The sequence below is a fragment of the Streptopelia decaocto genome (assembly GCF_964273445.1).
Source record: "Streptopelia decaocto genome assembly, chromosome: 4".
Lineage (NCBI taxonomy): Eukaryota > Metazoa > Chordata > Aves > Columbiformes > Columbidae > Streptopelia > Streptopelia decaocto.
In genome coordinates this window covers 58,320,555-58,451,793 of record NC_138658.1, presented here as the reverse complement: position 1 = coordinate 58,451,793, position 131,239 = coordinate 58,320,555, and the positions used below count along the sequence as shown (strand labels likewise).

At 38.2% G+C, this 131,239-nt stretch overlaps 1 protein-coding gene across 2 annotated transcripts; it reads left to right on the top strand.

The window, feature by feature from the left end:
- Positions 1–16,439: 16,439 nt before the first annotated feature.
- On the top strand, positions 16,440–81,422 carry STIM2 (stromal interaction molecule 2). 2 transcript variants are annotated; one of them, XM_082050328.1, is made up of 13 exons: positions 16,440–16,769; positions 53,232–53,362; positions 63,585–63,699; positions 70,619–70,730; positions 71,341–71,456; positions 72,801–72,978; positions 73,882–74,059; positions 74,651–74,818; positions 75,020–75,120; positions 75,421–75,659; positions 79,207–79,408; positions 79,684–79,832; positions 80,219–80,395. In XM_082050328.1, the coding sequence occupies exons 1-13, from the start codon at positions 16,577–16,579 to the stop codon at positions 80,254–80,256; spliced, it is 1,920 nt and encodes a 639-aa protein (XP_081906454.1). In that variant the 5' UTR covers positions 16,440–16,576; the 3' UTR covers positions 80,257–80,395. The 2 variants fall into 2 exon arrangements, with proteins under 2 accessions (XP_081906454.1, XP_081906453.1); XM_082050327.1 differs by lacking the exon at positions 79,684–79,832 and having other exon boundaries at positions 80,219–81,422.
- Positions 81,423–131,239: the final 49,817 nt, after the last annotated feature.

Genomic DNA, 131,239 nt, shown 5'->3' with positions numbered 1-131,239 from the left:
TCCAGAGCTTGTTGGAGCCAGTCCTTACATGAGCCAAACTATTCCCTGAGCCCGATGCCAGGAGTCCTTTTGCTGTGCCCCACACCCCTCGGGGAGCACAGTGCTGTGCCTTTGCCAGTTTTCCAGCTTCTCTGATTCAGCAGCTCAGGCTTCAGTTCAGAATCCCAACTCATATCGATGTGTGACGGATTGTCACTACACTGTCACGCTGGCTTGTTGTCTGGTAGTGATCGTACCTTTTTGTGACGTCTTCCAGCTTTTTCCACTGATTTGTTTGCTACCAAAGTTGGAATCAATAGTCTGATTTGATTAAGTGTATCTTACTACCTGAAAAAGGATCAGAGTTAAAAGAACATAATGGGTGATACAGCCACTGCATTTGCCATAGGACTTTTATCTTTGCTCAATTTACATACATATAGTTGTCATCATTTGTCATACATACCAAATGTATGACAGTGAAATATGAATCCTTCATAGTTTGCACAAAAGTCATCTGAATGGTGATCTAAGACGTAGTGTCAGATAGGTTTATGAGCTTTATGTCTATGATTCTTGTTGTCTTTGTCAGGATAATGTAGTAAGAAACGTACTGAACTTTTATAGACTACTAGTAAATTTTTAAGGCTAATTTTTCAAAAAGTAAAGGTGTGGACTCTGTATGATCCCTTCTTATATAAAAAACCAAACTGCTTAACAGGTATGACCTGTCGAATGAGAATATTGGGGGAAATTTTGTTCTGGATAACAAAGAAAATTGATCTTAATATTTGCAAGAAATGGTTTGTGTGGGTTTTGTCGTTGTTGTTTTTGGGTTTTTTTTAAACTGTTTAACTAGAGACTTCTCTATGACATTTAGTTTTTAAAAAGAGGACATATGTGACAGCTTTTATCCTTAAAGCAAGTATTACCCTCTTTTATCTATGGAGAATGGAGGCATAGAAAGAAAAAGTGATTTGCTAAAGATTAAAGAGTAAATTCCTAAACAATGCAAGCAGTGTCTCCTCTCCTGAATTCCTGTTTATACCTCAGGATGCTCAGTTTGTGTATTAACCACAAGACCTTATTTCATTTTCAGAACAACACATATAATGCACATCTACCTCTAAAAATGCAGCATGTTGCAGTTTTAAAAATCTGTAAGATCGGGTAGCAATTTAGAAACCATAGTGTTACAAAGCAGTCACAAGGCTCACTAAGGTCACCATGGTGAGGTGATGTGGTTACTGTCACTGTTAAGGGAATTAGAAGTACTTACTAAATAGCAAGGGAGATTCCCTAGAGGCCTGCTGACCCCCCTAATTCCCACCGCTCTGTGCAAGTACATGGTGCAGAATCTGAACATTACCTTAACCCATTCCATATTGCGATTTTTGAATGATATTTTTTCTCGTTTTCAATAGTTTTGAAAATGTTCTAAGTAGGCAGAGATAGAGAGTGTAAGGTTCTTGTTTGAACAAGCAGTTCTGCAACTAACAGAATATGGTCTGTTTTCCTCTGACTTGGTGTCTTTTTATTCATCTGAACAATCTCTCATCTCCCTTGGGTCCCCTCTGCCTTCCCCATTGGAGTATTTAAACTCCCCTTCCTGACCTCCACCCTCATTTTTCCTGATGGTGGGACAGGGGACCTTATGGTCTGTGGCTCGTGTGGACCAACACACGTCTTCAGCTCGCGCTGAGTGCCGCAGCTGGGCCCCCCGTCAGCCTGGGGTGCCGCTGTGCCAAAGGCTTCACGGGCTGCATGCAGCTCTTGAGCCAGGTGTTGTATGGACCAGCTGTGGCAGCAAATATCTCAAAGACCTCAGCTGCCTTTTGTGAAATGTTTAAGTTGACTTTTTTGAGACACAATATATAAGTCAGATTTTCTTGAAACACTGGTAGATGCGCACACACACACATACACGTATACCGGCATAATGAGGATAGTTGCTTTAAAAATGAGATTAAGATGAGACTTAAAATGAACCAGATCCTCTCCTTAGACTTCAACTCTACTGTTAGATTTTTGTATATTTTTAAAATATATTTTTAAAAATTGCTTTTGCTGAAGATGTATTGTTTTCATGCTCTCCATAATTTCTCATTTTAGTTCCAACAAAATACCATTTTTCAGATTCTGGCTGATATTTGTATTTTTAATCTCCCTTGCTTAAATAACACTCATTTAAAATATTTTTGTTTAATATTAAAATGACTGGTTTCTATCTTTCAGCTAGATGCTTCTCTTGTATATGTAAGTCGTATTGATTATTTAATTCTTTAACTTTGGAGACCAGATCAAACCTGTTGATGTCTGTGGTCTATCATTTGACTTGCAAATTCCTAAAATTCCTTTTTCTTTTTTTGCTGTTATAAGTAATGGCCAGATTTTGATAGTAGAATCATATCTAAATTCATAATTACACCTATTTAAACAGGCTCAGATGAATCTTCAATGGCTCAATTTAGCCAAATTGTTCTTCTTCGTCTGTTCCTCCCTATATGAAATCAATATGAACAGACATTTCTGTTCAAGAACCAATTGTCTCCGTGTTTATACATACAGATTGATTTTTTCTTTTGCTGCTTACCTTAGGATTCTGGCTGTGGTCTGTCAAAGGTTTCTTGTAATGTCAAATAGACTGTTTTAAAACACATGAAAGTAAATAGGCTTGTCTAAAAATGCACCCAAGTTATCTTGTTCAGTACTTCCAAAAAGATACTGAAACTTAAATCCTGATGGCTGGGTAATGGAACAATTGAATAACTGGAACAGTTTCTACTTTTTAGTGGATTTTTTTTTGTCGTAGTAACGAATTTTATTATGAGAAATCAAGAGAGTATGGAGACCATAAAACAGTTGGGTATCCCAATAAAGGGAAAAGGCTGGAAAGAGACTCCATTTTAAGACAAATTTCTACTTGTTACCAGAAACTAGAAAAAAAAAAAATGCCCAAGCATATGCCTCTTACTGTTATCTAACAAATTTTATAGAATTTTTCCAACAAGACTGAAGGAATTTAATTAAACAGAATTGGTGTGTAAAGATCAGCTGGGAGAAAGCAATTTAGTGAGCCACTTATTAATAATAAATAAGAGTTTAATTAAAAGATACTGAAATATACTACAAAACTGTATGGCTCTATCTTCAGTGAGAAAGGGGAAGAGCCTTTTGACATATTGTAAGAAATCGTTAAAGAATTCTGTCCAGTCTTTTAGGTGAGGAAGCGGGGGCGGGCGGGAGGATGCAGCAGGGCTGGCGGAAGCTGCTGGGCTCTTCCTTGTCCCTCCTTTCCCAAAGGCTGCTCCTGTCCATGCCTGGCTGCGGGCGGACGCTGCTGCGCCGCCTGTTTTCATCCCCAAAGCCCAGACAGGAAAGGCAATTAGCTGAGGAGAGCATTTGAGATCAACAGAGCTTTGTGTTTTGTACAGCCAGCCACAGCCGGCTTCCTCCGGCCCCAGAAACTCCCCTCCTGTGCAGCCACTGGGCAGGGAAGGCAGCAGGGCCAGGACCTGGGCTAGGACCGGGGCCAAGAAAGAGCCTGGACCAGGGCCAAGAAAAAGCCAGGACCAGGACTAGGACCAGGGCCAAGGCGAGGTCCCTGGGGGAATGGCCGTCAGAGGGAGCATTCGCCAGCCATCCTGTCCTCCTGGGCAGCACCACCAGGAGAACTGTCCCTGTGAATAATTCCCCTTCCAGACAGCTGTATGAACGGTACTGGTTTTCAGAAGTGCTGCAGGATAACTGCGGTGTTTTTCGTTGTTGCTGTTTGTTTTGTTTTGCTTTTACAGCTGTTGGATGCAGCATGAGAGGGGGGAAAAAACCCTTCCGGAGGCTTCAGGCTTTCAGCACAAGGCAATACTTGTTATGAGGGACTGCGTGTCTGTGAACAGTTCTGCAAGAACCACTTATTGTAGTAAATAACCACAGAATAATCTGAAATCTCTAGGATACAGAATAAGCTGTGCTGCTAATTGAAATCACTGAGAGATTTCTTTTTCTTGTGCAGTTCATGCTCGGCTCTTTCAATACCTTAACACAGCTATTAATGCAAGGGAAGATCATTTTGTTCCAGTAATGGAACTGTTGTGCAGTGCTTTAGAACAGGGTTAAAATGCCTCATCTTTGTATTTTTTTAATTAGGCAATTAATAGTATACCTACCAAATTATGGCCATGCAGGTCAATTACACGTTTGAGAAGCACCTCAGGATACTTGTGTCTTTGCTGATGACAAACAGTGCAGATCTTAATGGGGACAGAACAAAAATATGGTTAGAATAGGATGTTTGTCCTGGGTTCACCACACTTTGTAAGACTGCAATACATAGACAACTGTAACGCAGTCTAACTGTGCTAAATAATGACTGGGGATCAGCCTGAAAATAACTGGAGGGAAGAGCAGTAATACTGCTTTTTGCAAACTGGGAGGTTCACCTGATTCCGTGTATTGTCAGACATTGCTGGGTACAGAAGGTGAACTGCAGGGTCTGTGAGGGAAGACATAGCAAGACCTCTATTTGCCCGTATTTCAGAATCAGTGCATTGTTCTAGATGTTGGGCTACTGGTATGTGCAAACCATTATCTCTAGAGAACTGGTTTTATGGACCATGGTCCTTTGCCAAATGACATTGTGTTTGGCTGAACAGTTTGAACAAATTGTTTCTTTTGGGATTATGACCAAAATAAATGCAATATTGAACAAAGCATTAAAAGCTCACTATTTGCGCAAGGCAAAGCATGCGACCAATTTCTGTGTTTTGTTTTAAACAAAAGAAAATCTGTATCATGTTGCTAAGAGGCAAATTGGAATTTGATAGTCAAAGAAAAATATATTATATTATAGCCATATAGCATGTTTTAGTGGGTATCATCTGATAGTTCATTTTATTCAACAGTTGTGCATTCCATGAATGGTATATTTTGTTATTTTTTTCTGAAAAGCTCTATTTAGAGTAGTGATGCTCTTAATTAGCCCAATTATAAGTAGTAAATCAGCACAAATATATGCTGTAAAAAGCAATAATAATTAATTTTGTATCTGTTCAGAATTATTTATTATCTAAATTTCTTTGAAAACGTCTAGTGTCACAATGTTTTCCCTTTCCATCTCTTTTTGTAAGTGCTTCTGGGTTACAAAAACATAATCATTGCTTTGAAGCACAGTCTTGGTTCATTAATGTTAACATGAAGTTCTGACTGTGGAAAATTGGCTTGTGAAGAAAGTTTGGGTTGCTTTCGGCATTCACGTTAGTGGTGAAGAAGGTCACTCCATAGTTTCCAATACAAAGACATGTTTAGATATTTAATTTTAGTTTGTGATACATTTGAGATATTTTAACCATAACCAGTTTCTGAAGACACTGCAGTTAACTGACAGGCATGGGAAAGTAGCGTTACCAGTGTTAATACCCCTCACAGTTAACACACAGGCAGGAGAACCTGTCCCCACCTCTGTGCCACTCTCACAAAATACTCTTCTACTATGTGGAAAGCGATTCAAGAAAGGAAAGTCTTGTGGGAAAAGGTGCTCAAATTCTGTATATTATCATCTCCGCAACACCAAAAATGAATCATTTTCTATTTATATATTTAACAATGTACACTTTCTTCTACTGACTTTATATTGCATCTTTAGTCAGCAATAAAAACATATATGTCAATTAAAACATAAAAAGGTGCTTCTGAATTAATTATTTCTAATTTAAAAGCTTGAGTAAGGTTTGTTAATCATATGAAAGAGAAAATGTCTTTTTGATGTATTAGTATAAATTTTGAAGTTCAGACTTTTACCACTAGATGTTTCTGTTCCGAAGCTTTATCTTCCCCTCTCTTCCCTTTTTGGAATATTCATTATGCTTCCATAGTTTTGTGTTTTCCTGTCTTTGTGAATTACTGTTTATGGCTTAAAGAAAATACAAACATTTCTGATTAGGACTAAGAAAGATATTGTTTTTAATCTGTTATGAGGAAATCCTGGAAAAACTTTAAAGATTTGACAACAGTCCACTTCTGCATTAGGTGGTGATACGGATAAAGGGTGAGTATTATAGTAGAGAGACAGTTTACAGCGTGTATTTTTTATTTAGGCAGATAATCAATATTCAGACCTGAAAGGCCACAGTTAAAAGATGGAACTAGTAGATGTTTGGGCTTTGCAGGTTAAGAAACACCTAAATAGAGGCTTGAAATCTTAGAAAACCAAATCCATCAAAGACCTTCCTGTCAGTGCAGTCCTCCCACAACAGCAGGAACTGGTGCCCAGGATGTTTTCCTGGACATCTTCTGTCACAGTTCTGAACGCAAACCTGGAGGAAGCGTGTGGAGAAAGGACGAGTGCGTACCTGTCGGGTTGTCAGTGAGAAGGAGAGAACGAGACAGAAGCAGTGAAGTTACAGACACCAAAATGAGTGCCAAGTTTCTCAGGCTGGATGGTACCCTATGAGCTCACTCAAAGCCGGAAAAAAACCTGTCTGAAACCATATTGAGCACCTTGGCCTTGAAAGAAGGCACACAGGGCAGTGTGTGTACTAACTGTCAAGCAGGTGATGGAATAGATTCCCATTATTCTCTGCCACTCATAAAACTCCCCTGTACTACTAGGCTTGGGTTGAGGAAGGGGTCAGGATGCTCGCTTGTACAAATAAACTTGTTTCGCATACACTAGATCTTCATGCAGTCTTCTAGAACATAAGAATAGAACGTTTCCAGAGAATGGTGAAATCTAGGCAAAGAATTTTAAAAAAATTATCATCTTATATGATATGTACAATATGTAAAATAGAAATTTGTGTGTTAGAGGCCTTACATTTTTTTCTAGTTTGTCAGACCTTGCCTGGGCTCTACAAAATGGTAAAAATTTCTCCCAGAAGCTGATAAAAATCTTGATTTTTTTTTTTAAATAAATTTTGGGTTTGGTTTGTTTTTAATAAAAAAGTAAGGCTCTCTCTGACATGCAAGGTCTATCTTTGCCTATTGATATGTCATTTTTTTTTCCGTTGAATAAAGGAATTAATATAAATATGTATTTTCCTATTTCAGAAGCAGGAACTGTAATTCTTATGGTTATTCTAGCTGTGTTTTCAACTCAAGGTTAGTATTCTTATAGCTAAGCAATTCTGAACATTTTTATAAAATCTCAATTTAATCTGTTGTACTTTTACAAATGAAAAGATCACCTTTTTTCAGCAGCAGACATATGCAATATAAAATGTTATAAAAGAAGTAGCCCTTCATAAATACTTTTTTTTCCACAAGTTCCAAACAGTTTAATGAAAAATATTTGCAGTTGAACTGTCCTTTTTGTTCTTTGTAGAATCTACTGAAGATCTCTCAGAAAACTGGACCCAACCCAAGTAAAATGAATATGTTCTCAGTGGAAATCTAAACAGCTTTTCAGTTTTCTCTGGGCTGAAATTTTGCCCCTTTTTTGAAAACACCATGGCGAGATTATTAAATGATAAGTGCAGGATAAATGTCTCTCTCCTGAATTCAGTCCAGACATTTAAATAGAGAGATGGTTACTGATACTGCTCAGAAAATTGTTCCAATGAAAACAGGTCAACACCACATACTCTGCTTTTGGTGAGACTGGGCCATTCAAAGGCAGGGTTATTATGGGACAGACACGACACTCAGTGCTGTAATAAGATTTTAGTGAGAATTAATGCTAGGTATTTTAGCTTTTTATTTCCTTTGTAATATGTGTTTTAAATTTTCACTAGCCCTTTTTTTTAGCATAAGTTTACAGGTGATCTGTCAGACCTAAAAGGAGGAGTTATTGGAATTTAAGAAGTACACCATGCATTGTGCTCTTTCCAGCTTAAAACTCCCCGGACAAGGCAACCACCCTGCTTTAAGGAACAACACCCACTGCCGTAGTTCATGGTTTCCCCAGTAACTCTGGACAGGTGCCACATCTACCTCAAGCCTTTATAATTCAGGAGACGTTAGCAATCTAATTTTTTGATTTTGTAGCTAACTGCTTCTTGAGCTTGTCCTTCTTTTTTCAGATTACAAAAATACCAAGATTGTGTAGAAGGTACCAGTCCTGGAGTGATATAAAACCTTCCTATTTTGAAGGATCACAAATCCTGGTTCCAGGTGAAGGGAAATGCCGCCCGTATTAGCGCAGTTATTCCCACTTGGAATGCATCTTTGGAATCAGGTACTTCTCTGCATCTCTCCTTAGTCCTTCAAGACTGGTTCTGAAGATACTCTCTGGACTAACTTGAGCTTAAATACAATGGCAAATACCAAATCATAACGAAAGGTTTACCCATTGCTACTGGATGCCTGTTCCAATGCTTACATACTGTAAGTATTTACCTTTATGGTTGTTTTCTACGTATATCATTTCAGTAAGGCCTATAAGTTATTCAGATTCCCAAGGACATGAATTAAGACATATGGAAAAGCATCAAGACCACTTGCTGTGGGTCATTCCCTAGTGGATAAGAGACAAATGAACATTCAGTTTCTTTTTTTTTCTGGAAGCTGATTTGCGTCTCTTCTCACTCCCTACTCATTTGTGTGTGTGGTGTGTGTGTTTAATGGCAAGACATGTAGAGCAGGATCTAGTTAAACTTACTATAGAAATCTAGCAGTTAAATGGCTAAAATAGTTTTGCAAGGCTTCCTTTATTGTCAATGGAGACAAACAAGTGTTTAAAAGGAAAAGTTGTCTGATCTAAATGCTTATTTTGCTGTGCAATGAACAACCTTCTGGAAATTCCCATTACTGTCTATTGACTCTAAAGGGATCAGGAGTTGACTGTCTCTGATTTATTATAGATGTCTAACATTTAGTTGAGCCCTTCTGTGTGTTTCCTGTTAACCACCATGAAGAGTTTAAAAAGAACTGATAAAACTAATTAAATAGTAGATAAGTAAGTCCTAAACAGGTCATATCAGAGAAACTGACAAGCTTCACCAAATACAGAATTTTCTTGTCCCACTCCTAACCAAAACCCTCCCAGTTTCATCATGAAGGCAGAAAGAGGAATAAAAAAGTCCAGATTTGAGGAAGATTGTGAAGGTAATTTAGCTCCACTGCCTGGGGAAGTTTAGTGCATTGCACACAACCCTCCAAGTATCACAACTTGCAAAGCAAACCAGAACAAAATGAGCAGTACATACTGTTTCTCTACATGTAAGCAATGGATGAAATTTCACTCTCCTTCTTTTTTTTTGTTTGTTTTTACCTAAGGAATACAGGTGTTTGTAGCAAGTCATAATGCCAAATGACCGAGGTTGTATCTGAAAGCAGGAAGACAGTCTGTTTCCAATGACCTAGTACCTGAGAATATGGCCTCCAATGTTTTTTTCCCTATTACCCAAACCAAAACATAAAAAAAATTGAGACAAAGACAAAATACCCGTTATTTGATTTTCTGAGCAGTAGTTTCCATACCTCCTTCAACTTTCTAGGTGATTTGAGACTAGCTGTCTTTGCCTTTGCAGAATGATCTTATATATTAGGTGCCGTGTCACTCACAGTAGCTGGCAGTATGTGCCATGGAGTTGTGATAGATCCCGAGAGCTCCTGTTTACAGGATGTGCAACTTGCCTGCAGAAATTCCAGGAAACCGTCTGCTTGCTCTGACCTCAGAGCAGCCAGTTCAATCCACCACAAACCACCTGACAATAGAATTGTATTTACACATGATACATGCGCTCACTGGGCTTTTTATTACTATCTGCTAGTCACAGATCATGAGAATATAATTTCCTACTCACTCAAGCTCTGGCCTCAGGTTTACTGACTACTTTTCAATCAACAGCTGCTAAAACTACCAGAACCACACTTGAAGGAAAAGCTGTGGTCACTTCCTTTTTGCTTCTTCAAAGGTCACAAATATTTTTTGTTCTTATCCCAAATTTTTACTTTAAGGGGCAAATTATTTCCATTATAAATAATTAATCCAACAACATTTTAATGACCATGCTCATTCAGGTACAGAGCAGGTCTGTACGTTAGGAACTAACAGGGCTTTAGCTCCTTATATAGGCAGAATAAAAATATACTGAAAGTTACTACTCACATAATTTTAATGCAACATTTACTTTCCAGCCACTGAGGAAATTACAGCTGATCCCCCAGCACAGCAATACCAGCCTGAATAGGTGGACTCCATCCTGAATAGTTCCTGTTGCAAGTGAGTGGGAACTTTTTTCTCATAGTGAAAACATCCCTAAATGTGCTTCAGGAGACAGACTTCAGTCCTTGCTACAATCATGAGTATGTGCTAAATTACTATATCTAAATGATATTTTTTAAAACTGTGAATTTTATTCTGTTTTCTTCATCACAGTTGATCGGCATACTTGTTAAAAGATAAAAGCTAGTCATGCACAGTATTGACTCTTATCACCACCTGACTGTAATTTTTTTCCTTGTTTCCTGTCTATCAGGAAGGGAGGGAATAAGCAGACACAAAGCACTGACTGTCTCTGCTGTAGGTAAGGGTGGATTTAGAGAATTACTGAGATTCAGAGAAAGTGAAAGAAAAAAAATGTACATGCTGGATTTTTCTTTTATATATACATATATATATATAACACATTGAAATTATCTGTAGTTCCTTCCCCCTGCGATAGCCTTTTTCAGTGAGTCATGTCTATACATATCACTTCTGTGCTGAAGTGGGTTGAGTACTTGCATTACTGAAAGAGAAAGATGGCAAGCAAATTATTTTTAGTGTATGGATTGGTTGTGTAATACTGCTGTGCATTAAACATCAATAATTATTACACTGATAATTTAAAGAGAGTTTGAAATACAAATTAACTGCTTATGACTTTACTGGGCATGTAAAATTGCCACAATAAAAACCTTCTTAAAATTTAATAAGATGCCAGACTGCAGAAGGCCAAGCAACCCATTTTAGCAAAAAAAGTTAAGAGGAATACTCTAAGTAGACCAGATGAGGAGAAGGACTCAATCACATAATGTTCTCCAAGACTGTCCCTTCACAGTATTTAACATACTTCTGATCGCCTTAATCTGTAATGTATTCATTTCCACAAGTGTTTTTGTGTTACTCTCAAATGTCTTTTAGCTGTCAAAACATATAACAAGCCATCACTTCGTTGTAATCTAACTGACATGCCAAATAATATTCAGTCAAACAGCAAGGTTTTCCCCCTCCATCACCAGCAAGATTGTATCCAGGTAAGCTGGTTGGCTCTTGCTGCAGATTCCAGAAGTCATAGTGCTGCCTGAAATATTTTATTCACTCATTCTGCTTTTGTTTTCCTTCAGATTTGGTATCTCCAGATGTGCCTCCAGATCTTGTCTAAACTGTTCGAGTCTTTATTTATTTTTGAAATAAACAACATCCAACCACAATCTGCCTACCCATCATCTTCTAGCTGGATTGCCATCTTTGTTCCCATAAAGAACTCAACAAATTGAAAAAAAGCATAAGTAAGTCTTCCATGCAAATAGCAGCTGCAGCTGCAATGAACATTTGCTGAATAATGAGTATTTTTCAATACTTTTTTTCATATTTCTGCTTTGCTTTTTAAGTTTTATAGGAGAAAATCCTCTGCAATACTAGTTTGAATACTAGTTTGAACTCTACAATACTGATTGAAAAAAACATCTAAAATTAGGAGACATAATCAAAAAGTTCTTTGCAGATCTAAAGCCCTAGTTTACAGTTGATGTCTGCTCCTTCCCACTGATTGAAAGACATTTTGTCATTTTATCAGCATTTTAGCTTACTACCAGGCAATTTCCTCATTTGAGAGATACCTAGACACTTGGTCATTGATAAGAAGATCATAAAAACTAATACTCTCATCAATTAAGGAAAATGTTTTAAGTCATTTCCATTCTTTCAATTCCAATTTCATTACTGGACCAAGATAACATCTATGGCCCACAGTTTCGTTGTCCATTAAGGGCTGGGAACACAGGAGCACTTAAAATACTGAGTACTGTTTCCTCTTGAGCCGATGGCTTTCCCTCCTCAAAACATAAACTCCAGAAACAACTGAGAAAGGGTTCCCAGACTGATCCTCTCATCTTGGCAAATATAAAGCCTATAAAATTCCACCTCCAGTCAGCATGTGAAATCAGAGAAGTAGAAGGTTGCAATGAGTACTTTTTTTTTAAAAAAATAATTTGGGTACAGATGAGAGTAACATACCTAATCAAGATAAGATACTTGAATTTTACTCTCAAGCCTTTTCAAAATGATAGTTTCTTTTCACAGCATTTGTAGAATCAAATGCTTTTGGGACAACTTACTAACATTCTGGTGGTCATTGCTTATTTGAACTTAGATTAACTTACTGTTAGTTTGTATTTGCATTGTTCATTAATAAATAAATCTGATTGTATTAATTTCTACCTGATATTTTGCTTATTTCTAAATCTTCTTTTATGTTATGTGCCCTCCAGGCATTTTTTCAGTTTGTGCTTGCTTTCTGTCTTGCCCACCAGGTTTCTTTCTCATCTGTTATTATCAGCCTGTTTCTCTGCCTGATTATAATTTTTCTTCTTGAGTCCTCACATCTGTCCAGAGCATTCCCAGTTTCTAGTTTGGAGAGGCTGTAAACAGCGCCACATAGAAGTAAAAGGTTGTTTTGTTTGACTTTTTGTGTGTGTGTGTTGTTGTTTTCTTTATTTTTTATTTGTGTGGGGGGGGCGGTGTTTGGTTTTGGTTTTGTTTTGTTATGTTTTCCTTTATTCTACTGTTCAAAGCTACTATGGGGTTTTAGGACCGGCAAAATATATGTATGGGAAAGAACTGTGGACATGAAATGAGTCTGAAAATTATTTCATCTCCCTTTTTCCTTTTAGATAAATCAATGTGCACAGAAATGCTTGGTGGATGATAAAATTGCTGACAGAAATGGCAACTCAAAGCAGTAAAATACACATTATATTAAAAAAAGATTAACTTTCTACGAAAGGATGGAAGATGGGACTCAAAAAAAGCATCTCAGGTTATCCATACAGCAAAGTACACTCAGAAAATTTGACCAAGACTGTTCAAGTCCATTAATACTGAGCAGGACTAATGACTAGAAGTAACATAAATGTCTTAACTCCAGGCTGTGAGACTGCTTCACTCTCTGCAAAATGATAAACATATGCACTTGTGGGAAATACTGTTGCAACGCTCTGTCAACAAGGTAGCACATACCAGTGCCAGACCTTCAGAGGGGAAGGTGGTTTCATTGAAATGAGAACTTGCAAGGAAACACCTGTAGCTCTCGTTCACACCTTGGTGCCATCATGCAGAGGAGCACCAGGATGTGTGTCCAGCACATCTGTACAGCCATGGCAGCAGTGTCAGGCTGCCCGTCCAGCTCTGCGGTGCCCATGTCCAGACGTTAGGTCCAGCATCCATTGCAATTACATGGGGGTGAAGTGACGCCAGCTGTGAAGTCCTCCTCATGTCTCTTGGGTTCTTCTTGGGCTGGCACCCATGCACAGATTTTGGACATGCTTCTTTGTAGCCTTGAGCAGCTGATAGCGATCAGTACCTCCATCCTGTCCCACCTCTGCAAGTCACTGAGGTTTCTTCACTTCTCTTTTTCTCCAGAACAGGGTCTCTTGTGAAACTGTACACAGGTGTGCTGGGGGCTTGGTGCTATTAGCACAGACCACGCTGAGAACCTTTTGCTCCAGTGTGCTCCCTCTGGTGCCCCCATGCCCAGATGTTAACACTCATTCTCCATTCACACGAATTCCAGCCTTTCTGTTACAGCTCTCTATACCCAGAAGTAAAAAAAACCAATCTAAATAATTTTCGTGACAAGCATACTAACCCTAAGAACCCCAGGCTCTGCTGCTCAATGGGGTAGGTGGCCTAGTGACAAAGGACCAGGGAAAAAGCTGAGATATTCAACACCCATTTTACCTTGTTCTTTATTAACAAGTTCAGCCCTCAGGCCTCAGAGATCTCTATACCTAGTGGCAAAGGTTGGAGGAGGACATTACTACCAATTGTAAAGGAAGCCTGAATTAGGGCCATTTTAGCAAATTAGATATTTACAAGTGCTTAGGGCTGGACAGGAAGTGCTTGTGAAGCTGCTGAGGAAGCTGGCTAATGTCATTGTGCTTATTCCTATCACCTTTGAAAGGCTGTGGCAATCAGATGGGATTTCCAGTTAGTGGAAAAAAAAATGTCACATCTAACATCAAAGCAATGTGTGGGAAACTACAGGACAGTCATCCTCAACTGGTCTCTCTCTCAGAGAAGATAATGAAGTAAATCTTTCTGTAAAAGCCATTTCCAAGATTACAAAGGACAAGAAGCTTGTTTGGAAAAACCAGCACAGTTTTACCTACATTATTGCCTTCTACGATGACATGGTTTGCCCTATGGTTGAGGTGATAAGAGCAGCACACATTGACTTTGTCAAGGTTTTTGCCACAGTATCTATAGAATATTTGTAGCCCAGTAGTGGAGTTATGGACTGAGTAAGTGGGCAAGGTGGGTGGAAAAAGGGTCTGAATCACTCTACTCAAAAGCTAGTGTTCAATAGTCCAAAATGAAACTGGGATGTGGTTATGAGTGGTGTTCCGGGCTGAGTAGGGAGGTTAAACTGGATGACCTCTAGAGGTCCTAAATTATTTTGTGATTCTGTGATCAAGCCTTGCAGGGCCTCCAGCAGTATTGGGTCATTTAGGTTTCTGTGGATTAATGGGTTAGGCTGCAGCCCAGGTACCTTCCTCCTGAGCTTGTACAGCTGAGTTTGTGTGATGTGAAGCAGCAGTGCATCAAGACATGTTACCATTTCATACACTACTTCTCACCGTGAGATCTGCTGAGATGTCCTGACCAGCAGTGACCTCCTCCCAAATCCAGAACACAAGCATTGCTTGAAAACAATCCATTCCATGCTGCCTGACTTGGGGACCTGAAAACACAAAGTGAAAATGAACCGACCTTGCAGGAGGACTTTTAACAAGGATCATTTTCTACTCCAGGCCCACAGCATTTTCACTGAAGTGCTCCCTGTGAGTGCCCCCATCTCACAGCTATTCTGACGTATGGCTTTTCTCTATAGGACTCATGCAGTCTGTATCTTTACACCCCAGTGGGTCTCAGTTATAACAGTTCACACTCATCCAAGAAACTTGCCTCTGTCAGGTACCCTTTATGAATACCTCTCTCTTTGTATTTTAAAATTAACTATTTAATTAGCAGCTGGTTTCTTTGTTTCCATCTGGGGAATTTTACTCTGCTCCAGCTCCCCTCCCTGAAGTTAAACAACATTGAACAAGCTTTCGTAAGGTGCAGGCACTTCATTGTTCTCTTTACACAAGATATGGTCAGTTACTGTTGGTCTTTAAAGGCTGTTGTATTCAACAACAGAAATTATAAGGCTATGCACAGACTTCACAATGCAAAAGAAATTGTTAGGTTTAGGCACATTTTCCAAATCTTCATATGTTATATGACTGCTTAAAGGTTTTGTGGTGTTGTTTCAGCCGGGATGGAGTATGCACATTAACCATGTTGCTAGACAAATTATTTCCTGCTGCATTTAGTAGTGCTACAGCAAGCTGGCTTTCCGGATTCTGCTGACCCGGGGAAGCAGCTAATGCCGCTCCATTTTATGCTACTGTGTCTTGTGGCCTTTGCAAAGCACATAAAGGCTTTTCACAGGACCCTTTCAAAACATTACTGTTATTTCTTAGGTGGTCGCAATAGTTAAGAGTGAATATAATGTTTATATAGTTTTTTGCCATCCATGGTACCTTATTTCCTTTTGCATTGTGTATCTGAGAGAATAGATTCGATTTTGTCTTTAAAAGCTGTGTTACTCTTGGTTGACTCGAGACAGACTGGTTGGAAATCCCGCAAATTTGGACTGGACAAAGCATGATAGAGATTTTATTCCTGTTCACAGGCTTAAGTGGCAGAAGTTTTTGGGTGTTTTTTTTTTTTAGTTGTTTTGCCAAGGTCCTAAACACAATTAAATCAGGGGTTAGTCTCTGCGAGTGCTTAGTTTGCCTGATTTCAGTTGTATGGGACTGTATTTAAACCACCTTTTTGTTTGTTTTTACGCTGAACTGCAACTTCTTTCATCCATTCTTTCCCTTGAGGACGCTTCCCTCTATTGCAGGTGCGGTAAGGACAGATTTAGCGAACTCCAGAGTCTCGGCCACCCCTCAGGCTGTCGCACACCTCCGCTGTCCGGCCGCCGCTGCCGGGGGGAGCTCAACCTCCGCACGATCTCCGGGCAGGGCTGACCGGGAGCCGGCCGAGCCCTCCCCAGGGCACCGGGGGTGTCGCACCGGGATCCCTCCACCGCCCCGAGCGGCCCACAAGCCCGCTGCCATCCGACAGACAAGTCGTGATGATCCGTTCCTCCCCGGCTCGGCTCGGCCCCACCGCCGCTACTCCCGCCGCGGCCGCGCCCCCGGTCCCGCCCCCTCCGCGGTGACGTCACCGCGCGGTGACGTGTCGCCCGGGCGGTTCGGCGGCGGTGCCCGCCGGAAGCGGCGGGAGGCAGCGTGGGGCCGGCGCTGAGGCGGGTTGGTGCTGCCGGAGCGGGCAGCGTCGCAGTGGCGGAGCTCCAGCCCCTTTCCTCCATCCCTCCTTCCCTGCGCGGCAGCGGCGGCACCGATGAACGGGCTCCGAGCGCTCGGCGGGCGGGCGGCGGCGACCTGGGTGCCGATCTGCCTGCTCCTGCTTGGGCTGCTCCTGCCCGCAGCTGCCGGGGGATGCGAGCTGGAAGCTGCGGACGTTGGCGGTGGTCGGCGGGGAGGACGGGGAGGTGCCGCCGCCCCTGCAGCGGAGCCGGCGGCGGTTGTGGCAGGTAACGGCTCCCGCGCGTGCCGCCGGCGGTGGGGGGAGCATCGCGCCGGCGGGGGTGGGGGGACGAGACGACGGACGCCCTGAGACCGGGACCCTGCCCCGCCCGGCGGGCACCGCGGTGCCTACCGGCGCTTCCGAGCCGCCTCCCTCCGCCGCGGGGCCAGCCGCGATGCGGCTCTGCAGAGGGCGCCGGGCCGGTCTGCAGGGGGTCCGGCTGCGGCGGCGGCACTGCGGTACTGCCCCGGCCGGCCGCGCCGCCCCTCCCCGGGCAGGAGCCCGCCGCAGGATATGTGCAGGATCCTGTTGAATAGCGATATTGTTGAGAGCCGGAGCCGCCGCTTCCGCGTCGGCTCCCGCGGTGCCGCCCGTGTGTGCGGTGGGTGTCTCGGGCGCCGCCAGCCGCGGCCCCGGCCGGGAGCTGCCGAGCTCCCCGCACCGCGGGGCGGCTCCAGGAGAGGTGTCCCGCGCCCTCCCGGCGGGGCTGGGGGGCTGCGGCGGCCCCGCGGGGGCGGGTGAGGTGACTCACGCCGACGAACTTGCGGGTCCTGCTGTATAGCAGCACAGCTGTCTACAAACGTCGCCCGGGAGCCCGATGCTGTAAAGACAAAGGTGTCCATCCTGTACCCTCGGAGGGGCTTTAGTTCTCCAGAAAACTGTGGAAAGCTTTTTTTGCCTCCACTTGATTTTTTTTTTTTTTTAAGTGAAATATTTAGGCTACCATACTTAAGGCAAATGGTAATGCCTGCAGTTAAAAACTGAAGCATTTAAAGTAATCTAATTTCAGCAGACTTTGATGGCTCTGAATTGCTTATACACATTCTGAATCTATCTTGTAATGTATCTTGTAGGAAGCTTTACGGTCTTTAGACTGTTCACTTAGGAAAAAGGGATTTGTATGTTAGGAAGTACTCGAACACGATTAGAAGTTTGTCATGTCTCATAATGTGCTTTTCCAAAAGCTCTCTAATTGGAGAGAGAGTGGAGAAGGTGAAAAGGAAGAAAACATACCCTTTCTGAATCAAAGTAGTGTGCATTTTTATCAGAGATAAACTTCTGATATTGTTTGGAATACTATTGACATCTGGAGCTAAAATGCATGGGTTTCTTCTCAGTGTAACACTTTAAAAACATGAATTTTAATTATAATTAAGGAAACTTCAACAGTATTTCTGAAATAACTCTGAGATAGAGATGCAAGGCTATGTGATCTAGCAATTACGTTTGAGGACACAGCATTTCTGAAATCTAAATTGTCCAGTCTGTTGGTTTGCCGTATAAACTGAGGAAGTTGGAACATCCGCAGCCTGTGAAGCAGCAGTCAGACCTCCCAAGGGTGTTGTGAAAATGCTGTATTGGAAGAGGGTTTTTTTTTTGCTTTTTTTTTTTTTTGTTTAATTCCCCAGACCATAACTAAGCTGGTTGTAGGTGGTATTAAACAGTTTTAGCTATGTATAGTGCTGTTGCTGTCTGAATTTCATGCCTAATCAGTTTTGATGTGTCAGCTTGTATGGAAAAAAAGTATTTGTGTGGGGTTTTTATTTTTTTAAATTATATTTTATGGACTGTAAAAGTACTGCATTGTTTGTCAGCTGTCTTGGTGCCCCCAGCAGAAAACCTGGTGAAGAAATACATTTATATGAGAAATCTAACATGTTTTAAGTGCATTTATTGTGTTACATGACAGTTTGGTCTGGAAAATACATATGGTTAAGAGCCATCAGAATCAGCTCCAGTCTTTAAGAGGTTTTTGACATAGTTCATCTATGTTCATCTGCTTGATAAATATGGTGTTTCAATGGATCACTTGAGTTGTTTGCCTGTTTGGTAACTAACCCCCAGATAGTTTTAAGTTACTATTTGCTAAACTGGAAGGACTCTTGAAAACCAGATGACATGTTCAGGATGTGGGTTTTTTTTATAATATCTATGATTCTTTCCTTAAAAGATAAAACTTGCAGATGTGCCGCCAAGTTAGGAGGGATTGCAGAAACTCATCTGGAGAAGAGTAGAATAAGCTTTTAATTTAGTAATTTTGATAAGTTTGAGAAGTACGATTTAGAAGACAAAAGCTGCTAGGTATAAAATGCTGTGCTAGGAAGAGGCTCAACCAGAGGTGTATGTGCAGCACAGCTGGACAAGCAGTCCAGGAGTCCTGGTCATGAATTGATCTGAATAAGCAATGTGCAGCTGGCAAAAATGAGTGCTATCCTTGGATATGTTAATCCAGTTTAAATTACAGAAGGCTCTTATTTTTTCTTTTTGATCGTGCTTTTGGGTCTAGTCTTGAGTATTATACAATCCAGAAAGTACAGAGGATTGAGAGACACAGAAGCTTGTGACCGATGCAAAAAATATTAAAGTATTGCTTTATTTTGGGGAGTGGAAGAGGCTGTGGGAGTAGTGTGTGTGTAAGAAATAGTTCCCAGAAGCACATTTATATATATATTTTTAAAACTCTGTGTTTTAACATGTAGGTTAAGACGAAGTAAATTGTAGTGGCCAAGTTTTAGGTTAAATACAAGCTGGAAGGTTTTTACCTATAACAGTCAAATAATGTAGATTGTTCAACAGTTTCCCATTGTTGGAGGTTTTTACTGGTTTACTAGAAGAAGCTGGCAAGGATAATCAAGACACTTTACAAAAAAGGGATGTACGATCAATTTTAGGACTGGGAAAGCCCCAGGAGATTCTACTCCTGCCATATTTTATCAGATATTCAGTCATTTACTCAATTGTTTATATAGATTATCATTACTGTTGTCTTCCTGTGTGTATGTGCCTTCTTAATGGTAATTTATAAATGACAGTTGTATATGTAAAACCTGACACTGCTGAAGGTATTTAGTCACAGTCATGAAAATCAGATCAACGAACTGTTTCTACTGGGTGGAACACCATGAGGCTGCTTGCTTGTTCAGCTCTGCTTGTTCACTACTTAATTTGGTAGAGAATTATAAGGAACCTTCTGTTCTGAGTCTGAAGATAACACTGGGTTCTCACATGCACTTTATTTATTGATGTTTAATTTAGTTTGTAATTCTGGATAATTGTGCATTCCTTTCTTGTTTAAAAATTTAAATTTAATCCAGGATCATGGATTAATTTGGCTGCGTTTCAGATGAGGCTAAGTACCTGGACCTGTATTTGGCTAACAAATTTCTCTGAAATAAAAATGGTCTAGCTCAATATTGTAAGCCATTAACGACAGCACTACATTGTATGTACTAAAGAAACAATGGACAACATAACATAACCTTTTCCTTGAAGTAATTAATTTTTTTTTTTTTTTTAATTTTAATTGAGTTTCCATTCTGGAACTTATCTATCATTTTAACGCTCTGAGCTCTTCAAAGTAATCTGGCTTCAGCAAGTCAGGGGTAGGGTTTTCTAGAAAATGTCTTTTTTAGCTGCAACCTCACAATTGGTTTTAGCAATTGTAATGTGGGTGGCTTTCTTCTTTGGAGTGGACCCCAGCCGGCCACTCCAGCAATGTTAGCATAGAGCACGAGTAGGAGTAGGTGTGCTCATCCTAATACTCAAACCCACAGGAGGGAGGGAGTTCCTGCTCCTTTTCTACTTTGTACCCTCATTGCCCCCAGTGTTGTGATGACCACTGTCTGTTTCTTTGGCTTGCAGGAATGTTCAAAGAAATGCAGGCAACAGAAAACTTCTGGATTTCTTACCAGACTCATGACATACTTTTAAGCACTAGGACCAGTGCAAAGAAGAGAGATGATGGGACTGTGTGGGTGGGGTCAGCAGTACAAAGCGTGACCTGGCTCCTGTGAGGGTGTGAGTCCAGCACTTGTAATTTCCTTTGCCTGTAGCTAAATATTTCTGCCTTCCAGCATTTTCACTGTAGCTCTCCAGTGCATTCTGCACCTTCTGGTGTCCTGTGAACAGTTTTTTTTCCCTTGACTCTCAGCTTCACCACTTCTGAAGACTTACCTGGTCTTGCTGTTGGGAATTATCCAGGTTATTTAGCTGTTGTTTTCTTTTTCTTGTCTTACAGCAGTCAGTAGTAGACCCTTTCTTGAAACCCCTCAGTGGCCCTCCCTGAAATTCTGTGACTCAGTATCATCCCTCCATCAGCAGGTTTTTGTGTTGCCCTTTCAGCTCTAAGCTTTCTGAAGACAGCTCTGCTTTTCTGGGGGCCTCCTACCAGATTCTGGTGAGCTGCTCCTACGCAACTTAGGCATGACTCATTTTCTTCTAAGTGATCAGTGATACTGATCTATCATAACTAGGTTGAGCTGCCATGTATTTGTCGAAGGAGGACTGGACCAAATGACAGAAGCAGTTGATCTTGATAAGATTTCCCATGATGATTCTATCACTATGAAAAACACTTAAAAATGTAGTTCGCTTTTTTAAAAGTAAGCAATTCAATTTGTTGTAGTGTGTGTTTTTTTTTTTTTCCCCTTGTGTGCTGTAACTTGTATGGCCTTTTGTATTTCATATTTGCTCTCAATCAGCATTGGGGGGAGAGGAAGGTGCTGCAAAGAGCTGTGATGTGGGAAAGCTAGGAAAACTACTACAGGTTTGGGTGTGGGTTTTTTTTTTTTTTGGTATGTTTTTCTTTTTTTTTTTTTTTTGGTAATATTTAGTGCATTGTCAAAAACTCCTCAGAAGTCAAAACTCTTTTACATAAGAGTTGATGCTAATTTACTGCAGAAATCCTGATGTATGAGAAGACTTCATTTGGATTCGTTTGTTACATCCTGTCTCTGAAACTGGCTTTTTAAAATACAGGAACTTGAGATGTTTATCTTGATCACATATGGTATCCCTTAAGAGTAAATAATCACTTTGTATGTTGCCTTAAAATAAGCGCATATAAATTTGCAAACCAAGGTGAGTTTAAGTTATTACATAAGTTAGTGTTATTCTGCCTTTGGATACTACTAAGTCTCTCCTGTTACTATGGAAACTATCTTTGCATATCTGAAAGGAGGAGGGGTGAATAACAGGATAATGCATTGTTAAAATTTAGGATTAGCATAAACAGAATGTGATGATTGCCTCGTTATGATAAAATTTGCATTCCTTTACTTGATTTCTGTGAGCACTTTAAACTTAACTAAAGAGAGTCCATTACTTTTTTTTTTTTTAGATTTTATTTCATTCTGGTCCCTGCTTCTTTTGCTTCCAATGCCAAAAGTAGCGGCATTTTTCAGAGACCTGTTAGAGGAATCCTTAAATCTGCATAATGAAAAGTATTCCAGAGTTTTAACTAAAATCTGTCTTGAAAATTGTTGATAATGTGCTTGCCAGAGCATTTGAGAATTTGAGTTAACAGCACTCATTATAACAGAACTGCTGACTCATTTGAGTCAACAGTATTTGAATTAACAGGTAAGAACCACCGACCTTTAAAATCTCATTCTGGTGGTCTCTAGCAAAGATTTTTTTAAAGTATGTCAGGGGAAAATTTGTTCTCTATGCAGACAGTGTTATACTATTGCAGGTGAATCTTGCTTCTCCGGTGATTCCCGGATGCAGAGGTGGGAGGGAATCTGTCCCTGCCTATTGCAGCTTGTATGGGAAACCACAGGCAGCACCACAGAAACTTGTGTGAATTGCAATGGTTGTTGCGGCTACTTGGATTGTGTGAAGCTTTAACTTGTGAAGTAGCTCAGAGTTTATAGGAATGCAAAGATAGCTTTGATCCTTTTCCTCTAGGCAATGCTTTCTGTTTCCTACCTTTTCTTCTGCATCATGAGGCATTTAAAACTGTCAGCAGCCCAGCCCCCTGGTACTGTCTCCAGTTAAAATGTTAAGACCTGTTTTTTTTTGTGTGTGTTTGTGTAGTTATTGTTGATTTGTAAAAAATTGTCATGTGTTCAGCTTCTAAAACTCTTACCCTCAGTAGATGCAGTAAGCCGGTGAATTTTCTGTTTGTATGCCTAGATGTAAAGCAAATAAAAATAATAAGTCTTATGTTGGTTCTCTCTAGCTACAGTCTGAAAATGACAAGCTTGATTAGCTTCTCCTCAGAAATGCTAGCCAGGATTTTTTTTTTTTTTTAAAGAACAACAAGCAAGAAGTATTATACTGTTAACAAATAAACAAAACCACTCATGTGGTCTGGAATGATTCTGAAACAAACACAAAAGTTAATTTTTCTGAATAGGAGACTTCCTTCTACTGTAGTTTTGATCCTAGATTGCTCTATGTAGAAGGTTACAGGATAGCTCCTTGCTGTGAAGTTGTATACCTGTATGAAAAATACTGTTGGCTTAAGTTATTTCCATTGCCTAAAGATGTACAAATGATTTTGAAGTGAAAATGAAATTACTTGTTTTTAGTGCTAAGTGTTGTTTACTATTTTGCTAAGTATGAAAATTAGACTGTATAATATCGTGTAGCTCCAGTACTTCTATTGTGATGTGGCAGGAAGGAAAAGTACATTTATATCCTTTTCTGCTTGCAATTTTTAGTTGCAAATGAAACGCATCAAGACAGCTCTGTCTTCTCCAGAGTATATTTTTAATTTTTCTTTGAAAAACTTAACTTTACTAGTACTTTTTTGGAGTGTGGCTGTTTCAATCCCTTTTCTCCTACCTGGTTCATGTTCCCTGAATATATGTACTGAAACATGACTATCGGCGCAATAGAGAGCATTGTAGTTACTTTGGAAAGAGCACAGTAATATGTCAGTCTAAAGTACAGGTAAGAGACTGTGAAATTGAATCCATTGGCTTCAGTGAATGAACCTATATCACGTATTCTCTGGGATTTCTTTTTAAGACTGAATTTTCAGTAAATTAATATTTTGCTTTTGATCCTATTAAACTGTACTTTTGATAATTGATCTTATTTTGGTTGTGTTGCAGGCAGTGATAGGAAACCTGTAGCTCTGAAGTCTTTGAAGGATGTTGCTTAGTTATTGATTTAAACTGACCTTGGTGTGTGTAGGCCTTTTCTCCCTCCCTGCCTATTCTGTGTGTTCCTGCTGCTTAACATTATCATGGCTGGAGATGAGCTAGTTTGGGGAAACTGGTTGAGCTGAATGGTGGAATTAATTTTTTTTGCAGCAGGATCAGGTCCTTGCTTCAGGTCAGTGCCCAGCTGTGCAAGGGCATCTGTGAGAAGATACCAGGAGGAATGCAGTACTAACCATTTTAGTAGAAGCCCACGTATGCCAAGTAAATAGTAAGTGATTAGGAAAGGGAGAAGCAATGTTTTACGCAGATGTTACCATCTGTGGAGTTGAAAATGACATTCAAAATTGGTAAGGAAATACTTCCGCCATACATAAAATTTATAAAGGTAGACTATTGGATTAGCAGTAGAGCCAAGATTTTAGCAGAGCTTCTTAAAGAGCTTGGTTATTATAGATCATAATAGCTTACAGAAAAATACGTGTTTTGGAATTAAACCTTTGTTTTGGGAGTTAATTTGGTTTTTAATATTTGATTTACTGTAAGAGAGAGTTTATGTCTAGAAACTAAAATCAATGGACTATGACACTTGCCTGGCATAACTATTTACTTCTATAAAGCAAAACTTATTAAATGTGATTATGTGATTTTATTAATACAGGATAATAAAGATACATTCCATTTTGATCCAGGTGTAGATGTTTCAAAGAAAAAAAACCCACCTATCTGAACTCTAAATGGATCCAATTGACTACTTATAAACTTCGTTATAAAAGAATCCAAGTAAAACTGGTTTGTTTCCTTTATTAAGTAAACATCCTTCCTAAGATACTATGCATCTGTGGTATGTTTCTCTTTTGTCACAAAAGCACCCAGACTCATGTTTTATGTTGCCTCATGTCTGTTCATAACACCCTAATAACAGTAGCCAAGGCTCTGATTTTTCTTGATGTTATTGAGCGTTAAGACTTCCTTATTTCAACAAAATGGAAGCTCCGTAAACAACCTTGGCTGTGATCAGGTCCACAGAAATTGCTATTTCCTTACAAAAGAGTGATAAGCAATCACAGGTGAAATGTTGTCTTAATGGGCAGAAAAAGGATGCATCTTCATGAAGCTAGATGGTTACAAGTGGAGCATTATACTATGTAGTGAGTGGAAGTTTGGCGTGTGGCGGGATGATGAAGGGGAGCTCATTAACTACTGTTGCCTGCGGAGATCTTAGATGGCATTTAATGATACGGTGTGACAGAGTGATGAGATGGTAGTGTCAAAGTGCAAAAAAGTGGGGCAGGGAGAGAGAGGAGGAAGGAGCTTATTTTATTTAGTACGTTCATACTGTTAAAAGTATACTTGGTCTGGATTTAACTGAATAATTTCAGCTCTGATTAGCTGTTTATTGGAACTTTTTGGGAGTAATAGTGGCTTGTTCTTTGGAAAAAGCCTGGTTGTCGGTCAGGAAGAAACACTACAAGTTATGAAGAAAGGAAAATAGTATACTAATTGTTCTCACTTGAAAGGATATGTAAAACTAGAAAAGGTTTGAATCAAGCTTTTGTGTATACATTTTTGTGCATGAAGAGAAACTAGAACTTCTTGGTTTTAAAGGACCCGCCCCGTGGCTGTGGTACTTGAAGCTAAAGCCAATGTATGTTGGCAGCTATGGGTTAGGCCTTCAGCCTGTCCTCTTCCTCGTGCTGACCTATCTCAGTTTAGTTGCTGAATTCATTTTTCTGCTGGAGTAACTTGGTGAAGTTGACTAAGTGAAGGTCAGATGGATCCTGGGCTGGAAGCAAGGGAGGCCAATGAGGTGGAGGGATGGAGAAATGGAAGAGCATTGGGGTTTCAGATGGGTTTCAGATTTTAGGAGGTGATAGTGAGGATGTGGTAGAGTTTTTTGAAATGATTAGTGTTATAAAGGAGGCAACCATAGGAAGACCGGTAGTTGTTTTCATGCTGTGAGACCTGGGGGCATTCATTGAAAATCAGAAGGTTTAGATATATCCCACCACTTTCCGTTTTCCTGGAGGAAAGGAGAGAGCACATCTGTGTGAACAGGTGGTGTTAAACTAGGAATCTCATAGGAGTGCAAAACCAAAATGTTTTGTTTCAGGGAAAATTGTTCTTGCCATCACCCTTTGTACTGCACCACGTGCTGCTAACTGGTGCTGCGCAAGGTTGAATTAGAATGGACACCTTTAAGTCAGTGTGGCCAAATCATATGTTTTTTCTAGTCTTCTGTGGAACTGCAAGGGGTGTTGGGGACAAGACAGTTTGGCAAATACTTGCTGTTTGCCATTAGCATTTCATTTTTAGTTTTGTGGAAATGTTTAAAGTGACTGCTAAGGCAGGAAGAATAAGAGTAAAATGGTTAAAGGAGAATGTCATAAGGTGGTAGTAAACTGCATCATAATTTTTATGATAAGTTTTTGGGAGATGATGGTTTTCAACTTGAGAACTGGCAAAATTTTTACTGGCAATGACTAACTTTGTAGATTGATTTTTATTGAACTGTGTTTATTCCATTGATTTGTGTTCATTTGCAGTGTCCTAAATGGTATCTTAAGACTGAAATTTCTTCCTTTTCCAGAAGTTAGTAAAATTACAATGACTTTTTTGTTATTGATTCTTTTTTTTTTACCACTTCTAGCTTTCTGTGCTCAAATTGCTGTCAGCAGCAGATTAACATTCTTACAGAAGCCAAAGAACAACACAGCCATTGTCTCGTTACCCAAATTGTTGCATTTTTCTTTCTTTAAATATGGAAGTAGTAGTTGGTTATTAATTTGAATAGAATTTTTTAAGTTTTAGTACAAATGTTTTAATAAGTATTTCTTTAATTCTGGTCATTTGGTGTTCCGATACTGTGTTTTTTGGCTCTATAGACTGTTTGAGAAGAGTTTAGGCAGAGGACTAAGCATACCAACTGAAGATACTGAGTTTTCAGGATACTATAATGTTGCTAACCTGCTTATAGTCTAGATGTAGTGCCTTGCTGTCTGAGATGAAAGAACCAGTGGCTAGTCTTTTGCTTTCAGATCTTACTGTGGGTGAAGTGGAGATTTTAAGCAGCTGTAGTGTTTTAGGTAGTAGTGTGACAATTTTGAAGATCAAGCAACCCGTTGCTGAGTATCAGTGAACCCAATTTGCTTTGGAAAACGGGCTTTTGCTCTATAGCTCCTACCAGGCCACTCTTATTTACAGGATGTTGAGGGAAAATAACTTTAAAGAAACTTTTCAGATTTTCTGGCCTCTTGTCTCTTTTTTTTTTTTCCTCCAGAAGGTTTCTAAGGGTTATAAAAATGAAAATGATTGTTTCAGTGTTTCTTGTATGATTGTGAATATTTTAATTGAATCTATTTGGTCTTGCCATGAGTTCTGCTCTGAAAAGTGACTGCAGAAATGTTTCATGAATGTGTCTTGTTCAGTTTGCGTTTTTCAAATATTTTTTGATCTACACAATAAAAATGAAAGTGGAAGTGAAACACACTGGTAGTTAACAAGAACATTTTGCACGTGAAAATTAAGAGAGGTGTGGTGTTTGAAGGAGTGAAAATTCAGCTTGCTTTTCTAGGTCCGTGCTGTATTCTTCAATCATCATAAAGGACAAGCTTAATTCTGGTTTGTTTATTGGGAGTGTAGCAAGAGACTTGTTAGAAGCAGGAAGGAGCATGTATTTCACTATCAAGACAGAGCTATAATTATCTTTTCCTTGCCAAGTTTTGCATTCAGTATTTTGGAGAGGACTTAAATATGAAATTCTCTGGCACTGTCTGCATGTGGATGAGAATTGTAAACATCAGCTGTAAACTACGATGGAAAGCAACAGCATAAGTCCTGGAATCACCATGGAGGCTGCCATTTGTACAGCTGCTTGGATATTTCAAAGAGCTCCTGTTTGGTGAGGTAGTGAATTTAAGATCAGAACTTGAATATAGAGCATTTGTATTGTGTGGAACTAAAGCATATATGGCATTTTGGGCTACAAAGGTGATTGGGGTCTGGAGCATCTTTGTTATGAGGATAGACTGAGCTGGGTCTGTTCAGGCTGGAGAAGGCTGAGGGGGAATCTTATCCGTGTTTATAAATATCTGAAGGAGGGTGAGTGTCAAGATGATGGGACCAGACTCTTCTCATTGGTGTCCAATGGTAGGATGAGGGGCAATGGGCACAGACTGAAGCATAGGAGGTTCCATCTAAACATGAGGAGAAACTTTTTGACTTTGAGAGTGACAGAGCACTGGAACAGGCTTCCCAGAGAGGTTGTGAAGTCTCCTCTGGAAACATTCAAAACCCGCCTGCACACATTCCTGTGCAGTCTACTCTAGGTGAACCTGCTTTAGCAGGTAGGTTGGACTAGATGATCTCCAGAGGTGCCTTCCAACCCCGACCATTCTGTGATTTCTCTTAAGTATTTTACCTAATCCCAGGGCTATTGGATACCTAGTGGAGAGTGTATTTCCTGGATGTTTTCTTAATGTTAGTATGTGAAGTAAGTGTAAGTTAGAGACATGGTAGAGTGTGAACTAGGACGTTTGTACTGGTGGCAAGTACAGGTGCCAGTGCTAATGAAGAAGTTCTCCAAGTATTGCAGCTGTAAGTGCTAGGGTGAGGTAAGTACTGTACTTTAGCTGTGCATCTTGTTCAAGAGCTATAAGGAGCCTTCTATGTTTGCATGAATAATGAGCCTTTGGCTCTGACACGTTCACTGGTTTTATAAAATAGCCTTACCTGATGGTCTCAGATTTCTCATTTGGAAACATTTTTAAACTTGCTTCCTCTTTGGCCTATCTCAAACTTCTGTCAAACACAGGTTACTTAAAAGTGCAAGTTCTAGTTAGCTCATTTGTTAAACAGCCAAACCTCCTTGATTTTACTGATTGCATGTTAGTAATTTTCTGTTTACCATACTTCAGCTTTTGTCCAGTTGTCATCCCTTACAAAGGAAATAGAGAAACAGTGTTTTCTATTTGGCAGGGCAGGCAGAAAGCTTTGCTGTTGGCTTCAGTGCCACTTCCAGAAGGGATTGAAGCATGTTGGGGTGGTTACTGGTGGGGTACAGGGCCTCGAGCAAGGGAAGCAGCCAGCTCCAGGGCAGCTCTTGGTGCCCATAGTCAGTATTTTCAGCAGTGAGCTCCTACCTTCTCTTTGGCTTTTCTGCCTGGCTGTTCCTTATGCCAAGGCTATTGTTGTTGTGCTGGACTTTGAGAATGCGGCATCATTTAGGAGCTGGTGTTTCAGATCATGCAAACATAAAGATGTGGTGGGAAAAGCATACTTGGGTGGCAATTACTGTGCAGTTTCCTGCCTCACCTATTCATTATTTTCATTTGTTGTTTAACACTGTTGAGTTTGTAGAACCCAAAGGTGTTAAAGTGCTTACCCATGGTGTTACTTGATCAGAGCTTTAAGGATGGAATTAATTTCACGTCTCTTGAGGTGTCGGCATTTGAGCTAGAAATCTGGGCTTTTTCTGTAACAGAGTAAACTTGTTTTGCCATGAGGTAGAGAGCCCCGTTTGGACATGTGGATCACACCACTAACCCTACTTGCTGTGTCAGTTAGATTCCTGTTGAGTGTGAAGAGGACACTTACTTCAGATATAGGGGAAAATGTTGCTCTCCTCACTTCTAGTGAGTACTGTTCTAGGAGCCTTTAACATGCTTGACTTTAGATATAAACAGTTTTTGAGTCAGGTGTTTCTGCCATGTTTGTTTAACATGTTTAAATTTTTTGAATGCTACTGAATGAATAATTACTGCTCAGGCTGGATATTAATTTTAGTATTTATCTTTACAGTGCTGCTTAAGTTTTGTTTTCTATGTAATTTAGCTTTAAAATGTTGCAGGGTTAGGTTTCAGCCTATCAGTAATGTTACCCAGCAAGCTGTAATTAATGTTACTTAGTGGAGTGGAGGCAATGTTAACTCCTTCTCTGTCTTTGGTAGCCTTGTTAGCTATAATTTATTACTTTCAGAAGTTTTGCGACTTAGTAGATGACATATTTACTGGAGAAGATGACCTATGTTTGAATTCACTTCAGCTTTTGAACAGTTTTACAAACTTCAATTGAATGGTTGGGCTGCAGTGTAAGGAAATTAATTTTTTTAGGATGTAATGTTTCATAATCTGTTTTGTAAGATTCTTTTAAATGTCTTATCTGTTGAGTCATGCTGTTGAATTTGTCTTGCCTCCTCCACCCCAGCAAATCTTGTGGATGTTTTCTATGTTCTGATTGTGTACCCCAGCCTCCTTAACAGGCCTTCATACCTTATTCGATTCACCACACATATTTTGCTCCAGTTTAAGAAAGGGAAAGGAATACTGAAAAACTAAACACAGCCATTCTCTATTGCTAAACTTCTGATGCAGGAATTGTGCGGGTGTTGTAAAATGCTGGGTACAACAACACATAACTGAAAATGCTGTGTAGGTCCCAGAAGGAATTTCTATGCTTTGCTAGATTTTTGTGTGTGGATATAACATGCTCAGCTGGTTTTAGACGTATCAACCTGTGTTCATGAGAAGTACCAGAAGTAAAGAGTACACAGCCATCAGTTAATGTGGTCTGAAACTCTTAACAGAAATATTTTAGGTCTGTAGATAAGACTGGAGCATAGCTATGGAAAAAGGAAAGAACAATTCCACCTCTGCATTAATTGCATCTGGGAACTTCAAGTAACACTTTGTACTTCATAGCAGAATGTTGTGCTAAATTAGAAATTGTGATATCCTCGCCCACAATTGTTCAGTATCATGCAACCGTGATTGGTTTAGTCACAGGCAGAATATTGGTCTGCCTACTCTCTTTGCAAGCTACCATAGCACTGGAGTTGCTCTTAGTGGTTCATTACTATTCATACGTGTTTTGCAGAAGGGAGGATGAGAGTTGTGGCAGTGTCTTTTTTTTTTTTTTTTTTTATTTCCTGGTGGCATAGGCTTATCTCTGAAAAATATCAGAGAGAAAGAGAAAACCCCAAATCTTCATGAATGTTTGGTGACATATAATCTGCAGCTTGTTAGGAGGCTACAGTTTTCCTGTGTTTGAGGATCTTGGGCTAATGCTGGAATCTGCAGAGAACTCTTAGTTGCTATATCTGACTAATGCAAGCTGCAATAAATCAAATTAAATTCTGTACTGTACTTCTAAGCACAGCTGAATATGTTCCATGTAATTAAGGCTTCTAGAAATCTGCAGGGTAACTCTTTATATGCAAATCTTTTAATAACTAAATAATATATTTAGAAGTAGTGATTTGTCTAGTATAGAATGACTTATTCTGTCAAGTAATTTTTCCACTTTATATATATATATATTTGTTTTTTCCTTGGGCAATACTCTGGATTTGGTTGCCTGTCCAACTTTTGATCACACCTGTTATTTACCTCCTTAGGTGATTGTCAAATGGAACTTGCTAAGCAATGCATTCAAAAAAAATAATAATCCAGAAATAAATCTTTGTGCAGCTTTTGCTTTTACGTTGTTTACAAGGTGGTTCACTTCAGATAGGGAGTGCATGATATGAGGGCAAGTACTTGAGAAATGTGGAGTTTGTTCTTAACAAATATGATGCAACGCCATTTAGATTAGTTAAAGCCTTATTACTTTTTGTGTTTGCTGTCCCATTAATGCCTGTATCATTGCAATCAGAGTTTATGGTTGAGCCAACACTTAATGGTGGGAATGATTTTTGTGTTCAGTCTAACACACCTAATATTTGTAAAAGGACTTTACATTTGGTATTATAGTGATAATAATAACCCCTCTGAACTGGGACCTTACTTGTGTATAGTGACACTAGTAAATGACTGAATATTCCATGAATATGAAAAAAATCCATAATAAAAGTAGCATAGATAGCTTTCAGCAAAAGGTGTGTCAAAATTAATTCATCCATTCTCTCCGTGCACCTGCTTGGTGTAGCATTTCATGTGCCAACCAGCTGTCACTGTTGCCCAACCAGATTGTAGAAAGAACAGAAGAAATAAGAAAATCAGAGGCAAATTAGAACAACTAGTGAGAGGTTGCCAGTATGTTCTTATGAAAGTTCAACAGAGGATGGGTGCTGGTTGAACATGGGTAAGGAAACAAAATAAAAGTTGCCAGTGAAATGAGAGTTGGGCCAGGGTAAATCTCTGGTCAAGGAAGGATGGCGAAGATTGTGCATGCTGCGCAATGCGTTGTGAAAATACTGCATCTGTTTAGAAGAAAACGCCTTGACATTAATGACGTTTAGATATACAAGTCACTAAGGTAGCAGTAGTGACAGACTTGTTTTGTATAGAGTTCTAAGGGGTGCATATGTAACTCCTAGCCATAAGCAAGTTGGGAAATGTTGCTTCGGATTATTCCTTGTTTCTCATTCTTTTGGTGTGTTTGTTCACGTAAGTAAACAATATTTTGTCCTAACTGTTTAAGAAACAAGTATAAAGCAAAACAGAAATGTGAAATTAAGAAACATCTTTCATTATGTGGTTTACTTTTTACATGAGAAATGTGGTAATTCTGAAGTTTTCCACTCTGAGGGTGCCTGGCAGGTTACAGTGTGTATTCTTTATTCCACTTATGGCGTACCCTCTTGCATACTTTTGTTGTGACTGGAAGTTATTAGCGAATTCACTGATAAAGCACCCTTTGTTTTTAGGGTAGGGTTTAGTAATTGGTTTACTTGGAAAAAAAAAATGGTTTTGTAGAGTTTGTGTCAGTGTATGCATGAGAACTGATTGCCCAAAAAATAGTACTACTGAAATTATGCCACAAGAAACCCTGAAGGTTGTTTTCACTTTTCTGTAAGTGATTTAGCCATACTGATGAGTACCTTGTTACTGCCAAAGACCTGGATAACAGACAAAGACTGTTGTATGGTTGTATCAAATTCTTATGTTACCTAATTTTTAGAAGAATTAATGGAATCAAATTTTTATCTGACCATAGATTTTTATGGATCACTGAAATATTGTATTTGGAACAAAGTGATCTTGGGCAATATTTTTATTTCTTTTATAAAAGGGAAAACTTAGTTGCATTTCTGCAGAGCATATATTGCTGCCGTCTCTTATTCAAAACCATTTTGCTGAAGTTTCACTTCCTGTTGTGGGAGAGGATTCAATTCCTGTGGCATCAACTTTAACTCAAACACTGGTGTCTGCTTCTTCAAGAGAAAAGCCATGTATATTATTTATGGTGTTGTAATGTGGAAATCCATGGAGGCTATTTTGGAGTATTGGAATAATAGCTTTTTCCAGAGATGGTCCTTTCAGACAATTGATGCTATTATTCACAAATACAATTTTAGGCATATAGTTGTGTGCTTGTCCCTCCTCATTGGTCCAAAAGTGACTGGTTAAAACCTTGTTTAAGAACATAATCATTACCTTCCAAAACTGGTGAAGTAGCTTATCTATTAGCTTAGAATATCAATCTGCCTGGGGCTTGAGAAAAGGCTCTTGCAAGCACATAGTTGCAGCACAGTGATTCAGTGTCACTCTTCCTTACAAAAAAACATTTACTAGTTGCCTTATGTCTTGAAGTTGTGAAGACTTATTCCAGAGTGCCTGATTTTTATCTTACATAAAATAAACATGGCTTTATGCTCCACACTTAGATCTCGCTTTGGAAAACGTTTGGTGTCTTGGACATGATGATCAGTAGAACTCATTGTCATAACTATGTGTGTGTGTTGTGTATTTTGTATTGGTTGGGTTTTTTTGTTTGGTGTTGTGTGGGTTTGTGTTTGGTGTGTTTTTTTTATAGCTAATAGCTTTTCAAAATACTATATAAAAAACAAAAACCAAAACCAACATTCTCCGGTTCATTTTTCTCTGACTGGTTTTCTATCACTCTGCCTTTCTGCTTTTTTCATATGGCTTTTCCATTTCTTCCTTTGGAATTATGCTCACTGTGTTTGGAGATGAGCAGAACAGAACACACTACTCAAGCAAAGGAGGTGTAATTACCTCTGCATTTCTCTGTTTAGTAACTTTTAATAGCTGCTTATTAAGCAAATAACTCAATGGAGTTAACACCAATTAGCAATCTTTCTTGTAAGAAATTCTCTGCTAAAACAAATTCCACTGTGTATAATTACCTCAGGTGACTTACTGCACAGATCAACAATGGTGAATTTTTCTGTGACTTCACCTCCACATCTCCTGCTCCACAGCTTGGGGTTGGATTTCTCTTCAAATTGTCATAGATGACATTTGCTGTTGACACACTTTACTTGGTCAACAGCAAAATTCATTAGGATGGAAGAAGATTGTTATGCTTGGTATCACTTCTGCAATTGAACTTGTAGGTCTTCAGCATTGATAGGGCAAAACGGGGAGGGAGTCTTAGTTCTTGTTTTGACTATAAACTGAGAAGTCCTCTGAGTATAAAATATTTGCTCCATACATTGTGTTTAATATTTCTCTGCTGTATTTGTATCCTGTCTCTGATAAATTGTCTTATGTTTGGTTTTACATGTTGTACTGTCTCTTCTATTGAGTACAACAGCTTATGAAAAAGATTTTGTATGATTTGGTTGCTGTTGAGTTTGGCTTCAGATAAAATACTAGATTACCTTCAAGAAACAAAGCCAAAATTTTCCAGAAAGAACTGAATGTGGCTGTTTTTCTCCTAGAACGTATTTATGCAGTATTTGGTGTGTTGGTAAGAGGCAGAGAAAACTCGGGGCACTCAGGTAGCTGCATAAGGGCAAGTGTCATTTTCCCTGTTTGGTAAACATTTTATGTTAAACAGCAAACAAACAGAGGATGTTCTATCAGGAAACTGTTGGCTCTGTGTGACCAAGAATTCCTATGGATTCAAACTGAAATGAACAAGCAAAACTTCCTTCATTTCTACTAATAAAATGTTTTTACCTATGAAATGACAAATTAGATCATCTTTTCAGAGTAAATCCTATAAAGAAGCAACATTTCATTTACATGTTGTGTAAATTTATTATGCATATTTATGCACAAGTTTTCTTTGATAATCTTGCTTAGATTCCAGTGAGTTACAGTATCTCCAATTTGGTATTCAACTACAATAATATTGTTTAGTTTCATCACATTTCTCTCCCTTTCAAAGAGAAGGGAAAGTCTCTCTTGAAAAAAAAGCATGTAAACACATGTTTACATCATGCAAAAATGAAATTCTGTTGCTGGTGTTTGGGAAAACAAGAAGAAATAGGAAAATTGAAATGCTTACAGATTTTTGTTTTTACTGGGACCTGGTTTGATGGAGGCAGGTTCTAGGTGGGATAAACAAGTGGTGAGATTTTGTGATGTACTTGTTATTTTAACAAGTGCCTAGCATCTTTCACTGGAAATACTAATGTGGAATGAAAAAACACAACCACTGTTTCTGGGGAAAAGTTAAGTTCATGATGGACCAAATTTTATGGTTTGAGGGAGCACTTTGCTGAGTTCTCTGAGCTAAGTGTGTACTTCATCTGGGAATCTGCACAGCATCAGGCAGTCCTGACTGCATTCATTTGGAAGAGCTTGAAATTCAGGACTTTTTACTTCACATACAGCACTGAAACTGATGAACTACCACAGCAAGACAGCTTAAAGTGTCAGTCAGGCATTTCTGCCCTGGTGTTCATCAGTGTCTCTGATGGGATAAGGGTGTTCATATATCAATGATTTTAGCATGCTTATGCTGATTTACAATGATCTTCCTTTACAGTGAGTGGCAATCTTCTTTGTACATCTAGATATTAGTCTGCCTCTGGAAATTATAGGGAAAAGTTTCTTAAAGTTTAAATTCTGAAGTGGCAGGGGAGAAGAGAACTTTGCCATAAGCTGTTGCTTAGAGAGGATGGCTTGGTAGCTCTAAATGATCAAATTCAGCAGGTTGCCCTAAACTTAAAGTGTATGAAAGTGCCTGTTATGAAGAGGTCTCATAATTGTTTTGTGGCCATCTTTGTTCTCCTGCAGGTTAATTAGGCTAAACCCTGAGATGGACAAACACTGAGGAGGCTAAAAATAAGGGAAGGTATTTGTGTTGTTAATGGAAACATGTAATGCAGAAGTTTGCACCCTTAAAGTCTGTGTTTGCCTTTGGCAGTTTTTGAAAAGAAACTTTTTTCCTTGCATGCAAAATTTGATTGCTATTTGATGCCTTCTTTTTTTTTTTCTTAAGACTGGTGTGTGCTTTGTGCAAGTGTAGCCATGAATGAAATTCTGGATAGGTCTCACACTGTTTTCAGGCAGTGGTGTTAATCTGGAGTTGCTCCCTTCCCTGTACAGAAGCAGGGTTCGATTATTAGGGTCAAATTACCTTTGTTCTTGTAATGCTATTTTCTTAATTATCTTCTTTGCACTGTCAAATTGAAACAAATATTTTTCAGGAAAAAAACACACATCACCAAAATACCTGGTTCTTAACATTGTTTGCAGGAGTGTGTGTGCATGCAAAAATAACTTGCACTGGTTCAGTGGGGGGAAAAAAAGAAACAACTAAACACAAAAGAAACAAAAACCAAACAAAACAAATAAAAGAACAAAAAAATCTGATCAGCAATGTGTAGTTATGCATATCTGACATTTTATTGCTGATAAAATGAGAACCTAACCAGAATCAAACCACTATAGCATACCCAGCATTGCTGGGAATGGGAAGGATAAAGAGAAATACACGGTTGCCACTGCTGCTTTAAAAGAAAAACAGCAAGTTAGAAAGTGAAGAAGTGAAGGAAGAGGGAATTAGCAGGTGTATGTCATCAAGTAAGAGAACAATAGGTCACAATATGATGTGACTTTTGTGGTTGAAAAAATACTAGGAAGAAGCAGTAAGAAGATGGATTTTGTATCAGAACATCAAAACTATCTGACAATAGTTTGATAACACCTCTTTCATAGATGAGGAGATTGCTGAGAAACGGCAATGCAAACCTTGTGACTTGAAATGAAACATGGAGGACACTGAGGGATGACCTGGAAAGGGAAGAACAATACAAGCACAGTAGGGATTAGGTTTGTGTGTGTGATGAGGTGGAGGGAGGATTGACAGAAATGGAAAAAGCAGCCAACTAATTTATTGTAGGACCTGACAGCATTGAAAAGAGAAAGTAGTAAGTTATGGTCAATTTTCTTCTGACGTCTAAATATTAAACTTGTGTAGAATAAGAGAAGCACAAAATACTTATTCCTATCACCTTATTTACATTATGTGTTGGTAGGCATACCTATCTGGCAGTGTATGTAGCATCTTGTAAACTTTTTTTTTTCCTGCTAGATAACAAGTTGAGTGTTTGGAGTGCTAAGAATTTCTGTAGCTTGTTTGAATCACGCTGTTTTCCTGGCTGTGAATTGAGCATGCAACAGCACAGGCTGGTGGTTCCAGCCATCGCCTGCGCAGTGATGTGCAAAAAGTGATTATGTTTGCTTTGTGAGTCCTGCCTGAGGCGTGTGCAAGCTGAGTTAAATATTTAGACCCATACAGAAAGTCTCAAGAGTGACTTATGAAATCAGCTTTCTATTGTCTTCCTGATGAGTTAATGACGCACCACAGAGGCTGGAGCTTCAGCTGGGCTTGCGCTGCAGTTGGTTCCTCTCTCTCATGCTCATGCAAGGGACCGTGGGCTGGCTGGGCAGTGCAGCTTTGTGCAGAGAAGGGAAGATGCTAATGAGATCTGGTTCAGAGTTGGTTTGCAGTCTCAGAGGTGACAGGAAGACACTATGCAACAGCCATGGCTGAATGATTGCCCTGATTTCCTTGTTTCTGTTTGAAACCTCTCTGGGGTGTGGCCTCTATCAGCCACATCTTCATGTGGGTGGTTAATTCTCTAGAAACCGATAAACTGGTGTGCGGGCACAGCTGGGGTGGCACCATAAGGTTTGGATCAAGATGCTAGGGGTGACTGAACAGATTTGGGACTCTGGCATGTTTTTGAAGGAAAATGAAACTGTTGCCTAGATTTGTTGGTTTTAAATTGCCATTTGGCTTAATTTGGACAAGGTTGAAAACCATTCTCAAATTTTTCTTCCCTTGAGGGTTTAACTCAGCTACTGCAGGCGTTTTTCTGAAGTAGGTCACTGAGCCTGTGCTCAGTTATTAGTATATGAACTTGGCACATGTTAATATAGTTTATTATGTAGCAATACCTATGGGATTAAAAATAAAAGTATTATGAGAAAATAAAAGTCTTCAGAGGCCGTTTCTATCAAGATGTCCCTGTAAAAAAAAATGTAGCTAAAATCCCACTTATCTTCATTTTATCTAGTTGCTTGCTTTTTGTTACTTTGGATATCTTTTATATAGTAATTATGTACAGACTTACTTGCCCTTATGAGTGTACTGGCTTTTGTACATACATAGAAGTGTACAATTCTGACAAATGCTATCTAATTTGAAAAGTGCAAGTGTGTGTTTAAGCATGTAAAAGAGTATCTCCTTTCATGACAGCCCTCACCCTCTTGCTGTCTCTTTTTTGCAGTCATTTCAAATTGGCCTGCAGGTAGAAAGCCCTTTCAGATAAGAAAAGGATTCTGTGTGTGTTGATTTAAGGAGTTTAAAAGAAAAAGTGTGTATATGCTGTTATGTATTATATAATCTGGGCAGGAGTTACTAGTTAATTGCTTTTAGAATAAATGGAATACTTGCTTTTAGAGGAAAATTAACAGAAAATGCATGTTCTGGAGCTGGACATTTCATTTGTCTGCTCAATGCCCTGCATTTGTGCAATATTTTCTGGTTGTTTGACCTCTCATGGAAAGGTGTGCTTAAATGATGATGAAAGGAATAATTCTCTTCAAGGCACTGCTTTGGTAGCAACATAGGATTGCACTTTTAGTAATGTAGATTTCTAGATTTTTTTTTTTTTTTTGGTCTCTGCAGGTATTTGCAGAATTCTGCCATCATTTGAAAGATTGTATTTGACTCTCAGCTTTCCTGTTATCTAAGTGTGGGTTTTTTTTTCCCAATTTCTGTAAGTTTATGGCATTCTGTACTTGGAATACTAGATACTTAGCTTTTGCCTCAGTCTAGTAGTGTTGAAATCTTGTCTATGACTTTAAAATAGTGGTGTTTTAATTTCCAAGCTAGGAGAATTTTCTTCTATTAATTAGGTTTTACTACAACAGATAATCCTTTGTAGGGGATCAGTAAATCAATAGCCATGTGATCTTGCATGAAACAAGGGAGTTTAAAGAACTCCAGTGTTTAAGTTTGTTTATTAAAACTTGGGTTGAAATAATTACCCTTAAAAAAAAAAACCCAACTGGCCCACCGGCCCCAACCCCAAATAACCCACAAATAAACTTGCATGCAGTGCAGAGATGAAATTTTACTGCCTGTATTTTGCTTTACTTACTGACTTCTATATTCTCTGAATTTGTAGATTTTAAAAAAAACAAAACAACGTCAATGAAACTTGCAATTGTTTACACCAGTAAATTTAATAAACTTAATTTTTGCTACATTTATTTTTTTACATGTCAGTTTGCTGCTTGAGACTGATTAAGTACTGCTACTTAAAAATGTTAATAGCTTTATTCTGCTTACTAGGTAAGCTATTCCTGGCAAGTGTTAGAGAAGGTTTTAGTTAATTGCATTAAAGCCCACCTTTCAATAAATAATGCCGAAGTTCAGTGTGCAGTTACATGGAACAGCTCATGCTGTTCAGAAAAGGTTGGAATGAATTCTTGTTGGTGTTCTGTTTAAGCCCTGACTTTGTTTCAGGATTTATATTGAGCTCAGTATTTTTCCTGTCGAGGTAGAACTTTCAGTTTAAGAACTGAACTCTATAGGAATAGGTCGAGGTACCTTTTTAGGGTGTTGGTTTCATTAGTTCTGCATATCTCTTTAATTTCACTTCAGTTTAGCTGATTTTGGTTGCGACTCTGTATTAGTGCATTTCATGTGTGCAAGCATTCCTACAGCTTTCTATTCAAAAGATGGGTAAAGTCTAAGGTTACAAATAGTTATTTTTTGTGGATATATTGAATGTTTCTGTAAGGTGCTTTTGTTACACTGCTCTAAGTAGATCAATAAAACTGTTGGTTGACTAACTTATCTCCTTTTCTACCACACCCTTTACTTTCCCTTCTGCTGTTAACTACAACTTAGCTACCAGCATCTTGAATTTTATTTTTGATCAAGATTGCAGTTGTAGTGCAGTAACTTATGTAACTCTCTTTAATAAATCACTTTTTCTGCTTATTAAAACAGTGAAAGCATTTTGACAAAACTGTTTTTTCTTCCCTTCTCCTTCTTTACATGGAAATTGTTAACCTTTCTCAATCTTTAGCTTTAAACTTATGTAAATGTCAATAAAGCCATTAAACTTAAATCAGGTGTTCATCCCTAGAGAACGTCAAATGTCTCGGTTTTTAAATTGCTGAAAGAAAGGTGAGGCTTCTTACCAAAACAACACTGAGTCTTATTGAAGCTTTAGAAAACTCTGCCAGAAAGTTTCTTTGCTTTAGCCCTGGCACAAAGGTGTAGACTTTAGCAATAGGTTATGCCACTTAAAAGTATGGATTGTCATTTAATTGGGGCTAGACATGGCCATATAAAGTAGAATTTTAGCTTTTTACATTCAGAAGGTTGTGCATACAGAACTTCTCCTAAGATATTAACAAGTATTTCTTATGGAACTACAAGATACAGAGCAATGTTATACAACATAGTGTAGCTTTAAAAAAATACAAACGCCCTCTTGAACAAACATGCCTATTCTAGTTGTGATGAATTCTTTCTTCTGAATAGTTATCACCCTGTTTTCAAGCTCTGGCCTTCTACAGGCATACCAATTCGTGGAACGCTTATCTCTTCATTGTCTTTCAGCATGCCTTACGTTCTGCTGAAACTCATGTCTCTTCATTATATACAATAATAAACTGATGTGATGGTAATAACATACAGATTTTGTAAATGCATTCCTAAGGAGGAGTTCGTTTGTATCCATGAATACAAACATTCTTTACTGTTGATATGAGTAACATATGCACATTGAAAGGCAGTAAAACCTGTGTGCAAACGTCAGTACTGTAAGATCCCATTTGGGATTTGATTAGTATTTTGCAAGGGTATTTTCTGGCTTGCCTTATTCTTCTGTTTGTTACCATTAGGTATTTTCTTAATATTTGGTATGTAAATGTGGTGGGTCAGCAACTTCACAAGAGCATGCTTCCTAGGAGCATCTTAGGAACACATGATGAGGGTACAATTAACATTTCATAAGTAAGTATTGGTACTGGTATTACATTTTTGCTTTTATTTATTAGTTGGAGCCCTCAGTATTGGGGGCAGTTGTTATTCAAGAATCTGCCTTTCAAAATAGGTAATGGAGATACTGACTGAAAGGGACCACTGGATGTCAGAGTTCTGCTTTGAGCAAGAATGTGGCCATCACAAGAACAGGTCATCTGGCCAGCTCCTGAAAGCCTTAAGGATGAAGACTTCACATTTTCTTAGTAGCCTGTCATAGTGCTGCAATGCCCTCCTAGCAAAAAAGGGTTTACTGGTATCCCTGTGCGTAATTTTACTGTTACCCCCTGTTCTATGGTCTGCCCCTGCTGAGGAGGGTTTGCTGTCTGTTGTCAAGTAGTTATTTGCAAGCTACTGTTGGATGACCGTGGCCTCTTCTTTGTAAGATTGAACGTTAGCCCAGCTTTCTGGAAATCAGTGATCTGAAATTATATAGGATTGAAACTTTGTTTTCTTTTAATGCTAATAAAATTGAAGAAGTTCATTGAGCACAAGATTTGGAAGGTAAGTGTTGTAAGAACATGTATTATTAATGCATTCAAAAGGAGCCTCCAAAACAAAAAAAAAAGGTTGCATGCTGCAAGTATGTTTGTGCTCATGTGTATACATATGGTCAAACAAAACAACATTTTACTAAGAAAAAAAAAAAGCGTTACTTGAATTTTGTAGATTGTCAGTTGACTTTTTGCAAAAGCCAATCTGTTTCTCTGTAGAAGAATTTTCATGTTTTGCTTCAGTCTAAATAGTAGGCTTTGGAGAGAAACCAAGTGAAATCACATGTAGAAAGGTTCTTTCATTCAACTGAGTTTAAGACAACATGTGAGCAGAAAATGGAAAAATTTCGTATTACTCCACTGAGAAAAAGATGGAGAGTTTATCACTCTCAACATTTAACAGCTTCAGACTGTTTCTTGAGAATATTACCTTGCATGAGATAGGGAATTAGTAGCTCACAGAGAAGTAAATTTGTAGACTTGTTTAAAAGAAAGTTTTCAAATTTAATTTCCGATAAGCCTCAATGGAAGACTTTTTAATGACTGAACATTTATTTAAAGGAACAAGTGTCAAGATTTTAGATATGAACTTTAAAGAAAAAAAATGGAGGAAAAATGGAGAACTTAATAATTGCTAAGCTAGTAGGGTAGTAGCTCAGACAGAAACCCTAGCATACTTGAAAACAATCCTAATTTAGTAAAAATTTTTTTCTGTATGTTCTATTTGTAACATTTCTGTTTTTTCTTGTCTGAAATTAACTTCCAGGGTTTTTAAAAAATGGGATCTAATTGAATGTATTGAGGTAGAATTAATCTTTTGTAGTTCTGCTTTACTTTTGCTTATGGTTAATAATGGGCAGGTGGCTTTGTAAACTTTTGGAAGTTCTTCCTTTTTGATACTGGAAATTATGGACTGCCTGTACATATTGATATTTGATACATTAAAAAAAGGTAATGTAGCGGAAACAAGTCTGTTGGAATCTGGCACTGTGCCTGTTTTCCTTCTTCTGTCACCCGGAGGAAATAGCAACAGCAACATGGGTAGTTCTATGCCTGAGATACCCAGCTCCATTTACAGTATGTGTCCAGCAAAGTTTAAAAGGATATAGGATGTTATTTTTATGCTGTAGCTTTTCAAATCTGATGGAGACACATCAATATTAGTGTTTAAAGTCTTATGCATATCTCTATAGACTAAATTTTTATGTTTAAACTGTATGTATATATACCATAAAGTACCTGTAATGACTCTTACAAGTACGAGCAGTCATTATGTGGGAGAAGCTTAATGACCTTCATTTCATTTCATCTTGATTTTTCCCAGTATATATCAGGAACATATATTGGAACTTAAGAGTAGATTGTATATCTCTTCATGTAATTGTTTACCTTTAATGATATACCAATGTTCTTTTGCGATTGTTTGTAACCTCAGTTGTTACACCATTACATTTTGAAAGATCTTTATATTTTCTTGTTCTTTCCTTTGAGCTTTCCATAAGTATCTTCCTGGCTGTTTTTTCTCTTCAGAAAACTGTCTTGTTGGGCTGCCAATAATAAAACTTTGAAAAAGCCCCTAAACAAAACAAAAAACCCGAACTCACTTGGCTTTATGTAGTCAAGTGTCATAGTTGTCAGCTTTGGGACAGACCCTATTATATTGCTATTTTTATAGTTCTGTGTTTTGAATTCTTAATGCGTGTTCTGGCTCCTAGGTTTTGGAAACCGGTCAAAAAAGGGAGACTGAATGAAGGGACTACATAAATTATAGCAGTATTTGGGACAGACATGCACTTAGTGGATGCCTTGAGCTTGCTGGTTTAAGTTTGTAGAGATGAGGTGTCTCTGAAGACTGATTGATAATGATGTGGACTGAGTGCAGCCCAAGTGGGCTACATCTGGAACTTGTGGCTTCTCTAGGCTTGTGGGGACAGCCTTGGAGAAAGGACAGGTTCTGGGCTTGCTGGCAGTGGCTTTAGAAACTGTTTTGTCAAATCCTGTGGAGTGTTCTATTTGTTTTTTGCTGTTACTCCAACTCTTGCTACAGTGTTACAAAAGTCTGGTTTAGGTTTTATAGGCCACAAAATCTACTTGAAAAAAGCAGATTGCTTTAAGTAGAGAGTTCAATGTTATGTTTAAAGTCCAGCCATGACATCAGCTTGTTATGGGTAAGTATGTATGTAATTTTTCCACTTGATAGTTATTAATTGCAACAAGTGTTCTAGGACATGGCCTTGTCCTATGCCTCCTACTAAAGTGTGGATCTAAAAAATGGAGCTTGAGTTTTCTGCTGAAGTAGCATAGTTGTTCCACTGCATTAATTCAGTTTTTCAGTTTATTGGTCAACTGCTGTGTTGCTGGCTACATTCAGTGGAATCATAGGGCAGGTCAGGACCAGGGTTTAGCAGCAGCACTGGTTGTAAAGTGTTATTCTGCCTGCTTCTGCGTGGGTTTCCACCGCCTGCTGCCCTTGCACCTTTGTTGCGTTTGTGCAGGCTTAGAGAGAGACCGTTCAGGCAGAATCAGTTTCCTCATCCCTCCTGCACCGTGATTGCACAAATGTGCTTATATTGGCACAAGGAGGGGGATAGTACAGGGACAGGAATGAACAGTGGGGGCATGAACAGTTAGGAATCCTTTTAGCATTAGTCTTTGTCTTATCCTGCTGTAGAGCATATGTGAAATTATTGCCTTGGCTCTGGACTCCTTGCATCCTGAATATGCTCATGCCGTTGGGGAGCAACTGATGGGATTTGAAGCTGTACAAGTAGTATTTGGCAATGTGTGTTGTTCAGGCAAACGTAGAACATTCAGGAACCCTACAGTTTCCTTTTGCATGTAACTTCTTGAGGTTAGTCTAGACATTGGAGATTACTATTTTAAACTTGTATGCAAATTGTATCTAAGTCTTTGATGGGAAAAGCCATGTATTTGTAGTATGATTTTTTTTTTTTTTCTTTTTAAACAGAATCAGTTAGAGCTAATCCTCTTTAACATTGACGTGGCTGAAGTTTTAAGTTTTGGAAATTTTTAACTGAACTGAATTTCCTCCTTCGCTGCCCCGCATGATTCCACTGCGTGACTTTATGCAGAGGATGACTGTTCATTTTATGCTTATTGTGTAAGAACTGTCTTTTGTTTTAATGACTAGTTTAACAGTTGTGGGATAGTACACCATTCGCTACTATTTTTATGGGCGCATAAATATGTTTATCACAATAGTATCAACCAAGATATATCTGAGATGTGTAACTGCTGTTTATTCTAACATTCTGATAATTGTAAATATCAATATCTGCATTAAGTTTGAGCAACAGCATAAAATGATGGTATGTTATTTCCAAAGATGCGACTATCTAATTTTTTTTTTTACATTCAAAACATTTTTTTTTTTTTTTTTAAGGGTTCTTTAGATCTTATTGGCATCAAGTAAGCCAAGGTGAACTGGGACACCATCATTAGATTTGTCAGTCGGTTTATCACTTGGTGAAATTCATCATGAGAAAAATATTTAGCAGCATATTAGTAGGAGCAAAACTGCCAGTTGTGCAATCTGGAGTTGGATGTGAGTGCGAACTGCAGAGGGGGGGTCATGTGAGCTGCTGGAAGTGCCTTTGAGTACCCAGCAATCTGCACTACTCAATCTTCACATGAGCTATTTGAAGTACCTGAAGAAACTGATGTTTTTATATCCTTAAAATTACTGATATGTTGAATGGTGCTAGAAGAAGTGTTTCATTTTAGTGTTATTGATTAAATAAAATTAATCTGTGCACACAGTGCCTTTGTATTTTCAAAAGTATAAACATTGCCTAGGCTGGTAAATTTAATACTCAAATGCTAGAATCTTAACAGATTGTGTATTTTAAAAAATGCCCTGATGATAAGCTTCCTTTATTATAAGTACAGTGTTACATCTTTTAAATTTAGATTTCAGTTGTATAATTCTGATATGCTCTCTTAAAGTATAAATACATCCTGACAACATGTTGTTACAGGAACTTTGAGGGAACTGACGATGCTACAGATGGTGCTCACAGAGGATTAAATTTGATTCCTTGGTTAGAACAGTTAATAATATACGTACTAGATCAGATGGTGTAGAAGACTGAAGTAATTCAGTAATGTCACCAATGTCATGCTTACACGCCTGATTCATGGATATAAGATCTGATTATGAATCACACATGAAAACAAATGTATTGGAGGAAAAACTGGTGTGATTAGAAGTTTCAAAATATATATAATTTTATATGAAAATAGTTAATATAAGTTAATTATGTTCCTCTAACTTATAATTTTAGCATGTTTCAGTTTATTTGTCTAAAAGTGTAAGGATTTAGGTCTTAAAATATGCTTTTTAAATCTTAAGACCACATCTGTAAAACTTTTTTTTTTGCCTTTTACTAAGCTTTCTAAAAATAATGTAAGGTCCTAAAATACATTTCAAGTGCCACCCATCCCCCTCCCCCCATTCATCCTTCATTCTAAGAAAATGTGAACTCCCTTTCCAGCATGGAGTTTGTAAACGTTTAAATTATCAGCTATGCTATCATGGTGATTGTATTCTGCAGGTCACTGTCTTCCAGAAAGGAATTTAGTGGTTCATGCTCTGCTTAACTCTTCAGCCATACCTGAATAGAAATTGGTACACTGAATTTTGACTATGCACTTTCACCAGGAGGCTGAAGATCAGGCTTCCAGATTAGTGCACAGTAGAGGTGTTAACAAGCATGGAATTCCAAGCAAGAAGATGAGATTTTTACCTAGAAAACAGTTACTAGGAAGTTTACTTCAGAAATCAGATGGACATATTGAGGGCATTTGAAGGTCACCTGTAGATCACTTTTCTGATTTCTTGACCAAATTAAGTAGGTGGCTTAAATGCTGTGCTACTGTTCTTCCTTAAGAGCTGACAAATTCTTGGGCAGATTAAAGTATACGATGAGGGATATACTGTGTCTTTTCCAGTTTCCTGCTATTAGAAAAAGGAGAAAGTTGTTAGAACAGCAGGAGAGAACTGGTCAGACCTGATAGATATAAAAAGCTTAGATGTGTGTTGTTATATTTGCTTAGATTTGCATTATGCATTAATTGTCAATGAATGTGTATGAATACACATCTGTAGTTTGTTTCATCAGCTTAACTAATGTTCTGTTTACAAATGAATTCAAATAGTAAATTCATGGTCCTGTTTCTCTGATAGCTGTAACTTTTAAGCACATAGGGGAAACAGAGCAAAAATGCTGCTGTTGTGGGTTTTTTTGTCTGAGTTCAGTGTGTGTTTTTATTGCAGGTGAAGTTACAAATTTAGGTCATCTGAACCTATGTGAGTGAGTTTTTTCTTGGAGCTATTCTAATTTTAGATGTGAATAATTACTATAACATGCAAAGAGTACATTATACATTTTTGAAAGTGTGTTAAATAGTGTTCACTACCAAGTCAAGATACATAGATGAAAAACTAGATTTTATACTGCATTAGATAGTTCCGTTCTTGGCCTTGTGCTAATAAATATAAGTAAAGTGAGACAGACTTTTCTGAGAGTAGGTATTGGACATGTGGCATTTTGGTTTTTTAAACTGAACATTCCTAGTGTTTGTAGGTTTGTGTACTGAGTATCATTAAAGTACAAGTAAGGTTGGAAGGAAAAAAAAAAAGAGGATTTTTGGTGGCTTGCGTAAGTTGCATCTCCCAGTTTCCTCTCATCCTGCTTTGTTAGCGTTGGCAGGCGTTCCTCTTCTAAATCAGTCCACTTGGACCATTGTATACAATAATTGTCCAATTTCCTCTTCCCTTCAAACTGTGTCATTGCTCAGGGAGGGTGTGGGAAGGAGATGGAAAAACCATGAATCCATCTTCTCGATTTTTGTTTAGTCAGACCGAGCAGTGTTGTAATTTAATAATTAATTTCCCAACAGTCTAAATTAAGTGTTTGTACTGATATTTTGTCTTGTCAGAATAATCCTTGACATGATTAACATATTCAAACCCTTGTAACTTCCTTTTTAAACGAGCATTGCTGATTTGGCTTAATGCAGTAAAATTAAAGCAGAATTAGATTTGACATACAAAATGAATTCTCTAGAGAATTAAATTTTATCTTTTCCTTTGAATAAACATTTTGATTAATACAAAGTTTTTAAATAGTTTCCGAAGATAGTGTACGATGTTTTGGATGTCTAAACAGCTGATCAGAAAGTTAATGGTGTCTGCTGTATCTGCAGTTTGTTTTGAAACTTTTTATGTAGGAAAGATGAGAAAAGCTTCAATCAAAACCTGTCTTAACAGTTGATTTGTAAGTGGCATTATTTCACTGAATTTCTGCTTTAAATAACAACCTATGATTTCACTTTTTTTCCTGTGCATGAAAACTGAAATTTTAAGTTCAGAATTAGACAGCTTTTTTGTGGGTGTGGAGAAAGCAGAGATGAGCTAATGGTGATTTAAGGAAAAATCAAAGCCTTACTTGCCTCATCAAGTTTCAAGTTTCCATGTGGGGGAAAAATATAATGGAGTTGCATGTATTAAATGATACTGAAATAGCAGAATAAATGGTTGCTTCTCAATAGTGAGAAAATCATGTTTGGATCTCTCATGCAAAGGTTATTTCTATACATAATGAAATGGCAAAGATTTATTTTAAGTTGTTATGAAATATCATTTTTTTTCCTGAAGGATGTTTAGTGTTTTTTAAAAGAATTATGGCAGCTTTCAAACTGCAAATAGGGGGGGTGGGTTTTTGGTGTGCTTTTTGTTGTTTTTTTACTCAATTGTTACCACCCACTAAGTAAGCATTACACATGTATTCAGAAACAAGTGCTTCAGATACCAGACTTTTCAGTTGGGAGTTTGATCTGTGAGTCTCATCTGCTGTTACTGTATGAGTTTATAAACCCAGTTTCAGAAATTACCTGAATGTCTAATACGGAGTAGTGGAAAAGCCTAATGTGAAATGTAACGTTTAAAAATTTTTTGGAGACAACAATGTCCCGAATCTTCTTTCCCATTTCACCCTTCCCCTTCCCCCGCTGTCATTAGTATTATTGCGTTCTCTTCAGGAAGCTCATTTAAGCAACATCAGTGTTGTGATTAGAAGATAAGTGTATTCTGCCCTTTTTGTCAAAATTTTGTCTGTTTTTAAAAATGTTTTTAGTGGAAAGATGTGCTGCAATGGTGAACTTTATTTTTCACTCTAATCGTTTAAATAAATGTCACAAATGACATTGTCAAGTTAACTGTCATATCCTGCTCAGCCTACTTGCCATATGGAGGAATTTAATTATTAAGAGTAGGAGTGATTTGCTTTGGGAGCTTTTAATTGAAAGATTAAATGAAGCTCACCACAGTCAAAGAGACCAGGCTGTCTTTTCAAGCATTTGAAGATTAAGATACCTTATATAAGGATTTAAGATAAAAGCAACATGTTTATTAGCTTTACTGTGAATAGCTGTTTTGAACATCTGGTGAAATTCTTGAAAGCACTTGCTTTTCAATAATTTCAATAATCCCTACTGTATCTGACACTCAGATTTGTACTCAGGTCTTTAAAAATCATTGTTTTCTTTTTATTTTTTTTTTTTCCCCTGGGAAAGAACCATATTGATGAATAAACTGTAATGTATTAAAGTGCAGTGTAAAACTAAAGCATGTAAAGAAACAGAAATCCTAGTTCGATGAAGATGCATTTGTTCAGGTGGCTGGGGATATTGTAGCCACCTGCTTTGGCTCTAGAAAATGCAAAGAAATCCTACTTCTGTCATTATGATTGCTGAAACAGTTATTTTAAGCTGAGAGTATGTACTTAGGAAGCTGACACTTGTGTATAGCGCTTGCCTTTTCTGTGAAGCTTTGCTTTTTCCCAGATGGCAGCTTAGGGACAGGGAATCATAAAACTAGCAGAACATGGTATAGTCCTGAATGAATAAGAAAAAGGCAGTCACTGGAACATTGTGGGCTTCCATAGGACTACCATGTGTTAGTGTAAAAAAGTGCCCTTCCTTCTTGGTTAACACCGAACATCCTCACAGGACAAAAATCATGTGTCGTAGCCCATTTCTCCAAATAACTCCCAACTGCTAAGTTGCTCTGAGCGAACTGGTGGGGAAAATTAAAGGCATTTACATTTTAAATTTGGAGGTGTGTATCTGGTTCCAGGTACCTCTGAAAATCATAAAGGTTTTGTGTGTCCCTGTATTTTTAAAAAGGCTCTTTGAGGCATTGAAAAGACTTAAGGCTGCAGGTGATTTGGAGGCCAGATCAGAACTGCAAACACCTGGCACCGGTCCCTCTGTCACAGGCTTTGGCGCAGTCGTAGCTTTTCTGTTCCAGTGTCTCTATGCAGAAGGGTGTGTATGTGGGATACCTGCAGGATTATTAGCTATTTGTTGGCCTGTCACTTCTTTTCATTCTGAAGTCTGCTACGCTCACGACAATTTAGGGAAAAGTAAATGCAGGATAGATGACAGACTGCGAGGTGCACACACCCTTTTTCTTTGGAACCATTTCTAATGGTGTATTTGTCCTAAAATCAATTTCAAGGGCACGCATACTTGAAGATGTGGGTGTAATTAGTTTTCCTCACTGGCTTGTGTTGACAGTGCCCCTTTAAGTTTAGCTCTGGTTGGCTTCAGGAAATGGGATGAGAAAGCCATGGTTTTCAAGTTCAGGTGAATTTTGCACTGAAGTTTTTCGTGTAGTCTCTTCTTATTTTAGCCTTACTGAAAAAAAAAAAAAAAAAAAAAAGGAGGAAGAAAAGAAGAGGGGGAGAAAAATTGCTAAACATTACTTTCCCCTTATCTGTAAATATTATACAGAGTTTCCTGGATACCGGATTGGATAACTGTGTACTTGATTCATTATCAAACTGTCTCCTGTCTGTACGTATGGCTTTGTGCAGGTGCTTTCTCCTCTCGCCACAGAGCCAGGAGGCACTTCCTGAGCTACTCACGGCAGGAGGAAGGTTTGGTTCAAAAGCCTCTGCCAAGTTTGAGCCATGAATTTGACATTTCATTTTTCAGTAACAAATTCCCTCCTTATCATCACCAGAAAGCAAAAAGCAACATTAAAAACTGGGCTGTAAAATAACTTCTGCCCAGAGTGACATATGGTGTGCTTGTATGCCTTTTGTCTGCTTCATGTAAATGTGTCTCTTTTGTTTGCTTTGTTAATTCTTCTGTGCTGCTTGTTGAAGGAGGGGTCAAATTCTAAGCTATCAGGTTCGCTCCCTGAGCAAACATCTTGGTATCATCTCTGTACTCTTTCCTCTGATGATGATTTTGGAATAAGTGTGTTTATGAGAACACAGCAGAATAGGACAGAGAAATTGGTCCAGATTTGAAATTAACTTTGTACAATAAATGGTTTGGAATCCCGTCACACCTTCAATAGGGTGGATTCCACATGAAAAATTATCAGCTAGTTTTATAGTTTGTTGCAGGACATTAGGGCTGTATTTATGGTGCTTTGCTATATATTGACACTTTTCGTCTTGGCTTTTATCTTAATTAACTGGATGTTTGAGAGGTTTCCAACCATACTTAATCTAGTATTAATTTGAATTGTTTCTGCCATGCAAGTGAGGAAAAATACTGCATTTTAGAATCTTCTGTAGAGCTGTAGATGATTAAATTTCCCTCAGGTGTGTTTTTTTTATTTGGTAGGGCCCTGTAGATATGCTTGTGAAATGCTTTTCACTTATTCTTTAGGTTGTGGCTTTGTAATTTTTGTTTCAAGATTGTTCTCTGAAGAATGGGATGACAAGTGATGTCAGTCTGGGAATGTTTAATTTTGCCATATGCAAATAAACCTGAAGCTAAATCTGGATTCTCTTCAGAGGGTGTTAATTTTTATTACAGTTGAGATGTTTTACTCCATGTTTCTTAGTCCTAAAAGGAGCAATTGGAACTCTGTTGTCTCCTGAGAGATCAAGTGTTCCTGGAGCCAGCGCATGGGACATATGAAGCACCAGCAGCCTGTTTACTTCTCTCAGAAAGAGCCATAGCTCTTTATAAAGAAACAGAAAAGGCATATTTAAGATAAATAAGTACTCTGATTAAGAAACTGAGGAACCTCGGTGTTGAGAATATTTACTCTGAGAAAACCTTTTTGATTTGGAAAGCAAACATTTGAGTAGGTGCTTGCAAACTGTGAACACTCTTTATCTGACTCTTTATCCTATGCAGGAATAGAACTAATTACAAATTTTAAAAGTTGTGTGTGTTTGAGGGACCTGTTTATCTGTTCTGATAATTATGCTTTCTTTTAACTTAAAACATAGTATAGATCTAATCTTGAAGAACAAAGATGGTTCTTCTGATGTTACTGCCTTTAGGTAGTGCCATATTATTTGTTCATGGCTATTGGAATTGAATTATTAACAGAACTCTGAGGTGATTCATTACTATTGCAAGGGAAGCCTTTCTACACCAAATTCTCTGTATTACAAGGATAAGTCCTTAAACTCCCCAATGATAGTAATTTTTTCATTGCAAGGTAAAAATGTAAAGACTGTATCTTGTGTAAATTAAACCTTTTCTAATGAAACAAAGGTGGACAAATAATATAGTGTATATTAAAAATTATTCAGTTTAACTTTTTTTCAGGAAATATTAGTTATATTCCAGAGGTGAAAACTGTGTTTGGCCTGGTTTAATGTTTAGTAATTTGTCTTTCTGATTTATATGAAACAGTTCTAAAAACAGCATCTCTGTTCAGTTTTAAGTGGTACATGGGCACAGATAACAGGTAACTTTTAACTTCTGTGTAATCAAACTGAATTTTAAAGTAAGAATGCAGTGACTCATGTCTGGCTATGGGGATCTGTCCTGTTAGTATTGAGATTCTGCCTGTGCCATGGTTGCAGTTCATGGGACTAGACAGTGCATTTTGTAATGACCATTACAGTGGGAATTAATCATTTTATTCAAGCTGAACTTTCAAAAAATTATCTTTCTCCACCTTCTGTTCTTTGATGGCATTTGGCATATCAGCATTAATTAAACAGCTCACTATTAGTTAATGTCAAGGTACATGAAAGACCAGTCTTTAATGATAGTTGACCATCATGCATTGTAGAATTTTGGAGCATTTGGTATGTGCCTTCTGGAAAAGAAAGAACAGAGATGAAAGTCTGACATGGTGGAAGCAGAGCCATCAGAAACACAGAAACCATGAACCTTTAGTAACGAATGCAGACAAAAATGTACTATTTTTGACCTGGAATCCTGTTCCACAGTGACTGCTTCTTTTGATCAGAGCATATAAACCTGAGATATCATGTTTTGTTATCAGATGAATTTTCTTTGTGGTGTGCTTTCTTCTCTTGCAGTCCTTGAATATTTTGCATTCAGTAGTAGTATCTATTTTGAATTTGATCTGTAGTGTGGTTACCATCCCTTTGTTATCTGTTTATGAAGCCATGATGATAGGTTATGATAGTTCTTTTTCTCTTCCTCCACTGCTTTCTGTTTAGCCTAGGCTTTCAGAAAGGACGTTGGAAGACACAGTGACTTTATTTGCTTTTGCAGGGATATATTACTAAAGGTGGATGATATATTGAAGAGGTGGAGATACAATAGCAGTCACAGGGGTGGAAAAAAAATTTCAAGTCAAACTATTCTAACGTATTCTTTGTACTGTCTTCTGGGTTAAAAGAAAGAGTTGATTTCCATCCACAAGGCCCCATACCCTTCACTTTTTTTGTAAGAATTACTATTTTATAGCTAAATTTGACATCTATGACCTGCTATCTGTGTGCAATGAAGTACAAGTACACATACAGAAATGTAAGCCCTTTCTCTTGCATGGGAGCTTTATATTCTAGGTTGATAGTAACTAATATTTCTGGTTTGATTTGGTATTTTTTCTCCCCACTTTAGATCCCTGCAGTTCCCTCAGCCCACCGTGCTTTACTGAGGAGGACCGATTCAGCCTGGAAGCTCTCCGCATGATCCATAAGCAAATGGATGATGACAAGGATGGGGGTATTGAAGTAGATGAAAGTGATGAGGTAGGAATAAAAAGCCTTCACTTTTGCATATATGAGGTCTTTTTTTTTTTTCCCTTGGTTTGATATAGCTACTCATGTTCCTGTACATCATTGCTGTTTTTCTTAATTCAGCCCTTACCACAGCCAAATGTGGAAGGCAAGTCTAATTTCTAGAACTGGAGTATTATTGTCTGTTATTCCGGCCTAAAGGAAAGTTTTCTACAACTATGTAGAAATGCTCTTATTGTTGTGATTAGTGTAAGAGGTAGGCAAATAGTGTTGGTTTAGCTTGCAATGAGGCAATTCAGACTTGACATGATCTGCCACCTGGTATTTTAATTTCTTTGTGCTAAGGTTTTCTTGCTTAAGGCATCACTGGGCTTTCCTGTTGTTGTTGTTTGGTTGGTGTTGGTTTTTTTTGTTTTGTGGTTTTTTTTTGTTTGTTTGTTTTTTTTTGTTTGTTTGTTTGTTTTTTGTTTTGTTTTGTTTTTGTTGTTGTTTTTCTTTTTCTAATACCTTAGATCTGTTCCAGGCACTGCCTGGTGTGAAACAATACCTGGTACAGACAGCAGTTGAGAAACCTTTCTTATGTGTTTTTAATTACTTTTTACGGGTGAGTAGCAAGAACCTCTGCTTTAAGCTAATGGTAGGTTAAGTCCTGTGAACTAAGGAAGGTTTTTCAGACCTGGCTGAAGTTTTTTGTGATTGGGCTTGAATGAGTTTGGTAGGCATGTTCCTGGTGGTCCTGGCAAAGGACTTGCTCTTGCACTTACTCAACTTGACCATCAGGATTCTCAAAATTACTGGATAGGAATGGAGTTTTCTGAAGGAATACAGTACAATGGAGAGAATGATCCAGAATAAAATGATGTACTTTTTAACTTTGGAGGGAAAAAAATCTACTCTGGGTGTCATGGCAAGGTAGTCCAGGCACTGGAAATCATCTTGCTCTGTTATCACAGAATGTTTGATTGTTCTTGTGTTTGGGACAGGCACAATCCAGTCTGCAAACTGAAACATTAGTGTTGGTGTGTGAGTTTTCTGAGGAGCTTCTCAGCATTGTGTGGTTCTCTTGACTTACGCTGCATTTGTTATACACAAAAGCTAAGGAAGTAAAAAGAAAATGCTGAAATATTTATACATTGGAAACTTTTTATCAGTATTTGGAAGATCTGTCCTGGTTTCCAGTGAACCATCTTTATATCTGACCTTAAGTTTCTTCCTGATCTAGAGGAATGTTGAGATACATCCAAGTAACAGAAGCTACTCTTAAAAGTAGTAATCTATACGCTCTTGTTGTAGTGCTTCTACTGGGACTTTACCATAATCTTAAAAGATGTGACATTTTAACAAAATAGTTACGTAGTTACCTGATTACAGTAGGTCAGAATATATACTAATTGTGTCCTAATATACACTATTTCAAAAACAGATTTCTTTTTTTTCCCCCTGTAACAGTGAGTAATGCTGCTTGTTTTGATGAAGAATGAGGACTGATAATGTACAAACAAACAGAAAACCCAAACACAAGCAAGCAAAATAACCCCCCCCCCCCATTTTAAGAAAAGCTTACATGAAATGCAGGGATTTTACTTAACGGCAGGGTAATGGATTTCATATTTCATGCTGCATGGTTTTTGCTTGCAAGACTCCTGGAAGAACAGTATATTGACTAGGTTGATCAGATATTCATTGGCTTTTTATTTTGCAGGAAAAAGGTGATGCTGTACAATAACTTCCTGTTTTACCAGCACTAAAATGGTGTTACAAATGACAAGTGTATATTTACACCAAGTAAGGAAGTTCTTGTAACTAAGTTATTTTGAGAGGGGAAGGTAACAAGAGCTAAAGATGTTGAACTATTTATTTTAATTATTTTAATTTGCTAATGCAATTGAGAACTCCCAACAGTGATTCCTGACATGTAATCTGCACAGTCTATTATTTTCCCTAATGTTCCTCATGCCCTGTTTTATGTTGTAATTTTGGTTTTCCTCTGTGAAATGTTATCTCACATAAAACCATTCTGTAGAGAGAGAATTTTTCTAGGAGGTAAAAAAAATTTGAACTTCTATAAGAAACTTTGTTTCCTCAAAAATTGTCTGATACTGGAAACTTCTTGGATCTACTTTGTGTGGAATGCAAACAAGCTTGTATTTGACCTTGATCGAATCAATGGGGGGAAACTCAATCTAAATTTTAGCCCAAGATTTATTAGTCATTGAAACCCATGAGGGATTTGTTGAAGTCTTCTAAGGAAGACAGAGCGGTTCTGGTTTGAGCATGGAATGGTTAGATGTTTTTTTTCCTTAGTCTTTGGTCTGTTACCTACATTAGACTAGATGGTATAATTTAAGAGATTTATAAAGATGAAAAAAAAATAAATTCACTAGAATATACTGTTCTAATTGTAGTTATTACAAAATACTTGGGGAAAAAAGAACTTTTGTCATAGCTACTTGTTTTAATTTTCTTTCTGCATTCAGGATTCACATAACTTTCTAGTACTTGCTCTGAATTGTCAATGTAGAATTACGTACTTCAAAACAAGAAGCATAACTTAAAGGAAAAAAATGTTTTGGATAATAATTTGTCATACTTTATGCTTTACTGTGCACTTACTAATTTCTGTAAAGTACGCTATCACAGTGTGAAAACCAGAAAGCATGGTACAGCAGAGAGTAAAAGGAAGGATGTGGAAAAAGACTATAGTTACCGTTAGGACAGGCTAATATGGATTTCTCTATCGAATCTAGCTCCTACTATTATTATGTTGTTATTAACATACAAAAGATTGCAATTGTTTAAACTAGTTTAAAGAGGCAGGCTGTAAAAGGGTGAGTGAAAGGGAGAACACATTACGAACTGAGGTTTTAGTCATGTGTTGTGGGAGGCTATCTGTCTCAGGAAGCATCTGTTGCACCACATGTACACGATTTGTTTTAATGATGAAGAGGCACAAGCAGTAAGACAGACTTATCATATGTTCACTATTTACATAGGTTTTTCCTGTTTCCAAATAACCTCTATATGTAGATCCTACATCAAGTGATTTCCTCAAGGAATCTCTCTCTAGAAATAGAACAAGTTGGTGTTTTGGAAATATTAATATCTAACTGTGCCTCTAATGTCACACAAAGCTAATGGCATGAATTTACAACTTTGCCTGCGATCTTTGGATAGATCACTTAATATCTTGATATTTTGAGGGTTTTTTTTTTTTTTAAATGAGTGCATTTGGATAATTACTTAACAAAAAAACACGCAACCCAACAAACCTCACACAAAACCACCACAAAAAAAGATGACAACAAACACTGTGTGCAGAGGAAGAGACTGCAGTATTGAAAGCATGAAATGATCAGAGAATGGCTTTTAACATTGTGGTCAAAGAAGTTGGAACCTCAGGGGTGATATGCAAAGTGCCAGACTTTAAATGTTGTCTGAAGGCTAAAATCAAAAAGAATCCAGCTTTAATGGCCTAAAACAGGGAGGATGATTGTCTTCCATACAGTGATTAAAGCAGGAAAGTAGCTCGTATGATCTGACTACGAATAGCAGGTCAGAGGTCAGATGTAAACATCTTGGTCAAAAATTTATAATTATAGAACTAGAGTGAGTTCAGAAACATGCTTCAGTATACTTACGTTTTAATGTTAATTTGTGATTAAAGGCTTTTAAAATAAAGGAGAACCAGTTTGTGCCCTTATTACTTATTTTTATTATGTAATTAATTTGCTAGTCATATTCTTGGTTGTTTATGCTTCCTTTCTTCTAGCAATTAAAATGCTACATGCATCTATACATCACAATTTATTTTACAAGCTTCCTAAATTAAAATATTATGCATTGAGAATCTGGATAAATAACATTTAACATGGAACTTTTCAATGTGAAGTTATGTTCTGAATTACTGCTGAAATAAAGCTATTTATTTCAGTATTCAATTTGTGTAAAGATGAGTTGGTGAAATAAGTCCCTGGATATCTCTGTTCTTTTAATTCCTTAAAATATGGATAAATTCCATAAAAATGAATGAAACATGATTTACTAGTTTGGACCTGAGACATATTCATTTCAATAATCTGTTCTGGACAGTAGTGAGTACTAAATACTTGAGCAAAATTGCAAGAAATTCTGTGACAGGAAATCCTGAAGAACTAGATGCCGAGATAGTGTGGTGCTCCCATTACAAGTATGTATAATTGAGGTATTAGGAGCATTATGTGTGAGATGAAAAATCACTTTCAGAATTTAATGTTAAACTCAGGCTGACTTTAAGTTAATAGCCTTTCTGTATTTTTGAACAAAAGTAAATTTTTGCACAGAATTTCTCTTCCTTTTGATTGTTACATCTTGGAGGGTGTAAAGATTTAGTAGAAGTTTTGAGGAGGGGGGATGTACAGTATGTGTGGAACAGATGTTAAAAAATAAGGGATGACATTGTTCAAAAGCTTGATATCATTTTGTTTATTGCATCTTGGGACCTTGATAAACCTCAGGAGTCTATCCCAGGTGTTATTATTTCAGCTGGGAAAGGTTCTGCTACAGTCTGAGCTCTTGCTTCATTTTGTTGTTTGCAAATATACACTTAGCAAGATGTTAAATGTCCTTTAATATTCCCTTAGTATTCTGGTCTCATCCATACATTTATATAATGAACTGGTGCTTGTATTTGTGGAACTAGTTTATACTTCAGTGTCGGCTGGTTAGGCAAAATTCTGTGGTAGAGAAATATCTGCTGCAGTGGTTCAGAAACTGAAAACACTGTAAGTGTTTTGCATAATACTGGGAAGGCTCCTGAGTGTGTTTTACATTTCACTGTGCAAGACCGTTCTGCTACAAACGCTAATCTTTCAAATGAATATTTTGACCTTCCTAACCAGTATAGCAAACCTGTTAATAGAGGTCTTTTTTTTTTCCCATTGAATTTTATCAGTCAACTGCTAATGTATTTGTCCCCAGGCAAGAGTGTCTTTTAGCCTCCTGAAGTTTTGTAAGCACCTCTGAGCATGTCTACACAGCCTGTTTTTTTACAAAGCAGGACAGGCAGGAGCCAGGTCTTTTCTGAAAACAGTACCACCGTGTTAGGCTGCGGCTGTGCCTGTGCAAAGGAGTCCTGTAGAGAGGCAGCGTGTGTCATCGTGGCTACGGTTGCGTAGAAACCTGTTCCAATGTGATTTGGATCAGACCTACCTCATGCCTTGTCTCCTTGGAGGTACTTAAGCTAATACATGGCTGTCTGCACCTGTTTATGTAGCACTGCAGGCATTTAGTCCTGCTACAGTGAAGTGCCCCCTTGGAAATTCTAACTTGGCCTTGAAGAGATTGCGACACTTACTTTGCAGTAGAATAGCTACAGCTTTGTTTTGAGCTGCAATAATGTTTTTTCGATGGAGTTTGTAGATTACTGAAGATACACTTGGTAACACTTTTGTGGCTATGTCCCCCATGTTTCTAGTAGTCTTTCTATTCTGCTTAAATACATTTTCTTATTTTACTGTGCAACATCTTTAGAAGCCGTTTCCATAAGGTAGGCAGTTGTGAATGCTGTCATACCTGAATATTGCCTTTTAAAAGCACACTTGACATAACTTAGTCGATACATGTGATATCGCAATAGTTGCCAACAAGTCTGGTAGCGGTAGATGGGAGGAAAGGTCTGTCTAACAGTGACCAGCTGTATCTGAAGGTAGGATTAGAGGAAAATCAAAGTTGTAACTTTTGCAGGTTTTCTTTTGATGGAATAAAACCAAAAGAAGTAACACTGTTTAAGGAATAGATGCTCAAGGAAGACAGAACAGTTAGCCAGGATATGTTACTAATTGCTCTTAAAGTAAACTTGTCAGTTAGAGGGTCTATTTTAAGTTCATGAAACTGAAAATCATAAACTTGAGCCTTCACCCAGAACAAAATATAAACATAGCATGTGAATACTTCCTTCTGCAGTTAGCGAGTGTGGTTAATTTTACTTTTCCACTGGCATTTGCAAAAGTATGCAGTTGTTCATTTGCTCCTCAAGGAGCCAGCATCTCTTGCAACTTGCCAACTTGCCTACTCTTGCAATTTAACATATTTTAACTTTTTGTGTGGTTGCATGTGGCTTTAGTTCATAAGTGCTCTCTCCATGTCAGATAAGTATTAAATTTTGCTGTATCTTTTTTTCTTTTTTCCTGTTTTGGAAGGGTTTTTTTTTTTGGTTTTTTTTTTTTTTTTTTTTTTTTGTTTTTTTGTTTGTTTGTTTTTTTTTTTTGGTGGTCGTTCTAGCAACAAGTTACAGCGAGGAAGAGGAAGGAAGGTTGTGGCCTACCTGAGCCTGTAACTCCTTTCCAGGGTTCCACAAGCCCTGTCACCTCCAGGGAGGAGAAAGTTTCCTCTCCACCTATTATGGTGCTGAACTTTGGGCTTTGGAATGTGAATTTTTGTAGAGGCACAGTTGTGGTACTTTTGGAATCAAAACTCCAGTTGTGAGTCTAGGTGTGATGTTGTTTTTTACTCTCTACTTGTTTTTTGAAGTAACTACTTTGACAAATGATCCGTTTCACACAGAATTTTTAGGTAACTTATCTGCTGCTTTATTGGTTTCAACTTTGTAGACTCAAAAGGCCTTCTCCCTCTTGAATAATTATGTTGGCTAAGATAATCCATAGATAGTTTTTGTTAGAGCTTATTCTTTTAACCTCCCTATTTAGAGTTATTTTTCTAACCTTTTCTGTGTATACTTAATGACCAGGGCAACAGAAGAGAGATTAGCTGCCATGACAAGGAACAGAAAAATCCTCTGTTTTTACCAGAGTTGTTCTGTTTTTATGGCTTTCTTCAATTTAGGACACAATTCCTTTTCCTAAAGGAGAACTTCCATATTAGGCTAGTTTTGAAAGAGAGGTATTTTAAACAAAAGAGAGATGTTTGATATAATATCTTTTCATTAGTAAATGCATTCATTCTTTGAAACATGACAGCCTCTTTATAGTTATGCACACTGTACCTTTACTGTTGTGACCATCTGGTGTTAGACAACCTTATGGAGGAAATGATTGTTGTTGTTTTCACAGGATCTGGGAGCAATACGAGTAGAATTGAACAGAAGAGAGGCTCTTTTCTTTTTTGAAGGAAGTCCCATAAACGCATAATCTCTTGCTCTGCAATGTTACCGCGGACGGATTACTAAACACAAGCTTCTTGCAAGTTTGTGTGTTGACAATCTCTTTTAAAAAAAGAACTTAGTAAAATACTCTAAACTATCTCTCAGTATAAACCAGATCTTTTTCACTATTGTCCCCTTCACCTGGGAAGTCTTGTGCTTCAAACTTGGATTTGTTTTCTGTATTTGTGATGAAATTTGAAATCAGCTTTTCGGTTTTTCTCCTCAACTTGTCAGCGGAGCTGGTTGTGTTCCAGCGGTGTGTTGAGAGCGTGGATTCATACCTTAACTCTTGCTCCCTCTGCGGGCTCTGTAGCAGAACGACATGAAATGCTCCAAGTTTTCCAAAAACTGTTGTTTGCGTTGCTTATCTCTGTGCCAAGGTAACCTATGTTCCTCCCATTTTTTAAATCAGGATGCTTTCTTATAGTACCTTATAGTGCTTTGGGGTGAGATGTAAGCTTTTCTGTTTATCAGTTGGCTGCTTCTCTTCTTTATTCCCAACCCTGTATGTAGAATTGTTAACAGCAATTCAGATTTTCTTTGAGAGCACCTGTAGCTGTTCAAACGTTCACATTCTACTGTATTTTACAACTTTTGCTTACAAGTAGCAGTAAAGATAGAAGCAAGGTTATTTCTTAGGAAAAAAACTGATCTAAGGTATGAATTTTAGCTGAGGAGATGCAAAGTGTGCTGAAACCTTCACATACAGCACATATGCCATTCTGCTCTTCTTCAGGAACTTGATCGACTTGTATCGCTTGCTTTTAAAACAAATTTCCACGCCTGACATTTGGAGTCTCCCAGAGCAGTGCATCACCAGTCACTAGAAAGCTGAGAGTAAGCATTAACATGTACCTTAGCCCCCTTATGAAGGGAGATTGTCTTTATAGGGAGGGACCTGTAATATATTTTTCTGTCTTTTTAGTACATTTTTCACAAGTTCTCAAAAGACACATTGGGGATGGTAGTTGATAGTAGGTGCTTGGAGTCTGAAGGGAAAAGGAGAAGAAGGCAAGCATCAGTTTTTTCCTGCTGTTTCAGCTGTCAGACTATACTTTAATCTGGAATGGCTTAGAGATGTTAGTGGACAAGAATTTTTTTTTTTGTTTTATTGTTTGGTTTCTTTAGTTTACAGAGTGGGAATAAATAAGATAATCTGCCCTTGTTTGCATATTGCATGTTAGCTCTGGAGATTGCCAGCTTCATGGTAGTTATGCCAATTTGGGAAGTACTCAGAGTTCATACTTGGACTGTGGAATATGTAACAGAGGTTATGCAGCAGATATCTTTATATCTGCAGATAGTTACAGCTATAGTTACAGTCCTTTTCTGTGCTTGTACATTTTACAGTTGCTGGGTCCATGGTGTTTCAGAAGTTCTGTAATTGCCTCTGCCCCAACTGTTATTTTCAGTTATTCTCCTATATTTCATAAATTGCTCCTATATTTCTTATGTATATAATGGGTGTATATCTATATTTATGCCTTTCTCATACATATGGAAGAGAAGTTAAAAATGCTTGTTCAATTCATATGGGTTTAGTGGAACTATTTTAAGGATCAAAAGACTTTAGAAAGCTAATGTCTGACAATCAAAAAGGTTTTGGAATGGTAGATGAATGAGAGAGGGTTTGCATCCAAGCTGTATTTGGAACTAAAAGTTACATATGACTTTACAATTGGATTAGGAAAGGCAACTGGTGCTTTATCCCATGTCTAGCAGTTATTGGAGAAACTTGAATCGCTTCTCATTTATTAGATTTCTTACTTCCTACTAAGAATGAAGTTTTTAATAAGTTTTTAATAAGTGTCATACACTGTTTTTATTAAGAGTTACTATTATGATTTAACGTTGATTACTTTTCAGTCTCTCCTGCAGTTTCTTGAATGACATGACCTCTAGATCTGTTAGAAATGGGGCCTATGTGGGAAGCTCTGCAGATAAATTACTATCAGGACTAAATGTGAAGTGGGGTCTTCTGCAGTGCATTGGTAGCTTGGCCTTCTTCCTCACTTCGGCTTGAAGTGGTGATGACATATGAGTAGCAACATAAAAAGCTGGTTTTTGAGTTAGCTGTAGTGACTATCTATATCTGATTTTATTTAAGCAGATGTATCCTTCAGGAATGGAATGCTCTGGAAGATTACTTAGCTCACATGTTAGTTTTCTGGTACTAATACTAAGATCTCCACCCACAGACACTGTTTCTGCTGTGCATTTAGGGACTGATATGTATGGAAGATTTCCACTATTGATGTGAAGGTGGTTTTCTAACCAGTATTCCAACTTTTCTAGGGCTGTCTGAAATAAAAATAAAATGGCCTTTACATCTCCATCCTTCTTTTCTTTGTATGTAGTTGGAGAAGCTGTTTATAGTGACTTGTGAAATACTGACAGAACACTGCTATATATGACGTGATTGCAGGATCTCTCTTTCTGTCATGCTTACTGAAAGGCACAGTGCAGTACTTTGATGTAGGCATCCTGTTAATTACCGACAATGAAACAGCTTTGTGTAATGCTTCTGTGCTTGTAGTGTAACCACTGAGGAATGATTAACAAGAAGAAAATTGGCCCTAAGATGACTTCTTTTAATTTGATGAAATAGAAGTCAAATTTTTGTTGTCTAATCAAAGGACTCTAGTAATAGTTAGTCAACACCTTTCTCTCATCCCTCAAGCAGTTGTACTTAGCTAGCATAGCAGGATTCAGGTATTACTCATCCGTAAAGATGGGCACACTTTCAAATCTTAAATGGTCTTATTTTCAAGTAGATGAAGTTGGTTAAATGTCTTTAGAATAGAGAAGTTTGCAGTATGACTTGTGTGGTTAAGCACTCTAAGGCATACTAATAATGTTGTTAAACCTAGTATACTAGCAATTGCACCTTCAGTTATCCTAGATTTAATTAGTGTGAAAGTCAAATCCTGTGTGTTTAACTTGCTTTCTGAATGTTTGATGTAGTCAGCTTAAATTGTGTGCTGCTTACATGGGGAATATATGGTAAAGATTATCTTTCCTGATTTACCTGTAGTTTCTGTTTGGAAATAGTTATCTTGGCATGATATTAAGATGATGTTTTTCCTTTTTCTTCAGTTTCTAAGGGAAGATATGCAATACAAGGATGCCTCTAATAAACATAGTCACCTGCACAGAGAAGACAAACATATCACCATTGAGGATCTGTGGAAACGCTGGAAAACATCTGAAGGTAGGTAAAGAATTCTAGCTAAAAATGATGGCGGTTGTAGAAACAGACATAACTAAACAATTTTTCCACCAAGTTGTTTAGAGTAGTAACTGGATGACCTCTTTTAAACCATCTTTATGAATATTTTGGTATTGTTATTTATAGGCATATGTAAACCTGTCTAAAAACTCAGTCCAGCTAGTGTTAATTTCATATTGACATGTTGGGTGTAAGTAAACTAAGCTAGCTTACACACTCATCATTATGAGGTTGTAACTTATGAAAGTGACTGTTGCAAGCACTGAATTCCAGATAAACATGATTTTAATTTAGTAAGTTCTCAGGGCTGTTGTCAAGCTGTTTTTTAAACATTTATTGTACACTATATTAAGTGGAAAGTCTAATGTGCTTCCTCATTGATGTAAACTTTCTTTGGGCTATAAAAAGCTAGAATTCTTAGTCCAAACCATTTTGGAAAATCCCTTCAAACTTAGGATACAAAAAAATGGACTGACAACCTAACACAATCATCCTTCCCCCACTTTGATTTGAATGAAATAAGTTGAGCCAAATACTCTCAGTATCAAAAGACAGTACATAATGAGTGGTATGGTGTTCTTTACCAAATATGTTCCAGGATGTAGTGATTAAAAACGGAATTTTTAGAGGTTCAGAATGTTAGAGTAGTTAGGAGAAAAAGGCTTTTTTTTTCCTACATCTTTCACATGGTGGTGTGCTAATGGTGAACATGTTGAGATCTAAAAGTTGGTATTAGTCAAACTACTAAAAGTAGGAACAAAAGAAGAACGAGACTAGGACCACACCATTGGTTGATTCTACTAATGCAGGAAGTCATTTAAGTTTAGTCTGAGGTAATACATTGGTTAAGTGTTTGCTGTGTAGTAAATATCTATGTTTTAAACAGTGATTTTTAGCTTTATATTCACAAGTCTTCTGTAAATGTTATTAACTACAGATTTTGTTCAGTGAAAACATTGCAACTAAATTATCAGAGAAAATTATCTCCTGTCAATTGTTTGTCCAACTTAGGAGTAACTCTTCAGAAATTTAGGCTCTAATTTGTCTGTTATATATATCTTTGCTTCAGGTTTCTTGAATGTAGTGATCACAGTAAGACTCAAGAGATCTTGAGAGGAATGTCTGATCTTATTGTGTCTGCTTGTAATGGCTTTACTGTGCATCCTGTTGAGGAAACTTAAGTTGCACCACAGGAAGACCCTTAGAACGAGACTCCAAAGCAGTGTTAACAGTGGTCAGGTGACTGTTAGAAAGCATGAAGCCTCTCAAATAATAAACTTTTTGTTTTATATTAGGAAACTTGGATAATACTGCTTTTCCTTTCTAGGTGTTTTAGGAATTCCGATTTGTTTCTTATGTGTTGCTAGTTTATAGTGCCAGTTTAATGCAATCTGACAGCATTAAACAAGAGCGTGGAAGGTAGTGTAAATGACGGTATCAGTAATTTGAAACTTTGTTAAGTAGCCTGTTGAGGGATCTGTGTGAGAATTACAAGCTCTAAATAGTGCCCTTGACAGTGCCCATTAGTGCTTATGCACTTCTGCTGTCTATTGCTGCTTAGTTTATGCTGGGTAGAATTGCCCATTCCTTCCCATAAAGCTTGCTTTATGTGGATGTTTGTCTTAAGTATTTGTCAAATAGCTTAGACATGCTTTCTGTTTAAGATATTGGTGATATGAGAAAGATAAGATAGTGAGTGTGCCATTGCTCTTCGGTGTCTCCTTTTAGAATAAAGAAAAACAGATGCTATTTTTAAAGAATTGCTTGAGAAGTTAATGAAACCCTGAGGATTAGCTCTATTTAAAGCTTTAAAAATTGCCTCATAAAATTAAAAAAGCAGCTTCAGACTATTGCTTTTTAATATTACTGGCACTGGGCAGGTTTTGGTATCCCCATCTGATACAGAATCCTTAAGGCAAAGTTCGTACTGGTGCAAATTAAAGTGTTTCAAAGCTGCTATAGGTTCTACCTGCATGGAGGGAATAATATTGTAGCTTAAATCAGCATCCAGCCTATTATGCTGTGTTGCTGCACAGTTTCAATGAGTCCTTTAGTACAAAACAACACTGTCACTTAATGTAGTTTGGTTGATGTTACTTCTGCTTCTTGTGACCGTTTTTTTAAATCTTGTAATGTAATTCTACAGAGAATTCCATCTAGAGGAATGGCTAGAGGAACTATCATAGCTGTTTAAAGCATAGAAAACACTGCTTTCTGAAGTCCTCTGTCTTCCATTACTGTGTGTGTCTTTTCCTTAAATGTAAATGCCAGTATATGCTTGTTTTATGGTATTTGCTTTGACCATCTCCTGTCCTTTCTAGCTAAGCAGTATTTATACCTATTCAGAGCCTTTCAGCTATTCTAAAGTATCGAGCATAGTAGTTATTGTTGGGTTAAAATTCAAGGTGCATCTTCAGTGTTTTTTCTACGAGGGCCTTAAAGAGGTGGTAGTTGTGAGTGCAGCAAAGGTGACACATGAACATTTGTTTTGATGTCCAAATACCAGTCTTTGTACAATTATCTCTGGAAGTTTTGTGTCTTGAGAGTGTCCGACTTCTCTTTTTTCGCTCCTCTAATGGACTAAGATCATATGAAGTTGCTGTCTGAAGAGAGATGTGTAGGTATTTAGTCTCGATAGTAAGGGGGTCTGTAAAATCAGTGTTGGGGTCTTCAACTGTGTAGTTCTCTGACCTGTCTTGGTGAATAGGTAGGGTGCTGCATTCTTGGTGATGCAGCATTGTCCCTTGGGACTTGATATTGCAGGAAAGTAAAACTATAGTGGTCAAACGTGGAGTTCATGAATGGTTTACTCTTTTCAGAATAATCAGAGTTGTACTAAAAACTAGTTTTTACAAACTGTCTTAAATAGTATTGGCATTATGGCATATTTGATACTCAATGTGTAGTATGTCCTGCAGACTGTTCTGTAATACAAGAAAGCTTCTCCCCTCCCTTGTGTGTATATTTTTTCTTTAACTCTTCTTCCTTATCTGTGGTGACTAGAAGGTGACCTAAAGTCTGGTACCTTATTTACTAGGGGATAAAGAAAAAAAAAAAGCTTCTTGTTTGTATGTGTGATCAACTTTTATTCTCAGGTAAAGTTGCACAAGTGGTGTTGCAGCAACTGGGACTAAGCTGCATAGCACAAAGATGTTATGGTTGCCTTGCACTTTCTTAATTGTTTGCTGTCTCAGGTTTTAAACATCTGGAGACTGGAAATGCATATGCAAGCAGGTCTTGGGTAAGGATGGGTTACGTAATGCTGGGTGCTGTGCCAGGCAGGACCAGTACGGCACTGTGGACTGGCCTTTCTGCGTGAGAGGAAGCAAGGGTTGTGGTGTTAAACTGTGGTAAAGATGCTCAAGGTCACTCCCCTCTTTTGACTTTTCATGCTATTTAAAAACCTACTGGTGGCAGCATATGTCATACTGATGTTGCTGCTGAAAGTCTTGCTAAAATGAAACAAACTTTTGAAGCCTGTTTACTTGATTCAGAGAAGTCTTCTATTTTTCTATATTGCCTGGTCAGCCTGTTCTCAACTTTGTAAGCCTAGTGTATGGCTGTCATTCAGTCCTTGCCATGAAATACTCTTACCAAACGTAACTTCATTTCTGAAAGGAGCAGGAGGCTCATAGGAGTGCCGGGGCTGATTGTGTAGTGTTGTTTTACTTCACACCTCCCCACCCTGAAGTACTGTGCTACACGATAAATTTAACATGAAAAAGTGATATATAGCCTGATCTTCTAATCAGCCATTAATGTGGGTTAGCAAGGAGCAACTTTCATACAGGGACAGTTTGACACTACTTTTGCTCTCTTCACCTTCAGGTATGTTATTAGAGCAGTTAAATCAAAACCAAACAAAACCAAAGCAAAACTGAACCAACAAACAAAAAACACCACAAAACTTGTGATCTGAAATAGAACAGCTGATGCAAGTCTAGGGACTAAGTGCTGCACTGGGGTGTAAACACTGTGGCTTCTACACCTGCCTGCCCAAGGCATGTTGCTGACATCCTCTCTCAAGACATCTATTTGTAAAAATAGGTGTGAGAGGGAAGGATATTATGGTTACTCTTTAATGCTATGTGCATTTAACTTAAAGTAGTTGTCAGTTACTACTTCACTGGCTGAAGCACTGTATTCTTTTCGGGTGTTTAAAATAAGGAAAAGTTACAACCTCAGCTAATTAGTTGGAGCTGTCACATTCCAATTGGCAATGCTGATCAAGATGAATTTCAGCTGGCCTGCTTGACTTCCAGTACACCTGGTGTCTATCGCTTGTCTTGTGTCATGTTTCAGAAGACTAACTGCTTCTGCTGAAGAAAGGTCAGTTTGATTCTCAGTACTGTGTGCTGCTGTAGAATAAACATATATGTTGGTCAGAAGGTCTCATTGCAGGCAAGTCAATCAGTACTTCTTAGTAATATATATAGATCATATAGAAGATATCAACAAAAAGAAACAGTCTCAATGTTTTCACTGAGAAAAATCCATCTCCCAGGGCTTTACTGCTGCTTTAGGAAAGGGAGGATGGTCTTGTTCAGGGTCTGGTTCCACCTGGAAATTTAGGGGTTTGTGGGTACTTACACTGGAATTCTGCTAATGCATAATTAGTTTATATATAAATCTAAATTACTTGTGAAACATGTGCATGGGCAGAGATTCAGGCGGTGAAATCCCAGAATAAGAGTTGCCTGTCTGTATCGATTATACTTAGTTTAGATGGCGAGTGGCCATTTAAAAAGGCACAACATATACCAAAGAGTAATTGAAATTAATTTTGATGTAGATGGGTAGCAGTGTAAGAAGAATACAGTAAGTACAAGTTCTCATTCTGTTTTGGGATAGGCTTCGGTTGTTTCTTTTCGTGGCTTCTGTATCAACAGAGATATCTGACACAGAAATAAATGATGAATAGTAAAATGTTTTTTCCTAAATATTAGTGGTTTGTTTGGGGAAATTTGCTTGATATTCTACGAAGGAAACATAAGAGGCAGAGCAGATCTGATTGACATGTCAGATGTATATGGTAGAACAGATGTGACTTCAATATGTACTTCATTTTTTTACATAATGGTATGTTTAAAATTACTACTGAATTATGTAGAAGTAAAAACTTGTACTTTTCAACAGTGACTACAAAATACTGTCAGCAGTATAAGTGAGACTTCTTGATGTTCTTTTTTCTCCCCGCCCCCCTGCCACCTCCCTCAGTTTAGAAACTCAGTGAATTATGTGATGTCTGACGTTGCATGTTCTGTACTGTCAGTGATAAAGTCTGTAGTGTGTAGTAGCTATTGTAGGCAACTTTCTCCCTATGTCACATCAAAATAATGCTTTTGCTTTGGATTAGTTTATGAACATATTTCTGCAGTTAAGGTGGCATTTTTCTCAATGATCGTACCACCCTTCTGAGATGCTCAGAAGGATTTGTAAAGCTAATCACTTATTTTTTGCAAAAAAAGTTAAGAATCTTTGCAATGTCAAAATAATCTGTTTACAAATAGAGACCACGCATTTTGCATAAAAGCTTAGAGTAGTTTGACAAAACCGAGACCATTATAAGATGAAGACCTGGAAATTTTGCCTCAAAAGCAGAGGATGAAAAGGGACAACATGCTGGGAAGGAGGTGCAGCCATTCACATAGGTAGCATACAAGTGCTTTGTACTGTGAGTTTATTTTTTAAAGCTGTAAGTGGGTCTGTGAAATGGGTTCTGTCTCTAGTTGTCTGGAATGAAGAAGATCTGAAATGTTTAAGCTTTTCAGCTACGCCAGTGGAGACAAGAGACCTAGAAGTCCTTATTTCAGTTTCAGTATGAATTTGAACTCAAAAATTTTTATTGCCTGTAGCTTACCTGTCAAGCTTTCAGCAGCTCTTTCTAAAGGACCATTGTCAAAATTCACCACTAAGAATGTGTCTTTGTGATAAGATTTCTAAGGAAATCTCTGACCAGCATTTTTACATGCAAGTAGTTTTAGATAGAGAAATGTTTTAAAAAAAAAAGTCTGTTCATGCAAAGATATTTTTGTCCAGAAGGAGGCTGTTTCATGTGCAGGCAAACTTTTGCAGACTTCATAAATGGAGAGAACAATTTCCCTTCAACTTTCTCAGAATGAAGCTGGAGCAGCTGGCCTGTAAGGGCCAGAAATGTGAATTTTTATCTTTTTATTTATTTATTTATTTATTTTTATTTGTGGGGATGGTATTTTCTTAGAGCATCTTTGTAGCTATGGAAGGTTGTGTAGACTGATGTTACAAAGGAAAATTGTTAATTGTTCTTTACATATTTAAATAACTTTTCTTAGGGGGAATATTATTGCATGCAAGACAGCCATTTTGAACATATTTAAGATTTGTTTTCCTGTTAAAATTCTGCTGGCTTTCAGTATTTTTGTTCAATCTACTCTTTTCCTCTCTGCTCTCATTTTGAGGTTAGTAGGCATGAACCTATGTGAAGATTCTAGTGAAAACAAGTTCTTAAGCCATCATCCTGGGAAAGATCTTGGTGCATTGCCTTAAATGGCTACAGCACCTGCTGACAAGAACAAAAGGATTGAGGCTGAGATCAGTTTAAGTAGATAAAAGTCACAAGATGCTGTCCTGATTTAAACTGAAGCAAAACACTAAATTATTCTGTGGAATTTTTAATAAAGAAATGTTTTTGTTGGTTCCATGCTTGTTTTGTTTATAGTTGATCTAAGCTTCCTCTGAGAAGCATATAATGAAAAAGGCAAAATGCCAGAAACACCTTGGTGCATGTTAATGCTAATTTTTCTGCAATTATATTTGGCTAAACTCTCTTGCTCACTGTAACGTACTTTTCTACTGCTTGTTGTCTATGTTTTTCTATGGGCTTTTAAAAAAATTAAAGGTAATTGAACTGACTTTTTTTCAGTTCATAACTGGACTCAAGAGGACACTCTTCAGTGGCTGTCAGAATTTGTTGAGCTGCCCCAGTATGAAAAGAATTTTAGAGACAGCAATGTCAATGGAACAACACTTCCCAGGTGAATGCTTCTAGACTAGTTTCAAATAATTCCATGTAGGTTGCTGTTTAAGTTTGTATGTGGGAACAGCTATGTGAACCTGAAGTCTCACAAGATACAGTCAAATGCATGAAAAGAGAATCATCCTTGCAGGTTTGAAGAGCTGGCTGCATTTTTTTTTTTTTTGGCGAAGCTTTTATCAGTGATCACATAATGCTATGTGGTAGTAAACTTTCTTTTGAACAACTTACAATCTGTCATATGAGTATACATCAGAAACTACCTGCGGAATCCCTTTTCTTGAGCATAACTAATAAATTTGAGTGTTGAATGTATTTCAGAGTTGGTGTCACAAGTCTGCAAACATACTATTACCTTTAACTATGCCAGATGGTTTTGGTTTATGATTATTCCAGAAAGAAGAGAATAGGGAATTGATTTGACATTCATTCTTTGCCACATGCTGATATGCCTTTCTTTAAAATGCTACTACTGTCATTTTGTTATATCTATCTAATTACATAGCTATAATCTGTATAACTGTGGGAAATGCTATTCAGGTATTTTTTTCCATAGACTAATTTTGAATATGGCTTCTGGAACAGATAACGTTTTGTTTTATCCTTAACAGGATAGCAGTAAATGAACATGCCTTCATGATCTCTCACTTGAAAATAATTGACCGGAGCCATAGACAGAAGCTTCAGCTTAAAGCCTTGGATGTTGTTTTATTTGGACCTCTCACACGTTAGTAACTTTCTGGAGTTCTTTCTTTTCTCTTACTTGTAAGAATTCAACAGAAAATACTTTCAGTGACACTTTATACTGTAGGTAGGATATTTTGTTGATGTACTAATGGATTGCTTGGCATGTGTTGTGAACTAAATGGCATGGCTAATGAATTAATGAAGGTTATCAAGATTCTGGGATCAGGACAAAGGTTCACTTCTGTGTGTGAGATTATGTAGATATTTTAGTATAACCCCACCTGACAGATTAATGTTGGCTTCTGTGTGGCAAGAAATGCCCTCTAAGTGTGTTTGACTGTTTAAATTGCATTTACAGCTAATGTTATATTAACCTCCTGATTAGCTTGTGCAGTGTAAGCTGGGATATTGAAGTGGGAGGAGATGGCCTTCCCTAAGGAAGGAAAAAATGAGATAGTGGTGCAAATCCAATACCAGTGTCTTTTGTGCAGACTTGGCTTTAGGTGAAGTAAAATTTTATGCAGCAGTTCCACATTGGAACCATTGCAGCATATGCAGACGTTTCCTACCACATCCCCACAGTTACACATCTGTTGTGGTGCTGTGTGTGTTGGGTGTTCCTCAACTGGGAAGCCTTTCTAGAGCTTGGTGTTGAGTTTGAAGAGTAGTGAATGACTGCAAAAGTCAGGCCAGATCTGAACTGGCCCAGCTGATCTGAGTTAGCCTGACAGAGCTGTGCTGGAGATTTTTAGGGAGGAAAAAAAACCCCACCTTTGTGTTTGTATTGTACCTTTAATGCTATCAGAAACTGTCTTTTAAAAGTTTGTTATACAAAGGGACAAGTGACTATAAAAGCTGTACTAACAAAGAAGTGTATGTGAATCTTGGATATGATACGTTGACAGTCTAGGTTTTGCTTTTGAAAAGTGCTGCTATCGGATACTCTATCAGTACCCTATTAACATCTACTTCATTTTCTACAAGTGCGTTTTTAACTCTGTGGAGGGGGTATCCCAGGGAGAACAAACTGGGGAGAACTTACTTCAGCGTAACTGAAGTTCATACTGGCCTCATAAAGTGTAATTGGGGAAACTCTCTCTGAACTCCTTTGAACAAAGATACAGACTATGTACTGTAAACATTTAGTAAGCTTTCCTCACTGTAATGTATGTTTTAGTATAGATTAAGTAGATTGTATTTGAGTGGAGTTACTGGCTCTGGAATACATTTGAAAAATTGAAAGGTAGCTGTTGGAGATGATTTGAGATAAATGAGCTGGAATTCTGTTTACCATCAGGTTCAGTCACCTTTTAGGCTGGTGGGGAGGGGAAGTCCATGGTTTGTATCAATTACCTAGTTAGTGATCATGTTATTCTCTGCACAGGTCCCCCTCACAACTGGATGAAGGATTTTATATTAACAGTTTCTATAGTTATTGGTTTTGGAGGCTGCTGGTTTGCATATACTCAGAACAGAACCTCAAGAGAACACATCACAAAAATGATGAAGGACTTAGAAAGTCTCCAAACAGCAGAGCAAAGTCTTCTTGACTTGCAGGAAAGGTAAAAAAATTATAAAAAGTTAGTGTTTAGTTCTCCTTTTGTTTTGAGGTTAAATCCAAATACAGATTCTTTACAGTCATAAGTTATTTTCATTAGGCTGCCTATGGATTTTGTTCATCTTGATTTTGTGTGGAAATGCTGATTTCAGTGATTTTTTTTTTTTTTCTTTTTTTCCTTGTGGGGGAGGGGGAATAGAAATTCTTCCTGCATGTTTTAGTGGGCAATATGAACTTGAGGATGAAGGTAGAGAATAGAAGTTCAGTCTTTTTTACCTACAGATATAGGAGCATATACTGTTGTTTTCATATAATTAGTTTACTTTGGGATACTTATATACATGGAAATGAGAACACTTCTCCTGTTTTTAATCTCTTAAGGTTGAAACGGATCTGGACTGATTACTTTCTATTGCTTATTTGGCAGTGTGAGAGTTAATAGTCTTCTCTGATTAACCTTTAACTCTGTTTTCTATGAAGACTCATATTTTGATCATTTTATACCTTTAAAAGTTTGCATGTTTTGTCTGACGTGGATATCACGTTGCTGCTGATCCATGAAGCCTGCATAGTCTCTATCACAGAATGGCTGAGATGAGAAGGGACTTACAGAGGTCTTCTTGTCCAGACCACCTGCTAAAGCAGGATCATGTAGAACAGGTTGCCCAGGACCATGTCCAGGCAGCTGCTGAATATGTCTAAAGATGGGGACTCTACCATCTCCCTGGGCAGCCTGTGCTAGTGCTGTCACCCTCACAGTGAAAAGGTGATGTGTGATGTTCAGATGGAACCCCTTGTGTTTTGGTTTGTGCCCCTTGCCCTATTGCTGGACACATTTTCTTCTGAGGACTGCAACTTTTAGCAAGTATGCTGTGTATTTTCTCATATTTTTTGTTCAATTGTGAAGGCTTGAGAAGGCACAAGAAGAGAATAGAAATGTTGCTGTGGAAAAGCAAAATCTGGAGCGCAAAATGATGGATGAGATCAATGATGCAAAACGGGAAGCTCATCGCCTAAGGGAGTTGAGGGAGGGAGCTGAATGTGAGCTGAGTAGGCTCAAATATGCAGAGGAAGAGCTAGTACAGGTATCTGCAAACTGTTTATCATTTTAGTCTTGACTTTAAATTGGTCCTGGTTTTATTAGATCCTTAGGTGTAATTAAAGCAGCTTAACTCTAATGCTAGATTTGAATGCAAAAGTTCTAAGAGCGCTTAATGATTTTTTTCTGTCAGTCATGCCATTATCTAGTAAAATAATACTGAGGCTATAAAAAGACCTAGACTCTGTATATTAGCTTATTCTAATGTTGTTGGATTCATGGAACAAAAGAAAAAGAGCTTCTTTCTGTCTTATTATCAGATGAGATATAGTAGGTTTGTCTCACTGTTCTGGGAAGAAATAGATTGGAATGATTGTACTAAATAGAAATGCTGTCTTACAAAAATATTGAAGCTTTAGCTTAAGGACTGTATATCATCGCAAAAAAACTAAATATAGTATATGGAAATTTGTGCACTATATTTCAGAGATATCTGATCTGCTTTCCTGGCAGCAATTGCACACACCAAAGCTCTGTAAAGCCTTAGTATGTTACTGTGGGGTAGAAAGGTACCTACATTCCAGTTTCTTCTGCTGTCGGTTCTTTTGTTGGTGACACTTTTCTTTTTGATTGCTAGGTTCGCATGGCTTTAAAAAAGGCTGAGAAGGAGTTTGAGCTGAGAAGTAATTGGTCTGTTCCTGAAGCTTTGCAGAAGTGGCTTCAGTTAACACATGAAGTTGAAGTACAATATTACAATATCAAAAGACAGCATGCAGAAATGCAACTAGCAATTGCCAAAGATGAGGTACTGACTATTTTCAGCTACTTGAAGACTTATCTGATCTGTTGCTAAATATATGAAATAGTAAATACAATTTATTTAGATAAGTATTTGCATTTTTTTCTCCTCTGAGTTGTTGTTTGCTACCTGTCAATATTGCTAATGTTTTGTCATGTGTATATGTTTATGACTCCTGGTTTTATGCCTTTCATTTTATCTTTTCAGGCAGAAAAGATAAAAAAGAAGAGAAGCACTGTATTTGGAACATTACATGTTGCACACAGCTCCTCCCTTGATGAAGTGGACCATAAAATCCTTGAAGCAAAGTAAGAGTATTACCAGGATGCATATTCTTTTGTGATTATTTATCCCTGGAACAATGGAATTTTTTGCGAGTAATGGAATTTGTTGTCCTAGTGGTTTTGCACTTCTAAGTAAAATAGTTTAAAATGTATTACTGTCTTAGTGGTTTTGTGCTTTTAAGTAAAATAGTTTAAAAGACATTCCAGTGTGAATATTTGGACAGTCCTAATGGATCTTCTGGTATGCTGGAGTGACTGAACTTGTGTTCTTTTGCTTTATTATTAAGAGCAGTGTATGTAATTTTAATGTCTGTTTTTCTTCAGGAAAGCACTCTCTGAGTTGACAACATGTTTGCGAGAGCGTCTCTATCGATGGCAACAGATTGAGAAGATTTGTGGTTTTCAAATAGCACACAATTCTGGGCTACCAAGCTTGACCTCCTCTCTCTACTCTGATCACAGCTGGGTAGTTATGCCCCGAGTTTCCATTCCTCCCTACCCAATAGCAGGGGGAGTTGATGACTTAGATGAAGATACTCCTCCAATAGTTTCACAGTTTCATGGTAAGTGGTGAGCTCAGTATAAACAAAGGGGAAAAGTTGTGACAGCATGGGATTTTAAAGTGAGGTGGGAAAGGAGTGCTGAAATAAAACAGGATTGGATGAAAATCAAAAGGACCCAAGTTATATCTAGCATTTCCAATGCATCTTTTGGGATTTGCATGAATTGAAAACTGGGTTTTGCAATAAAGATAACATGGAGAAAAAAGCCAAAAGCCTTTATTCTGTTTCTGAAAGGGAAAGGCAGGGGCAAATCCAGCTGAGGTTTTGAAAGTCTGCTTGTCATGCTTGGATTGCCACTTAAACAAAAATTTAGGAGTAATGCTAAATTTCTCTTAGCACATTTATTGTTTCAGATGGAAGGAATGGGGTTAGTCTAGGGTCCCTTGAGCTACCAGGATGATCACACCTTTTGAGAGGCTGCGTGCTACGTAGCTCTTCAAGCATTCTTTAGTGTCTGGAACAAAATCCTGTTGTTGTCCAAGGAAAGCTTTCAGGCAGAATGTTTGTTTGGATACAGTGGGTTGTTTGAGTGTGAGGCAGAGAGGCCAAATGCTGGAGGGAGGGAGATTCAGCTTTGGTTGGACTATGATCTGAAGATACACACTGGGAATTCAGACCACCCTTGTATCTTGAGTCATTGCGTCAATACAAGAGCCAGTTTGATGGAAGTTGTGATTAATTGGACCCTAGAGACAAATAAAAAATGAGCTCCCAAACAAGCAATATCAACCTGAGGAATGAGTAGGGAATAAAACTTTCTCATATGCGTACATTTTTCTTCCAGAGCTGGGATTCTCCAAATAAATGAGAACTGTATTTTAAAATAGTGTAAGGAGAATGGTCACCGCTTTGCTGGTTTCCTTTAGTGTGCCTTGTGCATGTGTTTTTCTTCTGAATGTACCAATCATACACTACACTGAAAAGTTCATTAATCCCCTTGCAATACTACTTAGTGCAAGTTCTGATCACTTTTAAAGAAAACCGTCTCTCTAGTCATCTTCGCTGTGTGGGCTTTGATTTGAACCTAAGCAACAAATTTCCTGGATGGCCCAATAAAATACGAATGCCTAGAGTTGAACTTCCAAGTCTGTATGGAGAAACCTGTTTGATTGCAAAAGGAAAAGCTCCATTTGTTATGATGACTTTCTGGGTGGTCTAAAATGACAGAACACTTGGATATGTATATAAGACTTCAGACTTGTGAATTTTTTCAGTCATTCTTCTCATTCAGCTCTTGCATAGAAATGAAGCCAGAGAATGAACTGCAGTTTGTTCAGAGAAACTATGATTAGAGAAGGACTGCACAGTTTGTAAGAACATACTTAGTTGAAACTTTATGTAAGCTTTTGCAATATTTTTTTTTTGTTAAAGTTCAGCTTATTTGGAAGTATTTACCTAATAGATGTTGTCTCAGTCAGTGATGAAAGTTATTTGAATCTTAGTAACATTACAAAACTTTAAATGTGCTTTTCTGAATTTTGGTAAGGCGTGAGAGCCTGATTTTGTTAAAGTGATCACATTGGGGAAGTAGCTTTGTCTTAGTTTCCTAGGTTTTAAAATATCTACTCAGTTAAAAACCCCTGGAAACACTTGGGAGTGGGTAAAGAGGAGGAAAATACACTCAACGATCTGTTGTTGAAACCAGTTCAGGCATCAAATTGTTGTAGGTTAGTTTGGTAACTGCTAAATTATTCCTATCCTTTAGAAAAAAAATGACAAATACATACAAGGAAGGACAGAAGGAGAAGGGCTGGTCTCACTCAGGAGGCTTCAGGCACAATGCAGAGTGCAGATAGGTCAGTTATGAGCAAGACTGTTTCAATCTCTGGACCTAAAGTGAACTATCTGGGCTGTTACCTTGCCCCAGCATCCTTTGATCTCATAAGATGGACAAAATTTGAAGTCTGCCTGACAGGCTTATTTGTGCTGCAGCAGTTAGGATCATAGGCTAAAACAGTTTGAAGTAGTAGATCTGTTTAATCAATCCTGAGCTGAAGAATGAAAGGACATAAAGAAATAAATGTATGAGACTGGGACAAAGTCATTACAGGAGGATGATAGTGAACCTTTTACTTTTCCATTGACTGATTAGGATTCAGCTGATTTCTTGGTGTAGTGAGTTCATTTGTACTAGAAAATTCTAGATGCTAAATTGTCATAGCTGGATCCTGCAAGGAACCAAAATGCTTGTAACTTCTCTCAGACTTCACTGATAGTGCAATCCTATTTTTTTTTTTTTTTTTTTTAAACACTGGCAAGTAGAATGCCATCTCATTTACCTGGACACACAGTACAAATTTCCTGCAAGGGCTCTTGTTCCCTTATCTCAGTTCACATTTGCTTCTTTAGGAATATTTTTGTAATGATACACACTTATTTTTGAGCTGCCAGCACCTCTTTTGCAGGTCAGTAGGGAGTTAATCAGAAGTAAAATCAAAAGTTTGAATTACCTGACAACTGTCATGTTGGAACTTGCAAACCTTTCTTTTCTGTTCAGCGTGGCAGAAAACAAAGTCTAAGTGTTAGCAAAGGTGCAGCTACTTGCTGTTTTGTGAAAGTTGCGATTTCCTGCACTAAAAGCAGAATGACAAGCTTTTCTGAGGTTGCAGGGAGGGAAACTGCCATTTTCCTGATGCTAAACTGGCATCTCAATAAAATGCATTTTGTCAGGCTAGACATCCTCGTCTACAAAAACAATTGAATTTTTTTAACGTGTTGTCTTTGGTAAACATTTTGAACATCAGTAAGGATATGGCCTGTTTTACCTAAGCAGTGATGCTTTCTCTGGGACTGTTTGAGGAGGGGTATGAGAAATCCTGAGGCTTGCAACAGCTAGGCTGAAAATGGGTCTGTAGATTTATTTCCATAAAAGTATTGCTACCTACTCATCTTTTGAGGGAGGAATTGGATTTGGAACATTTTAGTTTGTCAATTCCCATTAGATACTATCCTGGTCAATTCATTGTTTGCCTGGCAAGAGAAAGTGTTATCAAATTAGGAAATTCTTGTGCTTAAGAATGGGGTTGAATTATGTACTTTCTATCACATTCTACAAATTAAATTGGTCTTCCATGTCTAATGTAATTTCAACTAATGCAGTGTATTTCAGTTGGCTGTTTGGTTAGGTATACCTACATTGTAAAACTTTTACCTGTTCTTATAAGCTCCCAAGTGCCACACAAAATGCAGGATGTTATGTAGCATACTAATTTCAGCACTGCTATTTTTAGTTTATAAAGGGTCAGGAGTTTCAGTAGAACCTTCCTCTTTGTTCTCAAGAGAGCATAGTGAGCCAGAACTTTGCACATGGTCACAGTAATATTTGACAGGCACAAAACGGCTGCAGTTGCATCATGGTTAGCTGCTTCAGCTAACTGTGGAATGCATAAGGTGATTCTAGTCTTTCTTTCCTCTCAACAATAGCACAATGTCAAAGTTGTTTGAGTCACTGTGGCTGAAGTGGATACCTGTTCTTTAGTCTTCAGAGTAGATACTGTTAACATCAATGTCACTTGGAGGGTTTTGGTTTGCTTTTTCTTTACCTCAGGGTCCATTGTAAAACCTCCCAGCACACTGGCAAGAAGCAGTAGCTTGTGTCGATCAAGACGCAATGTTGTGCCATCATCTCCACAGTCTCAGCATGCTTTGCACTCCCCTGACCCTGACATCCTTTCTGTGTCGAGCTGCCCAGCTCTTTATCGAACTGAAGAGGAGGAGGAAGCCATTTACTTCTCTGCTGATAAACAATGGTACGGAGATTAGCAAACAGCACTTGGAACTCTTGTAGGATTATTTGAGACTAACAGTTTAGAATTAGAGATTGAAGCAAGCCAAGAGCTAACGTAATCTGTAGGATACTATAAATTAATATAATCCACGTGGAACAGAGGGAGTTCTTGTCTGGTTTGTCTATGTAAATAGCTAGCATGTCATATACAGTTAAGTAATGTTAAAATCCAGGGTGCACTGAACTAACCCTGATTCTCCATTACAATATGTTACTGGCTTTTACATCTGAAACAAGGATCAAAAGCAAGGTCAGCTACTGGGCGAAGAGAAGATGGATGGTAACACAATTCTTACAGCATGTTGAGCGTGTATCTACTCTTGTTACATGGCCTCATAGGAAAAGGTTAAATTCCTTTTGGAAGGAGCAAATGAGCTTGTTGAAAGGTAGGGACACTTGTTCTGAGGAAACTTTTTGTATGTGATAGGCTTAAATCTCCTTCTTTCATTTCATAACTTTTCTGACTTCACATGCCAGAAAGATAGTTTTTGTTCCTTGCAGTGAGATACAAATAACTAATTCTGGGCAGATGCTGCTGCCCACAAAAACAAGATTGCACAAATTAATTACCTTAAGTTTAGATAATAAAATGATGTAATGCAAGTTGTAAGTTAAAGTGTTTAACTTAATGTTTTTTATTAATTAACTACTAAGGAAAAGTGTGGGTGGTGCTTTTAGACTAATGTTTTTGATTCTAAAGTAATTTTCTTTTTAACTGCCAGAAGGAAATAGTAGTTTCATAATGTTTTCTCCTCTCTTTGCTCTGACTCAGGGAAGCACAGGAAACAGGTTCGGAATGTGACTCGCTAAGTTCCTCCACTGGAAGGAAGCAATCTCCTCCAGCAAGTCTTGAGATGTACCAGGCACTTTCTCCTCAGAAAGTATCCCCAGAAGAATTCTCACTGGAGGAATCATCTACAGGAGACTCCTCTTCTCTAACTGCAGATATTTCTAGGGGCTCTCCTGACTGTGTAGGCATGGCAGAAACTAAGAGCATGATCTTTAGTCCTGCAAGCAAAGTTTATAATGGAATCCTGGAGAAGTCCTGCAGCATGAACCAGCTTTCAAGTGGGATCCCAGTCCCAAAGCCTCGGCACACCTCGTGTTCTTCAGCCAGCAGTGATAGCAAACCCAGCCACGAAGCTGCTTCTGTCCCTAGGATAAGTAGCATACCACAGGACCTGTACCAAAATGGTGAAAAAACCAAAAAGCCATCAAAAATAAAAAGCCTCTTTAAGAAGAAGTCTAAGTGAGCTGGGCAGAAGAAACCTATAGTAATGTTATAAGAAGTCTATTTTTTAAATCTTTAGGAATGTAATTCCATTTGAGCATTCCAGGCTGGATGCCCTAATGGAATGCTCTGTAGGTCAACTATATTTAACTGACTGTACTGTCAAAGGTTGTGCCAGCTGTCATTAAAAAGTTCAGACAGTTTACATTCATTTCTGCTTATTTATTTCTTTTTTTTTTTAGTTGGTCTTGTTTGTTTAGTTTATTCATAAACCATTTTTAAGCCACTTTGGACTTCTAAGCTTTAATGGACTAGTAAGCCTTCCTGGGCTTGCCAAAGTTTCTTGTTTACTGGAGCATCTTCCTATCTTTCCATAGAGCTAGGACATTTATCTACCGGACTTTAAGAAAAATAAAAGAAGTAGAACTAATGGAATTGCACTACTGTTTTACAGACTGGAAGAGTCTCTCTGCAAGTGAAACTGAAAGACTTGTATTTGACTGAGAAGATGAATCTTTTCACTTTTAGATCTTTCGGGTTTTTTAAGTAGAACTTAGGATTTCTAATTGACTTGATTTCTGGAAATGGAAATGCCATGCTTTTATTATGGGAAGCTTTGTTAGATGCATTTATTATTAGAATGGTTCAAGTCCTGCTGTAAAGATCATGTTTTCCCCAGAACTTCCACTGTGATTTTATTTCACTGCAGGCTGTATGACACAAAAAAAAAAAAAAAAAGGAAAAAGTAATTTAACAAGAGAAGAGGCTCTTGATTCCTTATGCAAGTGATGGATATGAAACTTGACTGAGGACTGAAAATGTTCACCCTCTTAAACTGAGGAGAGGGGTGTAATAGCTTTTGTTTACAGACTGACAGACCATGGACATTTGGTTTGTGAAAGTTTGTACTGTGGTAAAGATAATAAATTGGAAACATTGTGCTTGGCAGTGTCCCAGTTTTAGCTGATACTTGTTTCAGAGGTTAATTGAAAGCTGTTGTAGGCTACATTGCTTATGCTTACTGCTGTGTATAAGTTATTATATTTTTTGGATTAGCTATTAATGTCTGAATGTCCTCCTTTTGTAAGATTTCATACTTTATTTTTGTATAGTTTGAAGATCTAGCTGTTCAGACATGTCTGAAGTAAATGGTATAATTTTGTAACGCATACGGTTATACTAACTCATAATTTTAGATATAAAGATAGATATAAAGGTGAGACTCGACATGCGTCAGATAAAAGCAATTCTATGTTGAGCTTTTGTAGGGAGAGGTGAAATTACTATGAGGTAACAAGGAAGCCTTCTTAGGGCAACAGGAGCTAGTTGGTTAAAAACACCTTTTTATTTTTTTTAAACAGTTGGAGACAACAAATGTACTGCTTGAGCAACAGTGCCTTTTATTCAGTTTGTCTGAAAATATTAATACGGAGCAGGAATTTCTTTAGAGGTACATTCTAAAGAAATAACTTCTTGCTCTAGTGAACACAAGCAATTTACCTAGTGATGACTAAATAGTTTCAGCTCTTCCATCGGGGTATTCTAGTTGCCTCAGTAGCAGGTGCCACTGCCAGGGCCCTGTGGTTGGGGCTCACTCCTTGCCAATACGTACATGCTGTACTGTATGAAAGAATTCACTGACTGCCTAAATTTTTTTTTTTTTTTTTTTTTGTAAGGAGCCTTCAAAATCTGTAGCTAATTGAAATCAAGGGATACATGTGTTTTTATATCACTTTCTATTTAGGTTCCACTGTACATAACTGATGTGTTAGTTCTGTCCTCAAGAAGTGGTGGTGATGTTAACAGAAGCATTTACTGTGGGTAGTGAAATGGTTAGAAGAGGAGGGCTAAAAAATGGGATGGAGACATTACATGTGCAAGTACATTAAAATTCCTGGTGCATTGACTAATAAAGTTTGTGGAAGAGAAAAATTGGTGGAATAGAAGACAATGAGAGTATGATATTTTTCCATTATTCTCATCAGATTGAAAGCTATAGCTGCAAAAAAAAAGTCATCACAAGGTAACAATGTTCTTGTTGAACACAGATTGTGCAGTGTGTACATGGTAGACAAAAAAGCAACCATGCAAAAAGATTTGTGCCAGAGAACCACCTCAGTGCAGGGCCTTCAGAATTGTAGTTAAAAGCCTGATGAAGTACCTGAACATGTACAAAGGAAAAAAATATGTAAAAGTAGGGAACTTATTTTGCCTCCCAAACAGCATGGAGAAGACTACTACCAGACAAATCTTCAGTTCTGTTGGCTGCACTTGAAAAGGCTTTAGCAATAATTGAGTTTAAAGTAAGATCTGGGGCTGGATAGTAGATCTTGAAGTGACAGGTTTGAAGAACTGTCTCTATCATTACCAAAGAAGATGAAGCAGCATTTTGATACTGGACAATAAATATTTACACATGGAAAAAAGTATCTGGTACTGAGGAGTGGGAGGACAGCACTTCTTAATCCTGCCATCAAAGTCAGGCAAGTTCAAATACTGAGGTGCCAAAACAGATAAATTCCGTTTTCTCCAGTAAGTACAACTAAAATTGAAATAGAGGAGGTGTTAGACTCTGGATTGTCTGCGAGTTTTTTTTAAGTGTTAAATATCTTCTTAAAATACACAATTTAACTGTCTTCTGGAAAAAAAAAAATATGGTGTTGTACAAACAAATCAGATCAGATTATCATAGTGATAGATTTTGGCTTTGAAATGGCAAATTTTTGAAGCACAGACTGCCCTCCAACACTCAGTTTATCACATGCTGTCTAGAATATATAAATGTTATAGAACAAAATGCTTAAGTTAAAATATGATGAGAAGTGGTAAGTATTGTATGTTGGAGTACAAACTGTAATTTCAAGTTCATAGAGTTGGGGGGTTTTAAAAATTATTTTAATAGGTCCTTTGCACATCTTGCCACCTAAATTTGTCCACAGCCTAAGTGACTTGCGTTATGCCTGCTATGGCTGCTGTAGACGTGCTTGTCTTGAAACCGTGAGCATCCTTTTGCCAAAGTATGTTGGAGCACTGACTTTAAGGTAGATCCTTGCTGGCAAATGTCAAATCCAGTCTTAATGTTGAAGTATCTGCCATATGTCAGCATCTCAGAAGTGAGACACAATGTGCTCTAAAAGGTCCTTCGTTTTTCCTCTGTTTGCTTAAGGATGCAACTGGAACTGGCTGGTGGTCAGTGAGTCCAGCCAGCATTCCAGCCACTAAGATTTCTCTAAGACATGCCAGTCATATGAGACAATCATCTAGTGTCATCATCCTTAAATGGCTGAGGACTTCCTAAACTCAGAATGGTTGTCATCAGATGTGTTGTGGTTTTTTTTTTTTTTTTTTTTTTGGTTCTCCCCTATTTTTCAGAAGATAAGGATCTTTGCTTTCTTAAATATTTTCTGAGAGTCCTTTGTCAGTGACCCCTTTGTGGAAGCTGCCTAAAAGGCTTCTTCCTGAAGAGGTTACTATTTCAGTCTTTCACCTGTAAAAGCAGGAAGTGTCAAGTGTGTGGCTCTATATAAAGAAGAAAAAGTCCCAGTTCTTCCAAAACTGAACAAACCTGAACCCTTCCACAATTCTTATTAAAACTATGTAACACTTATTTCCTAATAGTGGAGAAGTTACAGGAAAGGCACTTCTGGTTGGCATGGGGAATGCTTTCGGCTAGCTTACAGTGGGCTTTGAAATTTAAACAGTTGACGGAATTTAAAATTGTTCATTGGCAGTTCCGAGCATATGTCAGCTTTTCTTTCCCCACTTCACTGGTACCAGGGTAGCAAATTACACTCCACTTTCTGATGGGCAATTTGCTGAAAGAGGGAATGTTCTTCATCAATAGTCAGATTAATAATGTTAAGAATACTGTTCCTCATTTGAAATCCTTGAAGATGGTGAAACCAAGGATACTAGATTTCAATTTTCTTCTGATATTTTTGGATGCCAGCCTGAGTTGGGCATTATCTTTTTGGGCTTTTAATCAGTTCTAAGATAAAATAAATTAGAAATAGAAACCTTCAAGATTTTGCCCTTTCGATTTCCAATATATGGGAAAAAGAGCATATACAGGAGAGAGAGGAGTCCTAATTAGCATTTCACATACCATGAGCTTTTAGATCTTCAGGATAGTTTCATTTTATTTCCAAGATAGGAATTAATTTTGTAATGTATGCCAAGAAGCATTTATTTTTCGTTTACTTACAAGCAGGGGAGAGGAATGTAAATAAATCAAATGATTAACTTAAAAAGAAAAAAAAATTGAAGCCAAATAGAGGAATTACTTGTTCTTGGACCTCTTTACCATTTGCTTATCTCCTTGTACAACATGGTGAACACCGTTCTCTAATCTGTTCCAGTTGTGCTGACTAAAGTGATGTATCACTATCTCAAGTTTGAAACGCTTCTTGCTCAGAATTGGCTGTAGGCATTTTAGTCCTGGATGTTGCATCTGGATAATGGTTAAGCCTCCTATGGCTGTTTGATTCTAAGTGCTGGTAGACTTTTCCACTAGTGACTTAAACACAGATGTTGGTATATGCAAAAAAACAAAAAAGGTGTTTGACAGCCTGACAGTGTGTAAATGTGAGGTAACCGTTCTTTGGGGCTTCGGTAGCAGTTTTCAACAGATGGCTTTCTCTTTGAGCCTTGTGGAGGTGATGCTTATCTGAAACTCCACCCCGTCCTCCCTTGCATCAACAGAATGCACTGATAAATAAAAATTGTGACAATATTAACCTATTATTCCCAGTTGCTCTTGCATCTGACCTTACTTGCAAGATACCAGTACTTACCAGTCCACTTTAGTCTTTCAGAAAAAAAATGGATTTGTGTTATCTTTATTTCTCTACAACTTCAAATCTCAAGTTTACCAAATTGTGTCTGTGTTCTGTGTATTTAATGCTTCACCTAAATGAAAGTGGGAAGGTTGGTCTCTGATAAGATATTAAGGAAAGAACATCTGAGCAGGGTAAAAAGAAATTCCTCTTGCTCGTTGCAGAGGATGAAAAAGAGTTCAGAGGTATTTCATCTGCTCCAAAGTCAGAAGACTAAGGAATGTTCATGACTTACATTGCTGGCAATGAGAGGTACTATCAATCTCAAAGCTTTCAGATCAGTAACTATCCAAGAAAAAAAAAAAACCCTTTCTTTAGATTTACTCTGCAGGGCATTACCTTCGTATTTTTATTTCATTTTTGTCCCAGCATTAAGTTTGGTAGCTACAGCACCAACTTATGTGATTGCCAGACCTCAGAGCAGTTTCAGATAATGATTTCAGTAGCATGTCTTAACGTCATTTTTGGTTTTAATATGTGCTGAAGACATCAGAATTAAGACCTTCTTTATGTAGCTTTCATTTTAATTCAACTCAGTTCTTTGTGATCCCTCTACTGTTAAAGAAATAAACAGGTGCTGTTAGTTGATTCATGTTCCTGTTTAGAACAGTCTTTTTTTCAGCTGATAATTACTAACAGATAAGTGGTAGATACTTGCTTTTTAAAAACTGGGTCATGGTTGGATATAGTTGTAAACACACTGCTGTACTTCAGTTGAACTAGGTAGAGCATTGACTGGTGCAATTTCTGTATAAGTGGTAAAGTTATCCTTCTTAAATTCTCCTTGTGTGTGTGTAGGGGTTTTTTTTGGTTTTGTTTGGTGTTGAGTGTTTTTTTAATTTGTATGTTAATTCGATACTGCAGAATTATTTTCAGACTTGAATTCATTTAAAATTAATGTCATTATGTCCAGCCTTACAAAAGTCAGTCTTCAATTGTCAGCCATCAGTCTGCTCTTATTGAAATGAATTCAAGCCTTGAATATTTGTAGTAGCTTATTAGCTTGTTAGGTGGTAGAATGAGTTCCTGGAAGTCTTCAGGTGAAAGGCAGAGAACTTCTGGAGCGACACAGGTAACCTGTGTCCTTTATCAGCTTTCAGATCTGTCTCCCAATGAGACAGAGTCTCCCAGGCAAATGTAGATGTACTTACTGCTTGGAATTTTGTAGTTAATTGTATTTGGCTATCTAATTCTAATAACTTGCATGTGTGCTATGCTTGCTTGCCTTTCAATCACTGACAAAAGCTATAGGAGATCTTGGGGGTTTGTTTAAAAAATGCTCTTTAAAAAAAAAAAAAAAAGGCTGTGAACTGACTAGAACCAACAAAGATCCCAGCTTTTTGTCCAGAAGGATTGTTTAAATAGTTCTTAATGAAATTAATTGGGTAGCATGTGTATTTTCACATTGCTGCCCTCTAAGCAACAAAAATAATTAAAGAACCTATGTTTCAGTAAGGCTGTTTGGGAGATGTCTTGCCCTGTGTGGTTTGTTTTGCTTTGTTTTTTTAATTTTAATAACGTTGAGTTGTAGTGAGTGTTCAGCACGTTAATGCCTGACTTAAAAGATTAGCAGCATTTGAATGACTTGCGTTGTTTTGTTTAATTACAGCTTCATAAAAATGTAGATATTTGCATAAAGCCCGTCATTGGATCTAGGTATGTTTCAATGACATGGCAAGAAGAGGACCAAGACAAGTAAATATGTGCACAATTTAAATCTTACTTAAAATGCTTTACTGTTCTGGGAAGAGATGTTGTTCTCCATGCAGATTCTGCTCTTCCTCTCTTTGCTCTTAGCTTCTGTTTGTTTTCGTTAGTTGAACTAAAATAAGAAACAAAGCCCTCAGACTGACTAGTTTCTGTCTCTCTAATATATACACACTGTACTTACTTTTAACCTCATCTACTGCATGTTATTAACGCTGTACACAAACGCAGCTGGAGTATTTCTTTGGTGTTGTACAGCATGATGCATTTCATTCCCCTTTCTGGTTTACTTCTCATTAGCTATATTTTCCTTTAGAACTGGAAAAAAATGAGTTTTTGGAAATTTAGTCTGTTTGCATATAAAAATCTTATTTTTTTTCCTTTTTTTCTGTGAGTCTTATGAGAAATGTCCTGCTTGGAGAATCTCAGACAGTATTTTCCTGTGTTTATTCATGTTACTTTGCTTTATTTTATAAGTGGATATTGATTTCTGATACGTTGTTACACTTAATGTTGAATAAATCTGACTTCCGTTTTGAAAAGTAAAACTGTGTTAGTGAAAATGTTATGTAATATTAATTCATCGTAGGCTGTTCCCAGAGTTTATGAACTCTTATTTATTTAAACTTGAGATAATTTGTTGTTGTTGTTCTGCTTAGGATTCTGGCCAGTATTTCTTAGTTTCTTTGCTTCACACTATTATTAAAGCTTGACAACAACATTACTGGGAGGAAAAGGTGGAGACAGTTTTCTTTGGCAGTTGGGGTGCTACAGTTAGGCTTGGAAATCCTGAGTCTTACTGCTTTTGCTTGAAAGGGCCCTTCTGAGTTTAAGTTATTTCATATTTTGAAGATTTGGGATTTTTTTTTTTTTTCTCCCAAACAAGGTGAAAAGGCCTTTCCAAGGGACTGCTGGAACACTGCATGGCCTTGTGATTTTCAGCGTGAGGATTAGTTTGAGAACCTGTGGCGCTCTACCAAAAAAAAGTCCTTTGCTGTTGTTTAACATACCTTTTAACTCGAAGCACCTCTGAGAAGGAAGAAGCCCTATCTATGCATCAAGAATAGCTTTTTAAAAGTGGCTTCTCTTGCAACCAAAAGCCCTGCCTCTGCGGAGGTGACAAAATTGCAGTGAGATAAATGGGTGAGTGACAATACAGGTGTGGACTGGGGAATCAATGTGAATTGTGTTTAGAAAATGTACAATGCAAAATAGTTTTTCCTCGATAAAAATAAGATATTGGTAAATGAATCCGTATATAAATTTTCAGTTGTAGTTGTCTAGTACAGCCCCTTCAGAAGCAGTAACTTGGTGTGTGTGAGTTGGTAGCTGGTTTTGCTTCAGTTTATCCCCAGTGTTCTTGATTAAGTTGTGCTGTTTGACAGAGAAGGCTGGCAAAGCCTTCATCAGCTCTGCATCTTCAGAGCACTAATTACCTTTCTGTTTGGGACCTATTAATTTCTCCTGCAAATTTCGATTGAGCTATTACAGCATAGCTTATAAGAAATATTTTACTGCAAGACTTGGCACCCAAGCAAGTGGAACACAGCATTCTAATCTCATGGGATATTACTGAGTTTTGGTTAATTAACAGCTTCAGCAAGCTGGTGTTCAGTCACTGAAGTCAGTTTCGTTTTGGTTTTTTTTTTCCTAGATGAACTGCTTTTGATTACCGTTGAATTACAATCTGTTTCCCTACCCTGCCAAATTTAGGCTTTTAAACTGACAGTTTTACCAGTTTCACTGGGTGATGGCATTGCTTGTGAAATTCTATAGCATCCTGCTTGCCCTCTGTGAGATGCAGAATGTGGAATAGGTCAAGATGGGACAGCTAATCTCTCATAAGGTCCTTTGAACACTGAGATTTTTCTAGGGATGGAGTGCTCCCAGTTAAGTTGGTTCTGGGTCAGTTTCATAAAGGTCTCCCATGCTCCCTGTTCTTTTTGAGTGACTTGTAAGGATGTGCTAAGTATCCCCTAACATCACAATACAATGGAAAATATTTCTTTATTCAAGGCATCTATCTGTAGTCAAAGTAAAGTTTAGCTGAGTGTTTTTTAATCAGCTTGATGCTGCAGCACTTGTCTGCTTCAATCCTGTTTCTCTTTGACTTCTGTACTTAAAATTATGACTTTTTCCCCACTGTCTCCAAGAGGAAGTTAAATGGCAAACTCATGAATCTTAAAATATAAATATATTTAAGTTCTGAATGCCAGGGCTTGTCTGTATTCTAAGAGGTCTTATATTTCAGCTACTGGCTGATAATATTGTGGAAGTAATTTCTAAACCTCATGCTAGTTTTCCATTGGTTCTGTATACTACTTACATCTTATTAAGCTATGCATTCTCCAGTTTTTCTTATTGGTTTTATATGGGCGAAGGCTTAGCAATAGGAAAATCTTCCAGAAATTGTAAGTCACAATTGCAGCATGTGAGTGAAGGCACGTGAGTGAAGAAAGAGGCTGGGGACAGGGGCACAGGAGAAAGAGGAGTGTATCATTATATATCTATGCTCTGAAATGCTGAGTCTGGAAGAACGGTTGGAAAGATGAGGTATATGTGAGGGAAGTTTGAACATGGACTATGGAATTGCTGGAGTACTCTCCCCTTCCCTGCTTCTCCTCTCATGTAATATACCATGAATGAAAGTCCTGCTTTGAGGAAAAAAGTCCATTCTGCTTTCTGCACAACCAATTGAATGTGTTAATCTTTTTGTAGCAATTTTAGATAAAATTTTGGCAAACAATGATAGGACAAGGGGTAATGGGATCAAGCTGGAACACAAGGGGTTCCACTTAAATTTGAGAAGAAACTTCTTCTCAGTAAGGGTGACAGAGCACTGGAACAGGCTGCCCAGGGAGGTTGTGGAGTCTCCTTCTCTGGAGACATTCAAAACCCGCCTGGACATGTTCCTGTGCGACCTCACCTAGGCGTTCCTGCTCCAGCAGGGGGATTGGACTAGATGATCTTTTGAGGTCCCTTCCAATCCCAAACATACTGTGATACTGTGAAATAGCTTGAGAAAGATAAATAAAGCATCACAAATATAATAACTTTCTATCGCCGATGGTATATCTGGTGTTATCTGCCAGGAATGCTCCAAGATGAATGACTACCCTGAATCTCGACAAGAAAAAAAACTCCAAGTGCCAAACCCTGTGGTGTTTAAAGTGTTAGTACATTGTTGCCTAGTTAGAGCATATAACAGCCTGGATAATTGTAGTTTATATTGCCAGAGATTTTGATTAATTTCTGTCTGGGGCGGAAGAAGCAGCAGAGACATAAGAAAGAAATGTTGAGTTTTGATGCAAGTGGATAAAAGGTAATGTGTCACCAGGACCTAACAAGCAAGGAGTTTCTGAATGTACACTTCTTCTAATGAGGTTCATGACACTTTAAAAAGTCCTTGCATTCTTAAGTCTAGGCATTGCTGAATTGTTCAGCTGAATCTATGCTTTAACCGTGTAATTTCTGCTTTGATGCCTGTCCTCAGATTTGAAAACACCATAAACTCCAAAATTAATATGTAGAAGTAAATAAAAAGAAATCCAAGCTCAAATCCTCAGTTGAGTAACTTAAAATAGGAAAGAAAACATCCTTTTAAGAAAAGTTTTCTAGTGTAAGATACGTAAATATAACAGTTAGTTATGTATTGGTGCTCTAGTTTTCTTTTGATAAGCTGTTCAACCTGTCACTCCCAACGTCTACCTCAACATGAAGTTGTTTTGTAGCAAGTCTGACGTGTTTTTGTCTTCTGTAATGCAAAGAAAAGTTTCTGCAGTGCCCTTAAGTCGACCTCTGCAACCCCCATTGTCTAACTCAGGCCAGGGATACCTCTGCTGCTTTGCTGTTGTCAATGTTATCTCCTCTTATTACAACAAACCGAAGTTTTTTGGCAAATTTGAAGTTTTTTATTTCAATTGTATTGGAATTTTGTTTTGATGAGCCTGAAATACTTTATTCCTAGCAGGTCTGGTCAGAGCTACAGGGCATTGCTAGACGTCATGTGTCTGAGGCACCCTGCTGTAGCTACTCAGTGCCATTGCTAATATTAGCCATAGACAAGTATACTAGGCTTGCTGAGGCTCTGGAGAGCGGTGAAAATTCTCATTCACTAAAATATTGAGGCTTTTTCTATTGAAATCATTAAGAAAAAAACCTTGAAGAGGCTTTAGTTACTGAATCTTGAATTAGGTTATTTACTTGAAGATAAAAAATTAGTATTATTTTGTCCTTCAATATCCCAAAGTAGTGGGAATAAAAGAAAACACAGTAGTTCCTCTTACAAAGGGCTACAAAAGAAAGCGTTCTTGACACATCAGCCAAAAATTAAGAAACTGAAACGAGTAAATGCTTGCATAGCTGATGGGAACAATGAAGGCCCCTCAAGGCTCTACATAAGATTTATCAGTATTTAACTTCATTAAAGAGGGGAAAGACAGAATGTGTATAAACAGTGTAGAAGAGTGATTAGGTGATCAATTTTGACAAATGTATGTCAGAAATGTGAACTACTTGATCCCTAGTATGCTCAGAATGTAATTTAGAACTTGGGAAGGAGACTTGCCAGCCCAATGTAGAATTTGGCATTGAGCTGCTAATGACTTGAACATGCATGATATCGGGATTGCAATTGAGTGTGTAGAAAATATAGTGAGAAAAACATTTAAATTATGGCCAGTTGTGCAAGGTATTCATTAGCTGCCATGATGCTAATTTCTCTTTTAAGAGCTAACTTAGCTCTTTTTGAATCAATGATATTGAGAGGTGTGGTGTACTCTTCAGCATTAGAGCAAGCTGAAGAGAAAACCAAACTGGGATCCTCTGCATGTCTGAAGAGATTCCTGCTGTTCAGAGCCCTCATTAATAATGTTGAATGGTAATAATTTGAGGAACATCAGGAGATCCCGTAATTTAAAAATAAAGGAGAAAAAAGCAGAAACCCCTGCTGGCATTTTTTCTAAACACAGCTGAAGACAATGTACTCGCCCATGCCTTGCTCCTGAGTGTATAGCAAATAATACAGTTCTGCTTATGCCCTCCCTGTTTTATCTAGAGCCGTTGAAATAAAGTGTGAGATCTCCAATAACACATACTCATTCTTTTCTTTCTCTGGATTCTATTATATATACTCTTTGCCAAACTTGAGAAGAATATTTGCACCATGCTGCTTACCTGCCGTACACGTCTGTAGGTAAAAGGTGATGTATTTTCATTCAGATGATCTTTTTGACTTCTGCCATATTTTTCAGTATTCCTTTGGAACCAAACTGTTTTGAAATTTATATAGAAATAATTACCCTTCCTTGGCACTAATTTGCTGCAACTGCAAAGGCTATTTTGGATTTTTATCTTCTGTAGTTAAGAATTCTCAAGTGTCCTATTTTCCAGGGGAGCTCAGACAAACCTATTATCAAAGAACCATGATTGATTTTGTTGCATTACAACCAAACATTTTCTTCTTTTGGCCCAGAGGGAGAAGGGGGCGTATGTTTTCCATCCCTTTAAAGATGCTCTTCATCTCCAAGTACTGTGTAAACTGGCGTATGTTGAATTCTGAACATCAGTGGAGAAAGCAGCACTGTAATTCACACATTTTGATTTGACAGCTAGGTCGCAAATATGCTAATGTTCAACTTGTTGGTTATTATTGCTGCTCCTTTTCACAAGGGAAAAATTTTATGCACATTAGAGGATGACTTTTGTACAAAAAAATGTATAAACTATGCAAGCAGCTCAATTTCTTAGCTGTTTGTGAAAAAGCCTTTTATTTCTTACTGTATTCCCTGTCTGGGAGAAGTCAAACATTCATTTGAACAGAAAAACTTGGAGATTAAACAGATAGTTCCCTCACTTAAAGTGCAGCCTGACCTCTGCTGAAACACTGCCTGTTGCCTCTTTTTTTCTCGAGGGCCTTGCACTGGTGACTCACTGTTTTAGTGCTGTGTTCATGATAGATCACATGCATAATTTGCCTACTGAAGACTTTAGGGAAATCCGTGTGTCCCACCAGTGGATGCATTTCCATGTAAGAAAAGAGGGGATCATAGCAGTCAAGGAGATCAGCTGTGATCAATAGTCTAATGTAGGGGTGTAGCTGGAGCAATGGTGAACTTGTGGAAGAGAACAGTAGAACAGACAGGAATTCCAAGATCATATCGGTATCACTTTTCAGGAAAATACTGTTGGGTTGTGAATCTATAATGGGAAACCTCCTTGAATTTTTATAGCTTACTGGTATAGACACCAGAAAGATTTACCAACAGCTGTGTTTTTTAAGTTGCTTTAAAATAGTATCCTGTAAATTTGAAAATAGTGCTCCATCAACTTGCAAACTTGAAATTACAACTCATGCAAGCTTCTTTGAGCGTTTTTTCCAAATTAAGTGTCTTCCAGTAAGATTGTTACTAGTGGGTTTGTTGCAGTTCTGCCCCCATCTCTGGTACTATGATATGGTCAGCTGAAACAAGCAAATTCTTGTGCTAGAAGTGTAACCAGAACTTTAATCACTGAATTTTTATTTACACTTTTCCTCCACAACACTGTAGAATTGGGTTGTAGGAATATATAGAAAATTACTGGTATGTAGGAGACTGCACCTTGTGTCTTTACAATGTAAGAATGTAATTTACTGCTACATACACTCTGCACCTATTGCAAATCATTGACCTGTCCTTAGTGAAAATGAGTTGGTGTGGTGTTTGTTATTTCTGCTTTTTGGTGCTCAAACATAGCAGTAAATCTTGCTCACAACTGTGAAGAAGTTTACTTCATGACCCTTTCTTTAAAGAGCCCTCTTCGTCTTATGTGGTGGTGACTGCTCTGGAAATACTCTACAAAAGTACGGGTCTTTCAAAGCTGCTCTTAATGAACCAGTAGGACTTTGTTCTTTTCCATTTCAGTAGCCAAATAATGCAGCCCCACCTGAGCTTTCCCAGTGCGCTCCAAGTTAGCATTTGATTACTCTGCCTAGTCTGCTCCTGATTGTGCTTCGTATGTTTTGAGGGCCTTACCTGATAGGACCCAAGTCAGAGCAGCTCAGCCAGGTTCGGTCTAAATAAAATAGCTACTACGTAGCACAGCAATCTTCAAGGCAATAAGATACAGAAAGAAAGAAACTTCCTTAAAAGAAAATTGGCATTGCTTCAAATCCAACTTTAGCTAACTGTGTGTTTTTGTATGTATATACATACATATGTATAAAATAAATATATGGCTAAGGATCCATATAAGTTCCCACTAATAGAGCAATGAATCTTTCAAGTGAATAATTCTATTCTTTTGTCTATTGTTACTCTGAAGTGAAAGACTTCTGTTGTTTTCTGGCCCTTCAAAGGTATCAACAAAGGTAGTACCTTTGGATCTTTGCTTTAATGAGTACGAATAAATAACTTAATACACTTAGTTAAGCTTCAGATAGGAAGTTGAAATCTAGTTCTTATTGTCACTTATTTGCTTTGTGACTTTTAATTAGACAGTTCAATTGTTCTGTAAAAGAAAGGCAATAGTGACTGGCTTCCTGCAAGAGGCTGAATGAATGTTAAGTCTCTGTTAATTGAAAGTACTACTCTGAATTCTAGACATGATTAGCAATTCACCAGATTATGAGAGAAAACGCTTCTGAGAGCTAATAATTTTCTCTTGCAAAGAAAAGTCTTGATTTTCGAAACTACATGAAACTCTGCTCTGTCTTTCAGGATACTGTAACCTCTTCATTTTCAGGGGAAAAAAAAGTATGTGGCAATTAAAATGAAAAGCCAGAAAAGAGTTTAATATAAAAAGCAGGTTTGACCTTCCTTCATCTTAAATAGACGTTTCATAAAGTGACATAATGAGGGCTGGGGGTGGTGAAGGAAAAGACAAACATACTGAGAATATAAAGCGTAAGTGGTATGGAACCATCACAAAGACTTTGAACAGTGTTCTACGTGTATTTCACATCTGTGTTGCTAGTTATTCTAAAATCCTCTATAAGTTCATGAAATACTTACAAATAAGACAGAGGCATGTTCAAGCTTATCCTGTCACTGCTGCTCATAAGCTGAAGACATTGACATAGGTATTCTACTAAAGCAGAGTCCCTGTTTCTGGAGTTGGTGTTTCCTTTTCTGGGAGACAGTCTTGAAGCTTGACTTCATTGGAACTTGACGTGCTCAGTAAGCCCACCTAGTGTTTCAAAAGTATCCTGAGATCTTAACCTGGGTGAGAAGACTGGCTTAACCTGCTGGTGGATTGCACTTAGGGTGTTTCCTGAGAATGTCTAGAAATCTCTGATCTCTTTGCATACGTTGATTTTGAAACACATTGGGGAATACCCTATTTCCTTTTTTTTTTTTTTTTTTAAAAATGATTTTTTGTTTTCACCTTATTCAGTCACCAGAACGTGGATCACAGAGTCATGGAAATTTAGGATCAGAAGGAACCACTGGAGACTGTGTAATCTGACACATCTAACACCCCTACGGAAGGCAGGGTCACCTACAGCAGGTTGCTCAGGACTGTGTTCAGTTTGGTTTTGTATATTTTGAATATTTTTGAATATTTTGAATCTACACAGATGGAGACTTCACAATGTCTCTCTGGGCAACCTGTTACTAGTGTGTGATTAGCCTCAGTGTAAAACCAGTATTTTCTTTGAATGGAAATTCCTATTTGAATTTATGGCCATTACTTTGTGTCCTGTCACTGTGTACCTCTGTGAATAATCTGGCTTAGTCTTGTTCTTACCAAGTATTGAGACACACTGATAAGGTCCCCCTGAGCCTTCTCTTCTCCAGCCTAAACAATCTTATCTCCCTGAGACACTCTTCAGATATTTCTATCCTGCAGTCATCTTCATGGCCCTATGCTGGAACTGCTCCAATTTGTCCATCTCTCTGTGTTACTGGGGAGCACAAGACTGGTCACAGCACTTAGGGCATGTATCTGCAGTGGAAGCATCATCTCCCTCTGCCTGCTGGCAGGGCTCTGCCTAGTGCATTCTGGAAGACTGTTGTTCTTTGTTGCAAGAGTACATTGCTGACTCATGTTCAATTTCCTGTCCACAAGGATTCCCTGGCCCTTCTCTGCAGAGCTGTTTTTCTTCCAGTTGCCCCCCAGCCTGTGCTGGTGCACGGGGTTATTTCTCCCCAAATACAGGACTTGAAGTTTCATTTTCCTGAGCTTCATTATGTTCCTGTTAACTCATTTCTCTGGGCTGGGGTGTCAAACTCCTTTTCACCAGGGGCCACATCAGCCTCGCGGTTGCCTTCAAAGGGCCGAATGTAATTTTAGGACTGTGTAAATGTAACTACTGCTACATTTACACAGTCCTAAAATAACATTAGTCCCTTTGAAGGCAACCGTGAGGCTGATGTGCCCCCCCCCCCAGTGAAAATGAGTTTGACACCCCTGCTGTGGTTATTTGGAACAGCAGCACACCCATCTGGTGTATCAGCCACACCTCCCCATTCACTTGTCACCTGCAAACATGCTGTTGGTGTGCTCTGTCCCATCTTCCAGTTCATTAATAAAGAGATTAAACAATACTGGTCCCAGTATCAACCTCAGGGATACAACATTAGTGACTTGCTTCTAGGTAAGCTTTGTGCTGCTCATCACAACAACCAGTTTGAGCCTGGCAGTTCAGCCAGTTTTCAATCCACTTTATAGTCCACTTATCTAGCCTGTATTTTGTAATAGGAGACTGTCAAAAGCCTTGCTAAAGTCAAGATAAACTGTATTCACTACTTTCTGCTCCCACACTGAGCTCATAGCAACTTTATTGTGAAAGGCTATCAGGCTGTTCAGGCATGATTCCTGCTTTCTAAGTTTGTGCTGGCTCATCACTTCCATGTCCTTCATGTGTTTGGAAATGGCTTCCAGGATTATTTGCTCCATCACCTTGCCAGAGTTTGAGGTGAAGTCAGTTGGCTCGTAGTTCTCAGATCTTCCTCCTTGCCCTTTTGGAAGATGAGACATTCTCTGTCTTCCAGTCCTCAGGAACCTTCCTCTATGACCATGACCTTTCAAAGATAAACTGATAGTGGTCTCACCATGACATTGGCCATCACACTCAGCACTTGTGGGTACATCCTTTCTCTACTGACAGTAAGTTTTCCTTGCTCCAGACTTTTCCACTGATTTCAGGGACCTGAAAGATCTTGTCAGTAAGGACTGAAGCACTGAGTACCTCACCCTTATCCATGTTGGCTGTCACCATATGCTGTGTGTCCCATTCAGCAGACACACTGTCCCTAGTCTTTCTTAAGTTGCTAATAGGCCTTTAGAAGCCTTTCTTATTGCTCTTCATGTACCTCACTGGATTTAGCTTCCGTTGGGCTTTGGTGTACCTAACCCCATCTCTGCACACTTGGACAGTGTTTCTGTATTCCTTTTGGATCACCTGTCCCTGCTGCCATCTCTTGTTACGTTTACTTTTGATAGCTGAGTTTTGTTGGGAGGTCCCTGCTGATCTGTGCAGGGGTCCTGTCAACTTTGCTTGACTTTCTGCACATTGAGATGAGCAATTCTTGAGTTTGGAGGGAGGTGATCCTTTGAAAAATCAAACACCTGTCCTGAACCTTTCTTTTCTCCAGGACCATACTCCATGTGACTCCTCCAAATTGGTCCCTGAACAGGCCAAGATTGACTTTCCTGGAGTTCAGAATCTTGCTATCTGCCTTGTTTCCTCCTGTCTGGATTCTGAACTCCACGTTTCATGGTTATTGTAGCCGAGGCTGCCCTCAGCCTTCACACTCCCTCTACTAGGTCTGGCTGGGATGGAGTTAATTTTCTTTATAGCAGCCTGCATGGTGCTATGGTTTGGTTTTTGTGACCAAAATGATGCTGATAACGCACCAATGTTTTTTTCTGTTACTGAACAGTGCTAACGCAGTGTCAAGGCCTTCTCTGTTTCTCACTTCACCCCTCACAGTGAATAGGTTGCAGATGGACAAGAGGCTGGGAGAAGACACAGTTGGGACAGCTGACCCCAGGTGACCACAGAGATATCGCATACCATATGACATTTTTCTCAGCAATAAAACTGAGGGCGAGTTTTCCAGTGGTTGCTGTTGCTCAGGGACTAGCTGGGCATTACGTGACTAGTGGTAAGCGATTGCTTTTGCATATTTTTTTTCTTTGTTTTGCTGAGGTTGTTTTCCCCTCTCTTTCCATCCCTTATTAAGCTGTCTTTATCTCAACCTGCAAGTTTTCTCACTTTTGCCCTTTCAATTCTCTCCCTTGTCCCTCTGTGAGGGAGCAGCTGTGGAGAGCTGAGCTGCCTGTGGGGCTTAGATCACAACACTCCTGACCAGTTCCTCTTTCTTTGTAAGTATAAAGTCCAGCAGAGCATCTTCCTTTGTTGGCTGCTTGATCACTGGTATCAGAAAATCATCACTAATGCAATCCTGAAACATCCTCGCTTTGTGCTGTTCTGTGTTGTCCGCCCACCAGATACTGGGGCAGTCAAAGTCTGCATGAGGACCAGGGCCTGTGCATGTGGGGCTTCTTCCGTTTTCTGAAGAAGTTCACAAAAATCCAATACTTCCTCCTGATCAGGTGGTTGGTAGCAGATACTCACCACAACATTACTGATTTTTGGTCTGCCCAGTGATTCCGCCCCATTAACAGTCAGCTGGCTCATCACTCATGCCTGGGCAGAGCTCCATCCATCCCTGCAGTGCTCTCGCATCAAGAACAACTCCACCTCCTCACCGTCGTGCCCCGTATTCACCCATTGCAGCAGTTGAGTTGTGTGAGCTATCCCACCATGTTGCCATAGTCCCAATAAGATCAAAGCCTTACAACTGCTTGCAGACCTCCAAGTCTTAATGTCCGTTCTGCATGCTGGGAGTGTTAGTGTGTGGGCACTTAGAGAGGTGCTCAGTCATGCTGGCTTCCTGTTGATGCTATGGCCGATATCATACAGACCTATTGCAAGACAAAACAAAACAATTATTGAAGCTCTGAGGACATGTCCTTCAGTGTGTTTCTGCGTTAATGGAAATGAGACGAAAGGAAGTCGTGAAGGGCAATGAATGCTGGTTGCTGGTCTGTGCTCCCGAGATCCTCTGTGTCTATTCACTCCCTATTCCCAGCAATAGAAAGCCGTTTGCTCCCCAGGGAGTCAGAAATGATTAGTGCAGTACTGAGAAATGTGGTAAAGGATGAGAGAGGAAAATATTCTCTGACTTCTGGGGGGGAATGTCAAGTGAAAGAAAGTGAGGATAGGGTGTTTGGAGGAAACGTGATACTCAAAGGAGAAATGATTGGAAGTAGGTCAAGACTCACAGATTTGAAAAGAAAGTTGAATGTACTCAGGGTTAGGAAGTGATCAGAATAAACAAATAATAATAGAACTGGGAAATGTTAATAATATCTAATCCAAAAAGTGACAAGAAAAGAAAGAATGGTTAGAGGTTAAAATGGTTAAAAACTAGTGTTTTTAAAAAGTATCTATGCTTCACAAATAATATAAGAATGAAATGCTCTGTTCTTAGTAATCATTGACTTTATTTTCTTAGTCCTGGCATGTATGTAGGTTGATGTGATCAGAAATGGAACCAGAGTCATTGTGCTTTCAAGGGCTTGCTTCCCTGTACTTTGCTTCAATGCCTTCCTTTTCTGCATCCCTTGGGTGTGATAATGACATTCTGTGAATCATAACAGCAGTGCAGAGCTTAATTAACGTTTGCAAAACACTTAGATCCTCAGATGAAGTGTGCTGTGTGCATCCGGTGCAACATATTATTGCCAATAAGCACAGGCTATTTTTAATTCCAGCAGCAACTCATTCTTGGTGCTTTTCCTATCACAAATACAGCCACATGAGGATGGCCATGATGGATTGTGCCAAGGTCCAGTTATCTCACTATCTAGTGTCCAGGAATAGCAGGTGTTTAAGGAAGAAAACTGCAAAAATGACAGATGATTTACCTGGCAAACCCTCCTGGCTTCTAGCAGCAAATATTTTAAAGATTTGTGATCCAAAGGTTACATCCAGAACCTGCCTCTGAAGTGAATTCTTGTCCCTGTCATTTCAGCTAGTGCTTTGTGAGCCAGGGGACTAAGCTTGCACACCTTCCATAGGGTGTTCTCTGCTGTCTGAGAGAGAGAACCTAGAGGAAGAAAATAATATTTTTAGTCCATTTAGTTGGAAGTAAATCTTCATCTACCACAATGATAAATGTATTTCAGTCACTAGAGGAAAAATTATGTGCTATTTGGTACATAACTGCTCATGGAAGAACTCAGCATATGTCTTTTCAGCCCTCAGAATAGGATGATTTATTGCTTCAAATTTATCTGAATCTTTAACGCCACAGATTCATATCCAAGGAGACATCAGTTCTTCACCCTTGTGAGCTGGAGAACTGGAGTTAGATGCATTAATTCATATTAATAAGATGCTAAAATCCTAGCTTTTATATAAATAACACTAAAGATCATCAGCTTTCTGTAAGGAATTGATTTGCCTTGCCATTATCTCACTTTTCCCCTCCCAGCTAATGGACAGTGTTTTACATATCAACTGGCAGCAGTTATTTGCCTCAGAAATAGAAATATTTGGAAATGGGAGATACATACTTATATGAATTGGAATATTTTTTGTATTAAGTTTGGTTTATGATTTCCTGATTTTCATGAATAGACCAATTCCTAATTTAAAACCTTGTTAAGGGGTTTTTATCCCATTTATATGGGGAAATGGATAACTACTTTGTGAAGTTGTGGAAGTATTTGGAGATGTGTGTAATGAAAGGGCCAATAAAAATGTAAATGATCTCAACTGTATTTATCATATATTTCACCTAATTCTCTGACAATGCTGCTGATTTTGATAGCAAGCAGCCTCCTAAATATTTTTTAGCATTTTTTTTTTTTTAAATTAATAAACCCATAATATTTGCATTTAATTATCTGCCATGGAAGGTGTATCTTCCATTTCAAATTAGTCAATCAGATAGTGTATGTTCTCCAAATATTTTTATCTCAGTACTGGATTTTACTCTAGGTGGCAGAATTGTTCTATCTACAGCACATGATGAACAGATTAAGAAACAAAAAATGGTTAATGATGTATACCTCCCCAGTGTGAATAATTCTTGTTTCCTAAATCAGCTACCTTATTTGTGCAATAGTGTCAAACTTATCAGTATGCAGGTAGAATTCATATGCTGTGGTTTTTAAGATGGGAAAAAAAAAAAAAAAAAAGCCTTTCTTTGTAAAAACTGTCTGACTCAATAAGAAGCTGCAGAATATTTTGTAAAGTATAATTGCTATGAAACCCTGATACTTGGAGCAACTTTTTGGGAATGTGTATGAACTGTCACGTATGTATAGTTTCCTAGGAGGGGTTGAGGTTGGGGGAAGAGTTAATCTTTCCAACAGTGTTATGTCAAATTCTTTGCATATGGAGGAAATAAATTCTAACAGCAAATGCATGTTAAACAGGGAGCTGGGGCACTTTAGGCACATTTGTAAGGAAAAAAACTCTTTCAGGCTAAAATATGTATGTGCGTGGTGAGCATGTGTTCTGTCTGTCAGGTGTGTTGTAAGAGCCTTGAAGGATTGAGCTGGTCTGATAGTTACCTAGATTAATGCTTTGACATAAAACTCCACCCTAGATCCTCTAGTTCAAATAATGTTTTGAAACATTGAATATATTTTCCTTGTTACCCAATGTAACAAATTTTAAGTGTAATATCTTTATGTCCTCCTGACAGTGTTTCTGAACTTTGGATTACAGAGAAAAAAAAAAAAGGCAACAAATCCTTTAAGGAGGAGGCAGAATTAACTTACACTCTTTAGGAGATCAGGCATTTGAAGTCTAGAAACTCTTTCTGGAGCTGTAGAGGGGAGTAGAGAATTCCAAATATGTCACTTTTTCCCACTTTCTCTGGCTTTAATGATGCCAGTTCTTCTGTTTAGTATGTGTTTATATACCTACGTTGTCACATTCCCTGACAATCCTTGGTCAGTATATTATTGCTACTCATAAATGAAAACTATTCAGGAATAAGTCTCTCATAGTGCTTATCAGTTGTTTTAAATTTTATAGCAGGGTTGCCGTTGTGGACTTTTTAAGCACTTATTGTGTAGTGCCACTCCAGAGATTGACGTTGCCTTCTTTGCATGGTGGGGGCAGTTAGCTGTGCACATAGCTATAGCTACTAGAATACGAGGGAAAGAAATAATAAGCTTTCTTTCAAAACTATGCTACATGTGACCAAAAGCTTTGTCCATTTTTAGTGGTTTAAAAAGAAGGTGAAGCAGCTATAGCATTGCCTTGCAAACTGCTCCTCAAAGCTGGAAAAAAATGTATTTTTTTGTTTTTTCTTCTTCTCACAGAGAATAGAACTGTTGACTGACTAAATGCTTGCCTTTGGTTTGTGGACTATCTAGATTCCATGCCCCCACTCCCCTGCCCAAGATTGGCTTATTGCAGTATTTTGAGTTGAAAGCATCCTTTACTCACACTGAGTATAACTCTTCTCCCTGAAGGATTCTTGGAAATGAAATGAAGCCACTTTGTAAATGCAGGGAGTATAAATTCTCTACACGAGTATGAATACTGTCTGAGCACAGCAGAAGCAAAAGCAGAAGGAGGAAGACTCCCATGGCAATTTCTCCATGGATACTTTTGAAGTGCTTTTTCATTTGATTTTATGTAATGTCAATCAGAAATTTGTAAGGTTATGTAGGAGTATATAGGGGGATGCCACACTAACTGATAAAGGGTGTGGAGAATGTGGGGATATTGATTTCTCTAAAATTATCTGGTCTAGGACCTTGTCAAATGTGATGAAAAGGAAAAGGGGGAAGCAATAACCAAAATACGGAGGGGTAGACCTGACAGACAAATATAATAACACAATGACAAGAAATGAAAATTGATGGGCTATGAGGAAACTGCAAGCGAACTGTGACTTTGTGCAGCACCCTGGACCCTCAGGTTTGCAACCTTGTGAGCTGCAAACTGATGGGGGATTGTACCAGGAAACAGGATTGGGGAAGACTGAAGTGGGAACAGACTAGAAGGGCTACAAAAGGGGTTGGTCACTTGTAAAATGTGCTTGTCTGGCAGAGCTGTGTGCCTGATCACCACAGTTTGTCCAGTCTTCTGATTAAATCCTTTTGTAGGAGGGCAATGAAGCTGGTGGGGGATCTGGAGAACAAATCTTATGAGGAGCAGCTGAGGGAGCTGGGGCTGTTTAGCCTGGAGAAAAGGAGGCTGAGGGGAGACCTTATTGCTGTCTAGAACTACCAGAAAGGAGGTTATAGCATGGAGGGTGTTGGTCTGTTCTCCCAAGCATCAAGTGATGGGAGGAGAGGAAATGGACTCAACTTGTGCCAGGGAAGATTCAGATTGGATATTAGGAAAAACTTCTTCACAGAAAGAGCTGTAAAGCATTGGAACAGGCTGCCCAGTGAAATGGTGGAGTCACCATCCCTGGAGGTGTTTAAAAGACGTATAGATGAGGTTTTTGGGGACATGGTTTAGTGCTAGAGTTAGGTTATGGTTGGACTTGATGATCTTGTGGGTGGTCTCTTACAACCAAAATGATTCTATGACTCTATGATCTCTCTGTGTATTCTCACACTGTGTCCCATGTATGTGAGTGTTACAAAGACAAGGTATTGGGTGCTGGCGTGCTGATGTGAGTGGGTTTGCAGCAGCTACAGTCAGACAGGGGCTGTGGGTGCCTCTGGCCTGTGGTGTCAGCTACTGGAGCCAGTGGGGTCTCTCTGCTGCCCCTGGAGCAGGTGGGGGTCTCAGCCACTGGGCTGGGAGGGGTGTGAGTGAGTGGAGTGAAGGGCTTGGTGCCAGTGTCTGGAGCGGGACTGTGGATCACAGCCCGTGTGCCTGGTGTCATCTGCAGAGGGAGAGAGGAGGGCATCTCCCCCGGATCAGGTGTGCCTGTGTATCCCCTAGCAAACCTCAAGCTGGACCAGGTGGCGAGTAGGAGATCTTTGGGGCAGGTAAGAGTGCCCAGGATCAGTGCAGGGATGTTTGAGGGACAGAGGAGTTGGGCTGGTACTCATGGATCTGCAAATGTGTGTGTGCTTGTGAACCTAGAGAACATTGTGTTGGGGTGTGTGTGCTTCCACTAGTGACCTCCTGCCTCTGCCAGCTGAAGAGGAGGAGGGGACATGGCTGCCTGTGCTTGAATTTTACATGAATCCCGTATGTAGGTGCTGCTTTAGCAGCTGTCTGTGGCAGCTCGTGTGACCGGCCATGTCAGTGTCCTCTGTGTGCACATGCCTTTGTCTGTGTGTGTGTCTCTGGTACATGTGCTCAGCTTCGCTACCAGTTGAATGTGCAATTGAGAAAGCAGCAGCGGTGTCCCCCAGCCTAGACAGAGATCCCAGGGCACTGGGCCAGGCTTTTCCTTAAGAAAGTTCTTGTGTCCAAAAAGAAGCAGCTGCTGAGTGTGAAAAGCAAAAGGAAATTTTAAATAACTACATTTTTTAATGTAGAATTTTCAGGAAAATATGAATATTTGAATTTATGAAAAAAACTGCCAGTTAACTTGGCTCAAAGACTCTTAAATATTTTTTAAACAGGAAGGAAAGAATACTTTGCCATTTTTTGAGATTCAGCTTTATGTATAAATCCTCAAAGCCTACAAGTTTAGCATTTCTATAGACTATAAAAGCAGGTTTTTATTGACTAAAACTGGTTTGAATTTGCACTCTTACTGCTTCTACAAAAAATAAATCAACTCGATCACTGAATAAAATTGAAGACTGCCTTCAATTGCTCAATTTGTTTCTAAGAAATCTGTTGTGTTTACGTTACAAAACTGTAATCAGTGATATATATTTGTGGGAATACTTTGACTCTCGAGGGATTTTGACACTCTGCATGCTAACTAGTGCTACTGCAACATGACCGTTTATCACTTGGGAGTCTTGAAGGTCTACAGCATTAATGCTGCTATGCACTGCTTGATGTGACAAGACTGGTGTTTCTACAGATTACTCATACCCTGTTGTCAACGGGAAAGGTCATACAAAACTGAATTCTGCTTAATGTAATCATATTTCTTAATTTGTTGTTTCTTAATTTTAAACAAAATACTTTCTCCTTGCCGTAGGACAATTGAACTAATCCTCTTTAGCTCATAACTGCAATTCCTGTGCTGTTCTATTTTGGGAGAATAGGTTTATATTATCACTTCTCTATAAAACTATTCAGAGGTCACCTTTTGCGACATCATTTTTCTTCTTGCTTGCTCTAGTCACCATGAGGAGATTCTGTTCTCTGAAGTGGGAAGCTCTATGCTAATATTGTTTAATGTGTTTTCCACAGGGGTTTGCTGTCAAGTAACATAAAGCGATGTTCAGGAGTTGAGGGTTACTACCTTTGTAGCTGCTCTCTGTACTAGAAGAATGTCACACTTCTACATCTTTTTAGTGTTAATGAAGCTATCTTACAAAAGGTTTTTGACTTCGCATTTTATGAAGCTTTCTTACAAAAGGTTTTTAACTTAGTGTTTTATCCTGGAGAAAGCATAAGTGAAACCTTTACACCCACCACTTTTCCACGTATTGCACACAATTTTATTTATATGAGCTGCAAACAGTATTGGTATCTTCCTTACCCTTATGAACATGGCATCAAGAAAAAATGCCTTTGCTTCTCTCTGTCAGTTTGTGTGCTTTGACCTTCCTCTGAATAAATGTTCCCCTCATTTTTCTTTAGCAATATTGTTTGTGTTTTACTGCTCAAACCAAGTGACTGAAATGATTTGCCTTGCTTCTTGAAACGGATGTCCTGAGTTACCTCTGCCCACCTTGGTGAGCCTCCTTGCTGCTGTGGAGCCCCTCGGGGGAAGCCCAGCAAGGACTGTGTCTGGACGCCAAGGCCATCTGCCCAGTGGGGCTGCTGTGGTTTCATGGAGAAAGCCTGGAGATGACTTAGTAAAAACTACTTGCTCAAATATTTTACCTTTTAATCAAAAGACAGAGGTCAGTTTTCAGAGCTTTTCGTTCTCAATTTGAGGCTTTTCTATTTCAACAGCAGCACAGGCCATTTTAGGGGATGGTTATAACATTACATGCGGTATGACCTGCAGAGGAAAGAGGTGTGAGAAACCTGCAGTTGCATAAGAACACTCTAGCACATGCAGTATAATGATTTGTAGGTCTGATGATTTTAGTGCTGCAAAGAGCCTTTGAAGGAAGCTCTACTACCAGCTGATAAGGAGAAAAAATAAAGTTGAGTAGTTTGCAAATTATCTGAGAAGATATATGTAGTCTATGCTGTATCTGAAATCTGGTTATTAAAAGGGAATATTACAATGCAGTTTATGCTGCAGAATGAAGTAAATGCTGAACCCCTAGGCATTAATGGGGGTTACTCAGAGTAAAGATAAATATTTCGGAAGTAAAGGTGTTTCAATGGAGTTTGCATGCTGAAACGTTGCTTAGTTATTAATTGTAACATTTAATCATTGTCAGATTACCTAGAAAGCGTCCCTAGCTAAAGTTACCTTACAGCTTTGCCCTTAAAATATGCTGTTTATGGGACATTAACTCTCCTTATGTTTGGAAGGAGGAGAGGGTCTGGTCTTCCTTCTGGAGCCAATGGCAATCTGACAAGTCTTTTCTTCAAGGCATTCCCGAGAATCAGATGGTTGTTCTGCTGACATTACCTGTTGTCCTCCCATACAATGGAGATATTGCCTAGACCCTGAATGTGTGAATTCGCTGTGTATTTTTGGCCTGAAGTGTTTATCAGGGAGAAAAGAGAGCAGGTGGCTGTGCCTCTGCTCGCATTTTAAGGGAGAGCTTTGCTTTAAATGGATGTGAGGATAGGATTTGTTTCATATTACAGGGACATAGTTGATCAATTTGTGTGTCTTTTCAGGAAGGTAAAGCTGAGAAAACCGGCTTTCAGGGGTAAATAATGAACAGAGTCTTAGGATATAGCTGCTATGTTCTTACCCACATAAGGAGGAGAAGAGTCAAGGGATTTTCTTTAAAAGTGCTAACCGTGTTTCCTTGACTGATGTTAGAATTGTTTAACTTCAGCCTAGACCCAGTAAGGTATCAGGTTTTTGAGAGAGCAGCTAATAAAGATTCAAACTTCTACTTCAAAATCCATGCAGATGCATCATTTGTCTATTTTTGAAGAATGGTTGACACTAGAACATTATTAATGATTGAAAACAGCAAAGTTGAGACTGGAGAGGTGGCACATATTTGGAGCTGAGGGATCATGGTAAAAAAGGATTATTGTGTCAACAGGGGACTGGAGATCCTTGAAGAGACTGGATCCATTTACAGAGTGTATTTTCAGGAGTTATATAACTTTCATTTTTTAAAAAAGGCAATACAAGTGCAGATGCTACCTGAAAACTAAACAGTTTTAAAATTTTTCTTCTCGCAACAGATTTTTCCTGACTCAGAGAGGCATTTTGTCTTGCAGTCTCACTTAACAGACTTGTAATGATGACTGTTTAAAATCCAATTTGAGGGAAAACTACTTCTCTCAATTTGCTTAAAAATGAACTTCTGGGTTGGAGGGAGAATGGGGAGAAACAGCAAATTATATGGAAAAAAGACTATTCCATCTTAAATCATGCTTAGCTACATAAAATTCTTATCAGAACAGACTCTCTGGCTGTAGGGAGTAATTTATGGGATTTTTTTTTTCTGCAAACAGCACAAGAATTGGATTTTTAAAGTTTGTTCAATATGCTAAAACTCTCTCCATTACATGTTGAAATAGGTTTTTAAGCTTCTTGATGTAGCTCAATACCAATTTGCCTGCGTTTCAGTAGTTTTTTAGCATCTCTAATGTCTGCTGAGTAATACATGTGAATACCTAATGTTTTATATGGAGAGGCCTTTGTTAGTTCTTGAATCAACATAGCAAAAAACCCCAGACATTTTGAGATCTGGTTACAAAAGTTGTTTTCACGGCCTTTGAACAGATTCTTAAAATATGATATTTATTCGTAGTAATTGGAGTGGAAGGAATTTAGACAGCAAAGAACAGACTTCTCCATTTCTGGTAGTGAGGCTCTGTCTGCTCTTCTGCAGGCCTATTTTGCTATTTTGTTAGTTTTCCTTTTGTAGGCTTCAGAGTTTTTCTCCTTTTACATTATTCCCCCCTTTATAATGGTTTCTGGAATGGGGAAGGTGAAATTGGGGCAGATTGAAAGCAGCCTGGTGTGAGCCCCCAGAGGAGCCTACCTGGCATGGTTAACGCTGGTTTCCGTGGGTCCAAATGTCTCCAATGAAACCCCTGGAGCAGCACATGTGGTGGGTGGCACAGCAACTATTGCTCATTATTTGGAAAGACTCTTTGTAGCTCTGGAGGCTGTGCTCCATTATTGTTAATTAAAAAAAAATATAAAAATTCCTCACTCAGTATAGCCTTAAAAAAAAAAAAAAAGAGCTTATGCTAAGCATATGAAAGAAGGCATTAAACACTGAATGTGGCATTGTTCTCTAGCATTGCTGGCCTGGGGGTAGTGATACTGAAGGAGTCATGTGCTGCGGGCGTATTGTACTTTGTTCTTCCCTTCAGCTTGAATTCAACTTTTTAATTTCCTCTGCCTGTGAGCAACGTTGGAGGGTATCATGGGCAAACAGCGCTCATGAGTGGTAGGGATGGAGGGCTGCCCTACAGTGCATCTCCCTTTGCTGCCTCTTATCTGTCACTCATTATAGAATTATTCCCAGAGTTAACTAAATTCTGTGAAAAGTTTCAGAAACTGAAAACTCAGCTGGCAGAAAAGCACGTACGACGTTTGAGACCCATTGTATGATGATGTTACTAATGCACACAAGGGGGCACAGTTAGGCTTTCCCATGCAATTTTTATGTCTTAATCTGTAACATATCAGGAAATTAAGCAAACATTCTCCTGTTCTCTGAAAATACTGGGGTGTTTAGTACAACAATATATTAAGCTGTTCAAATTCTGAGTTGGTGTTTCTAAGATAGTTTAAACTACAGTTTAAACCCCATCTCTCTGAACACTTGCTCCAAAAAATAATTTTGGATTTTCAAAATATATCCATAGAGCCTATCTCATGTAGGTATGACACATTAACACTTGCACGCTATCTGCAAGTTACATTATCATTTCTGAATTGTTGGTTTTCATCCACATTAAACAATTACAGCTGACTTTGATAGCTCAGCTTTCCTTCCTCATGAACTGTTGAGGAAGGTTAATTTAATAATCTATATCACCTTAACCATGTCATTATTATTTTGTGTAGTTTTATATTTACATAGACAAAACCATCCACTTTTTTCCTCATGTTTTTTTACCTAAAACTAAGACAGCACAACTCTTCATGGTCTGATATAGAGAACAACAAATAATTAGTTGTGATGCTACTAGAAATGAGTTTGAAACACTGATGCTTGAACACTGAAATGTTTCTGTTGCAAATTTTTTTGAAAACTTGTGTCCCATTAACGTATGTCGTCATTTATATGAAGTATTGGGTGAAACTGGAGCAACTAAAATTTTTACTTACTTTCCATGCAAGCATCTGCTCCCCTAGGAAAACATTAGGGACTTGATCACGTTTGTGATTCTTGAGGCCAGATCAGATATAGTTTCTAGTTTAGACTTAATGATGCTTACCTCTGTGAAATGTTAAGCTAATTCAACCCCAAATAGTTCAAAATAAATGATAAAAGTTGCATGGAATTTCTTCAATCAAAAATTCAAGGATGGCTACTTTGTGAACTCCATTTAATTGTTTTCTGCCTTCATTAGAGAGTTGCTTCAGATAGGAACAGTCTTAGGCAAGAAAATTTGATCCTAGGTCTTGAAGTTTTTAGACAGGGACTTCAATATATATACTTATAAATATATATTTTTTTGGTATTTCTTGTTGTCCTCAATGCTGTATCTTCTTTTCCAAATAACAGCAAAGTGAGATTTTTACATGCACTGAAGAAACATAATTGTGCCTGAATTGTCTGTGGCAATTTGTGCAAGCATGCAATTATTGTCTTAAATGCTTACAAGTAGAGCTCAATCATGTTGGAGTGCAAACACAAAGCAATAATTAATCCTCATCTCAGAGATGCCATAAGTTAAACAGACCTGATGGGGTTACAAGAAGGGTAAGCAACATAGTGATGGCAAGCATTCATGCTAATGTCATGTCTATTTATATGACAGGACTTAAAGTTTTACTGATTGAAAGTCAAGAGAAGGCAGCAGGGATGTGTGCAGGCGCCTGTTCTTCTGCAGTCATCAAGGAGAATTCTAAATATGTTATGGTTGTGAAGATGAACCTTTTGGTAAAACAGTGAAGTGTTGAAATGTGGTGAGGGAGGGATGAGAGTGCCCCCTTGCTCTGTTCCCAGCAGTTACATGTTCATACAAGCCCATACTGTTATGGAGAACTGCTTCCACTCCTAAAGAGACGGGGTGGAACACATTTTGAGAGTCTGAGCCTACCAAAGGATGGCCACAGATTTTGCGCTGTAAAACCAATTGGACCACTGAAAACAGTAGGAAAACCAGGGCCTACATATGCTGTTGAAACATTCTCTCATTACTATTTGTTCTTTTTGGAGGCTGCCCTGAACATGGGGCACCTAGACTCTGGCCAGCTATGTAGCTTCACCTAATAGACTTCATCTTACTGAAGGCCAGCTTTAACCATTTCCCCTACCCTTGGTGTTTCAATGCTTCGCTTGGGAAAACAGATTTGTATTTCACTTGAAAATGAGATGGAATATCTTTCCATGAACCTGCTACCGAAAGGGCTATTTCTGCCTATATTTGGAAATGGCAATGCACAGTAGAAAGTTTTGTTACCTTAGAAAGGTCAAGACTTTAGTTGAAAAGTGAAACACTTTTGCCGACATAACTGGTGTAAAACAAGCTTGGATTCAAAGATGTTTGAGAACCTAGGGCTTGCTGTCTCCCAAATGCTTTGCTAATACAGTGTTGTAGTGCTGACTTAGCATAAAAGTGCTTGTAGATGCTTTGGCACAAGCATAAGCTTTTACTGTATATGAGGTTTAACTGGGAAGCATTAACATTGCAGGAGAGAATTATTTATGTTACATATACTTTATATGTAAATTAATATTATGCAAAAATAAAGATTTTATGTTCTAACTAATTTTCAATATACACACATGTGCATACGCTTGTCAGCGCAATGATATTAATTATAGGCCAGCTGTGCCTGTCTGATCTTACAATCTTACAGTAGTCTCTGGTGTAACACTTCATGCATTCTGATAATGTGAATTTCATCAATAATGTCTGTATTTCTTTTGAGAATGCCTCTCCAGAGCTCTGTAAGAAAGTCTATAGATACTGAACTTAAACTAGCCTACTGCAAAAGGTCACCATTAATTTTTAGGGAATAATTGAAATAAATTTTACAAAAAAATCTAGACATACCTCTGCTATTATAACTGCACAGCAGCAAAAATAACTAACAAAAAAAATAATCAACAGCTATCAATTTGAACAGTAGATAGACATTTCTCATTCCTTTGAATGCAGTGAGTTTTGAATATAGGCTGTGGCACAATGGAGTTAGTGTCCTGATTTGCAGGACTGTTGAAGTGAAAGCTTCTTTTCTGTTGTTGAGAAAGTAACTTTTATATCACAAAGATGCTCACAGTTTCATGGTGAGAATCTTTGTGAGGGGAAAATGGTTAACCGATTTCCATCTGTGATCGATATGGAGCTGACACAAAGTCTTTGCTTTAGCAGTTCCAATGGAGGTGATGAGCTGCTAGATGAAGGGTTTATACTAGTGTTATTTTTGCTCCTCTACTTGAGTATTATGTGTATGTGATATAAAAGAGACTTGAATGCTTTCTTTGTTTCTTCCTCTCTGCCTAGAGGAGCTTGCAAGATTAATTTTTGGTCCATGACAGTGTCTCCAGCTCTGAAGATTCTTTATTCACAGAGAATCCAAGTGATGTCTCCCAAAGACTGTGTGTAGGTTGATGTTGTTGCCTGAACAACGCCAGCTGAAGATTTTTTTTGTTGTTGTTCATGAAATGAATGCCTATACTTTTTGCCTGTTCTTTGTATTGAATCTGAGATTATCTCTGAAATGATCTTTATGTATCATGATTGAATAACCACATTCACAGCTTGGGAAGAATGCAGGGGCAGATTCTCATTAGCTATAATAAACAGTAGTCAGATACAGAAAAAAGCCACATCCAGATGGGATGCTATTTCTAACATTACAATCAAGCACAAAGATACATGCAGAATAAGTATGGGTTGTAGCTGTTTGTGGAAATACAGCTAGGAAGAAGCTGTGAGGTTCAGAGGTAACAATGTGTAGCAATTTCTAACTTACAGTTGAGGGCAAAAAAATATCTTGGGGACAGCAGATATTTCTCCCTTCCAAAAAGGCTTTCCTTTTCTTCTAGTGAAATATTTTATGAGAAAAATATCTCACCTTGGAAGAGTAGTATATTGTGATATGCCTTAGCGTGAAGATATAGGAAGGGTTAAGGCAACCCCTCTAGATGGAGTTGAGGGAAACTGGTATGTTTGATCAAGAAATGATCAAAAGGAAATGATTTCTAGAGATATAAGCTTCCCTTTTTCTATGCTACTAAGCCAAAAAGTGCCTACATTGTCTGGTTTCTGAGAAATATAAGTCTGGATGTGTTGTTAAAACTGATTTTGCTAGTGTTCACTGATCTTATTGATCTTTTTAGATAGCCTCACATGCTCTACAGAGTAATGCTAGAAACAACCTTCAGCAAAAGCTAGAAGCGACCACCTGAAATGATGGAAGGAGAAGTTTTACCTGATGACTCTGCACTTAATGGAAAAACTTTCCTTTTACTAAAGTCCTACCCTGTCTACATGATTGCTGGCTGTAATAACTGAGTATCTTAGTGCTTAATCAGCTTTCATCACAGAATCTGTGAAGTACAGAGTGATGTTTTATCTATTTATGGATTTAGGAGATGTGGGTAGGGGAAACAAGTTGCTTACTATTTTTAAGCATCTCAGTTTAAGGTGCTTGCTTGGTACGCTAGCACTTTGATTCTCTACCAAGGCAGAGGTCTCCCAGGTTTCATCAAATTCTTGACATACCTGAATAGAAGTGTTGGAATTAATATCTTTTTGCGTCCTCACCAGAATAGCTTTCATAAAGCCAACAAGGCTGTAGTGCCTTGTGTGGATGGCTTTCTGTGAATGTGAAAATGGTAGTTTTCAAACAGGCTGATATTGTAGTGGATCTGGCAAACGTTTAGGAAATACTTCCTTTAATAGTGAGACTGTCTCCAGCTATGAGCTAAGACCTGGGAAATTAGCTCCACAGCTTTGTCCTTGAATTGCAATGTAATCTTGCCATCTGATTTACTTTATTTGTTACTCTGCTTTTATCTTTAATGTGGCTTTAGTATCTCTCCTACTGGATGTCCTGAAGATTGGCACATGTATACTGCCTTCAGGCTTTCAGATGAACAGCAAAATGGAATTGCAAACGTTACTAGTTTTACTATTTGCTGGCAATCTAGAAAGTGCTTGTATTCCTAAGGGTTAATATAAAAATAAATTTAGCTTAGCTCAGTTGTCAGCTAATTTAAGGTGAAGATTTCAGAGATTAGTTCTGACAATCTTGTGAAACACACCATATGTCATCTTTTGAAAACTGAAGACAGTATTCCTTCTGGTCTTTGTTATGAACTTAATGAGGTTATAGAAATATCCTGTCTTTTACAAGATGCAGGGGTAGAAGGCCTTGATTTGAAAAATACTCATCAACAATGCTTCTTTAGTAAGAAAACAAATCAAATTATGTGCCTGGTTTTGTTCGTGTGGTGCCTCTCAATAAAAGTTTCATCACAAAATGATTTAATTGTAATTGCTTATAAACCCCACAATTTGTTAGAGGCCAGAGTGGAATCCAGTAGGGATGACTGTTTGTTGGGAGATTGCTTACTGCGTTGTTGGGTATCTAAGCCTGATGGGAGAAACTAATAGCTATAATGAAGGTGTAGGAGCTCTTGGCTGCAGAGCTGTTTCTGGGTGCGGATCGCTGGAGGAATGAGCCACAATCTTCCTCTAGCTGAAAGAACTGACATGGCCTAATACCAGCATCCCCCAGGCCAATTACAGTGTGATGATCTTTTCATTGTTTCACAAATAATGAATGTTGCTGCTATGACAGAGAAATAGTCTTTAATATGAGAACCGAGACTGGAAATAAATTGTGCATCCAGCTGCCTTGCTGGCTGTATTTCTTGCTGTCTGAGTCCCTTAAATGACAACTTGAAGGCTACCTAGTTGCTGCACAATCTGCTCTGATCATTTTGGGTATATGTGTCTCTTTCATCTATCAAATGCCAAAAATGCTTCTAAGTAAAGTTTTTAATATTAGGAGATCAAAACTGAATCTTTAGATTTTGACTATTGTTGTTATGTAGTTATTATTCTGTACACCTAATTGGCATCAAATGTTTCTATTTTTTATCTATCTAGGCAGTTGCAGTTGAGAAATACTTGCAGAGTTTTTCCTTCTGTTTTCAATAAAAATTGCCTCATTTTAAACAAAAAACTTCTGCACTTTCTGCTGTCCATTTCTCTCTCCTTCTTTTAATCAAACCTAAATTTTGAAATACAGGATTTAGGGATCGTGTTAGTTCTTCTTTTTAATTTAAAACTAAACCAGAAAAATAAAGGAGAGCTCATCACGTATTTTTTTTCTTTCACTGCTGAAAGTATTTCAAGCAGCTGAAATGAGAAATATATCATAAATGAAACCAAGCTGATGTTAGAAATAAAGTACTTTTTTTGTCACTGTCTAGGATTTAGATCAAGAGATTGGAAGTTTTTCTGACTTTGGTATTGATTTGCTAGGCAATGGTGTTTTAACTTCTCTGTATGTTTCTGCACTGGCTCTTATCTCGTAAGATTTTCTCACACTTTGCATCCATATTTTTTTATTAACTGATATGTGGAGGGAGGGGAAAAGTAAATAAGGTGCCAAGGGAGACTTTGGCTGCTTACTTATCCAAATACTATCAAACTGTGAGAAATCTTACTTTCTGGAAAAAGTAATAACCTGCAGAATACAACACTGATAATTCTAAATGGATTGAAGTCTGTGTATATTTAAGATGAATGATCAAAAGAGCCAAGTGGCACAAAGCACAAACGGGATATGAGAAACAACAGTAATAATGAAGGCAATTAGTTTACTTTCTCTGAGAGAACAAGATGCTTGCTGCCAACTGAATATCAAATTCCTTGGCAGCTGGGGACAGTGCGTGAGGGGGCAGGAGCAGAGTGGTGAATTGGCTGTGGTTATCCTTTTCTCCATTTCCCAAAGAGGTTCTGGGGCTGGAGCGGATGAGAGAAGGACATCTCTTCCTGGAAAAGCAGGGCTGACCTGCCTTCCAGGACAGAGGGGACCGGCACTAGTGAGCTGAGACTTGTTGCATGTAGCTCTTCTCAGGAGTTTCTCCTGGAAATGCCTCCAGCCCAGCCCCCAGGGATGAATCAATACTCTCCTAAAAGCCAGAATATCAGGATGCCTTTAAGTCTGATGAGATTCTGAAAAGGTGAACGAAGTGGGTTCAGTGAGTGGAGATGGATGTCTTCCAGAATATGGGATTTGGATATCTGATTTCTACATTGAAAATGTAGCTCAGCATAATAGCTAAGTCTGCCTGTGATGCAAAACAAAAAGAAAACAGTGATGTATCTGCTGAAGTGAGGAAAGATAAAAGGCTAGAAATGGTGCCTTGTGGCTCTTAGCCCATAGGAATATGTTACTAATAGTTGAATATCAATGGAATTTAAATTCTATGGTGAAACTGTCCTTGGACAGCCTTGTGGGAAATACATTTCGGTCTTAAAAGGCTCATAAATTACGAAGTTCAGGGGCTTTTCTAGCCTGGTTTTAGGAGTTTCAAGTAAATGAAGAACCTATGACCTATGCCTGCTTAACAGAAACCTTTTCTTTTGTGGAATTATTATCTCAATCTAAAGTACTTCTTTGTACAGAAAAAGCAGGAACAGAGAGATGAGCCTTTGCTTTTACAGCATGCATATGATTTATCAGGCATTGCATTCTTTCCCTGGGGAAAGGTAGGTCAGCTGAAGCATGCAGTGGGGGATGTAAGGGTTTTTTTTTTTTTTGATTGCCTTCTTTCTGTTACCTGCAAGAGATGTGTTCTACACACGTGTCAAGATAGCTTTCATTAAGACTGCTTTCAAATTAGCACTGTTAAAAGCGAACTATGGGATTTAAAATTTGTATGTTGCCAGGATGACTTCTCTGTTGTGGTAAAAGAAAAAAATATAAATTATTTTCACAGAAAAGACAAATGCATGAAAATACTTGTTACTGTGAGAGACGACAGCTCTATGGTATTATATTTTGAAAAGCTGCCAAAAAAATACTGTATGAATAACTAGCAATGCTCTGAAATGCCTGGTGCTGTGCCTGCAAATTGCTGCTTGGCATGAAATGTGTTTTGCAGCTGTTACAAAGGTACATCAAAGCCTGGACTGGGGGAAAATTCAAACTGGCGGGGTAAAGAAAAAACTTCTGGGTGCAAATAGTTGATCTGCCCAGAGTGAGATGAAGCCAAATATTGTTTGCTATGCATTGTCTGACGGAAGCATTGAGCAAAATGTACACACAGACCAAATTTGCTGCTTGTATAAACAAGTTGAATGTCACTCAAGTCAGCTGTTTGCACCAACAGTGAATTTGCCTTCCAGGTTTTAAATGATTCTTACATCTTTTAGTGTTAGAGCATAAACCAACATTCATTACAGGCTCTAAATTAACTAATTATACAAATTTCCTGTTTCTCACTGTAGAGGTGGAAGGGAAAGCTCTGTGTTCTACTGAGGAGCCTCCTGCCCTGTTTGGCATCATTTGGATCTGGCACAGGGAAATTCTCTGTAAAGCTGTTCAGGAGGAGATGTATATAAAGGGTAGGGGTCCTTGCCCAAATGCCAGGAGATGTCATTGGCAAGGCCCAAGGGACATCAAGCTGGAGAACACAAATGAGATGTGAGGCTGAGGTGAGGAAGCATTTTGGTTCTCTCTTTCTTGACTAGGTCAGCCTTGAGTGCTGCTTGTCACCCCTTGTGTCCAGGTCATAGCCCTTAGCTCTGCCCTATCTCTTCAGATCAGTCCTAGAGATATGGTGAATTGACTGCTCTAAGGCATGCCCAAATTTTTGTTGTCTTTAAGACCTGGTGAGTGGGTGGGTGGTTGGTGTTGAGAACCTACATGGGGACTCAGTTTGGGGCCCATCAGTAGCAGCGTTGCTGCCACCCACGCCAGCTTCCCCTCCCTACCCTGTTCTGTGCTGCAAACAGTGGAGATGAACAGGGAAATCACTTGTAAGTAGCTTCTGCTCTGTAGGCTGCATCCTAATGCGAGGGACTCCATCCTCACCAAGTATAGAAATGTGCTGGTAATTTAAATCTGTTTCATTATTCAAATCCCTAAGTATTGATATTAACACATTAACTTAATTTACAAGCAAAGAGAATAATTTTGCCTGATAACAATGGCGTAATGTACTATTCACATCTGTTAGTAAGGTCCTGTGGGAGCTTCTATCTATTTAACTCTCTCTCTGAAATCATCTTATTGTTGGCTTTTATTTGATTACTCATCTTCTAACAAGGGCAGAAATTATATTTTTTTTTTTATTTTACTGGTTCTTTTATAAGTGACTTGATGTTATTGAAAGACTAATTGCTTAAAATGAAATAATATTAAAACCCGTTCCCTCCCCAAAACAATGAAACTATTTAGGATGGACAAATTGCATTTAAAAGCTTGTTGGTTTATTTTTCATCTGGCCAACTGCAGAAGAAAAATGTCATCCTTGTTACTTTTTGAACATAGTGAATTTTCTACAATTTTTAATTTATACAATTCTGTATTTTACACAGGCAGAATGAAACATTTTACTTCAGAAAAATAATTAATAGTTGAAGTGTTTTGGTTTGATTCCACTTAATCTTGTTGTTCTTAGCTGCCTTATGGCAACTAGAGAGAACTCAGGAGCTGGATTGCCTTGCTTTGCTCTGCCTTCTATGTTGCCATGTCCTCCCAGAGGGAAAACCAACAACCAAAAATATTTGAAATACCTATGATGCTGAAAAAATATATTTTCTTTTTTTTTTTTTTTCTGCTTAGCTTGACTCTGTTTCTTAATGTTTTATTAACAATTTTACTGATTATTGGTGTACTTCGTGCTTTACAAAATATATTACAAGAACCATGCTGTGTGGCTCTTACAAGATATCTGACTGAAAAAGCAGAAGGAATGAAGCTTAGTAAAAGTTCATGGACTTAGTCTCCTACAATCACATGCTTAAGCAAGATGAGTTTTTAGGAAGGATTTGAATGAGAAGTAATAGTTTGATAGTTGTGGAGTGATAACGAGGGGAGCAGCAGTTTTTGATTTGCCAAAAATTTAATCTCCTGAGTGAAAACTTGGCATAGGGATAGAAGTAGTCATTTATTTGAAACCGATTCTGTGTATAGTTAATATGTTTGTTCTAAGGATTTGTCTTCAGTAAAAGGCATAAATTATCTGGCAGATGAGGAGCTTTTGCAACATTAAATAGCGAAGGTTACTGTGTATACACTGCTTTCCTCCAACCTGTTAGCAGAACTGCTATGAGTACTTACATGTGCCAAAGCAGATTCCCATGTCAGTGCTGCTCTAGAAAAACATCATCTGCTTGTGGAGCTTGAAGCAGGACTTTGAGCAGGCAATTATCCTCCAGCTTGAGATGAATCCCCATCCAGAGCCACTGTGGTACATGCTGGTGCCATTTATCTAAACTGATGCTTCCTTGAAGGAAGCTGTAGTTTTTTAACTACAAATGGTACAAAGACAAATGTCACAGCAGTTCCTGAGTAAGTAAGAGACTTAAAAGGTGGGGATTAAAAAGTTGGTTATATGGAATTTGTGTCTTGGCTTAGTAAAGAACTGTCACAGTTTTTCAGTTACAAGCACATTTAAGTGCCTAAATTTTTTGTTTATTGTTGTGGTTTAACACCAGCCAGCAACTAAACACCACAGAGCTGCTCACTGACTCTCCACTCTGGTGGGTTGGGGAAGAGAATCAGAAGAGTAAAAGTGAGAGAACTCATGGGTTGAGATAAAGACAGTTTAATAAGTATAGCAGCACGCGAACAATGCAAAGCATGGGCAGGCAGCTGTTCAGCCACCTCCAGGAAAGCCGGGCTCCATCATGCATAAATGTTATTTGGGAAGACAAGCAGCATCACTCCAAATGTCCTCCCCTTCCTCCTTCTCCCCCCAAAATATATACGCTGAGCGTGATGTCTTATGGAATGAAATATCCCTTTGGTCACTTGGGGTCATCTGTCACAGCTGTGTCTCCTCCCAACCTTTTGTGCACTTCCTGTCTTTTCATTGGCAGGCCAGTATGAGATGCTGAAAAGTCCTTGACTGCTTAGCAACAACTAAAACATCCCTAAAACATCAGTGTTATCTGCATTATCCTCATACCAAATCCAAACACAGCACTATATCAGCTATTAGGAAGTAATTTAACTCCATCCCGGATGAAACCAGGACATATATAAATGAAGAAAAAATAAATTCCATACCTCAAACATAGGTACTGTGAGGAAAGACTGAAATGGTCCATTTCACAGTAAGTGTTGTGCATTAAAAATGCCTCATGTTGAACATAACCATTAGGTAAAAAACTAAACCCCTTGTGCATTTACTACTCTGTTTCTGTGTGTTTTTCTTTTGCACATAAATCACTTGGAGACAGTTCTACTACTGGTTTCTAAATGGCACTTTTCATTCCGTGTATATAGACTTCCATGCTAGGTGTCTGATCCAAAGCTTACTAATAGCTATGGAAAGACTACTGTTGAATTTGAAATGGTTTGCATCAGGCCCTTAATGTGATGTACTCTAATGAAAGAAGGTATTAAACTATGTGGAACAATAAGATTTTGAAAATCCTGTTGTCCATCAGTGAGTCACTTCTTGAGCGCTCTGTCTTGATTTTCAGACCACTACAGGCAATGTGTTTGTCTATAGGCTACTATTAAAACAGCTGTGTTTCCCAACTGTTCTTTGCTGCAAAGTAATGTAAGAGACATTTAAGTTTTTGTTGTTGGATAAGGAAGCAAGACTGCTGAGAAGAGGGCAGGGAGGCAGCTGTAAGAATTTCACATAAAAACATTAAATTAACTTGATAAGTAACAGTGAACTATGGAACTTCAATCACTTTATATACTGAATGGAATCTCTCTGGAGCATGTTAACTTTACTTGGCTTTATTTTAAAAGTAAGACTCTACATTTTGGGACAAACTGGAGGTATAACTTGCAGACTAATGGTATTTTGTAAGGAAGTTGCATTCTATTTATAATGTGCAGTTAGATTTTTCTAAACCAATTCAATCTAAATACCTTGTAGATCTAGGTCTTAAAGTTTCATTTCTGTCCGAGTTGATCACTTTAGTAGATCTTTGGATAAATGTCTAAAGGCAGAATAAGTATTTGATGCGCTGAAATCTCCAGCTTTCTCTCAGAGAAAGATCAAGTTATGAGAAAACGCTACTTTTACTGCTGCTTTCACATGTATGAATATTACTGAAAAGACGTCTATAACAATGTTCAAGGAGAATGGGTGTCACATCTATTATGCAAGTATTATAATGTTTCTAAACCAGTTAAAAATAATGTACTCAATAGACACTACAAAATGAACTCCGATCTAATTGCTCTCAACGCTATTGTATCACTCCCATTTGCACCTTGCTAATGATTTAAAATGTTCAAACAAGCCATTTTTAAACTGATCAAAGTCTATTGCAGTTCTAACACTGATTCATTTCACCATCTAATCAGGTCTCTGACAAATTCCTAAGTACTCATTTCCTTGGAAGTAATTTGCAAGTGGTGTTACTGACAGTATTATGAATTGGTGCAACATCCAGCTGCTTTTTAAGAGATATGACATGAAGCCTGTATTTAGAAGAACTTGAAGGATAAGTTCACTTGGTCAAACATGTTTTTCATGACAATTGAGCAGACTTTGCACCTATCCTTGCATATAGCTTTGCACCTGGTTCTTAATGTCTTCTGTGAATGTCTAGCTGTTATAGTGTCTCAGGATATGAATGCCTTTAGCATTCTTGCTCTTTGAAATGATTGACTGCACTGAGACCTGTTCAGAGGAGGGTTGAGATGAGATGGTAAATTCTCTGGCATCGTCCTGTTTGTATGTATGACAGATAGGTGAAGAAGGTGTATGAAAGTATAGCTTTCCTGGACAAGAAGGAATTTCTGTGTTTGCATATTTCCAAATATTCTAAGATTATAGCTAACTAAAATTTTTGGGGGCTTCCACCATTCCTTGTGCTGGAACCTCACAGCTATTTTATTTTGTTTTGTTTTATTTTGTTTTATTTTGTTTTATTTTGTTTTATTTTGTTTTATTTTGTTTTATTTTGTTTTATTTTGTTTTATTTTGTTTTATTTTGTTTTATTTTGTTTTATTTTGTTTTATTTTGTTTTATTTTGTTTTTTTTGGGTTTTTTTGGTTTTTTTTTGGTGTTTTTTGTTTTTTTTTTTATTTTATTTTTTTTTTTTTTTTTTTTCACTAAAGCCTCAGGGAGTTCCATCTCACCCTGCCTGCAAGTGGTTCTCAGGCTGTCTCTTACAAAGCAATGTGTTGGACAACAGCTTTGGTTTTTGCAGTGATTTCCTAAAGGAGTGTTTATTTGTTCCCTTGGCTAAATAGCCTGCCTAGTGGTTAGTGATTACCATGGATCACACATCTGTCTTTTAATAGAACAAAACCCCATTAGTTTGTATACAGTAAAAAACCTATTAACTTGACCATGGAGGTAACTAGAATTGTAAGGCTCCGGTAAACTTCAGTTTGTACTGCTGTTATTTCATCTCCTCTTCTTTATCTTGTACATTGCATCTCCCTCCACAGAAGGCTGTTTAGTTATGCATATTGAGGAAATTGCAATATTAAGCTGGACGATGTACAGATTAATGAATTTTCAAGGATTTGATATTGCTGTTTTTCCAAGGAAACTTCAAGTACACTTTTATTTTAGTTTCACTTTTATTTTAGTTTACGTTCTTCATTGTAATATTTAAAGTTGGAAATAATTGCTTTTCATATCCATTTTGCTGATTTTATTTGACAATGCAATCTCTAGCATTTTAATGGTCTGAAATAAGTCTGCTCATTATACTTACCTGTCCTTTGTAAGTTTGCAGAAAGGACTTAACTGATGTCAGAGCTGAGCTGACATCAGCGATGTAATGTTTGCTAGCCTGCCACTTCTGCTCAGGAAATGCTATTCAATTAGACTAAAACCACTTAGGTTGCCTACATGCAAAAATTCTTGCTGCTATTCATCACTTGTTAATTTAATGGACAAAATTCTATCCATAGGTAAGGATAGATACTGTGTTAGCTAATGACTTGTATGTGTTGACTGTAACACTGCAGGTTTTTCCCCTTAATGATCTTTTTAGAATACGTACAATTGAGAGGAAATTGTTAACTAGATAATAATGGTCTTTACACATTGAATTAAGTGCAAATATGTCAAGTTGTTTACTTTGGTTTAGGAATGCTTTAAACATCATACTTCACAAAATAACATACCTCAAATCCGAAGACCTCAAAGAACTTTGCAGATACACATGATTTAGGTAGAAATAAACTTCAGTGAGGCAGGAACTAGATTAAGAAATCCATTTTAAAAGGAAACAAAGAAATTACAAAAGGTTGACAAGATGGTTAAAACGTCTTACAAAGAGTACAGAAATTTGCACAGAAAACCAGTAGAACTGTGGGGATTTTGCTTCTCTGTAAGTCAGGACCACTGCCCACCTTCATCCTGGTTCCCACATGCAGATGATGTACATTGGTGAGTGCTGGAGATTTCCTTCAGAAGGGAAGCAGGCACTATCCAGTGCAGAGACTTTCACACAGATTGTGTGATATTTATCCCGTAGCATTAGAGAGGGCACCACTCTTTTGCTCCTTTGAGATGTTGTTGGGTTTTGGATCTAGAGAGCAGATGCCTGTTATCGGTAAGGGTTTGTTAGTCTTATTGCACCAAAACCAAATGCAGGATTGGAGCATAGCCTGCCTCAAGGGGCTGAGCTGGAGGAAGAAATTTTTATTGCAAATGTGGATGGATCTCGACCGTCAGCTATAGGTGCAAAGTTATGAGTTCCTGCTCATGATCTGCTTAAAAGGAGGTTTAAGACTTTCTGCAGAACGAAAAATTTGGAGCTGTCTGACTTTAGGTTTTTCCTGTGGAGAAAAGTGTTTTCTCCTTCAGGAGAGAAAATTCTGGAGCTTTTAGTTTAATGTTTTGTCTTCCCTGTCAGTAGAAGGTGTCTACTGGAATGTGTCTACAGAAGACCTGGAATGTTTGAGAGTTGCATTTGTCCAGCACTTCACTCCAACGTGCTCCACTGGAAACACCAAATAGCAGGCTAGGCTGGGTGTACACAGTTTCCCTTGCACTAAGGCACTGTGAATAATTACCTCGAAAAGACAACATGATTTCATTAAAGAATAATTAGAGCTGAAAATATCCAAAAGGTATTTTTGAGGATCCTCTTTTCAAACCAAGTACTTTGACATCAAATCCTGTCTTAGCTATTGTACAAACAATTCCTACCAATATTGGGCTGAGGGAAATTGATGTTTAATAATAAATTACATGTAAGAATGTCTGTATTGTGAAATAGCTAAAAAAACCCCAAGTGCCTTGAATTGAACACCGTGTTGCCAACTTAAACCCACAGGATTTCAGCAGTTTTCACAATCTTTCTTAGCAGCTGCAATACTTTCTCAAAGAATGGTAGTGATAGATCCCTGAGAAAGGGTTGTTATATAATGCAAGCTTAAATAACATTTAATTTTAAAATATATAAATGAAAGAGCTACAGATTTGGTGTAAATGAACTGAGGAGAAGACTGATGTTACAACTACAAATTCACATACCTATTTAAAATACTGTATTTCCTGTTATACGCCCAGTGAAATACTCAAACATCTGATGAGCACCAGCAGCAAAAGACTGATTTTTTTTTTTTTTTAATGATGAATCCAGTGCCACATTGAGTGATAAGTGATGTGATTACTAAAATTTCCTGATTTCCTGTAGTATGACTTTTCTAGCCATGAAATCTCAAAATATTGTGAATTATGTTTACATTTAAAATGAAATAGGTTTTACTCTTGGCAACAGAGAGGCTGCATGGATGTGAAACGGTATACTAACGGTAGCTCAAGTCACAAAATGGTTTTGTGGACAAGCTGCTCTAAGCCTATTATGACAAGAGCTACAGCAAGTTGTTATGGTAACTGAAGCTGTACGGTAACAGAGTAGGATTAAATACTTTATTTTTTTTTCCCTGTGTGGACTTTTGTGAAGCATTGTTTTCCATGTACAAAGAAGAAAAAGTATTTTGGAAGAAAATTAATGAGGAAATAGGCCAGTCAAATGTTTGTGTAAATTGGCTGTTGTACTTCCATCAAAGGCCTTGCCCCTCATGAACAACAGGTCTTGCCTTCCTTCAGACAGAGATGAATATGTTTACTCCACTGAAAGTCAATGTTTGTTTTGGTTGGATGTTTTTGATACATTGCTACTTTTTGCTGCTCCAGTTTTATTATTTCTGGTGTGGTGATTTTTTCATTACTTCTATAGATTTGTGTAGAGAGTGTTTGCATCATGAAATTTTGTGTCTCTGGGAAATTGTACTCATGTTGCAACACCGCTGCAACAGGCAGCCTGGAAGTGGGAAAGGCTCAGAAATATGTTGGGCACAACTGACAGGACAGGGCTCATCTAGAGCCCATGGCAACAGTGCGGCACTCTAGTTAATCTGAATTCTCTTTGATAATGATATCTTTGACAGCTGAAAATTTGCTTCAACCATGTTTAACAGTGATGTAATGTATTTTTCTATTATCATTTTCAGTACAAGTAATATCTTTGACTCCTGCTTTTGTGTGTGTGTAACACTGCTTGTTATCACCATCATTGTGCCTATTGCATCTGTTTCATATGCATTTATGAATTGTTTTTGAGGGAGATGAAATTTTATTCATCAGTATTTCACAACATTTGACAAGCTCCTAGTGTATCCTTTGCCTTGTGAGAATTTTCGTTGCTTTTGTTTTATGTAGCTGCCTTTTTTTTTTTTTTTAATTATTTTACACAATAAATATGCTCGCAAACTGTACAACACTTTTATCATAGTTCTGACTCTGGTTACTTAAGGCTCTTTGGCATTTAAAATGCTTACTAATATGTTGCTACAAATGCTAAAATCTTTAGAGTTTAGGTTGCTGAACAGGCTCCACAAACGGCCTTGAACTCTTTGGTTACCAAGTCAGTTGTGCTACAACTGGCCAATTTCAGCATGGGTATTTTCTTCTAAAACACTTTACTCTTCACCTTTACAGTCCACTTGAATTATAGCACTGCTCAGAAATAAGAATGAAACTTCACTGGCCATCAAAGCAACCCTCTGGTAAGCTAGTAGACTCTCTCCTCTTTGCAGTTAAAAGCTGTAGCTATATACTGCAAATCAAAGGTTGAATCTATGTCTTGCAAAAATAAAGGGGGTCTCCATTATGCTGGTATTTCTAATGTTTATTTCTTGTAATAAAATCTTCAGATGCATCAATTTAGACATGTGCCACTTAAAAATGTAGACTAGCTGAATAGGGAACATAAAGCAGACAGTGTATCTATAATATGTCAAGAAATAAGAAAGAAATATGAATGTAGATTGCAAGATATCATCCTGTTAGACAGTGATAAAATATGCATGGTTCAGATGACAATAACACAAATAAAATGCAACATTTTACAGAAGTGAGCCACAGCTCCTGCCATAGCTGTGGCACTAGGATGTGAGTGGTGATTATTCAAATGTCTCCATGATTAATTCAGTTTGTATTGATGCAAATAATCCTAGAGGAGACCCGTGAGAGCTAATGCATTTTAGTTCTGCGGCTTTCCATTGATAGCACAAAACAGCAAAGAGGAAAGTAATTTTCATGATATTAATAATGGGATTACAGAATCAGGTCATTTGAAAGAATGGTGCTGACTCAGCAGTAGTAGCGCAGGGTTGAACGTAGAGATTAATTCTTGAGCGTGCTACATAAAAATCCGCTACTGGATATCTCATTGCACTAAAGCATATTTCCTCCTTTGTAGGAAATATTTAAAATGACAGCAGTTGATTTGATGCCTTCTTCCCTGCTGTTAGGAATTCTTTTATAACATCAGAGCTCTTTCTGTTGAAGTATTTACCTTTACCCTGTGAGAGGGGGCTTACCTTTCTTTCTTCTCCTTTCCAGGAACTGGAATCAGCTCCTTTCTTTTTAATTCCCTGAAGGTCAGTGAAAGTCTGAGGGGATCATAGCTGCTCTGCATGAATAGCTGTCTCAGCCAATGGATCTTACTAAAAATCGGTGATGAGAGGGAGCAAACATTTCAGTTTCGTGAAAGGACATCATAGATGTCACTGCAGGCAGATTCCTGGCTGGCTCTTGCTACCTTAGGCAATTCTAGTGTTACATATCTGTGTTTCAATCTTGTTTTTTTTTTTTTTTAATCACCAGGACAAAAATCTTAGCAGATATACTGAAAGGCGATTCTTGCACAAGTTGCTTCACAAGAGAGAAAAGAAAGAACACATTGCCATTGATTTTTTTTTTTTTTTTTTTTTTAGATGCAAGTTACAAATGCATCACAGAACAATTTTTGTTCCCCGTGTTAAAAAATACAATGAGGAAAAAAGAGATATTTGAGTCAAATATTTTTCTAATGTGGAGGCAGGCTTAAAGAAATAGGGAAATATTTTTTATCATCTTTGCAATGCACTGTTTCTGCGCTAGTAAAATTTTTGCTTGCTTTCATGGAAAGAGCAGAAAAAGCCTGTTTTTCTTTTGTGGAATTACAAAATTAAAACTCATCTGAAAGTTAAACACACATTTTCCCCTTTATTTCTTTCTAACTTTGCATTTTTCTGATCCCATCTAATTTTTAATATATTTCTTATTTCCAAACTAAATAAAGATATAATGTAACACAATCTAGGCAAAGACCTTGCTGTATTAAATGGATTCAGTTCATGAGATTTGTAGTTTGAGCTTGTTGATGAACAGGGGAAAAAAAGAGGAAAGCATTAGTGAAGGGTATTAGTAACATCATGTAGTAATTAGAGATACTGTAGCAATGCTGGAAGCTGAGAGACTTATTTTCCTCCTTAACATCTTGGGTGGCAAATAATTGGGCTGCTTTGCCCTGCCTGCACTTGAAAGAAAAGCTCATATTTTCTTGCTGAGAGTTGTTTCTACACTTTGTGTTTTAAAATAGGTCAGATGTGTGCCATCCCCTTCGGGTGTATATTAAGTCATATCACATAGTTGCAAACTCAACGTCTTCTCTGAGAAAGCTGCAGTTTGCTCTCTGGGAATACAGGCTTTGGCTGGGAGGATTAATCTTTACTGAGAGTGCAGCATGACAGTCTCGTTCCCACAAGGACTCATTCCACAAGTATCATGTGAAGTTTCTTTCTTAAATGCCGAGATACTTTTAAAGTTTGGTTTGGATGGGGGGGGGGGGGTTTGATAAAGCCTTTGATGTTGAGTCAAATCACCTGCCTCTTTTGTTACTGTTCCAGGTTGGATTTGTACCTTGGTGCATAGCCAAGCATGGTTCCTGCTGCTGCCCAGCCCGAAGCAACCTCGAATGCTCCCCATTCAACTTCACTGCCCTCACTCACCGCTTGACATCCCTCCTCTGGGTGCAGGTCTCACCGCCTCTTCTAGCTGTACTGGATGGGGTTAATGCTATCATTGGGTTGCAAACTGGCTTAAGGAGAGAAGCCAGAGAGTGGTAGTCAATGGTGCGGAGTCTAGTTGGAGGCCAGTATCTAGTGGAGTGCCTCAGGGATCAGTAGTGGGGCCAGTATTATTCAAGATATTTATTAACGATTTAGACAAGGGAATAGAGTGTACTATCAGCAAGTTTGCTGATGACACTAAGCTGGGAGGAGTGGCTGACACGTGAGAAGGCTGTGCTGCCATCCAGTGAGACCTGGACAGGCTGGAGAGTTGGGCGGGGAATAACGTAATGAAATTTAACAAGGGAAAGTGTAGAGTCCTGCATCTGGGCAGGAACAGGTTGGGAAATTACATATTAGAGAGCAGTGTAGGGGAAAGGGACCTGGGGGTCCTGGTGGACAACAGGATGACCATGAGCCAGCACTGTGCCCTTGTGGCCAGGAAGGCCAATGGCATCCTGGGGTGTATTACAAGTGGGGTGGTTAATAGATCGAGAGAGGTCCTCCTTCCCCTCTACTCCGCCCTGGTGAGACCACATCTGGAATATTGTGTCCAGTTCTGGGCCCCTCAGTTCAAGAAGGACAGGGAACTGCTGGAGAGGGTCCAGCGTAGGGCAACAAAGATGATTAAGGGAGTGGAGCACCTCCCTTATGAAGAAAGGCTGAGGGAGCTGGGTCTCTTTAGTTTGGAGAAGAGGAGACTGAGGGGTGACCTTATTAATGTTTATAAATATGTAAAGGGTGAATGCCATGAGGATGGAGCCAGGCTCTTCTCGGTGGCAAACAATGGTAGGACAAGGGGTAATGGGATCAAGCTGGAACACAAGAGGTTCCACTTAAATTTGAGAAAAAACTTCTTCTCAATGAGGGTGACAGAGCACTGGAACAGGCTGCCCAGGGAGGCTGTGGATTCTCCTTCTCTGGAGACATTCAAAACCCACCTGGACATGATCCTGTGCGACCTCACCTAGGCGTTCCTGCTCCAGCAGGGGGATTGGACTAGATGATCTTTTGAGGTCCCTTCCAATCCCAAACATACTGTGATACTGTGATCTGCCTGCAGTCAAAAAAGAGTGAAAAGTGAGCACTTTTGAAAAGGTGCTTCTCTGTCGCTGATGTCCAGATCATAACCAGGGTCCTGCTGCCTCGCGTGCTCTCACAGGTCCATGTGCAGCCAAGGGAGAAGGGAAGGCAAAAGCCTTGAGAATCCGTACTCCCTGCCTTGGTCACATTTTTGAAATTAGATTCACTCATGAATCGATCATAATTTTATTAAAAACATAGTTGAATGTCAAAATACTAACATACCAGCCTGCACTAGGCTTCTGCTGAACTGGATGGGGGTTGTGTACTATTGAATGCTAAGATATGTGAGATTTGTCTGTGTCCAGGACAGTTTTTATCATAATTGGCTGTGCTGAAGGACTGGAAATTGATATATTGCCTCAAGGTTTGCACAGGTGGGAGAATGATGTGGAAGAGTGAGTCATATCAATTTGAAATGGGAAAGGAAGCTAAAAAGCATTGTTTTAATGTTTGTTTTTCCTGTTGGCGTGACTCCATTTTTAACCACTTTATTATTTTCTGTAGATTTTTTTTGCAAAGACATTTGCCAAGGATTAGTTTTTGTTTGGTTGCAAATATTGTATGGCAGCTGGAAGCCTTTTTTATTTGGCTTTCAAAAGCTGAGAAACTGGTTGTCAATGTGTGAAAAGTTCTTTGCTGGTACTGTAAACTGTCTTTCATTAGGCTGTTTTATATTTAATGATTGCAAACCCAATGGGGCATATAGAATTTCCTGCTGTGGTCTTCTGTACAAATTTATTGGAGAAAGACATTGGAAAATGTTGCTGATGTGCAACAATGCATGGGTAACATTCGCATTTTTGTAAAAGTGATGGAAATCCTCAGGAACAGTTGCTAGATTAAAACAAAGCCAAAACGTTTGTGATGCTAGATGAGTTATCTGCACACAAATATTGGCAGGTAGGGTAGATAGTAAGTTTTATCACTGCCTCTGGGCAGCCAGAAAACTTTCAAATCCAGGATTAAACTGTTTTCTTTTGGAAGAGAAAAGTAAGATATTGTTTTCTCATTTACTTGCATTCACATGCAGAATTACAGAATAGCAACTATGAATTGGACGACACAACATATAAGTAGAAGTCCATCTTTCAAGTCTTACATGAAATTTTGAGACTTATTGTCTGTAATAAATCTTGTCCCAGCTTCTCTCACAAGTTTGCTGCTTGTCAGAGTCTGTGACCTTATTTTTGTTTGTTGCCATATTGGAAAGGCATGGCTCTCTGAAGACAGATGTCAAAACAACCGGTGAACTCAATGCGTTGAATGAAATAGGTCTGACTGAGGAAAATATGATGTAGCTCAGGTTAGAGGGGAGCTGACGTGGTTCTAAAGCTGAGTGGTTTTCCTAAGTTAAAATGTCTAGGGATAAAAAGGCAATTTTTAGACCAGTGGTTGGAAATGAATTGACTGACATAAGAGATGCAAGAAGGAGCTCCTATGTTAGCCTCAGCCTTCGGTGGTATTTGAGGTCCACTTTGCAGGCCAGACACTGCTGCTTTTGCTCTGAGCTACAGTATAAACAGTAGAATATACATTAAAAATATATTCCACATTTTAATTTCTAGCATTTCAGTTTGATAGTGAAATTGTGTCTGTGGCTACTCTGTTGATGTGTCCACTTTAGATTTTGGTTGTAAATCCAGAACTTGTATATGTTTGCTCCAAGTCAAACATTTATGTCAAGAGCACTATGCTTTGGCTAACTGATCTCTCATGTGGCTCAATCCCCTCAGGAGGGTCGATCCTCTTCCAGAACTACTTTAAGTTTAGATGGAGATATTATGAAGATCCATTAGGATGAGCTAGTTGATTGTGGTGTTATGCAACCTGACAATATTTAGAAAGAGCTGAGCTAAGACTTGAACAATGTAATGCATGCTGGAGTGAATTGTTCAGCTCTGTAAGGTGATATGACTCATCAAAATGATCCAAAGGTAGCTGCTGAAAACACAACTATATGAAATGTAAACAAGACATGTGCAAGGGTTTTAGTGTAGACCTAAACTGTTCTTTGAGATATTTTCAGCCACAGTATGGTATTCTCTGTGGGGAGGATAAATTCTCTGTGTGA

What these genes read in the sequence shown, in the direction of transcription:
- STIM2 (XM_082050327.1), top strand. Translation starts at nt 16,577, where the DNA reads ATGAACGGGCTCCGAGCGCTCGGCGGGCGGGCGGCGGCGACCTGGGTG. An exon ending in TAGCAATTGCCAAAGATGAG is followed by an intron (nt 74,819 to 75,019) that starts GTACTGACTATT and finishes TTATCTTTTCAG; the next exon opens with GCAGAAAAGATAAAAAAGAA. An exon ending in CATAAAATCCTTGAAGCAAA is followed by an intron (nt 75,121 to 75,420) that starts GTAAGAGTATTA and finishes GTTTTTCTTCAG; the next exon opens with GAAAGCACTCTCTGAGTTGA.